We start from the raw sequence: 144,179 nt of genomic DNA, 5'->3' as shown, positions 1-144,179 counted from the left end.
TTTTTGCCAGAAACTTATTTACTGTTTTTGTCGTATTAATCACCTATCACGAATTAGATAAAGATGAAGATAGTTTATAAAAATCAAGTAGGCATATTACAATACGCTTAGGAACGTCAAATAAAGCTACACCGGCTCCAACCCTACACCTCTGCCAGGAGAAAATTTAAACCTCCCTCCCCTCAATTGGAGGAAGGTATCCCAATATGGGACCGGCAACAAATATTGGATTGCACATTTTTACTCTATTCCAATTTTTGGCTTCAGCTTTTGCCACCTGTCGCAACATTAAGTTCTATTAATTGTGTTCTCCGATCCGATCCAATCAATCAGGATACTAGTATCTAGATATTTAGCAATATTTTGGTGTTTTTATTTTATTTTTCGTAGCGATTACGTAGTGCTTTTTTGACTGTGTAGGTCAGCGGTTCTCAAACGTTTTTGGTGACGGAACCCTTTTGGAAAACGAAATATTTGACGGAACCCCAAATAAAAATTTTTTGTTCGTCACTGTGGACCAGATATACCTATAGAAGTGCTGGTTTTTTTCTTATTATTACAAGTATTTTGCGGAACCCCAACAGTGGCTTTGCGGAACCCCAGGGTCCCGCGGAACACACTTTGAGAATGGCTGGTGTAGATATCCGAATTTGATAGAAATTTACGTCTCTTCTGTGATTTACCCACCGCTCTACCAACTACCAACTCTACCAAGTAGTCAACTAAGATTACGTAGTTAGCGATTTTTAGGGTTCCGTACCCAAAGGGTAAAACGGGACCCTATTACTAAGACTCTGCTGTCCGTCCGTCCGTCTGTCACCAGGCTGTATCTCACGAACCGTGATAGCTAGACAGTTGAAATTTTCACAGATGATGTATTTCTGTTGCCGCTATAACAACAAATACTAAAAACAGAATAAAATAAAGATTTTAGTGGGGCTCCCATACAACAAACGTGATTTTTGACCGAAGTTAAAGCAACGTCGGGCGGGGTCAGTACTTGGATGGGTGACCGTTTTTTTTTTTGCCTTTTTTTGCATTAGGGTACGGAACCCTTCGTGCGCGAGTCCGACTCGCACTTGCCCGGTTTTTCATCATATCTTGTATGTCGTTTTGTTGTCTTGGCTTTCAACAAAATACATATACTGATGATAGTGATAATCATCTGATTTAAAAACTACCAGACCAAAAATATTTAAACTAAATCCTAAAATGTATGCTAAAAAGATTTTTTAAGCCTAAAGGTTAGGTTAGGTCAGGTCAATTGGTTACTAGACTGTGTTATTCACGAACTAGTCTGCTTATAAGGTCGTTACTTAATCCGTCTACCCTTCAATCCTATCTTTATATATACAGGGTGATTTCTGGGTCGTGATCCAAAACCACTTTTTCTACACTCTTTTGTAAATGATCCACATTATCAAATGGTAGTACATACATGCAATCACGCCTATTTCTCGGAGGGGTAGGCAGAGACCACGGATTTCCACTTGCTACGATCCTGACATATCTCTTTCGCTTCCTTCACTTTCATAACATTCCTTATACACGCTCGCCGGTGCTCTTAACCTGACCTTTCTTCAGGATTTCCCCGATCTGATCAGAGAAAATCCGCCGAGGTCTACTCTTTCCAACTCCCACTTCTAATTCTTCCTTACACACTCTCTTTGTTAGGCTAACACTCATTTGATTAAAAGATAATTAGTTTCATTATTGTTATTTTTCAAGTAAAGTATTAATTTTAAAAAACAATATGATCGATCATGGTCACCCTATGACTTTTGACATATGCTGTATAAAAAGCGACAAGACTTCACAATGCGTAGGGTGACAAAAATGCATGCAATTTTTTTTTCTACTTGCCATTTGAAAAATAATCATCATTATTGGTGATAAACAATAATTAACGACATCATAAACTCATCTTTGAATTCTGTATGATGTCCGGTTCTCTTGCTTTACGACCCCTAAATCACCCTGTATATCATTTAGGTATACTTTACTAACATATAATATTCGAACGACCGAGTGAGCGCGAAGCGTCCCTATTTCAGCTTAGGACACAAAAATGCTTTCTAATAATTATTTATTTAATCTTTATTGCTCAATACATGAAGGTACAAATGGCGGACTTAATGCATTCTCTAATTAAAGGCAGTCTCTACCAGTCAACCAACGGGTTAAACCAGAAAGATTAATAAAAAAATCTATAGAAAGAAATATCTATTCGGCAATCCGTCTGATTTCCTCTAGAGGTCTCATTTCTCAACCGATTCTCTTTAAAATTTGTAGGAGTCCAGATGACAATCGTTGATTGAAAACCCTAAACGAAACTACTGTTAGAAAATTATAGTCTCGTGAGTTTTCGTAGCATCAGTCATTATAGATACCCTACATTTTTCTTTTCGTTTGGTATCGATATAGAATAATTGTCATTTCATTATTCTATTCATGCGATAAAACGGCGTGGCTGAATTTGGTTGCTCTCGTGCCGGATTCGGCAGTTTGCCCCGGAACCTTTGAATTCGAAACACGACACCCTTCGGCCAGAAGTCGGCGCACTCTATGGTCCCCTGCAGCGGTCGCGGCTCGCGCACCACAAAAGAGGTTTATATTTTCTATGTATTAAGCCCTTTTATTCTAAGTTAGACTATTTCTCTAAGCTCGGTGTGCCGCTTGGCAAAGGCCTCCAGCTCTTGCCATTGGGGTCTGTCGTGGGCCACTCTTCTCCAGTTCGGGCCCGCTATGAGTTTGAGTTCACCCTCCCATCTTGTTCGAGGTCTCCTCTGGCTCCGTGTGCAACCTCTTGGGTACCAATCCGTTACAATCTTACTCCATTTTTACCAGCTTTTATTTACTTTCACCTGACCGTTGTTTGTCTGTCTGTAATCAAATCTTGCAAGTTTGATCTACTTCCGATTGAGCTGAAATTTTGCAAGCATGTATAAATCGGATGACAATGCAATATTATGATGTCATTGAGCTGATCTGAATTGGAGACCGGAGGTAGCCATAGGAACTCTGTGATAAAACAACGAAACTTTATTGTGCATGGGGTCTTTAGAATTGTCTCTATGAGTATTAGTTGCCTGTGGGAAGAAAAGTACAGTCAGCGATAAAAGCTTGTACCAAAAATGAAATTTTTGCCAAAAACTTATTCCTGCCTGTCTCTCAACATGTGGCCAGTCCATCTCCACTTCTGCTGGTCTATTTTAGTAGGTATGTCGGTCACTTTTGTTTTTTTTTTGTCTAAGGTTTAATATTTTACGTGTATTAAAATGGGCACATATTTTCCAAAGTGTCTATCCATCTCTGTCAAGTGTTCCGCAAAAGCACTAGAACAAAACATAATGTTACGAGTACAGTTGTCACTCCGGCCTCTCACTTTGATTATTTCTTAGTAATCCAATGTATGTCATATCTAGAATGTTTTCGCAGACAATATTGCGGAAAACAATCACGAATTGATGGAAGAGCTTTTGAATTGTAGGTAGATTACTAGGTTAAACAGGGGGGGATCCAGGTCACAAGGACTGTAGTAATATTTCCTTAAAGAATTTGGTGCAATAAAGTAATTTTTACTGAAAATGACTTACCATAATGACAACGCGAATTGCGAGTTCATACATTTGTAACTAAATATATTATGCAAGTTCAATGTTACAATATAACAGTCCGGGTCCGGGCCGGGGCGCCCGACACTTCAATTATCTATCTATAGAAATCCTCACATGATCACCGATCACCTGTCATAGAAAAATAATTGACGGAAGGCCGGATCGTTCGCTAACTCACTATCATTATCACTTACTATTTTTGAAGGTAGGTCCGTACCTACCGTGATATTAGAATACGGATGGGATCATTAAAATAAGCTACTGTAATGCTTATGTGTGCTGAAATAAAATGAAGTGAAATGAAGTTTGTTCACAGGCAACGTATACGTCTACCACGGAGGCCGGTGGGGCGCCGTATGTGACGATTCTTGGGACGACGCGGCCGCCCGAGTGGTCTGCAGTCGTTGGAACCGGAGTGGAGTCGCCACACACGCCGCGCAGTACGGGGAAGCCAGAAGTAAGCCATTTTGATCAACAGATCGACAACACATAGAATGTATGTATATCAACCACGGAGGCCGGTGGGGCGCCGTATGTGACGATTCTTGGGACGACGCGGCCGCCCAAGTGGTCTGCAGTCGTTGGAACCGAAGCGGAGTCGCCACACACGCCGCGCAGTACGGGGAAGCCAGAAGTAAGCCATTTTGACAACAGATCGACAACACAGACTGGCAATTAGGGATTGCTCCCGATACCGGTTTTCTATACAAATATAGTACCGGAACCGGGAATTCCCAATTCTCGCCATACAAACTCGTACCGGGAGCATTCCCTACTGGCAATGTCCGTTATATATGTCGGCGGCCGATCGTAAGATCAGGCATATCGTGAAATTCCTAAGCATATCGTGAAACGTGAAAATCTTTGACTCGTTCCCTGAGTCGACGGATTCCTATTTACTAACCTAACGAACCTATACGAGTATATATTGGTTTAATGTGACTATCCTCAAAACAATACACAAGAACATTACGATCTGCCTGATCTTACGATCGGCCGCCGACATATAGACCACGGGGGCCGGGAGAGCGCCGTATGTGATGACTCTTGGGACGCCGCGGCCGCACTCCCTACTCTCAGCATTTTGCATGGCACAGTCCGTCCTCCCACTTCCTCGCTATCTGAACATACGTGGCACTCTAGTTAATAATGTAAAACATGGAAGATATTTAGATATTTGTTAGTAAAACTATACATAGTAATTTATTGTAATGTATTCTTGACTAATTGCTATCTTTGTCTTTTGTTTGTATTAATTTTGTTGTTATTGTTTATGTATATATTAATTCTCTTGTTATTCATGTTACCTGTCGTGATTGTTTCACCGGATGGTCTTATCGGAAGATCAGCGCTGGAAGTCGCCAGCAACATGCTGAGGTGAGACCATTTCGTGGCACTTTCTCTTTTTTATGTTTCTCTGTTCAGAATAAGTTTTTATTTTGTGTTTGTGCTTACGAATAAAATTATATCTATTCTATTCTATTCTATTCTATTATATATTTCGATTACTTTCGCAATCTTCCCTGCACCTTATTGTATTGTAAGTCTTTAATTTGTAGCATTCTTTCACGGTTATTTTTGGCAAAGATATAAGAAAGATCAGGCGATAAAATTCCTATCGGTACCTCACCAGATTAAGGGTATTTTATACGTTCGTGGGCTGGACATTGATTGGGCCGTAAAAGGGTCTTTATTAAATTTTTACGATGGCGTATATAAAAGAACCCTCGTACACTTATTTGTATTGAACAGACGGTATATGTGACGTTCCACGACAAAAGGTACGTTATGGCGGCCGGCGCTTACGTCGCATAGCGCCGCAATAATATTGGAGCGACATTAATAATAGGGTAAGCGCAAACCGCCATAAGGTACCTTTACCCGTGGGACGTCACATATAACAGCGAAGGAAAGAAATTTATAATTTATTTAGGTACTAACACGGTATTGAAAGAAATTAGGTTTGTTTTACGAGAGGTGTAAGGGACGGTACAGACGGACTGCAACCCAACTGCAACTTGTATGGTAACTGCACGTTGGCGTTGCAGTTGGCGTGCAGTCGGCGTGCAGTTTCCATACAAATTGCAGTTTTTTATGTGATAGTCAGCAAACGAGCAGACGAGCCGCCTGAAGCGGTCGTCGTCGCCCATGGACGTAAGCAACATCACAGGAGCCACTTAAGCGTTGCCGACCTTTGAGAACCCTAAATACCCGCTTCTTGAAGAATCCCATGTCGTAGCGTAAAGGAAACACCTCAGGACCCCTATTCGACAAGCGACGTTTGACGTACCGTGTTGATCTCCCGTTGATGTGGGAAAAATCACAAGTTCTCGAATACGTACAATGTCAAAATTTGACATTAACAATCCACAGTTATGGTGACAAGCAAACCAAACCGAATCACCCTTAGTTTAGAGTTGAGTTTTGGTTGTACCAAATGATACTATCCACCGTTGATGGAATCAACACTCAGTATGCAATAAAATCAACTGTTGATTTGACGTGGATGCGAAATCTGACAGTTGTACATGTCGAATTTGGCCCCAGTTGGGTCGCAGTCCGTTTGGCCCTAAGAGTTATAAGCCTCAGAGTTAAAGAATAGTTAAAGTTCAAAGGATGACTCACGCTAGACCAGCCCGAACCCGGGCCGAGGCATCCGACACGTCATTTCCTATGACGGCTGATTGTTAATCACGTTGATTTCCATAGAAAACGAAGCGCCGGAAGCTCCGGCCCGGTCTAACGTGGGTCATCCTTAAAATACACTTCTGTAGTTTATGATTAATCACAGATACCCAGTATAGTTCAGTCATTATAGATCATGACCTGTGAATAATCAGTTCTTGGATTTCTTTTTCGTAGGTCCCTCGGGGGAGTCACTGGGAGTGTAAATTCAATAATTTTTAAGAAAAAAAAACCGACTTCTATGGGGCCCGGTGAAAGATTATGGTAGATGGTGCACTATGTAGAAAAGGAGGTAAAACGAGTACTTTCTAGTAGCATTTCGTTTCCGTAAGGGTCGTAGTTCTAGCCTAACCTAACCCACTTCTCTGATAGCAGTTCGGTTCTGTGAGGATCGCAGTTCGAACCTAATCAAACCCACTTTTCTAGTAGCATTTCGTTTCTGTAAGACTCGCAGTTCTAACCAAACCTAACCCACTTTTGTTCGGTTCTGTGAGGATCGCAGTTCAAACCTAACCTAACCCACTTAACGGCGCATGCGGTGCGGTGTACGGGAGCCTGAGCGGGAGGGGTTTGGCATCATCATACCCACATTTTATGGTAGGTAATCATAGTGGTTTATTTAGTTTAGGTATCATAGTGGTTTTCCGGGTCAAGGTCCGGGTCTCTGAGTCAGAGTCCGGGTCCGAGTTCCGGTCCGAGTCCGGGTCCGAGTCCGGGTCCGAGTCCGGGTCCGAGTCCGGGTCCGAGTCCGGATCCGAGTCCGGGCCCGAGTCCGGGTCCGAGTCCGAGTCCGGGTCCGAACCAGATCCGGGTATGAGTCCGGGTCCCAGTCCAAGTCAAAACCGAAATTCGAAATCACCAAACATGTACTATGCGTCGTTGAAGAGTTCCGTTCTGATCATCATCAGCAGTTCCACTTCATCAAATGCGACAGTTTTTAATGAAAATGCTTGATTTTCTGATGAAAATACAAAAATCTCTATACGCATGCCTTTAAAATTTGAGGAGTTCCCTCGATTTCTCATGGATCCCATCATCAGAACTCGAGCTTGACAGAAATGTGGCTTAAAAACTAAACTTGCTTAACAAACATAACGAAGAGGACAAATCGCCAAACGTGAACTATGCGTCGTTGAAGAGTTCTGTTCTGATCATCATCAGCAGTTCCACTTCATCAAATGCGACAGTTTTTAATGTAAATGCTTGATTTTATGATGAAAATACAAAAAATTCTATACGTATGCCTTTAAGATTTGAGGAGTTCCCTCGATTCCTTATGGATCCCATCATCAGAACTCGAGCTTGACAGAAATGTGGCTTAAAAACTAAACTTGCTTAACAAACATAACGAAGAGGACAAATCGCCAAACGTGAACTATGCGTCGTTGAAGAGTTCCGTTCTGATCATCATCAGCAGTTCCACTTCATCAAATGCGAGAGTTTTTAATGAAAATGCTTGATTTTCTGATGTAAATACAAAAATCTCTATACGCATGCCTTTAAGATTTGAAGAGTTCCCTCGATTCCTCATGGATCCCATCATCAGAACTCGAGCTTGATAAAAATGTGGCTTAAAAACTTAACTTGCTTAACAAACATAACGAAGAGGACAAATCGCCAAACGTGAACTATGCGTCATTGAAGAGTTCCGTTCTGATCATCATCAGCAGTTCCACTTCATCATATGTCACTTTTTTGGATGTATATGCTTGATTTGTTGATAAAAACCCAAAAATCACTATATGTATGCCTTTAAGATTTGAGGAGTTCCCTCGATTCCTCATGGATCCCATCATCAGAACTGGGTTTTGACAAAAACGGGACCAATCTGTATGCATATACATTCAATCAAAAAAAGAATTTTCAAAATCGGTCCAGTAATAAGGGAGATATGGAGTAACAAACATAAAAAATAAAAAAAATAAAAAAAATAAAAAAAATAAACATACAACCGAATTGATAACCTCCTCCTTTGGGATTTGGAAGTCGGTTAAAAAGTAGACTGAATCAGGCTCCTGTGTATATTCGAAAAACGGTTTTTCTTGAATAACTCGGCCATTTTTGATTTTACAGTAAAACCGTGAGGACAAAAATTGTAGGAAATTTGATTCTCTAAAAGTTTGGTCATCATAATTTTTCTTCTAGGATCGATATTTTGGAACTTAAACCTACGAAAAAAAATCCAAGAACTCATTATTCACGGATGGGGTCGGTTTTTTGGATAGGTATAATGACTGGACTAGTATCGTCTTAACCAAAAGGCACACGGGCCTGAGCCCAGGGCCCCCATCCTCTAGGGACCTCGAAGGACAGACAGTAACAGTATATTTGATTACTCATAATAAATAAAAGATCATAGTAGGAAGATGTTAGTTTAATTCGCTTTCTTTACTTTCCAAAAGGGCCCCAAATTCTTATGTGCCCAGGGGCCCCAGCATATAAGACGGCCCTGCAGACACCATAAAGAGATCTATTAACCCTTTAACCATTTGACATTCCTTTCTAGTCATTCGGTTTTGAACCGTAATTCTTATAGTAGAGATGCGTTTTTGTTTTAAGTATGACGGCAAGTATGTTGCCGCTACGGACTAACCCTTTACGGCCGGGAAAAATATTTTGCAAAAACTAATGAAAAATGCATGTGAACCATTTTCATTTGTTATAAAATACACGGGAAAAATGATAAAAAAAATCCAACGACCCTTCATCATAAAAAAAATCGCATGCACGAAACTGACGTTCAGGATTTATCTGTAAATGCACGAACGTGCAAATTCATTTGGATTTGTAAAATGATATGAAAAAAACGCAACATTTTACACAACAATACACTAGTATAATAATAAGTCTTTAACTTTACATAATCATCATAATTCTCTTTAAGAATCAACACCGAAACGATTATAGAATGATTGAAAACAATAATCAACAATTATAAAGTAATCTCAATTCAACTACCTACATCATATGGTAATCCTTGAAAAAGTTTTCATAAAATGAATATTGATTCATTCACAAGTAAAAAGAAAGTATTTACATGTGTTTAATAAAGTTTATAACTAATTCTGGAGCTGTTACATCAACGATTTGAGCGAATCTTTTTCTCTCATCTCTTGATACCTATATCACCATAACACAAAATTCAAAGAATTTGTCTGGCTCCTAATGGACGTCTTAAAAAATACAAACCTAAGAAACGGAATATATCATAAAAGGATCAAACATATGCTATCTATTGTGATTTAAGTTTTTGCGCAAAAGCCGGATACTCACAAACTTGCAAATAGTTATGACAATTGATTCACGAGCTACGGCCGAACCCACAAATTCGTGCACTTATTTTTTACAAGCATAGTAGTTTTCCCTAAATAACATATTTTTGCTCTAATTTGTGCTTAATAAACTCATTTAACTCTTTTACTGTAATAATTAAGTATTAAATAGCAACTTCGATACCAAAATTATACGAAATTATGAACTTACGTGTGTCACTACTTACACCAAAATACGCCACCATCTTCACCACTGTCTTGCGACCGACTGATGCCATTGACCTACGGTATTTAGTACTCAAACGTGTCTCTAATATCTGCAGTTTAGATTGGAATAGGTTTGAGCTCGAAAAGACGATTTGCTTGCGGACAGGATTTTTAAAAAGTAGTTTGCAGGATTATATCGAACCGGTCGGAAAGGGCTAAAGGGTCACATTTTGTTACCAGGAAAGTTCTGGATGGACGACGTAGTCTGCGAAGGCACGGAGCCATCCCTGGACCACTGCATCTTCAGCGGCTGGGGCTCATCGGACTGCGAGCCTTCCGAAGCCGCTGGCGCCATCTGTACTGAAACTCCAGTGGCTCTGGTGAAGCCGAGAAGGAGGCGCTTGCTGGAGACACTAGATGGCGGTGCTATGTTGAGACTTGTTGGCGGGAGGAGACATAATGAAGGAAGAGTTGAGGTAAGGCATTAATACACAGATAGAAATAGACACACACACACAGAGACACAGACAGATAGTAATAGCTAGCGTCCGGAGTAGCGGCAGGCGTGGCTCACTCCGCGATTTCGTCGCTTTGCTACAGGTAGCTAAAAGTACATCCGTTCGACCCCAATTTTGGGGTTTGCCATAAGCCGTTGATCGTCAGACGCATTTTGTTAGAGAGTGAGTCTTCTGTACCTAGTACTATTATTTATTCTGTGGTAACGGTGGCAAATTTCACGCAGAAGGTAATGGAGTCACCTAAGTATTTTTATGAGTAAACGATTAAATGATTAATTTTGCATAATAATTGCTATAAATTATCTTCATCGAATGTTTATTGTATTGTATTTATTTATTTGCGTTAAGTACATGTACATGCAAATACAGTTTTATAGGTACAAGGTAGGTATATACAATTATTTACAATATTTACATTAATTATTATCCATTACAATTTCAATTATGTTTATAATTTAATTGGCACAAAATTAGAAAAACATTGAAAATACATTAAAATTAAAATCGATATAAAATAAATTTAAAACTACACATACACACATAAAGCTTACAAATTACAGTCCAAACTATATAATAATTACAACTACAATTACTTAATAATTAATTTAACAATAAAACCCCCACTCATAAAAAGAACCCCCATTACAGTCATAATATCTTAAATCTAGCTAAAAATATAAATGAAGGTATAAAATAATGTCGGATGTTGTATAAATGTCAAGTTATGATGTAAAAATAAATAAAAAAGTCTACGAAGTTACAAATACAGTTCCTAAAATAATTTTAATCAAGTGCGTTGGCAAAATATTCGTCAATTGTGTAGAATGGTCTATTTATGAAATAATCTCTTACCTTTATGTCAAATGTTCTTAGGTCACTACATTGTTTTATGTCGGTACTTAATTTATTAAAAATTTTAATTCCGATATTGTTAAGGCTGTTATTAAAATGGATAAAGTTAGATTTAATTTGAACAATTTTTGATTTGTTTCTGAGATTAAAATGATGGGTTTCTTCAGCCTTTCTATAATTATTTTGATTGACATACATATAAACGCATATTCGATATAAATACAAAGCCGTAATTGTAAATATTTTGTGGTCTATAAACATATTGCGATGAGTGACTGGTATGTGTTTAGATCCCACAATAATTCGTAGTGCCTTTTTTTGCAAGAGTAGTATAGAGTTTATGTTCGTTCCGTTACCCCATACTTCTATACAATATCTGATAATACTCTCGAAGTAGGAAAAGTATACAGTTTTAAGTATAGTTACATCGGCTACTTTCGAAAGTGATTTTAAGGAGTAACATGCACTAGCCAGCCTTTTGCATATGGAATCTATCTGGTTGTTCCATCTCAGATAAGGATCGAGTTCTACCCCTAAAAATTTAATACATTCGGCCTTCTGTATTGGTACATCACAGTCGAAGTCGGTACTTTTAGGGCTACGTCGAAATATAGTGTAATAACTTTTCTCATGATTGATTCTAAGGCCATTGACAGTAAACCAATTTTCGATTTCTTCCCAGCATTTTTTGATCATTACTTTGAACTCATGGGTAGTGGTCGCATTCAAAATGACACTGGTATCATCAGCGTATAGATAAGGTGTTCCATAGGTAAGAGATTGGGGTAAATCGTTTATGAAAATTAGAAATAATAATGGACCTAGTACAGAGCCCTGAGGGACCCCGTATTTTACTACAGCTTCTTCAGAACGAGCTACGCTATCAGAATCTACATACGATATTTCTACATATTGAGTGCGGTTAGTTAAATATGACTCAAAGAGATTCAGAGCAGAGCCACGAACTCCGTAATATTCTAGTTTGTCGAGAAGTATCCTGTGATCGACACAGTCGAATGCTTTTGTCAGATCACAGAATACTCCGCCACACTTATAACCTTTATTTAGATTAAACATTACTTCCGTTACTAAATTGATTACAGCATTTGAAGTATTTTTTCCTTTCCTAAAGCCATATTGCTGTGTAGTTAACATGTTGTGTTTTGTCAAGTGTTTTTCTAATCTCTCAGCTAAGCATTTCTCTAGTATTTTTGAGACGACACATAACAGTGATATCGGTCTATAATTATTTAGTTCAGAGCGACTTCCTTTTTTGTGTATGGTTATTACTTTAGCTTTTTTAACAGGTCAGGAAAAATACCTTTTTCTATACAACTATTAAATATTATGGACAATGGGGAACACAATAAGTGAATATTATCTTTTAAGAATCTAGTATTTAAATTATCTGGTCCAGTAGAGTTACTATTTTTAAGATTTTTTACTGTTCGGATGATTTCCGATTCTGTTATCGGGCTCAAAAATATTGAACTACTGTTAGTTACTTTTAGCTTGTGCATAGCTTTTATATGTTCCTTATTTTTTGTTTTGCACGATGACATCCCTACATTTAAAAAGTAATTGTTAAACGTATTTGCTATTGCTTTTTTATCGCTAGTAATGCCGTTATCTAGTCTTAGAGTTATTTTAGGTTGAGTCTTTACACATTTGCCTGTAGTTTCCTTAACTAGATTCCATACAGTTTTGGCCTTATTTTTTGCGTTACTGATTGTACGATACATGTTCATTTTCTTGGCATGGGTAAGGACGGTTTTGAATGTATTTTTATATTGTTTATAGTACTTCAGGAAGGATTCATCAACAGTGTGGCGCGCTATACTATGCAGCTTACGTTTTGTTTGACTAGATTTTCTTATGCCTTTGGTTATGTACACGAGCTTCAGACCAATATAAGTCACAAAGTAACTTCCCTATAATTCTAATAAGTACTTACCGTACTTAACCCGTAAATCATTGGAAGTTGTTTCGTGACTGAAGAAACTCCGTAGCGATGTCAAAGTCTACTTAGCTTAACCCTTTACCTACCGAAGTGTTATTAAGAACGCCACTTTAAAAGGGTAGCTTTTGACGTCACGTCAATCAGGAAGTATTTGCGGCTGTAAACTTTATGAAATAAATTATTACCTATATTATGTATCAAAGAACATATTGTGTACTGTCGATCGGGGTGAATAGCAGAGATGTGACTTATTTGAAATACTTGTATTTAAAATGCAAATACAAAATGCATAATACCTATTTTGTATTTTGTATTTAAATACCTTTTGAAGGAAACTATTTTGTATTTAATTTGAAATAGTTTTTGGGACCTATTTTCTATTTTCAAAATACAAAATACTTTATAGTAGGTAGGTAATGTAGGTAGGAGTTACAATCTCTTCTGATGTTACAATCCTGGCAACTCTCTCATTCTTTTAACATGGAACTGTTTAGTGACGTCGCACATGACCACAAGCGTAGCGAGTGGTTAAAAAAGTGGAATCTTGAGTGTTGCGAGGGTTTCAAGGCACAAGAGGAAAACAAACTTTTCTGCCCTGGTGAAACACAAACGAGACGTTTTCATCACACTAACAAGAGGCATTATACTAGCTGTAAAACATTACAAATTAATGCTTTAAAAGTTGGCCGTTAAAAACCATCATCCATACCTATATCCTACCGGTAAATATGAGCAAACAACTAGAAATTTGCACTTTAGATAGAGGATTGATTTCAAAGAATAAAGAGAGTCTTTTCAACTCGGAAATTCCGAGTAATACTTTTTAATTCAGACTAGGTATTCACTACTCAGAGTGCCTACCTTTTATCGCAAAGTATTTTGTATTTTTAAAAAGTATTTTGAAAATACCTATTTCGTATTTTGTATTTAAATACAAATTCAAAAACTATTTTGTATTTTGCATTTGAAATAGTATTATCAAGGAAGTATTTGTATTTTGTATTTAAAAACTTTTTATAAAGTATTTTCCACATCTCTGGTGAATAGGTTGGTTGGGGTGAATAGGGACAAAACTAAAAATGTGATTTACCTGACAATATGTTAGTAGGTACTTTACCAGTGGGTACTTAAATTAATAAAGCGTACAAAAACACGTTGATCATTTCAATTATATGTATGTATGTAAGCTTTTTTTGGGCTCGAAATGGACTCAATCAAAAGGAACACAAGAGGTATTCAAGTCCCTAGACTTAATAGTCTCAGATTAGATTGTATTTATAATACAATTAAATCCAATTACTCCTATTTATTGTCTTCTTATATCAATAAATATACCCATAGTTTAAATATCTACCAAAAATACAATAATTTTAAATACTTAACCTAAAAACTATCTACCTACTACATTAAATGATCCACTTCATTTCTTAAGGATGACTCACGTTAGACCGGGCCATGTCCAGGCCAGAGCTTCCGGCGGATCGTTTTCTATGGAAAACATCAAGTGGTCACCTGTCATCTATGATAGAAAAGTAAGCGCCGGAAGCTCCGGCCCGGTCTATCGTGAATCAACCTTTGCTCCTATAAATTGGATTTCCTTACAATTTCACTTCATCGAAAGAATTTCAGTCTGCCAACATACACTTTAATATTGTTAATATATACGGCAAGAACTCGATACAAACATTGTCTTGGTAAACTAACATGTTAAACTTGGTAATCTTTCTTAGAAGTTATTATATCGGCAGAAGATGTTGAGTAAATTTTATGTTTGTTCGTGAAAGAGTAATTTCTTTAACTTACAAACAAACAAAGATGAAATAAAGTTGTTTTGAAATTACATGAGTGGTTACCACTAACATAGAGAAATATAGTAAGAATAGAGTGCTCACTCCATACATATCATTACTAGTTTTGATACCAAACTGGTATTATTATCGCAGTCGACATCTAGCATCGAGTAGCGGAATTATTAGTACCGCTACGATACTAGATGTCTCTAGTATGGTGACTCACGAAAATTGTGTTGAACAACAATTTACTACTAATATTTAAAACAGAAGGAGTTGAATTCCGATTAATCCGGTTATAATATTAGCCGAAAATTGTTGAGCAAACTTTTCAGTCGTCGGAACATCTATTGTCAAGTAGCAGTAGGTACTGATAATTCCGCTATTCGATACTAGATGTCGACTACTAAAATAATAGTCATTTTAGTACTAAAACTGATGTATAAGTATGGAGTGAGCACTCTATGTATTTTTTTCTCTATGCCACTAAGTATACTTATAGGTACTTATACTTGTAGAAAGATGTAAACAACATTGGAGTTGTAAACCTTAACATTCGAGAAAAACCAATGTACATAACTTAATAACAATAATAACTTATATATAACTTAATGACTTTCGACGCACACACGACGCTTTCTGTGACTTTTAAGGAAGACTCACGCCAACCGGGCCAGGGCCGGACCGGAGCTTCGTTTTCTATGGAAAACAGCCGTCATAGAAATTGACACGTTGGACGCACCAAGCCCGGCCCGGTTCAGCATAAATCATCCTTTTAGGCAACCTTTAGAAGGTCGAAGTAAGTAAGTATTTTACTATACGATATATTTTTTTCAGATATACTACAAAGGCGAATGGGGCAGCATTTGCGCAGACGGCTGGTCTCTCTACGAGGCCATACCCGTCTGCCGGCATTTAGGCCTCGGCTACGCGGCGCAGGCCTCGCAAACGAACGTGTTTGGGGCCTCGAAGGTCGTTCTCAGCGGCGTGGAGTGCCAGGGGAATGTGAAGAGTCTGTTTGAGTGCAGTCATCAAGATATTGGGAAGGTTAAGTGCCCAGGGGATATAGGTGAGAATTGAAGTCTTTTTATTTACTTATTTAAACTTTACTGCACATAAAATTATAAGTACAAATGGCGGACTTAATGCAATTAAGGCATTCTCTACCAGTCAACCGCAGGGCCAAAAAGATACAGTTGTTAGATGCAGGTTTTAAAATAGAAAAATTAAAACGATAATAACAAAACTACTATACCTACTACAAAATGAACACTAATTAACATCGATGAAATAATAAACTTTCATGTATATTTTTTGTAGTAATTTTGGAGTTAAGCTTTATATACCTACAATAAAATTTTCACATATGAAAACGGGTTAAGCTACTGCTTCATTAGTAGTAGGTATTCCAGGATCTAGAGCTCTAATAAATAAGGTAACCACAGTCGCCATCAGATATATCGGAGCGGCCAAGGTGTTCACAATATCTGAACAAGCACTCTAACGCCCTGACAATAGAGGCGTGCTCAGATATTTGTGAGCACCTTGGCCGCTCCGATATATCTGATGGCGACTGTACAATATCATTAATCAAGCTTCAAAAACGAGGAAACAGTCGAGTATGACGTTCGAGTACGAGTTTGTATGGAGAAATGATCACTCATGTTGCCTCTTAGGCCCACTTGCACCATTCCATTAACCCGGGGTTAACTGGTTAAACCTGGAGTCTCTATGGTTTCCAGTACAATTTGACAGTGGATTAACGGTTTAACCGCGTAACCCCGGGTTAGTGGGATGGTGCAATTGGGCCTTAAAGGTCTATGGTACCGTTTATCAAATAATGTACAATTCGAACTTTAAGATACGCCAGTTAATAGATCTAGAAAAGATATGGATTAGATATGTCAGTGTCAAATGTGACATTTCTTCGAACAAAAACGTCACTTTTGACACTGACACGTCTAATCCATATCGTTTCTAGATCTATTAATTGACGTATCTTAAAGTTCGAATAGGGTTAGTCCTCATTATAGTAAACATATTTCATGATAACTGTACCAGATTACATCTCAAACTACGCGTACAATATCTAGAGCATTTACCTTAATCTTAGTAGTATATCTTACTTTCTACCTGAAGTCACTTAACTACAACTTGAAATTCCTTCATTCCTTTCTCCTCACTCGTATGTGTAAACAGTATAAATCGAGAGAGACAGCAAGCATTTTCTACAGATCCCTGATTTCGTGAGTTAGGTACTTGAATTGTCTTTACACTGTAAGGCATTAAGGTGGCTAATGGTGTTAATAAATTGACGTTGATTTAAGACAGTGTTTATGAACAAACGTAAGCATGATATACCGGGTGTGGCCTGTAACACGAGCAAATAATTAAAACAGATTGTACTCCTCAAACGGTGACACTGATGTTCAACAACTTTTAAAAATTATGAAGTATTTAGACTCCCTATTTTTCATACAAAATTAATATTATCTTCAATGGACGCCATCGCCACGCCATATCATTGTGATTGACGTTGCTTGTCACGCCTTAAACATAACAGAATTCGCAATACATTGCGTCTTAGAATAAACTTTAAAGTGTATTAAAAATCAAACCACAAGTTATTTTTAAAAGTCGCTGAACAAATGTTGGTCAGTATGAGGAGTACAGCCAACAGTTACAGTTATACAACATTATACTAATATCTATGGCCTACAGTTTAATTTTTTGCTCATATTACTGGCCCCACCCGGTATGTCACACACGGTGCCATTATTAACTTACACCACATAAGGTGTTTTATTTCTAGCACAGATCATCTCAAACTACTAGACAGAGCACATAAGTCAATCGAGGTCACCACACATATGCCCTCGCAAACAAATTAGTATAGCAGAGCGACCGCTTATTTCAGTGTTATGGCTCCGCTACACGATGGGCCAACGCATAAATACGTCCCTTGAAGTGGCTGACGTTGGCCCATCGTGTAGAGGAGCCATTAGAATTGGAAATAATAATTACCTATGTTAATTTATAATCGCAACAACTTTATAAACCTTAAGTACCGTAAAACGGGGTGAGTAGGTTTCGTGGGGAGAGTTGGGTTATGAATGGGGAGAGAAGGTTTGAGAGGGGGGTGAGAAGGGAATTTAAGGCTACTGCTACAAAAATAATGTATTCCAATTTAAAATGGGGCTATAGTAATACGCATAATAAAAAAAAATCGATCCAGCAATAACCCCCTCACCCCAAATACGAGGCACTACGGGGTGAGGTGGGTTTTGCTCTTTATCGTCAAAGTTATGAAATGGAACTACCTAAAATAAAATACAAACGTCCGAACCACTGATTATATACACCATTCAGTTTTCACATGTAGAAATAAAATTTTATCGAGGTTTAAAAGTCAAATTTCACCCAACTCACCCCATTTTACGGTACATAACTTAAACCCTAACCGTAGACAGACTCTAATTGCATCTAAAGGGGTAATATGCTATTATTACAAGCTTTTATTTAGTTTCACCCGTTGTCGTTCTGTAATCAAAACTTGCAATTTAAATTTGACCCACTTCCCGGTTTCCGATTGAGCTGAAATTTTGCATGCATATGTAAGTCGGGTGACAATGCAATATTATGGTACCATCGAGCTGATCTGATGATGGAGACAGGAGGTGGCCATAGGAACTCTGTGATGAAACAACGAAACCTAAGTGTTTGGGGTTTTTAAATTGTCTCGATGAGTATTAGTTGTCTGTCGTAAGAAAAGTACAGTCAGCGATAAAAGCTTGTAACAAAAATTAAATTTTTGCCAAAAACTTATTTCCTGTACCTAATATTGTAATTTTCACATTTTAAAAAATTTTGTAGGTCACGTAGCAGCAGTGGTGTGCACAGATCACCTTGCTGATTTAGAGCTAGACACCGTAGCCATAGAAAGATCGGCACATCTTCAAGACGTTCCTATGTATCTTCTGCAATGCGCTATGGAAGAAAGCTGCCTCAGCAAGACCGCATACGAGGTGACATGCTAATATTTTGCTTATATACAAACGCTGTTATCACTACTCTAGAATAATATAATATAATAATTCAGCCTATATACGTCCCACTGCTGGGCACAGGCCTCCTCTCATGCGCGAGAGGGCTTGGGCTATAGTCCCCACGCTAGCCCAATGCGGATTGGGGACTTCACATACACCTTTGAATTTCTTCGCAGATGTATGCAGGTTTCCTCACGATGTTTTCCTTCACCGAAAAGCTAGTGGTAAATATCAAATGATATTTCGTACATAAGTTCCGAGAAACTCATTGGTACAAGCCAGGATTTGAACCCGCGACCTCCGGATTGAAAGTCGGGCGTCATATCCACTCGGCCACCACCGCTAGACTCTAGAGTCGGACCAAAAAAAGTCTGCAGCGGATTTGACAGCCTCCCTTCCCCCAGTGCAAGTGTTATTAATACGTCATAATTTCATAGAAGTTTGACGTTTAAAATAACACTTGCACAGCGTGAGCTATCAAATCCGCTGTAGACTATATTCTTGGTCTGACTCTAGAGATTCTTTAAGAGCCGATCAACGTGCACACTAGCGCCACTGCGAAATAATCGTGATTATTTAATTTTAACGAAAGATATTTCAAAAAGGGGGCCGCTACGTACTGTATTTTGTATTTAAGTACCTTTTGAATACATCAGACTAGTTTTTATGTCGTTGGATTCGTCGATCTATGAACTCAAAACGAAAACGCTTAAATTTCTAATTTTTTTGCTTAACTTTGGACGCATAGATTGACGAATCCAGCTACATAAAAACTAGTCTGATGTATTCAAGAGGTACAGTCAAGGAATTTAAATTCCGACCCATTTCGTACTTTGTCACAGTAACAACCGTATGAGGTCTCTAGCGGCTTTCATCTTGATTGTCACTGTGACAAAGTACGAAATGGGTCGGAATTTAAATTCCTTGACTGTACTTAAATACAAAATAGCTAAATAGGCAAAATTTTTAGACATTCTGCATAAGTATGTATTTAGAAGCCGGTGTTGCTCGAAGTATTTATCTATATAAGTATCTACATAGGTATACCTACATAGCAAGCAGACATAGGGCCCGATTCGGATTTTGAAATAGACATCTATTAGATATCTTTTAAACATCACCAAGATACGATAACGATATGTTTAAAATCTAACCTGTCAAATTTGACATTTGCGCGATTCTGGAGATACTCTTGAACGATTTCCACAGTATATTACTTAGAGATCCAATTCACATCTAATAGACATCTTACTCTATCTAACGTAAAAGTGACATTGGTTGCCCGAATTGCGCTGCAAAAGAGAACTAGTTGATAAAAGATAAAAAATAGTTTATTCAAGTAGGCATATTACAATGCGCTTATGAACGTCAAATAAACCTTTACCGGCTCCAACCGTACACCTCTGCCCCGAGAAGATTTAAATCCCCCCTCAATTGGAGGAGGGTATCCCAATATGGGACCGGCAACAAACTCGGCGGGACACATCTTTTCAAAACATTATTACATCTTATAATTAACATGCATTACGAGTAATTAAGAAAAATACAATTTAAATTACTATAGAATTCATGCAATTATACTCAGTGAGTACATAACTTTATAGAATTTGATATAAAAAATAAACATATATGTAGGTACATGAAATCACAAATACGTAGCTCTTTCAGAAAACATATCAAATCTTACAAAAGGAAAAGAAATTAAAATCAATAAAAGAAATGAGAATACATATTATATGAATCTGACTGATTGTTATGAGATGCTTTCATACAATTTGATGTGCTTTCTTACCTGAGCTGAGTCACCTTTAACTCTATACATAATACAATATTTTTAATTACTACTTGTCGTTATTACAGTTTCTGGTTTGGACCATGCATGTTTGTCTGTCAAGTAGTCCTCGACTCTGTAATAAGCCTTCAACATCAATGACTTTTTTAAGTAATTCTTAAGAGCTGGAAAGGGTAATCTTAAAGCATCCTCAGGTAACTTGTTATAAAAATGAATGCATTGCCCAACGAATGACTTCTGTACTTTACGAACACGAAACTTTCTGATAGCAAGCTTATTTTTATTTCTAGTATTATAGTTATATATGATCTGTGGTTATGGACATCAGAATTCTTAGTGAAGGAGTCTAGATTATTAACAACATAAATAATACTATCATATATGTATTGGGAAGATACAGTTAAAATATTAATTTCTTTAAAAAGTTCTCTTAATGATTCACGCACCCTTAAATTATATATAGAACGAATGGCTCTCTTTTGTAAGACAAATATAATATAGTCTGTATGTCAGCTGCTTTGCCCCAAACCAGAATACCATATGACATTACACTATGAAAATAACTATAATAAACAAGGCGAGCTGTCTCAACATTAGTCAATTGACTAATTCTCCTCACAGCGTAAGCGGCCGAACTTAATTTGTTTGCTAGTGTTCTTATATGAGGACTCCATTGTAGATTTTTGTCCAATGTTAAACCAAGAAACAGTGCTTTATCTACCATCTCTAAGCATTCATTATTCAAAAGTATCTTAGTATCGACTGGTTTAACATTCGGCAAAGAAAATCGAATGCATTTAGTTTTCTTAGCATTAAGAAGCAAATTGTTCATAGTAAACCAGTTTAGTACATTAACGAGTGTGCTGTTAATTACACTGTAATCGGTAGATTTACGATCAACCTTAAAAAGTAATGATGTGTCATCAGCAAAAAGAACAATTTCTCAAAGATTTTCTACTACACATGGCAAATCATTTATATAAACCAAAAACAGGAATGGACCCAAAATAGAACCTTGTGGCACTCCTAATTGGACTACAGTACCGCTAGACCGGGTTTTGTTTACAACAACTGTTTGTGTTCTGTTGCTAAGGTAAGAAGACATAAAGTTTAGGGCATTTACTGACAGACCATAGTGTTCTAATTTCAAAATGAGCGTTCCATGATCCACACAATCAAATGCTTTAGAAAGATCACAAAATATGCCAATTGCATCACAAGAATTTTCCCAAATATCATAAATATGTTTAATAAGTACCGAAGCAGCGATATCTAAACTATAACGTATCTAGAATGGATCTAGTACGTGTCGTCTCTTGTGAATATCCTGAAGTTCGAATACGGCAGATAGTACATTTGTTGCTTATAGTTTGGGGCTAGGTGGATCTGTGTCAGATGTTCCCTGATATTTATTTATTTATTATTTATGTAACTGGTAACTTCCCTTCTTCGGGGTATGGACGTATGCACAGTTAAATATTTTATTCCTTTCCACAACTAAACTAAGTATACTGTGTGCATTATTTATGAGTTGTCAAATTATTGGGACGTACAGTCGCCATCAGATATATCGGAGCGGCCAAGGTGTTCACAATATCTGAACACGCACTCTAACGCCTTGACAATAGGGGCGTGTTCAGATATTTGTGAGCACCTTGGCCGCTCCGATATATCTGATGGCGACTACCTATCTTTAGATCGAAGTTCAGTGACTTTAGGAGCCATGAAACGAGCCTACAAAAGTAGATGAAATACGTAGGTACCTACATTTTATTGGTTGTCTCTGCGGGTTCTTAAAAAATTGCGTGATCGTTAATATTTTCCAAAATACGAGTAGATTATGCAAAATAATTTACAATTAATTAACGTTTTGATAATTGAACTAAGTACTTAAAGAATAAAACTGGTACCTACCTGTATTCTAAAGAAATAATATTACATGTTGTGTAATTAACCGAGCGTTAGCGCAAGTCTGCTTTTCAGCTTGATCAAAATACCTATATTATCCGTTAACAAAATGAATGTTTCCTTAATTCCCTACGAGATTTCCGATATTTACAGCTTTTGAATTTTTCCGCAATTCACAAAAACTTAGATCTAGTGTCGTTGCCCTCAACCCCAAACCTAAACGTTCTGTTATAAGTATAAAGCTTAAAAAGTAACTTCGAGATATCATTTTAGCCGACCCCGACTCAGTTTCGATCATTCAAGTCAGTGAATAGTTAATCGTTAACGTCGGCCATGATTGGTTTAGCTACCGAGGCGAACAGATTTTTGACGCCCACCAACTTAGCAGTCTACAATACAGGGTGATTCACGAGACGTGAGCAGGACTAATCCTGCACACTCAGTAACTGATAATTGATCGATCACGATCGTATATAGGTGAAACAACCACACTTTTTCCTATTTTTTAACTTTTTGGCAAGGGCAAATTTAATTCTCTACAATCATGGTCACCCTACAAGACCTAACTAATAAACATAAAACCTCTTTAACCGTAATGACAGCATTATGATTACGAAGAAAATAAACTGTCAAACTTGAGTGAGATAAGAGTTTTCGAAAGTAACCAGACCGTGATGACATTCAATTTGACACAGAATATCGGTAGTTTAGTATTCTAATTGTAGGGTGACCATGCATGTCGTAAATAAATTAAAAACTTTTTTTTTCAACACGACTAGAAAATTAACGTTAACCTCACTAATGCTGATACGAAACAGTTGCTTATAATTTACGAAATGCGCAGTGTTAGTCCTGCTCACGTCTCCTGAATCACCCTGTATTATATCGTATTATTTTTCCAGCTCCTTCCACTAAGGATTATATTTCCAATATTCCATACAATGAAATCAAAGCGTGTGAAATTAAATGAATCCCATGTCTGCGTAGCAAACTCTTACTTCGATAAGGCGACCTCATTTATATCTCTCGGTTTGAATGATATACCATATATGGTCTCTATGAATTCTTTCAAGTCTCTTTTGATTGATGGGCTTACCTAATTACAAACAAAATACTGGAGAAATGTGTGTTATACCGTATTTTTGAAGGGAAAACTTCTTTAGCGGCGCTGTGCACTTTTTGTGATGGGGAAAAAATGTTAAAAAACTCGCGACATTGTAAGACGTAAGACGCTTCGTAAAACGGACACGTGACCTGATCGAAAAACTGTTACAATTTCATTGAGTTTTCACTTCTGCCGGCACTCCCGGAGTGCAACCCGTTGTTTTTCATTAGGTACTTAAACGTTATATTTTTAAATAGTTTAATGTCCTAACTTCCACAAAATAACTACAAACACGTAACCATCATTCGACGCGAGAGAAATAGGTACATTTTTTTTGTTAAAACACAAACAATCATAAACTTTAAGGCTCCTCTTCACGTTGGGCCAACGCCAACGCCAACGAGGGACGCAGCCATGCGGTAGAATGAGATAGCAATATTACTTGCTCCCTCTAACGCATAAATGCATCCCTCGTTGGTGTTGGTGTTGGCCCAACGTGAAGAGGAGCCTTTAGAACCGTTTGTTGGCGGTGCGCTCTTATCCTGGTTTTATATTAATAACATATTGAATACTTAATGAACAACCTAATGTTATTTCACTCCAATTGCTTCCGTGTTTTAATCAGATCCAAAAAACCAACCCCGCCTGGCAGTACGAGACCCGGCGTCTACTACGATTCACCGCGGCTTCTCTTAACATCGGCAATGATGAATTCCGGCCCTACTTACCTAAACATCTGTGGCAGTGGCATCTTTGTCACATGTAAGTAAAAAAAAAGTTAAGATTTCTCAAGATCCAAGACTATCCCGGAAGATCGCGTAGTCTGGAGGGCGTGCTCGGGGGTACCAATTGGCCGAAGACCGTCTGGACGCCCTAGGTTGCAGGAGAGACAGTGCAAAAAGACCTTAGCGAACTCGGCGCCGTCGACTGGACAGAAACGGCTTTGTACAGAAGCATGGCGGTCTTTGGTGTCGGAGGCCAAGATCCACTTCGGGTCGTTGGGCCACAGTAGTAAGTATTAGGTACCAGATCCGAAACTCTGTTAATGTCAGCCGCCGCTCCGTTGGAGGAGGCATTTTTCAATCTATTATCATATTGCATAGACAATGATGAGTTCCGGCCCCACTTACCTAAACATCTGTGGCATCTTTGTCATATGTAAGTTAACATTTCTCCAGATCCCAGACGATACAAGAGGATCGCGCAGTCTGGAGGGCGTACTCTGGGGTAATTGGCCGAAGACCGTTGGACGCCCTAGCCTAGGCACCAAAGACCGAATGCTACTCTGTCCAAAGCCGTTTTTGTCCAGTCGACGACGCCGAGTTCGCTAAGGTCTTTCCACATTAAATTTCGGCTCTCCGTCGATACCTAGGGCGGACGGATTTACAAATAATGCCAACATATCCCGACCCTTATAATTCTATCAAGAATTTCGTTATCGAGATATACGAATCGACGCGGCAGGCTTTGTATGACGGAACAGTCCCACTCGCACGAAGTCACATTCGCAGGTAGAAGCTAGTAAACAACAATACAACAACAACAAAAACAACAACAACAATAACAACAACAACAACAACAACAACAACAACAATAGTAGTAATAGTAGTAGTGTCGGTGCTAAGACAAAAAGTCATCGCTCCATACAAAGTTAATAACGGCTTTCATATTTCCTAGGCACTACCACAGCATGGAAGTATTCGCAACTTTTGACGTCCTCAATTCGACTGGGCACAGAGTGGCAGAGGGCCATAAGGCCTCCTTTTGTCTAGAAGACAATACTTGCATGCCTGGTGTGGAGAAGAAGTATTCTTGCAAGAATTATGGGGACCAAGGTAAGTTCCCTGAACATTATTTTTGTGGTCCAGTGCCGTAAGCTCGAGTCTCACCCGTGAACTGTCGCGGAGAAAATTGTACTTATAATCGATATTAGAAATAAATAAATTAAAAGTGAAGATATTCCAATTTCTAAGCTTCATTGCATTAATTGCATAATTTTCAGACGTTTCTGCTTTACAAAATTAATATCCTTTGTTTTTTTATATTTTTCTGAAATTTCCGAGATTTTTGTATCTACACTTCACGAAAATTACACTCCTGTAATCTCTAACATAATCCAAACAAAAAAATACTTTTTTTGCGTAAGTAAGACTGCTAAAACGACACATATTACGACCATTTGTTAACAAAATGCGACACCTTGCAATGATGTTGCATTTGATAACATCATAAGCGGATCCACAGCAAACATTTTCATTTTAAACCTTAACGCCCCAGCGGCTGAAATCTAGCATTTTATGGAGCGATATATTAGACCTAGACCGTTTCGAATTGCTTTCCTGGCGCGTTGCCAACGCCTGGTGTGAGATACGTATATTTTGTGCAAGCGGTGTCATAAAATCGAGAATGCTTGTTAGATTATGCTGATACCAACTTTTCCGCTTCCTGAATATCTTATAAGGTCAATGTGGTTAATTCAGTCATAGGAACTATTCCGTCTACGAGCATATATAATATATCTTTGATTTTCAATCGTATGAAATAATACCATACTATGCTTTTGATTGCTGGAACTAAAAGCAATTGCTGTTTTGTCGACGAAATTATCAATATTGTTCGTTGTTCGAGAAAAACGCTAGTGGACGAAATAGCCCCTATGACGGATTAGCCACATTGACCTATTGATTGATAGTTCAGTAGTTTTTGAGTTAATCGCGAACATACAGACGGACAGACGCGGCGGGTTTGTTTTATAAGATGTAGTCATAGTCTAATAAAACATGGTCTTCTCTTCCCAGAGTGACACAAGCCTACGTCACAATAACATGGCCGCTATATAGCGCTATCGCATAGGTATTATCATATAGCGCTGTCGCATGATGACGTAAGCTTGTGTCAGTCACGTGACCACGAAAAGACGGGAAGAGCGTACCAGGCGGAGTATATTATTATACCATGGATGTAGTGATATGTGACGTTCCACGGGTAAAGGTACCTTATGAAAGCTGAAGCAGCAAAGCAGTTGATGGGAGATCTGCCTAAAGAAAGAATCACTCAGAGCAGGCCCTTTCAGCATGTAGGTATTGATTTCTGCGGTCCGTTTAACGTAAAGGTCTCTCGCATTAGGAAGCCTATTATTACAAAAGGCTACATTGCGCTTTTTGTTTGCTTTGCTGTAAAAGCGATACACTTAGAACTTGTTTCTGATCTCACGACTGAAACTTTCTTAGCATGTCTTAAACGATTTATTTCTCGGCGTGGCATGCCCACAAACATATTTTGTGACAACGCAAAAACCTTCAAGGGTGCTTGTAATACATTAAAAGACTTGTATGACCTATTTTCCTCCAAAGATTGTAGAGACTCTGTCAACAAATACTGCTCAGATAACTATATAACGTTTAATTGGATACCGAGTTATTCTCCAACGTTTGGAGGAATTTGGGAAAGTGGCGTCAAAAGTGTAAAACACCACTTTAAAAGAATAGTAGGCAATCTATGTTTGACCTACGAACAACTTAACACTGTAATCATAGAGATAGAAGGAATTTTGAACAGTAGACCTATACTATCTGCTATTTCTAATGATTGTGATTATATTACTCCTGGACACTTCATTTGTGGCGCAGCCTTGACTGCTTATCCTGAAATTGATCTCACTGAAACCTCTGTAAATCGGGTTCCATTTTGGAGAATGTGCACTAAGCTTAAGCAAGACTTTTGGAAAACCTGGTCTCAAAGTTATTTGACCCAGCTTCAAAGCCGACCAAAATGGAAATACCAGCAAACTAATTTAATGGAAGGTGATTTGGTAATTGTTAAGGATATGAACACCTCTCCATTAAATTGGCCCATGGCTCGTATTGTAAAAACGTTCCCTGGTAGGGACGGATTAGTAAGGGTAGCTGATGTTAAAATTAATAATAAGATATTTCGTAGAGCCATAACTAAGTTATGTCCTTTACCTGTAATGTAGTATTAATAACTTTTCTAGTGTTTAGGTTTCTATTGGCGGGTCCACTCTTTACCTGTATGTAGTATTGCCTGGCCCCAACTATGTTTAATACAAAACATATAGAGTGTAAACTTAGCTTAAGTATTATTTTTATATAGCAATACATTTTGTAGTTGCCTTAGAATTTGTATGTGGCAACATTCTCTCTTCTTTCTCGATCCGAACTGACCGGCACGTCCCGCGATCATTTTTGTAATTTTAATTAATTTAGAACTCAATAAAAGTTCATTTCAACTTAAAGGCGCATTTTGTTTTCTCCATGCGCAAGTGGTCCTTCGAGGGAAAAGTATCAGTGTCCGATGTTTCGTCGAAATAGTGTTCGCGGCAAGTGCGTGCGCGAGCTGGCTGGCCATCTATACCGGCTGGAATCTCGTCGTGACAGTGCCTAGGCTGGCGCTGCTGGCCTGTAACTTCGTTCTATCTATCATAGAACGAACATCATACACGGATTGGAGAAAAGAGCATCATCAAAAACCGCAAGTAATTCGGTATAAGTCGAATTTTTCGACCACCGGCATTCTTCATTTTTCAATATAGAGTGAAGTTGGCGCGATCCGCAGCCATCTTGCGGAACTTCGCAGCGGTTTTTGACATTTTGTGTCATCTGTCAAGTTTGACATTGACCTTCAATAAAAATCAAAACAAAGTGCTATCAACGTCTCTGTGCCTTCGTTTAAAAGTGTTTGTGCCTTCGTTCGTCATAAATAAACATTTAAATGTCTACCGAAATGGAGAAATTAAAAAAGTTACGTGTTATACGCTCACAGTGCAAAGGAACCATTACAAGAATCGACAATTTTGTCAAGGATCCCGTATGTTTGGCAGCCGCCAGCGCCGATATATTAGAGGCGCGTAAAGAGAAGCTCATTTCCACCTTAAAGGATTACGAAAAGGTGCAAATGGACATACTGAGCATTGATGAGGGCGACGGTGAACAGGTGGGAGATATTGAAGAGAAATACTATTCCATATTAGCAAAAATAAATAGTTCTCTTAAAATGTTAAATACAAAAGTGACTTCGGAGTGCCACAACGCATCCACATGTAAGTTACCCACAATTGAAATACCCTTTTACGACGGAAAGGATTTCACTAAATTCAAACCCTTTTTCGACTTATTTACTGCTGTCATTGATCAGAATAGCTCGCTGTCTGATGTGCAAAAGCTTTTTTATTTGAGAAAGTACCTACAGGACGATGCGTTGGCGGTTATTCTGAACTTGCCGTTGGTAAATGAGTCATATAAAGAAGCAATACAATTGTTAAAAAAGAGATTTGACAACAAGGCTAGATTGGTTGCAAATCACATAGGTATATTGTTAGATATTTCTAATATACAAAAGGGCACAGCGGCTTCCTTACGAACATTTGTTTCACAAATAAATCAACAGATGCATGCATTAAAAAATTTAGATGAACCCGTTGATAAATGGGACATGCTTTTAATATCAATTTTGAGTCGAAAGTTAGATCAGTTCACACACCGGGCATACCAGTTAGACCGGGACTCTGACACCATGCCTACGATGGCTGGTTTCATTGAATATTTAGAAAAGCGTGCTATAGCGCTCGAAGATAGTCATCAAAATAAACATAGTACCTACTATGATGGTGCTAACAAACATATTAATAATAAAAGTACTTGCTATGAAGGTACTCACAAATCAATACCTAAGGTTACAAATGTGGTATCGAAGTCGTTGCCGCCCTGTAGGTATTGTGATAATAAAGACCATCAGATATATAACTGTCCCATATTTAAAATTTTACCTACTGCCCAGAGGCAATCTTATGTAAATGAAAAACACATGTGTAATATATGCCTTAATAACCATGATGGTAAATGTAAATTTACTTTTAAATGTAAAATGTGTAAACAGGGCCACAACACATTGCTGCACCAGGAGCGCAATGTGAATGTGGACAAGCCCAGGGCAAATAATGATGACAGTCAGCAGCCACTATCATCTGATGCTGGTGAGTTTGACATTGCTGTTAATACTATTTTAAATTGTGTGTCCGATAGTGGTGTTTTGCTGCCAACCATAAAGGTCAAATTAATTACTAAAAATAATGAAGAGGTGACATGCAAGGCATTACTGGACACTGCTTCTCAAGGCAGTTTTATTCGTTCAGATTTGGTAAGCAGGCTTGGCTTACGACCTATGATTGAGCCAAACAATATTATTGGTTTCCGTAAACAACTATGTAAAGTGAATGAGTATGTAATTTTGACTCTTCAATCTTGTAAAAATAATGTTAAAATAATATTGAAATGTCATATTAGTGATGAAATTACTTCCAAACTGCCTCAAAGATCATTAGATGTATCTAAATATCATATCCCAAAAAATATAACTTTAGCTGATGACACATTTTACATAACAAATGATATCCCTCTGTTGCTTGCAGCAAACATCTATTTTGCTATATTGTTGCAGGGCTGCATAAAAACTGAAAATGGACCGGTATTCCAGAATACCATGTTAGGATATATTGTCGGAGGAAGTATCCCCGAGCAAGGTATTACATGTAATATTGTAACAAATTTAGTTAATAATATATCTGATGGTGAAAAACTGGAAAATGTAATGGAGCAATTCTGGCTCTCTGAAAAACTTTCTGAAGTGGAAAAATCTACAAATGATGAGTTTATACAAGCTGAAAAAATATTTCAGGACTCTGTATCACTTAAAGACTATAGATTTTATGTTGATATGCCATTAGCTTTCCCTATGGAAGAGTTAGACCTAGGTGACTCATTTTCTGTTGCCTATAATAGATTCATAATGTTAGAAAAAAGGTTACAAAAAGATCCTTTGTTATTTGAACAATATAAAAAATTTATTGACCTATATCTGGAATTAGGACATGCAAAGATAGTTGATATTGAGGGTTATGATTTAAATGGTCCTGTGTTTTTTCTAGGACACCACTGCGTGTTCAATCCGTCGAGTCGAACCTCACCTCATCGTGTGGTCTTTGATGGATCGATGAGATCTAGAAATGGGACGTTGCTGAATCAAGTCATGCTGAACGGACCTGTTGTACAGAGTGAGCTCTTTGATATCCTTATTTTATTCAGGACTTATCCCTTTATTTTAACTTGTGACATTCAAAAAATGTTTCGCAATGTTTTTATAAATGAACATCAACGCGGACTTCAAAACATTTTATGGCGCGATTCGCCTAAAGACCCCATCAACTGCTTGCAACTTCAAACTGTTACATACGGTTTAAAATCGAGTACATTTTTAGCTACAAGAGCTCTAAATGAGCTAGCTAATATGCATAAGGATCAGTTTCCTTTGGCCGCTCAGGCTATTTATAAAAATACATTTGTTGATGATGTGCTGACTGGCGCTGATGATGTAGAGACACTTCAAGAGCTGAAAAGGCAAATTGTAGAGCTTCTGAAGTTAGGTAGTTTCTCGTTACATAAATGGTGCTCGAACCACGCCCCAGTTTTAAGTGATATACCAGTTGAGCACAGACAAATCGATAGTGTAGAGATAGGTCAAAATGACACCGTGAAGACATTAGGTCTCACACTCGAAATAAATTCAGATAAATTGAGTTTCTCTTGCCCTGCGATCAATGAGGCAACAATACTGAATACAAAAAGAAAAATTCTCAGCTTTATAGGGAAAATGTTTGACCCACTTGGTTTAATTGGCCCAGTAATAGTGGTGGCCAAACTATTCATGCAAGAACTCCATAGCTCTTTGCGGAAAGATTGGGACTCTACAATCCCAAGTGAAAAGTTCCTATACTGGTCAAACTTTTTAAATAATTTAAAGCAAATGGGTCAAATTAAAATAGAAAGATGTGTAAACTTTAAATTAGTATCACATGTAGAGCTAGTAGGGTATGCCGATGCATCTCTTAAAGCTTTCGGGAGCTGTCTCTACCTAAGAGTTTTTATGACTGACGGCTCGGTTCAAGTGAACTTATTATGTTCCAAATCCCGTGTGTCCCCACTTTCTAAGTCTCACACCATACCTCAATTGGAGCTTTCTGCTGCTCTACTTTTAGCACAATTGGCAAGTAGAGTCAGTAAGATTTTAAATGATAGAGTTCCTCATAAAATATTTCTTTATAGTGATTCACAAATTGTATTGTGGTGGATCAAAACAGCGGCAGTTAAAAGTACTGTATACGTAAAAAATAGAGTCAAACAAATTGTAGAGCTGACTGAAAACTCGCAATGGCTGTATGTTAGGTCAAAAGATAATCCTGCTGACTTATTATCAAGGGGAGTTGAACCACATAAGCTGCAGGAGTGTGATTTATGGTGGCATGGTTCGCCAAGTCTTTGTGATGTAAATTATACACATACAAACTTAGAAGAATTTAATTATGACGATATCATGACACATGTAGAGTCGCATGGTACTTCATTCGATGCGTCTTCTGACGATGTAAAGGGAATTTTGTGCCATACCACAAATGTAGAGCCTCTAGATTTATTAAAAAATTATTCTAACATTAACAAACTTCAAAAAGTGATAGGTTTTATTTATAGATTTTACAATAACTGCTTGAACAGAGACAACAAAATAACAAGTAGTAATTTAACTGCAAGGGAATTGCGTGACTCTATGACGAAGATTGTACGTTGTACACAGGCAGACCATTTTAGTAAAGAATTAGTCCTGCTCTCAAAAAATAAGCCTGTCACAATTAGTGATCAATTAGTATTTCTAGATAAAAATGGTATTATTAGGGCCGTGGGGAGACTGCAAAATGCAGAGAACCTGTCTTATGACAAGCGGCATCCGTCTATACTTCCAAAAAACTCCTTTGTTACCGATCTCATTATAGAACGAGAGCACTTAAGACTTATGCATGCAGGCGCTAGGCTAGTATTAGGCTCTCTATCTCAGAGACATCATCTTGTGAATGGTATTAGAGAGGTAAAAAAGGTGGTGCATAAATGTATAAAATGTATACGTATGAAAGCTGAAGCAGCAAAGCAGTTGATGGGAGATCTGCCTAAAGAAAGAATCACTCAGAGCAGGCCCTTTCAGCATGTAGGTATTGATTTCTGCGGTCCGTTTAACGTAAAGGTCTCTCGCATTAGGAAGCCTATTATTACAAAAGGCTACATTGCGCTTTTTGTTTGCTTTGCTGTAAAAGCGATACACTTAGAACTTGTTTCTGATCTCACGACTGAAACTTTCTTAGCATGTCTTAAACGATTTATTTCTCGGCGTGGCATGCCCACAAACATATTTTGTGACAACGCAAAAACCTTCAAGGGTGCTTGTAATACATTAAAAGACTTGTATGACCTATTTTCCTCCAAAGATTGTAGAGACTCTGTCAACAAATACTGCTCAGATAACTATATAACGTTTAATTGGATACCGAGTTATTCTCCAACGTTTGGAGGAATTTGGGAAAGTGGCGTCAAAAGTGTAAAACACCACTTTAAAAGAATAGTAGGCAATCTATGTTTGACCTACGAACAACTTAACACTGTAATCATAGAGATAGAAGGAATTTTGAACAGTAGACCTATACTATCTGCTATTTCTAATGATTGTGATTATATTACTCCTGGACACTTCATTTGTGGCGCAGCCTTGACTGCTTATCCTGAAATTGATCTCACTGAAACCTCTGTAAATCGGGTTCCATTTTGGAGAATGTGCACTAAGCTTAAGCAAGACTTTTGGAAAACCTGGTCTCAAAGTTATTTGACCCAGCTTCAAAGCCGACCAAAATGGAAATACCAGCAAACTAATTTAATGGAAGGTGATTTGGTAATTGTTAAGGATATGAACACCTCTCCATTAAATTGGCCCATGGCTCGTATTGTAAAAACGTTCCCTGGTAGGGACGGATTAGTAAGGGTAGCTGATGTTAAAATTAATAATAAGATATTTCGTAGAGCCATAACTAAGTTATGTCCTTTACCTGTAATGTAGTATTAATAACTTTTCTAGTGTTTAGGTTTCTATTGGCGGGTCCACTCTTTACCTGTATGTAGTATTGCCTGGCCCCAACTATGTTTAATACAAAACATATAGAGTGTAAACTTAGCTTAAGTATTATTTTTATATAGCAATACATTTTGTAGTTGCCTTAGAATTTGTATGTGGCAACATTCTCTCTTCTTTCTCGATCCGAACTGACCGGCACGTCCCGCGATCATTTTTGTAATTTTAATTAATTTAGAACTCAATAAAAGTTCATTTCAACTTAAAGGCGCATTTTGTTTTCTCCAATCAATATTGTTCGTTGTTCGAGAAAAACGCTAGTGGACGAAATAGCCCCTATGACGGATTAGCCACATTGACCTATTGATTGATAGTTCAGTAGTTTTTGAGTTAATCGCGAACATACAGACGGACAGACGCGGCGGGTTTGTTTTATAAGATGTAGTCATAGTCTAATAAAACATGGTCTTCTCTTCCCAGAGTGACACAAGCCTACGTCACAATAACATGGCCGCTATATAGCGCTATCGCATAGGTATTATCATATAGCGCTGTCGCATGATGACGTAAGCTTGTGTCAGTCACGTGACCACGAAAAGACGGGAAGAGCGTACCAGGCGGAGTATATTATTATACCATGGATGTAGTGATATGTGACGTTCCACGGGTAAAGGTACCTTATGGCGGCGTCACATAGCACCGCATACTTAATTTAACGGAGCGTCGTTAATTGCAGTGTAGGCACCGACCGCCATAAAGTACCTCTACCCTTGGAACGTCACATTGTCGTACCTACAACACAAGCCTGACTGCCGTGTTCGAACTTCAAGATATTCACAAGAGACGACACGTACTAGATCCATTCTAGATACGTTAGATCCATTCTAGAGAACTAGTTTAGATATCAACTAGTTCTCTTTTGCAGCGCAATTCGGGCAACCAATGTCACTTTTACATTAGATAGAGTAAGCTATCTATTAGATGTGAATTGGATCTCTAAGTCATATCCTGTGGAAATCGTTCAAGAGTATCTCCAGAATCGCACAAATGTCAAATTTGACAGGTTAGATCTTAAACATATCGTTATCGTATCTTGGTGATGTCTAAAAGATATCTAATAGATGTCTATTTCAAAATCCGAATCGGGCCCTTATTGAGCTTACTATGTTACTTTAGTACTTTGTGTTACAACTGTTACAAGGGATCAAAATGATATATTTCCGCCAAGGGCGTACATTGAATCCTGAATGAAGCGATGGATTCTACAATAGAATCTACTATTCTAAAGAAGAATCCTGAGCGTAATGAGGGATTCAAGTGTTAACGCCCAAGACGAAATAATTTTGATAGCGTGTGACACATACTGCTTTTCACATCAACTATGAGAAAAATAAAAAAAATCTTAGTGTTGACACAATCTGATGCTTAAACAGATTACTTAAGCTAAAAAAATAATGTGCAAAATAAATTAAAAATTGTGTGCTAGAACAGAAAAGTGTTACTTTGATCCCTCCTAGCAGGGAAGAAAATGCTATTTTACGAATAGGTGGTGTGAAAAGTTAATTTGTGTAATTATAAAACAAATTCCCCCACCGCATCTACTCGTATCTGTGTGTTTATATATATATTCACAAAAAACTTAAAAACTACTGAACGGATTTTCATGTGGTTTTCATCTATCGATAGAGTGAATCTTGAGGAAGGTTTAAGTGTATAATTAGACAAGGTTTTGTGTAACCCGTGCAAAGCTGGGGCGCGTCGCTAGTCTCTTGACCTCGTAAGGGGTTGTGCACAAATCACGCGACGTGTTTTGAGCTACTTTTTGACCCCCTCCTCCCCCCTGGTGATATTTGGTGAGGTTTCGCTACCCCCCCCCCCCCAACCCCCCCCCCCACCCCGCACACAACCTCACGTGTATTTTTATGAAATTTATTCACTCGACCTAATTTTAAGAAAAATTGTATTGTATATAGAAAATCTTGATTATTTTTCTATTTTCGTTAAATAGACTCGCTATTTTGAAGTGCAGAGTGAAGATTTATGTTTAACCAAACCGAGAAAAAGTCTCTACTCATGTGGTAGGTGTTTTTTTCATAGTTTCGTTCACTGTAGAAAAATACACGTGAAGTTTTCTTATACCCCCCCTACCCCAACGTGATCTATCGTGATTTTTCCGTGAAATCGAACCTCGCGTGATTTGTGCACAAGCCCTAAGACTAAGGGCAGGCTTGGCTCGCTCCGCGATTTCGTCGCTTTGCTACAAGTAGCTAAAACTCCATCCGTTCGACCCCAATTTTGGAGTTTGCCATAAGCCGCGCGTGGCGCTGTCGCCACCTGGCGGCCATATCTGTGCTGATCGTGACAGACGCGTTTTGTTAGAGAGTGAGTCTTTTGTACCTAGTACTATTATTTATTCTGCGCTAAGGGCAATTTTGGCGGTTTTGAATTTGGAACTTTATTTTATTTCTATACGAGTTCAAAGGGCCTATGTTCAGCAGTGGACGTGTTATGGCTGAGATGATGATGATGATGAGTTCAAAACTCGAGTTTAACTTGTACCTGTACAAGTACACGGGGACTAACAAAGCTATATTTATTTATTTAATCACGTAACCCCGAGAACTCCTCACGGACTACGCAAAATTATTATATTCCCAGCAGGCATAACCAATTCTGAATTATATGAGTTCAGAACTAATCACCCGCACGGAGTTTCCATTATCGGTGCATGAAAGGGATGCCAACTTAGTGGTTTTACCACTAAATTTAGGGGGAAATAAACCAGCAGGTTTTTTTAGGGGCTAAATAATTTTAGTGGTTTTTTAGGGTTTTTTTTTAGAGTAGAAAAGTGCGGCAAATTTGAAAAATGTAGGCGCGAAGGGATATCGTCTCATAGAAAATTTGAATTTCGCACCTTTTTCTACTGACAAGAGTTTCTTGCCCATCTATGTATAACGTTCATATGTATGATCATTAAAATGTGGAACCGGTTGAAAATCATGTTCTAAATTTGGAAAATCTATAATGATTTCTTTTATGTTTTATTTAGTGGGTTTTCCAAAATAATAGTACAGTTTTAGGGGTTTTTAAGTTGAGCTCAGGGGTAAAAAAAATTGGAGTTGGCAACCCTGGCATGAATTGAATTCGTTCAATGATTGGGTGCGGTGAACTTTTGTTGTTGAATGGGTTTATGTGGGTTCATTTCATTGTGGATAAAATAATCTCAATAACTTCATAAATATAAATGACTCTAACTTTTATATTACCTATTATTTTTAGGGTTCTTACCTCAAAAGGAAAAACCGGAGCCCTTATAGGATCACTCGTGCGTCTGTCTGACCATCCCCCCCCCCCCCTTTATCTCGGAAACTACTGGAACTAAAAGTTTTGAAATCAATACACAAAATAGTACTTTACCTATAGATGACAGGAAAACCTATTAGAAATGTGCAGTCAAGCGTGAGTGGGACTTATGTACGGAACCCCGCGAGTCAGACTCGCACTTGACCGGTTTTTATTTACAAACAAGATATATACAGTGGTATTACTAAGAGAAATTAATAACTAGCTTAAATCTAAAATAGGCCCTTGAGGCATTGTACCAATGAGTCTTGGATTTTGAACACGTTTTATACCGGGTGTGGCCTGTAATATGAGCAAAAAATTAAACCGCAGGCTGTCCTCCTCATACTGACCAACATTTTTTCAGCGACTTTTAAAAGTAACTTGTAGTTTGATTTTTAATACACCTTAAATTTTATTCTAAGACGCAATGTATTGCGAATTTTGTTATGTTTAAGGCGTGACAAGCAACGTCAATCACAATGATAATGGCGTGGCGATGGCGTCCATTGAATATATTTATTTTGTATGAAAAATAGGAGGTCTAAATACTTCATAATTTTTAAAAGTTGTTGAACAAAAGTGTCACCGTTTGAGTACAATCTATGTTTTAATTATTTGCTCGTGTTACAGGCCACACCCGGTATAAACTAAATGTGAGGGTTCCACCACACTAATGGATCTTTAGTTATTTAATAAATTAAATTTTAAATCATAAAATTTTAATGTTTTGAACCAAAGTGCATTACCGTAAAGTGGTGAGTAGGGTCAAAACTGAAATTCAAACCTCGTTAACATTTTATTTTCACATATGAAAACTGAATGGTGTATATAATAAGTGTTCCGGACGTTTGTATTTTAGTTTTTATTTTATTTTGGGTAGTTCCATTTCATAACTTTGACGATAAAGAGGAAAACCCACCTCACCTCGTAGTGCCTCGTATTTGGGGTGAGAGGGTTTTTCATAAGTACAAAGGTGATTTTGGAAGATTGCTGGATCGATTTTTTTTTATGCGTATATTTTTGTAGCAGTAGCCTTATTAATCCCTTCTCACCCCCCTCTCAAACCTTCTCTCCCCATTCATAACCCACCTCTCTCCGCGAAACCTACTCACCCCGTTTTACGGTATCGTCGCTTTTAGTTTTTCAGCAATACAATCGCAATAGCCAAAGCAAGCCAAACCGTGTTGCCGATTTTAGATTATCCTGAATCTCTATTGTAGTTATTGTACTGACTGTCGGCGAATGGATCTATTGTCTGTGTAACCGACATGCTTTCGATATGCGTCAGAAAGTGATTGAATGCAGAGCCTGGGCCCGATTCGGATTTTGAAATAGACATCAATTAGATATCTTTTAGACATCAAAAAGATACGATAACGATATGTTTAAGATCTAACCTGTCAAATTTGACATTTGCGCGATTCTGGAGATACTCTTGAACGATTTCCACAGGATATGACTTAGAGATCCAATTCACATCTAATAGATATCTTACGCTATCTAACGTAAAAGTGACATTGGTTGCCCGAATTGCGCTGCAAAAGAGAACTAGTTGATTATCTAGAATGGATCAAGTGCGTGTCGTCTCTTGTGAATATCTTGAAGTTCGAATACGTCAGCCTATCGTTGGCTATATCGCAAGTTTGTCGGTTGAGAGGAGTATTTGTGATATACAAACTCCTTTAGAGTTAGACCAAGAAAAGTCTGCAGCGATTTTGATAGCCTACGTAGTGCAAGTCTCATTTATACATACGCCATAATTTCATCGAAGGACGTTTAAAATAACAGACTTTTCTTGGTCTAATAACTCTATTAATGTTACACTGAGAGAAAAATCATCACCAGGAATTAAATAACAGTTCTGTACTGGGGGAAAAAATGAAGTTTTAGTAATAATTATGGACGTTTCACTATTTCTGTCAAGTTTATTTATTTCTACAAACAGCTCAGTAATCCCAAATATAATTTCAACAACCAGATAATAGAAATTGCAAGAACTAATAGAAATTGCAAAAGTCAATTTGTTCCTATTAGTTAACTCTCCTTGTCCCCGGATTAAGTTTATTTTTGTAATTCTAAGTGTGTTTTTGTTGTACTTTTCTCTCATTGTACAATACATTGAGTATTAGGGTTGGCAATGCTTAACTTCGCCCAATTATTAAAAATAATACACTGTATAATAATTTTAACAAGAATTTAATGTCCCTCGAGTTCACAATAAAAATCTCAAATACCCTAACTTCGCCATCCGTCCCCAACTTATCTATTTATAGGTACTTAAACTTGTTCCAAATCCTAAATTCTAAATAACTAAGCGCCCGTGATGACTGCTAGAGGATTTTTTTTTAACTTAACCCCTAAGTGAGAAGGATCATAGTAAGGGTCATGATGATGATGATTATGACGATGGGGCTTAATTTAAAGTTTTTAACCACTTCCAACGGGGCACGGGACAAACTAACGGGTAGAGTAGGGTTACCACTGACTAGGGGCACTAGGGTTAGGGCTGACATGTCAGGAATTTTGCCCGTTTGTCAGGAATGTGGCCGGAATACAAAAATGATAGGAATTTTAGTGAATTAACAGAGTTTTCTATTATAATGTACATAAAATGGTACATTATTCAAATTTACTTACTTACACAAATCGAAAAAAATCTAATTTAAATAAGGTATCAAGCATAGATAGATATCGCTTACGGTTAGCCCCTCCCCCCGCCAAATTTCAAAACCTTTATTAGGATTTTCAATAAAAGAATCAAGTATGATTTTTTTTTCACATCACCTATTAGGAAAAGGGTTTTTTATTCCCCGCTAGGAGGGATCAAAGTTGCACTTTTCCTCCCTGCTTGGAGGGATCAAATTAACACTTTTCTGTTCTAGCACACTATTTTTACATTGTGTTGCACATATTTTTTTAGCTTAAATAATCTTTTTAAGCATCAGATTGTGTCAACACTAAGATTTTTTTATATTCCTCATAGTTGATGTGAAAAGCAGTATGTGTACGGTATCAAAATTCACTAAGGATTCAATGTACGCTCTTAACGGAAATAAATTTTATTTTGAATTGACTACAGTTTTTATTTTTATTTTATCTAAAAATACAAATGAATTGTGTATCTACTTGTAGAAAAATAAATGTATAATTATTGCTACTGAAATCTAGATTAGGAAACATTTTAAAACCTTATTTTGCTAAGCCCTATCCGAGTCCTAGTAGTTATGTATGTGCCTACCTAGGATTACGTTGCATGTGCCCACTGTACCTACTTGGTTGCAAATAAACATTGAAATTGAAATTGAAATATATAATTTAGATCCCTTGTAACACAAACTACTATTTCAATCTACGAGTAAGCTCTGAAAAACAATATGGAGCCTGCTAGCCGCTAACGCTAGACTTATCATGTTGCAGGCATTTCCATCAACTGCTCGGATATCTACATGTACAACATCGACTGCCAGTGGGTCGATGTCACCGATGTTGAGCTGGGTGACTACACTTTCAAGGTAACTTGGGCAGTTTCATCTATACTCTGTATCTTTAGGCATTTAAAAAAAACCGGGCAAGTGCGAGTCGGACTCGCGCACGAAGGGTTCCGTACCATAATGCAAAAAAAGGCAAAAAAAACGGTCACCCATCCAAGTACTGATCCCGCCCGACGTTGCTTAACTTCGGTTAAAAATCACGCTTGTTGTATGGGAGCCCCACTTAAATCTTTATTTTATTCTGTTTTTAGTATTTGTTGTTACAGCGGCAACAGAAATACATCATCTGTGAAAATTTCAACTGTCTAGCTATCACGGTTCGTGAGATACAGCCTGGTGACAGACAGACGGACGGACGGACGGACGGACGGACAGCGAAGTCTTAGTAATATAGGGTCCCGTTTTACCCTTTGGGTACGGAACCCTAAAAACAACGGGTTGCACTCCGGGAGTGCTGGCGGAAGTGAAAACTCAATGACATTCTAACAGTTTTTCGATCAGGTCACGTGTCTTACGAATCTTACGGTTACGTGACACCTGTCGCGAGTTTAACATTTTTTCCCCATCACAAAAAGTACCCAGCTCCACTAAAGAAGTTTTCACTTCAAAAAAGTAAACAAAACCTACCCTAAGTGGCTCCTTAAGCCAGTTGAGGGTAGGTGAAAACATTACACGGTCAAATAATGTAGATTAAAGTCAGGTCAGGGACAGATCCAGGCCGTTTTTGTATTTGGTTGGTTAACCAATAAATGTTATAAACATGTACTGTAAATTTTATGTACAAATTATTTGTTTACTTTTATTTAAATATCTACCTGAAGATACGGACTATAGCATACAATCTTTCGATTTTTTACTAAACCTTAATGCATTATTTATGTTATAAATATATGTTAAGCAGGAAAGCTAACCCCACCATCACGGCTCGGCCACAACATTGAGCGACTTGCGACGGCGGTAGCGACAACCATAGGTGGGAGCGAAAGCTCCGATCGCTCTCTCGCTCCAACCTATGGTTATCGCTGCTGCCGTCGCAAGTCGCTCAATGTGGTGGCCGAGCCATCAGCGTCCAGTATGTGGGATAGATAGCTAGGCAGAGAGAGTCGTTACGCTTTTAAATTTCGCTATGTGATCTTTGAGAAAAGAAAACCTTATACGATTATATAGTTTTCGGGTTAATTTCAATTTTATAAACATCAAATTTATGTCGGATGGATTTTAAAAGCGCAGCGATAATTTTCGGATGTACTTACTCACGGATCATATTGGATGTCAAATCACTCAGCCTAAGCCGCTCTTGTTTTCTTTTAATTAATAAGATAATAAGAGTATAGGTATTTACACATTTTGCGTTATCCTCAGAATGGGTTAACAAGCTTCGTCCAGAGTTAAATGTTATATTGTCCTGTTAAGGCCCAAAGTCCTACCTATAGTACTTATTCAGTTCGATGAAATTTTATCATGTTCAATAAGTGTTGTGACAAGTTTTCACAGACAATAAGTAAAAGGAGCATTCCACGGGCTGTCCCGTACAAACGCATTTTATTTCCTGTGTTGCGACTTTTTTCTCGGCATTTAAAGCAGGCGATTATTTTTCTGTGCATATTTTTGACCATTTGTCATAGAAAAGGAATCTCTTATACCTTTAAATCTTCAGAAACTTCGCGTTTGTACGGGACAACGGTAGACAATTTCATGGAATGCTCCAAAACATGACATTGATGCATCAAGGCAATTTGTTAACAAGTTAAATTTAGTTATCTGCCTCTTTAGTTATGTTCCTGGGGTTAGCTACTTCTTTTAAGTCTCGCCGTCATGTACATTTTATCTTAGTTTGACTACCATTTGATATGTATCTCTCAGTTACTTAAAGATTAGCTGGAAGAGATCTCTTAACGGGATAAGTTCGCCTTTGTACACATTTATTGTATTCTCTCTGTGTTATGTACTTGTTTTGTGCAATAAAGTGTTTACTACTACTACTACTACTTTATCGCTCGAATATTATGCAAGAGTGATATAGAGGTTAGATAACATGAATTCACTTTTGTTCTGTTCAATTCAATGCAAAGTTAGCTTAGATGGACTCTTTACCCATGCATACATATTATTACATGTATTTATTAACCCTTTACCAGGCTAAGGGATATATATTTCACACATACGGCACATCAAACATGTGTTTTATTTTCGAGGAGTAAGACTGACATCCGATTCTCATTGTTGAAGTGTCAGCCTGGTAAAGGGTTAAAGGCCGAGCCACACCGGCTTGCGTGTGCGTGACGTGCGCGTGTGCGTGCGCTAAAAGGTTGGAACCGCACACGCACACGTCACGCAAGCGGTGTGCCGTGTCTCATAAGGATCTGTATACTACAACGCCGCACGCGCACGTGCACGTCACGCACACGCAGCCGGTGTGCACAGGCCTTAAAAGTGCACTTTATCCACAGGTAGCGGTAAATCCACACGCCCGTATAGCAGAACAGCAGTTTCACAACAACGCAGCGACTTGTGTGCTCCGGTTATCGGAGACGTACGCGAGCGTGTACGGCTGCACGCTTGGACGACCATAGACGACATCTCTCCTGGCAACCCTGTGCGGTAGACGTCAAAATAAAATCGGTCCCCGTTAATTCTATATTTTGTTGATAAAAGTGCTAATCAAGTTGTTTTTCCTGTCTCATTCAATGATAATAACTTATAACTAATGTTTTTAAAACTATTTGCAAACATGTGAAAGTGTTATTTGCTGAAACAAATCGGACCTCGAAACAGTGAAATCACATCGGTCATAAGCGCCGCGGTTTCGGCTGGCGCCTAAGCTCTTTTTGAACATTTGCATAAACATTAACCTATAATGACGAAAATGCTGGGCTCGGGTCTTAAGCGAACCCCGCCAAATACTCCGACACCGGAGCAACAAGACAGTGTTGTCGCAGGTACGCCCAGTACACAATCTCAGACTGGCACGACCTCCAACCTGTCAACCTTGGACAATGAACAAATGAGTTCCAGATTTAAACGTAAGCGTGAAGACAATGCAGAGTTCATAGACGAGATAAGGAGCCTGCTAGCGTCACAGTCCGCTAAATCTGACACAAAGTTTGCGGGCCTGCAGTCCGCTATGGACGAGATTAAGGCCCAAAACGCAGAAATTAAAGCGTCAATCGAATTCACCTCGAAACAATATGATGATCTCAAGATAAAACTCGACAAGCTTGAAATTGAACGAAAAGAAGAGCGGGCCTACATTCAGCAACTGGAAACTAAAGTGGAGACCCTAGAGCGGTATCTGAACATCACTAAACTGGAAATAAAAAATATCCCTAAGAAAAAAGACGAAACTAAAGACGACATTCGGAACTTAGTGACAGAAACAGCCAAAGTGATAGACATGCCAGTACAATATCATGAAATAAAGGATGTGTTTCGTTCTGGACGGCGGGACGATCCGGCCTCAACAATAGTGGTTGATTTTACTAGTGCTATCACCAAAGACAACATGTTAAAAAAAGCAAGAAAATTCAACATTAAAAACAAGCTCAGCACCAGCCACCTGGACAAGGAGGGACCGGCCCGTCCTATTTATGTAGCCGAAAAACTAACTCCTCATGGGCAACACATGTACTACTTGGCAAGATCATTCGCTCGGGAGCACAAGTTCAAGCATTGCTGGACCTCACATGGCAGAGTATTCCTACGCAGAGAAGATGGAGGCCGTGTCTATCCAGTTGGAAGTGAAGCTGACCTGCGTAATGTGCCTACCGGTTGACTAGATCTGAAATATGTTTCTGGAAATAATTTGTTGCCTTGTAAGATAACTTGCATACCATGCAACCAGTTAGTGTTAACCCTTATCTTGGCAAGGCTCAAAATATCTTAAATATACACATTTTTTTAGTTTTTTGTCACCTATTGAGCATACTAGACTATTAAAAAATAAGGAAAAAAATCCAGGTTTTTCCAGTTTCGGAAAATCATATGTATCATATTTAATACAATGCCAATAACTCGACAAAATAGTTACCTACTTTTTAGGAGAAAAATGTAGTTTTTAATAAAAATAAAACATGTAATGCAACAGAAATTAGCATTTACTGCTAATTAAACGCAATCTAAAGCATCAGATGACTATTCAACCTGTAAAAATAAATTATATCTACGAATACCTGATCACATGGGCGGAAAATTTGATCCCGTAAAGTTTCAAAAAAGTCGTCAGCAAAAAGTTGAGTAAAATATGAAAAGTAAACAAATAATGAAAAGTAAAAAAAAAAATACATTTTTTTTACTTTGGGGCCATTTTTAGCCATACACATATTTTTCCGTGCTACGGGCTACGGCGTAGCAATAATGCTACAGCGTACGAATATATAGTTAAATATCATCTAGTACTTGAAAAAAATTAAAGTTTAATAACTAAATAATACAACAACTAATATTAAATAATTGAAGCATGTTTTGTAACCCCACAAAAATAAAATAATAAAAAAATCATGTAAAACTATTTTGACGATAACTTGGCAATGTATTAAATGTAATACAATCCTTTCGATATATACATTTCTGAGTTTTTGGCAGTGTATCAAATATAATACATAACAGTTTCATGTAAGGTTCTGTGTATTAAATGTTTTTAAATTCGAAGGCATTGTAAATATGTATGAACTAAGAGACAGTAAAGATATCAAAACGTAGATTATGGAAAAATATATACTAACATAAGAAATAAATGCAAAACTTCCAGTACGAACCGAAATCTATTGTTTCCGCAGCGCCATGTTGATTATTACTAATTTATTTACAATGACACTCGTGTCCATTATTTTTTTCTATAAGTAAGGAGGGTAGCTCGACATATTGATGGCAGAATTATTTTGTTAGGTAATAAAGTGAACCTGCTAGATTTTTTTAAGTTCCATGTATCACGGGTGTTACGATGCCAAGATAAGGGTTAAGTAAATTTTCTTTAATATATATAAAACTAGACATAAGTCCAACACAAAATAAAAACACACACATTAACATTAAAATAAGTTCACAAATAAATATATATACATACTTACACAAACCCATAAACAACACACAAGTAAAACCTGGGGATTATAACTACTGTGGAAACCAAATTAAAAAAATTAAAAAAAAGCACCACTTTATTTGCACAAAAATGTATTATATATATTTTATTTTAAGTACCTAGATGGCATGTAACAATCAAAATATTATTTCGGATATTGATAGTGTAACTGTTGCCTCCGCATATAGCTGTGCCACAGAAGAATGTAATCTATTACTAAGTAAATCTAGTTTAAACTTGAATATTGTTAGTCAAAACATCCGTAGTGTATACAAAAACTTGGATGGTTTTATAGCACAAGTAAGTCGCTTTACATTTGATATAGATGTTATAATTTTAACTGAATGCTGGCTAAGTGATCATAAACTGGTACCTACATTGGATAATTATGTTTCATATTTCTCTTCTAAACGTTTAAACCAAAATGATGGTATTGTGATATATGTGAAACAAAACATTAAAAGCTCTGTTATTGAATTTGAGCCAATTGGGGCTAATTTAATGTTACTCAAAATTTTACCTGATATTTATATATTGGCAGTATACCGCTCTCCATCTATTCAATCTATCGATGGATTTCTTTGCTCCTTGGAACAGATTATTCGGCCCATTTCTCATGAAAATAATGTAATGATTGTCGGTGACATAAATATTGATATTAAACCAAATAGCACTGACAAGAACAAAGCACCATATCTTAACCTATGTGCAGAGCTCGGTATGCTAGCAGGTCATTCCTACCCAACACGGTTGTCAAACTGCCTAGACCATGTTATAATAAAGACGGCTGTGCCCGCTTCTATTTTTGTCATAGATTCTACTGTAACTGACCATGCGTTAGTACTCCTAAATCTTTCCCTGCGTCTTCCTGAATCTACAAATATTCAATTCTATAATAAAATTAAATACCAAGATGCAGTTGAATATCTTCATAATATTGACTACTCATTTATCACAAGTACAGCCGATGTTAACCAAGCATTTGCTCAGTTTGTTGACACATTATCTACGGCTATAAAAATTAACTCTAAATCTTGCCCGGTACCTTGTAGGAAGAGAACACTTAAACCTTGGCTAACGCCAGGTCTTTTACGGTGCATTCGCCATAGAGACCGTCTTCACAAAAAAAGTCAAAATGATCCAAATAATGAAGTTCTACTCATTTCATACAAGCGATATCGTAATTATTGTAACTCTCTTCTAAGAAAACTGAGACAAGAACATGATAGGACGTTGTTGCAGTGTGCTAAGTCAAATAAGGAAACATGGACGGCCATTAAATCAATAGTTAACTACAAAAAACAGCCAAGCTCAGCTCATGAATTAATTAGCTCAGGAAACAAGGCTTCTGGTGATATTGAACTTGTCAGTGATTACTTTTCTAAGATTGGTCAACAGTTGGCTGAAGCAATAACAAATAATAGTGCAAATTTAACTAGACACAGTGTTGCAATGCCAAGAGCTTTACAATCCATAGTTTTATTGCCACCGGAGGAAGCTGAAATAGAATCCTTAATACTTAGTCTTAAAACTGACTGTGCTACTGGTTGGGATCTTATACCAGCAAAACTGCTTAAACTTGCAAAAAATGTAATTGTTAATCCTCTCACAAAACTTATTAAAATGTGTTTTAAACAGGGGGTCTTCCCTGTGGCACTTAAAAGATCCTTAATTACACCTGTTCATAAAGGAGGAAGCAAAGACAATGTTGCTAACTACAGGCCAATCTCAGTTTTGTCATCATTGTCAAAAATCCTTGAAAAAGCTCTAAATAACCGACTTGTCAAATACTTGGAACACCACAAAATTTTAGCAAATTGTCAATTTGGATTCAGGCCAGGCAAGAGCACGGAAGACGCCGTCAGTGCTTTGACAGATCACGTTACTACCCTACTAGATACAAAAAAAAAATGCCTGGGCGTTTTCCTTGATCTTGCCAAGGCATTTGACACTGTCTCGATTCCAGAGCTTATCCGCAAGCTGGAGTGTATTGGCATAAGGGAAAGGGCTCACATGATTTTCAGTGACTTCCTGGTCAATCGTACACAACAAGTTAAAATAGGAAACACTGTTAGTAAGGATGCCCCTGTCATTTATGGTGTGCCCCAGGGCAGTATACTGGGACCCAGTTTGTTTCTGATTTACATAAATGACCTGTGTCAATTATCGCTTACAAAAGGTAAAATCTTCACTTATGCTGATGACACCTCTATAATTTTCCATGGAGATACATGGGAGGAAGTGTATAGTAATGCTGAGATAGGACTCCATAAAATCAGTAGCTGGTTACAAAGAAATCTACTTACCCTAAACTTAAGTAAGACCACATATTTACAATTTTCTTTAAATAAATCATTTATGCAAAATAGAGAACTTAAGGTTCACACATGTAGTTTTCAGACAGGAACTGATTGTACTTGTACTGTCATTGCTAAATCTGATTGCATTAAGTATCTAGGAGTACTGCTTGATGATAGACTGAGTTGGCAGCCACATTTAGAACTAACCTCAACACGAATAAGAAAACTAGTTTATATTTTTAAGAAATTAAGATCTGTATCTGAACTAGATTTATTAAAAACTGTGTATGTTGCTTTGGCGCAGCCAGTCATTGGTTATTGCAATGTTGTATGGGGTGGCGCTTGTAAAACCCATATGATAAAATTAGAAAGAGCTCAGAGATCCCTGTTGAAGGTCATGACATGTAGACCATATAGATATCCAACGACTCTATTATATAAACAATGTCAATTGCTATCTGTCAGACAACTATATTTATTACTGTTAACGTTAAAACAGCATAAGCTTACCCCCTATGATCAAAATAAAAATACAAGTAAGCGAACAATGACAAATGTATGTGTGCCATATAAATGCAGACTGGCTACTGCCAGACGGCAACAGGGTTTTATGAGCATCTTTATATATAATAAAATTAACAAAACTCTAAATATCTATCCCCTAACTAAATATGAGTGTAAGAGAAAACTTAAGTCTTGGTTGCTGTCATTAGATTATGATCAAACTGAAAGCATCCTACATTAATATACTCATATACACACACACACACATACACACACACACACACACACACACACACACACACAATAAATAAATATATATATATATATATATAATGTAATTGCTATGTAATCTTACTAGAATGGCATTGTTTTCTGGTATCAAAACAAGCCCTATAAATAAATATAATTAATTTCTTTAAATATAAAATTAAAAACATAAATTTAGTAGTTAATAATAAGATTTGATAATCTTCATTCTGTTTCTATTGTCTGGGAGAGGACACTGACTTCTGTAACACAGGTCTTTACCTAGCTCAGAAGTCAGGGACTTCAACACCTACCTGTAACTTGTTTTTGTCAATAAAAATATTTTTATTTTATTTTTATTTTATTTTATAGACAGTGTTGCCAACTTGGCATAAATGATGCCAGATCTGGCATATTTTCACTCGCTTTCAATTTTCCATTTAGCATCTGGCATATTTTTTAGCATATTTAGTCTAATCCAAGCTTGCACCAACTTGGCAGCAACAATATGCGCCATTGCCTTATGTGGTTCATATTTTCGTATGAATTTTGACTTTTGTGGACGGATGGCCGTCGACGGACTATACAGGGTGAAATTTAATTCACTGGCCAAATTGAAACACCCGAAAGAACTCGAAAAAATATTAAACACGTGTTTTTTCTTTTAATACCGCTCAGTACATTTTTTTCGAAATAACTCATCATCAAGTTGTCCTAAAAACCTCGTACGTTATGGTGAACCGACAACTACCCACTACACCCGCTTCTCTCTTATCAGTTAAGGTCATTGACACCCCGCCCCTCCCGCTGTTTGCAAAAGCGTCACCAATTATGAACCCTATTGCAGCGAGATAAGACGCTTACCTACATAAGTTGCTAATTTTTCCTTCATACTTTAACGGGCTTCGAACCGTCAAAATGCAAAGGCAACCCATTTTTAATCTAAAATATTATTTCTGACTAATGATTATTAACAAAACGTCCGTGGCTTAAAAACAATGAGTAAAAACTAGGTCAGGAATCTTTGCATTCAGGCGTATTTAAAAAATTGAATCAACTTATGTACTTACCCGGACCCGGGTATGTCCTTAAACCACGTCCAAGACCACCGGTGGACGGGCAGCAGCGTCCCTCAAATTCGGTGTACTCGACTGCGATCGCCAACCCGCTTGCCAAGCGTGGCGATTATGGCATTCACCCCCCAAAAAAGGGAGAGGCCTATGTTCAGCAGTGGACGTCTTATGGCTGAGATGATGATGATGATGATGATGTACTTACATTTGATTAAAAGTCGCCGCAATTAACGAAAGTCCCACGAGATGGTACTCTTGGATTCAATCCTTGTCTGCGAAGGCGTGGAACTGATTCCATTTCGTATAATCTTTGTGCACCACGCAAACACTCACTACTTAATAAATAACACCGTACCATTTCCTAATATTCCCGGTTCGAAAACATTTTTTTAAACCTTAGTACGCGCGCCATTATTATTTTAAGGTTGGCGAGTGACGAGTGACGAGTGACTAATCATTTATGCTAACCGTTATGTTTACCGCTAGCGCGGAATGGTTTAGACTACCCTCGAAATTGATAAACCTGCCTACCGTCGCCAACACTAACTAGGTGGACCCTATTGCAACGATTATAAGGTTTAGTGAAGGTCAGATAAGGGTTTTGCTGATGTTGTTGTTAAAACCTACTATTAGGTTTGTTTACATTTGTGGTAACAGGGTGACCACGACTCGTGGAAAATATTTAAAAATTGAAAAATGAAAATTAAAAAAAAATGTACTCTTTTTTTTCGCTAAATAGATTCCTTAAGTGTAACCTAGTGCCTGGAATGAATATGGCCAGTGATTTAAATTTCACCCTGTATAAAGTTGGTCAAGCAGATCTTGTCAGTAGAAAACGGCGGCAAATTTGAAAAATGAATGTGTTTTAAGTGTCTTATTTCAAGTGACATTTTAGTATATTTCAAAAATAATTTTGGCATAATCTAGACATCAGTCTAGCATTTTTTCAAAACCCTAGTTGGCAACACTGACCATAGATTTTTAAGGTGGCCACTGACGAGCCTTCCAACAGTCCAAATAGCGTGGCTGCAATCCAAAATCGGTCCGTGAATGTCAAAAACGTACAATTTTTTATATTGGGATGCCGTCCATTTGGATGAATCCATTGTAACGGCATCCATTTGGAAGGCTCGTCAGTGGCCTGCTTTAAAGGGCCATGCCTATATTTGTCCTAGTTATAAGACATACGGCATACTTATTTACAGTCAGCAAAACAATTATAGTTTTTTTTAAAGCTTACCAAATATAATATGCTATCATTTTTATAGCTGGTTCCATCCAATACACCGTTCTAGCTTTCCCATTCCTCCATAGAATCCAAAAAAAAATTGTTTACCTGACCAATCGATCATGGTTACATTTAGCGAAATTTTATTTTATTTTATGTAGCCTGACGTGCAATTAGCTTTATCTTAAAATATAAATATGAAAAAAAACCCTCATTTTGCGAATTACCTGTGGAGCGCCCTACTGTTACACGTGTGCTAGTAACTAGTATAGGAGTTCCATACTACGGAAATTCAGGGGCGCTCCACGGGTTAAGTTAAGTACATATTTAAACCTCGCAGTAGTTATTAACCAGAATACATTCTGTATACACGATGTAACATGAGGAAACCGAATAATTTTAACCACGCATTTCTGAGGTCAAAAGAAGGAAAAAATGTAATATGAGGTTAGGTGAATTTCGCCAAAAAAAATTTTTTTTTTGTTTTTTGTTTTTCAATTTTTTGGATGTATTTGTACATAAAAAATAAATGTTATTGGTAAACTTGTTACTTAAAATTGATTTTTTTTTTTCGTAAAACCTTCTGTTTGGTAAGTGTTACTTGTCACTTTTTGACATCTATCAATAAGGATATTTAGACTACGTCCCATAGCAGCAACATTACTACCAAAAAGGCATTTTACATTATGTAACAACAAAAACTTGTTTATTTTTAAATTAATATTATCTCTGAAACTAGGCGTTTATTAAAATAAGTTTATAGGACATTTTTGTCTCTAAATATGATCAGGAATAAGCTGTTAAAATGATTCGGTTTACTCATGTTACACCGTGTATATATTGTAGGATTTATACATAGGTGTCATTCACAATGACGCGCGAATTTGACAAATCTAACCTTTAATGGCATGACAATACGAACCAAGGCACGCGTCCTCGTCTATGACACGATCTATAAATGAATAATAAAACACAAGTTTGATTTCTAAACCACTTTTATTTACAAAACCTTAACTATTACAATGCCAACAATATCTAATTGAGCCGTTATAATTCTATCGTACTCTAAAATAACACCCATTATCAAAACAATAAAGTCCTATTTACAGTGACACCGCCCACCTTCATCCTTGTGATTTATAGGAAAATATAAATCTACATTTTCCTCGTAAGTCCCAGCGTACTTTTGGAAGTACAAATTCAATTCGAATCTTGTACTGCTTTTAATAAAAATCGATACTTAATATATATGGTTTACATAGTATGTGCACCAGTGCTGCACTCTGGCGGCAGAATACTGCAGTACTTAACACTCCCGATTATGTAAACTTTATTTCCACCCAAATTTCCATAATTTAATTCAAAGCAGGTACAGAATTGTTGATACACGGTTGCTTTTAATTTAGATAAGGCACGATAAGAACTTATAGGGTCCAACACAAAGGTTTAGTACTATCTAATCCTGAATCTTTATTGTGTTTGAACCTATTTTGGCGATTATCCGTCCGTATCCTTAGCGATTGCCAACTTGGCTAGGCCGGCTGTTTAAGGGAAACTAGGTATTGGACCTTTTTTCTTTAAATGCGTATAGGTGTCCCACTGCTGGGCAAAGGCCTCCCCTCTTTCCCGCCATTTGGTCCTATCCGATGCATACTCCCGCCACTCTTTACAAAATCTGTCAAGGTCGTGCCGCCGTTTCCTTTTTGGTCTTCCTCTGCCCCGAGACCTGTCCTATGGGACCTAGTCTGTAGCTAGTTTGGTCCAGGGTTCCGGGTGCATTCGGCAGACGTACGAACATACGTTTGACTTTGTAAATGATTTCACTGACAAAGGGAATGAAAATTCCAGTGTTCATCTTGGGTTGGTATTCTTACACTCTTACACTATCTGATCCTTTTTATCCAAGACAATAAATATTGAACATGATATTAGGTCTAACACGGTCACTGCCCCAAATCCGAATTGTTAACCTTACGGTTTTGCAAAACAGGCTTGCCGTGACCCATATACGGGGCACGGGCAGTGAACGTGTTAAGTACCTCTACATCCAATAGCAAATTGGACAGTAAGCATCGTAGCAGATCAGACTACGGGTCAAAAATATGTACCTTCTTAACAAAAATAAATAAATATACATTTTTCTATAATATACAACAATGACATTGTACTTACCGCCTTACTTTGGATAAGTTATTGTAGCGGACACAGCATGGTACAGTCAACAACAGAGCTATGAATACAGGCAAAGTGCCAAAAATATGTATACACGACCTTAATGTACAGGCAATAAAGTAATGTATACATATTTTTGACAATCGATATTAAACTTTCGTGAGACATATTTTAAATTGTTTATACGACAACGCCAATAGCGACTAAAAATTCAAGTGAGTGAAACCGTTGTCGTATAAACAATATTTTTGACACTTTGCCTGTATTCATAGCTCTGTTGTTGACTGTACCATTTTTATCGCCTGTCACTATGCCCGTCACTTTCGCGCTTACATACTTGTTAGAACGTGACAGGAATGGTGACAAGCGATAAAAATGCTACCGTGCTACTAAATACCTACTTATAGTGCGTTGTTTCGCTACTTGATAACTATTGACTGTGTTTGGCGAAGTCAGGTATGAAATCGAACATAAGACAAATCGACTGAATGTCCTGGACCCCTATTCGACAAGCGACGTTTGACGTATCGTGTTGATCTCCCGTTGATATGGGAAAAATCATAAGTTCTCGAATACGTACAATGTCAAAATTTGACATTAACAATCCACAGTTAGGGTGACAAGCAAACCAAACAGAACCACCCTTAGTTTAGAGTTGAGTTTTGGTTGTACCAAATCATATTATCCACCGTTGATGGAATCAACACTCAGTATGCGATAAAATCAACTGTTGATTTGACGTGGATGCAAAATCTGACAGTTGTACGTGTCGAATTTGGCCCCTTATGATATAGCATAGTAAATACAATCTAGAATAAGTACAATATTCAAATGTAAATATATAACCGCTATTTCACGAGGCATTCGAAAAAGTTAATTGAAATAAAATAAATATTAGCCAAGTGAGATCCATAGGAATATTTTCTTAAGGTTATTTGGACTGGCCCATCGTTTTAAAAAGCCTCAGGAAATTTAATGTAAATATTTCAAAATAAAGGTATATTTGCGTTTGACCAGATTGTTTTTTGCAAAATATTGCGTTTTTGGACGAACTCTAGGGAATTTTTTATTTTTACGCAGCGTGAGTGGAATTTTTTTAGACAAGGAAAATTGAGTTGAAAATACAGAGTGAAATTTATTCACCATTACTCTGCGTAGGTAGTAAATTTAAAGGTCATATTCAACAACTTTTATTACGGGATCTATTCCGAAATCGTTAAATAATTTGTTTCATATGTTCAGGCTGACAGTGGCGTACTAGGCGTGGGCGTAATGTCGCCCACGGCCTCGTGCTCAAGGGGGGCCTCGCGCGAGGCCCCTTCGGACACAGTGAAGGAAAAGGGCCTCGCAGATGCGACTTCACCCACGGCTACATTAAATTTAGTTTACGCTACGCCACTGCCGTCTGATGTGATGCCTATGGGACAGCAAAGTTTTTTTTGCCATATCGCCCTGTACATAGTGTACAATAAGGCTTGGACACACAATGACCTTGACAACAACAAGGCTTGGACACACAATGACCTTGACAACAACAAGGCTTGGACACACAATGACCTTGGCCACACACCTCAGAGTCCCCGTCCTCACGAACAGAGCCTTCTCCTTCTTCTTCTTCCTCGCGTTATCCCGGCATTTTGCCACGGCTCACATAGGAGCCTGGGGTCCGCTTGACAACTAATCCCATGATTTGACGTAGGCACTAGTTTTTACGAAAGCGACTGCCATCTGACCTTCCAACCCAGAGGGGAAACTAGGCCTTGTTGGGATTAGTCCGGTTTCCTCACGATGTTTTCCTTCACCGAAAAGCGACTAGTAAATATCAAATGATATTTCGTACATAAGTTCCGAAAAACTCATTGGTACGAGCCGGGGTTTGAACCCGCGACCTCTGGATTGCAAGTCGCATGCTCTTACCGCTAGGCCACCAGCGTTTCAGCGCGCCGGTGGAGGCGCGGGGCCTACCGCGAAAACCGAAATTCGCAAATGGCTGGCCAGTCGAAGTATTTAGCAGATGGCGCCAGCATAGCTTGTCCTGTCAATGTCTAGAATTGTGTAAATTTTTTTTGTCACGAATAAACGTTTTCTATTCTAATTTTTTTTTTAAATACAATTTTGGGTACGGAACCCTAAAAAACATAAATCCTTTCTCATATTCTGTTTATTTTAAGCCAGGTGACGTGGCAATATTGTGACAGGCTTCGTGAAATGAAATACTGGCCGATCCGGGTATGACAGTTGGGAGACAAGAGAGATTTGAGGCCCGATTCGGATTTTGAAATAGACATCTATTAGATATCTTTTAGACATCACCAAGATACGATAACGATATGTTTAAGATCTAACCTGTCAAATTTGACATTTGCGCGATTCTGGAGATACTCTTGAACGATTTCCACAGGATATGACTTAGAGATCCAATTCACATCTAATAGATATCTTACTTTATCTAACGTAATTAAGTGACATTGGTTGCCGGAATTGCGCTGTAAAAGAGAACCAGTTGATATCTAAATTATAACGTATCTAGAATGGATATTGAAGTTCGAATACGGCAGTTAATATAGTTACCCCCTTATTCATAAACGCGCTGTATACAAACCTCAATTAGCTAATTATCGTTTGTCTTTATCTGTCATTAAAGATTATGTATTTGTGAGAAAGGGATAAAACATAATTTAACAGAATCAAGCCCGTAAAGTTTTAGAGTTAGGCCAAGAAAAGTCTGCAGCGATTTTGATAGCCCACGCAGTGCAAGTGTTATTTTAAACTTCAAACTTATATGAAATAATGACGTATAAATAACACTTGCGCTGCGTGGGCTATCAAAATCGCTGCAGATTTTCTTGGCCTAACTCTATGAATAAGTGGGTATAAAAATAGTTTATTACACAAACTGGTCTACCGCGATATAATTTCATTGTTTCTAAAAATAAATAAAAAATAAATAAATAGTCATTTATTATCGCAACAAAACTTACAGCTATGGCTTACAGCAACAAATCGAACAAAGAGAAAACAAAAAAGGTTACAGGTTACATAATAAGGTTAAAGTCCAATAGGGTTGTTGACTGTATATAAAATATAGAATATATGTAATATATTTAATTAACGAGATATACAAGGAGAAGGTAATTTTAACGTGACGTCGTGTCATGTGTGCGTTCATATACACTCCATAGTCGTTAGTCGCTAACCGTTCCGACACGTCGCAAAAAAAAAGAGAACTTGATTTGACTTGACAGTCAACCACCCTATATAAGGGCAATAAGCACAAAGCAGAATAGCGATAAGTATACATACATCTTTTAATAACTATTTATATAATAGGTATAACATTTAGAACTATTTGTTAATGTTTAATTCCTAAGTGCGACAATAGGCTCGGGACTCCGCTTATGCCGCGAGTCTGGCGACTGCACAGCGCTGTTTTTCAGCCCGTACCTGTCTCTAAGCGTATAAAAAAAAAATTGCTAGCTATAGGGGAATACATGCCTTCTACCTTAAATTCCAACCCGTTTGTGTAATTAAATATGTGTACAAAAAGCGAGAGTTTAGAGTGTTATAAAAATAGTTTGTATACTGTTACCTAAAACAAGTTTGAGTTTCAAATTTAGATTTTGCTCAAAAATGCTGTGGTTTACGAAGAAGCTGAAAAGTTAGATACAAAACCGTGTAAATTCGTATCATACAGTCAGCAGCAGAAGTTACTAAGCGGGCGAGGTGTTCAAAATGATCTTGCCGCGACTTTATTGTTAAGAGAATAAGAGCGTGTCAAGGTAATTTTGAACACCTCGCCCGCTTAATAACTTCTGCTGTTGACTGTACAGCATTGAAGCAATTTATTATCCTCGGCATTTTATTTATTGATCATTATTTTTCTATAACCATCAAATTGTCGTCCCTACCCTCGTCATAAGAGCCCTTAGAGTCGAGTCTTTATGGTGCGTAGCCAACGTGCCTATATCGTTAACGCTCCGTAGCGAACGAAATGCAACTGTTCCTGACGCACTAATATGGAAATTAAAGTGATAGAGAGAGATGACTACGATACGCTCTTCTTCCTCACGTTATCCCGGCATTTCGCCACGGCTCATGATAGCCTGGGGTCCGCTTGACGACTAATCCCAGGATTTGACGTAGGCACTAGTTTTTACGAAAGCGACTGCCATCTGACCTTCCAACCCAGAGGGTAAACTAGGCCTTATTGGGATTAGTCCGGGTTCCTCACGATGTTTTCTTTCACCAAAAAGCGACTAGTAAATATCAAATGATATTTCGTACATAAGTTCCGAAAAACTCATTGGTACGAGCCGGGGTTTGAACCCGCGACCTCCAGATTGCAAGTCGCACGCTCTCACCGCTAAGCCACCAGCGCTTCTACTATATCACTACGATATTTATGACTACGTATTTATGACTACGATACGCTACAAACCGTCAACGATTGAAACGTTGGCTACGCATCCAGGACCCCTATTCGACAAGCGACGTTTGACGTATCGTGTTGATATCACGTTGATGTGGGAAAAATCATAAGCTCTCGAATACGTACAATGTCAAAATTTGACATTAACAATCCACAGTTAGGGTGACAAGCAAACCAAACCGAACCACCCTTAGTTTAGAGTGGAGTTTTGGTTGTATCAAATGATATTATCCACCGTTGATGGAATCATTACTCAGTATGCGATAAAATCAACTGTTGATTTGACGTGGATGCGAAATCTGACAGTTGTACTTGTCGAATTTGGCCCCATGTAACAAAAATGGCGTAAGGAGCTTTAGGATTAGGATTAAGGTGTAGTGGGGGGACGACACGGTGGAATGGTCTGCGAACCCGTGGCGTCCCCCAATAACGGTAACGCGGGCAACGCCGCAGGGGATGTTAGTGGGTATTCTCTTCTGCTCAGCAGAGGGAGTTATGGGAGGAGCGAGTCCCACATACCACCCCCTCCCCCTTGGGGGTGAGATGCCTAAATGCATTTACCCATGCGTCAAAAAAAAAAAGGATTAAGGTGTAGTAGACTCAGAGAACGGAGGTTTTGAAAAGTCGTAGCGCTTTTTTAAGTTTTTTTAGATCACAATACGGTTATAAAACGAAGTTTACCACCGCGTATGTCTGTCTGTATGTTCGCGATAAACTCAAAAACTACTGAACGGATTGTCATGCGGTTATCACCTGTCAATAGAGTGATTCTTGAGAAAGGTTTCGGTGTATAATTTGTATAGGTTTACCTGTGCGAAAAGACGGGGCGGGCCGCTAGTTGATTTATAAATCACGCATTCTCAAACGTATCTAATGGAGCTGCCATCACGTCAATAAACTTTGCTTTCAATAATCTTGTACAAACTTCCAACACAGTTCATTCAGTGGCAGTAACTCAACTAGAGTCAGACCGAGAAAAGTCTGCAGCGATTTTGATATCCCACGCAGTGCAAGTGTCATTTTAAACATCAAACTTCCATGAAACAACTAGTTACGAGATACGATACGTTATGGCTCCTCTACACGATGGCCCAGCGCCGGTCACTCCAAGGGACGCAGTCATGCGGTAGAATGGGATAGCAATATCACTTGCTCCCTCTAACGCATAAATGCGTCCCTTGGAGTAGCCGGCGCTGGCCCATCGTGTAGAGGAGCCATTAGATACGAGTGCCACTCATCATCATCATCAACATCATAATCTCAGCCATAAGACGTCCACTGCTGAACATGTGGGCCTCCCCATAGACCTCCATTCGTACCGGTTGGAAGCGACCCGCATCCAGCGTCTTCCGGCGACCTTAACAAGGTCGTCCGTCTATCTTGTTGGTGGACGTCCTACGCTGCGCTAGTCCGTGGTCGCCAGTCGAGCACTTTTCGACCCCATCACGACGACGACCACTAGGTACCACAATAGTTTTTTGTGCATAAGCCATAGTTGACGACCCTAGAGCGACCGCCGAGCGTAGGTATGAAAAGTGAAGTATATACATGTGATTGACTTCTGTACCTATCTGTTTTATGCTAGGTACTAGGTACATCAAATTCATTAGGTACACATCATTCAATAAGGCCTATTTTTCTTAGTGTTCTTTAGATAAAAGCTACAAAATGTTTGACGGAGTCTTTGTCCGAAGGCTTGAATTCTTTAAAGATGCGCTTAAAAGACTCAATAACAATAAGGGACTTGACAGATTCTGAAGTTTATTAAGCGCAGAGTCGGCTAAAAACGAGTCGAGTTCTTCTTTACACAAAAAAGACTCGACTTCCTACCAATATTACTCATTTCCCATCGGTTTGATTTATTTTCACAGTAATACAAATGGTTTCAAAATTTTCGAGCAATTCCTATAAACAATATATTACACCTAGTTAAATTACTGTTCTCACGTATCATGTGTATACACCGTGTCACAAATGCTCAACACATACTTTATAAATGTATATGTTCAACACAATCTGTTTGAAGATCAGAAACTCTGTGATCAACTCCATTTGCTCGACAAACATGGAACAAAACTTGCACATTTACACTTCGCAACGTTGGTACAAACAAACAAAAAATACCGTGTTACTTTGAGAGCAATTGAGACACACTGCCAATGTTTACTGGGACAACATTTTTTTGACGTGATAACGTCTTTTAAATCGATGAACATCGGTAGCATGCACGAGAAAGTGTCACGTTGTGGACATATCTCCATGGTAACGTTGTGGACGGATCTCCATGGTAATGTCAGGCACTGGTCCCACCGCGAGCTAGTAAGCTATGAGCTATCGGCTATAAACACGAACAAAAGATAAGCACTCCCGTGTAAATAAATGAGACACGGCGATATTTATAGTTACTCGCCCAGCGGTGAGAGCAGATAACTCATAGCTTACTAGCTCGCGGTGGGACCAGTGCCTTATGGCCACGTTTTCCACGTTATCATGCAAAATTATCGTCCATAAACCGACTTTACAGACAACCATTTTTTCCGAATAGGTTCTAAACTTGTCATACTTTTGAGTAGGTATATACATTTACGGGGAAATGGGTAACTAATATTGGGCATGGCAGCGTAAGAAGATGTCACGCACACTGCTGACATGACCAAGCTAACTCAAGATGGCCGGCTCTTTATCATTTTGTCAGTAACGGTCACCATTCCTGCCTTCTAACAAATATGTAAGATGTGTGGCAGGATAGAAGAATGCGACCATGTTAACGCTGCTGAGGTGACTGAGGCCACATGATAAAGAGGGTCACGAAGTATTTTGCCACGCCAAGTACGAGTAGAATCGTCATAAAAAGTTAAAATAAACTGATTTATACAATTAGATGGATTACTACTTTCTCACTTGGTGCTTACTAAACCACGTGACCAAAAGCAGAGAATAAATAATAGTACTAGGTACAGAAGGTTCCCTCTAACAAAACTCGTCTATTACGAGCACAGAAAACCGCCTAGGGAGTTGGTCTGTGATTACGAGACATACAAGCGCAAGCGCAAGCAGACGTCCGTTCCAAAGCGGTGCGTGGCAACTGCTATTGCTAGGGCACCAAAATTGGTGTGGGTACCTAGTTATAGCGATGCAATAAAATCGCGGAGTGAGCCACGCCTGCCAAAAGCTAGACAATCTATTAATTTGAGCTCCATATCGTATTAATCCTTGTATCTCAAACTCTGCACGCTTCAGCCGTATCTACACATAAATTCGCCACATCTGCCGCCAGCTAAGTATCGTCGATAAATCAAACGGCGATTTACACGCTGCCGTCGATGTGGGACAGCCATATTTTAGGGAAACGGAGCGTTCCGCACATACAAAAACTTGCATATTGAGACCATATGGGAAGACATGAATGTGCAATGAATTGCTATGCTATATTGCTGGATTGCTATGGCCAATCTTTACGCGAGAAAGCCGCCTGCGCGAGGGTCACCTGTGGCCTGCCTTAGGCGTTTGCTGAGCGCCTTGTGGAGCCCCCGAGCCCCCACGGACCTAGTGTCTCGACTCCAAAGGCTACAAATTCGTAGTGTGCGCCGAGACAACTATATTTCGCCTTGAAACATTCTCGGATATATATATATACAGGTTATTACTGACCATGGGGCTTAAATTCAGGGCTCGATTCTACTCGCTAAACTGAGCTACTTTTAATATGGCACCAACGCCGAAATCCTGATTTTTTTATATTTTTTCATACATTTTGGCTGATTAGATACGTTTTCTATAGAAAAGCCAAAATTTTTTCCCCGATTTTAGGATTGGTCCCATAGTAAAAGTAGCTCAATTTAGCGAGTAAAGTCAAGCCCTGTAATTAAAGCCCCATGATCAGACACAGTATAGGTTTTTAGAGGTAATTTAAAAGTGTGTAAAAACGGATAATTTATAGGCAACATCTTAAGCCTCTTAAACATCTTGCTTAGGCCGTAGTAGCCTGAAAATGAATGCTTTGATTTGATTTGATTAAGGCCTACGTGCATGTCTAATGATTTACGAGTAAGCATATCACTACACCTTATAAAACAAAGGCCCCCGCCGCGTCTGCCCATTTGTGTTTGTATGTTCGTGATAAACTCAAAAACTACTGAACGGATTTTCATGCGGTTTCCACCGGTCAATAGAGTGATTCCTGAGAAAGGTACAGGCGTATAATTTGTTAATCCGTGCGAAGCCGGCGGGTCGCTAGTAAATATTATAATATTTATAATATTCCTTTAAATTTACACATGAGTGTATAGTTAATAGTAGTTTATGTGACTGCTACATAATGAGAGGCATTAAAATACGAGTGTGGGTTTAAGAAACGAACGTTAGTGAGTTTCTTAATAGGATCACACGAGTGTTTTAATGCCTAATTATGTACAGTTACATACACTACTTTATCTAAACACATACTTAAAACTAACTAAAAGATAAACTGTACGTCAAATGGCGGTGAATGATAACTTTTTTCACGCATGTCACACATCCGTAGTTTTTTTAAATTCCTAGACAAAAGAATGAAGTCCCTATTCTCATGTCACTCGAGATCAAATGTCGTGCGGTTTATATTTAAAAAACATACTAAATTGACGTTTCGTATCGATAACTGTTTTAATATCTTTGGATACTAGAATAGACACCTACTTGAGTTTTGACTGATGTTCCAAATTTAAACTCATAACCTACAAAGATCTATAACGTTATGAACATTAAAGTACAAATTTTCCTACTACCACAGATAAGAAAGTTCTCATAGTAAAATTGGTTGTAATAAAGCTTGTCATTTCCTACGGTTTCTGAACGCATTATAGAGCACTTATGTCATGTGTGTAGATAAAGCCTGTTAAATCATTTAGACAGTGACTGAGACGTCGTTTCCATTATCCCTTGATTTATGTACTAGACGCAAAAACCGACCATTTATTACCAGATAAACCGTTTGACAACTCTTATTATGTTTTAAAGCCATACTTTTTTAGAAACTAGGTACAGTAAGTAATATATCTTTATATAAAGCAGAATGCTCAGCTTTTCAGTTATTTACGAGTTATTTAACCTTCATAATAAAAGGCAGAAAGTTATTTACTTTAGAGTTAGACCAAGAAAAGTCTACAGGGATTTTGATAGCCCACGCAGGGCAAGTTACCCTTATACAGTATGGCTAAAAAATAACTGCATTCCCGTTGCTAGGGAAGTTTTGGGATTATACTGAGCAACTTTTACTAAGAAATAACGAAAGAAAAATTGGGCTAGGCCATTTTCTATGGCCGCTCCTGACCGATCAAAGTGGCGTGCTCTTGTGTTGGAGGCCAAGACTCATTTTGGGTCATCGCGCCAACCAAGTAAGTAAGTAGTAGTAAGTATTTTCTATGGGAGGGTATTGTCTTTTTTCGCGATTTCGGGGTTCACCCCATAGTAAAAGTTGCTCAGTATAATTCCGGAACCTCTCTAATGGAACGGGAATGCAGTTATTTTTTAGCCACTGTGTGTATAGGCAATAAGGCTATCAGTAAAAGGGTAGAGCTTAATAGCTTCGGCAGATTTGAATCAACAAAACTGTTAGCTTAGGGGTCATCCATTAATTACGTCACACGAATTTCTAGGTTTTTTGACCCCTCCCCCCCTCCTTGTCACACTTGGTCACATTTGGCAAACCCCTCCCCCCTAGTGTGACGTCACATTTTTTCTACGAAATCTCCAAATCGAATTAAGTACCTATGTAAGTATTATTAATATTTTATCAAAATATTTTTGACGATATTAATATTAGTAATTTTATAACCCAAAACTGCTTAGGAAAGAAAATTAAACGAATAAAAACGATTATCGTTTTAAAAACTTGTTATTTAAATGTACAGCGAATAAAATAATTTAAATAAATTTTCGGTTACTGATGAAGTTAAAGTGACGTCACAAAGTTTGTGTCTCCCCCCTCCCCCATGTCACAATATGTCACATTTTCTTGACCCCCTCCCTCCCCCTAAACGTGTGATGTAATTAATGGATGGCCCCTTAGCACTCTTGCACAGATATTTGTACCCTATACCAATTGTGCATTCAATACCTACCAGTTTTAACCCAAAAACGGCAAAATTTATATTTTTAGTACTTACCTATTTGTTGTTATCATCTGTGAAAATTCCAACTGTCTAGCTGTCACGGTTCATGAGTTACAGACTGGTGAGTGGTGACAGACAGACAGACAGACGGGCAGATGGACGAACAGCGGAGTCTCCGTAATAGGGTCCCGTTTTTAGACTTTGTATACGGAGCCCTAAAAACAGTTCCAGTAACGAACCTCGAAAACTCGCACAACCCCGGACACATCAAAAATCATTTTTAAATTGAAAAATCAAAGCGCTGTAAAAGTTCGGTCCGTCGAAGTCTAAAATGGCGACTGATTGCAAAAACTAGCGGTCTGAGTTTCAGGTCAGTTTAAAATGTCAAGAGGGCAGCAATTGTCGACTCGATTCGGGAAATGAATTAGAGAGTCACTAGATAGGTATGAAATAGTAAAGATATGTGACGTTCCACTTTACTATACCGTATCTAGTTAATTTCCCGAATCGCGCCGTGCAGCTGTATTTTATAAGCTTTTATTTAGTTTCACCTGACCGTTGCCTGTCTGTCTGTCTGTCTTTCTGTGTGTAATCAAATATTGCAAGGTAAATTTGATCCAGTTCCTGGTTTCCGATTGAGCTGAAATTTTGTATACATACGTAAGGTGACAATGCAATATTATGGTGTCATCGAGCTGATCTGATGATGGAGACCGGAGCTGGCCATAGGAACTCTGTGATAAAACAACGAAACCTAATTGTGTTTGGGGTTTTTAGAATTGTCTCGATGAGTATTTAGTTGCCTGTGGAAAGAAAAGTACAGTCGGCGATAAAAGCTTATACCAAAAATGAAATTTTTGCCAAAAACGTATTTGGTTGTCAATTTTTATAAAGTTAATAATGACATTATACTGCATATGGGGAGCGTGCATAAACTATAGACGGCAGCAGAGAAGCCCCCTATTATAGGCTCGAAGCATTGAATTAATGAATATTTCTTGATTCAGGCATTCAGGTTACCTATACTTCGTTTTTTTTAGCATTAGAAATTAGGTAAACAATCTTGATGTGTCTCTTAATTGACAAACACATTTTAAAAATAAGTTACGGCAAATATGTAACAATTATGATTCTAATACGATCATTTATATTCTTTTGCTTTCATAAGTAATAGTTTTTGATTTTTGAAAAGCGTTTTTCAATTAAAAGACATGTCAAGATCGCTTACCTTCTTGCAAGTTCTTTCTAATGCTAAAAAAAACGAACTATATCTACAATCTTATTTGTAGATCCAAACAATGAGCGTAATATGTTATCGTCGGGTGACAAGCAAAAGTCACTAACTAACACCATTGAAATTATTGGACAATAAACCGTGTTACAAGTGTAATAAAGTGCATTGTTACTTTAATTTTTTGATAGTACTTAGTGACTAAGACCTGTAACTAGTAACCCTTTTTCTGGAAATAAATATGAATCCGAATCTGAATCTGAATTTTATTTTGCTTGTCACCCGCCGTTATATATGTATATTTTGCGCGCCTTGTTTTGCAAAATATTATAGCACAATACATGAGTATTTTCGTTTAATAAAGAAACTGATTATTTTTCATAATGACTTTGTTATTTATACTTAAGTACAGAATTCAAGACGATATTTTAAGACATTACGTTACGTAGGTAGGTACATGTTTATGAAAACGTGAAGAAGTGATGTAGATATCACCTTTTTTGTAGCGGCACGTAGCGGTATCACTGATGCGCGTGAATATCACGGGAGTCCCCATTTACCTAAAATAAAATAACGTTATATTAAAACTTAATTAAATCAAGCGCCTAAAATATTACACTTAAATGAAAATAATTAGCCGAACTCATTGGAGTAATTAAAAACATAATAGAACTTAAATAATAAAATTAATAAAGCAATAAATTTTGATTAGTTAATCTTTTACCCAATTGTGTTGTTACAAACCGACCTGTTGGTTGTCTCCCTGTCACACTTAGGTACGTACAAATTTACAAGTGCGACAGAGGCAACACGATAACAAGAGCCACGCCTGACTATAGTCAGGTTTTACGCTAAGTACCACTGATTCAAAAACAGGGTGAAAAATAAGTTTTTGGCATAAATTTTATTTTTGGTACAAGCTTTTATCGCTGACTGTACTTTTTTTACGACAGACAACTAATAGTCATCGAGACAATTTTAAAACCCTAACACCACTAGGTTGCGTTGTTTCATCACAGAGTTCCTATGGCCACCTCCTGTCTCCATCATCTGATCAGTTCGACAGTACCATATTATTGTATTGTCATCAGAACTACATACAGCTGCCAATTTTCTTGACGCTACGATCCTAGGAAGATGGTTATATTAGTTACTTTAGATTCCATTACATAGTTACATACAGGTGGACCTAATAAAAGCTTGTTAAAAAAACAATAAATTGAATCAGAGAACTTTATGCCTTTTTTATTGGAATTTCATCAACATCACTGTCAATATCACCCATACTGAGATTCTCAACCCTAGAGGTCATACAAGGGCATCTAAATCCAAGAAAGGTAAATATCTTGTATAGTACCTCGAAGCGGAACAAGCACCTGAGGCCTGGCAAGCAAGCACACATGCACATATTATGCACCAGCCTTCTTATGAAATCGCAGGTTCCCTTGCATATGTCAAAAACATTTCTAACGACCGACGTTTCTTCCTTTTGAACCATTATCGAACTCTGGTTGCCATGCAGGCTGGGGTCACACAGTTACAATGTAATCCGAATAGTCCTAGAAATTTGTTGATAATTCCTATTCGGTATAGACACCAGTTAGGGAAGCAGCTACACAAACACATGCTTTTTGAAAAGCATCGTTTTTGGAGGTTAAAGTTGAATGAATAACATTTTTTTTGGATTTTACAAAGTCATTATGAATTTTAGTTTTACTGATTTTGATTGTCTTGATGGATGTCAAAGTGGCGTATGCTGCAGAGGATATTTAAATTCATAGATTCTAGCACATGTCTATGTAACCAGCCAATCGATAATCGTGGAAATAGAAGTTGCACCAAGAAAAGTCTGCAGCGGATTTGATAGCCCACGCAGTGTAAGTGTTATTTATACGTCATAATTTCATAGAAGTTTGACGTTTTTAAATGACACTTGCACTGCGTGGACTATCAAAATCGCTGCAGACTTTTTACGGTCTGACTTTAAGACTCCTTGTTCTGAAAACGTATATTTTTCACCGACTTGGTAGTCTGTGCGGAAAGAGAAGAGTCGTGAAATGTATGGGGCCCAATACATTCCACAAGTCTCTTTCCGCACAGACTACCAAGACGGTATGAAATTACACGTATAAATAACACTTGCACTGTGTAGTTATGCTATCAAAATCGTTGCAAGCTTATCTTGGTTTAACTCTAACTTTTCCCAACTCTATGACCCAGTAACAGAAATGGGAGAGGAACGAAAAAGTTCATTTCTGAATAACCTACTAAAGTTTTAATAAGGGCACAACATTCTAAAAAGAGCAGGCAAGTGGAGATAAGCTTGATTGATCTAAGGCCTTGGCCCTGATCGGAAGTTTCATATCAGAAAGATTCAAAGATTCAAAGATTCAAAGATTTATTTGTTCAACATAGGTAGGTTACAAGATGTTAAATAAATGTTTCAGTATCACTATGTCGTGCCTATTGGCATACAAATTCAATAAAAATACACACTCTAATCATAATATCACAGATAAACAATAATAGTCAAAACAGGGTTATTACATGCAGTAAATCTTAATAGGTAATTAGAAAAAAATAAAATCTTAATATTATGTGATAATAGTGGTCAGGATCAATAATTTACAAGTCAGTCAAAAATTCTGTTATAGAGTAGTATGCTTTCTCGGTAAGGAAAGCTTTTAGGTTTCTTTTAAAAACATTATCCTTGTCCTTACATGCTGTTATATTCTCCGGTAACTTATTATATATTTTGTGAGCCATTCCAAGTATACTTTTCTGTAAAAATGCCGTTTTACTTGGTACTTTTTGCAAAGACTTTAGTTTGTTTTGCAGGCGAACACTTTTAAATTTACTAAATAGGTTGTGGTTCGTATTTACAAAATTGGCCATTTCGTATATATACAAACATGGCAATGTAAGTATTTTAAGCCTTTTAAATAATGGTTTACATGGCTCACTTTCTTGGACCCCGCAAATGGTTCGTATGCATTTCTTCTGAGCCTTAAATACAAATTCTTTATTGCTGGAGTTTCCCCAAAAAAGGATACCGTATCTTAAATTAGATGTGACATAAGCATGATAGGCGGTTAAAAGTGTCGATTCGTTTGCGATTTTTTTCAGATTGTATAAGGCGTATGAATATTTACTTAATTTATTACATATATTGTCAGTTTGTGTTTTCCAAGTCAACTTATTATCTATACTTAATCCTAGAAATTTTGTTACGTCCGTTTCATTCACTTTATGTCCCCTATAAACTATGTTTAAACTTGTGGATTTGGTTCTTTGCTTAAATGTCATAATATTGGTCTTGTCCAGGTTTATTCTAAGATTATTGTTATCAAGCCATTCTATAATAGTTTCTAAGGTATTATTAATGTCAGTTTCATACGATTTTACACTATGTCCAGAAAAAATAATGGTGCTATCATCTGCAAAGAGAACCATCGGGTGTACCGTGGCTTTAGGCATATCATTAATGTAAATTAAAAACAATAGTGGGCCCAACACACTTCCCTGGGGTACCCCATAGCAAATGTTCCTAAAGTTAGATGAGTAGGTTTCCTCTTTTTTCGTACTGGGAGATATTCTTTTAATTTGTGTAATTTGTTTCCTGTCCCTCAAGTAGGAACGGATTAGACTGAAAACATTACCGCGAATTCCATAAGCATGTAGTTTGTCTAAGAGAATATTATGGTCAACAAAGTCAAACGCTTTTGACATGTCCATATATAAAGCGCATGTAGGGATTTTTTTGTCCATGTTATTGATTACCTTTTGTACTAAATCAAAAATTGCCAAATTTATCGATTTTTCCCTTCGAAACCCTTTTTGTTCGTTTGCAAATAAGTTTTTTTTTTCAAAGTAATTATAAAGACTGTTGTATATAACTTTCTCTATGATTTTGGCAAAGACAGAGATTAACGCAATAGGCCTGTAGTTCTTCATGTCATATTTATCCTCCTTTTTATAAAGAGGTCTGACAATGGATACCTTTAGTTTGCTAGGAAACTCACCATGCTCAATACATAAATTTACTATATGGCTGAGTATAGGAGAGATAATGTCAGATGTTTGTTTTATTATTTTCGTATGTATACCATCGTATCCAGTGCTATTAGTATTTTTTAAAGAATTTATTATTAGCTTTATGTCATCAGGATTAGTCGGTTTCATAAATAGGGAGTTAGCATAGTATGTCATTGTTTTCTTATAGTTATTTTTGTTGCTAGTGCTATTATGAGGAGTAACAGGACGAACTTGGTCCACGAAATAGTTATTAAATTCCTCTGCAATATCTTTAGGATGTGTAACTGTCTTTCCATTGGATACAATTTGCTTAATGTTTTCAGGAGGGTACCTAGCCTTAGATGGGTTAATAATTTTCCAGGTGGCTTTTGTTTTATTCTTTGATCGTTCAATATAGTTGTCATTTTTGGATCTTTGAACACTGCTTATAATTCTTTTAAGATGTCTGGAATAACATGTTAATTTTTCTTTTAGGTCAGGGTTTCGTGTCAGTCTATATTTCCACAACAATTCTCTTTTCCGCTTACAGCAATTTTTAATACCATTTGTTATCCATTTAGGTTTAGTCGTAGTGTTCATTCTATTTCGTTTCTTAGGAAAACATAATTTATAGAGTAGGTCAAATATCTCAAAGAAACTATCAAATGCTTCATTTGGATTGGCTGCTGAAAATACATCACTAAAACTAATATTACGTAGACAGTCTATGAATTTGACAATGTTTTGTTCTGATAAATCAATTTGTTCTACAAACCAATATGGAATGGAGCATGTTTTCTTTACTGGACATTTTAACAATTGTGCGGTATGATCCGATAGAGCTAATTCTAAAACCTCAGCTTTACTGCCTCTAACATTGTGGATTATATTGTCTATGCAAGTGCGGCTGGATAATCTAGTAGGCTGTAATATTCCTAGCTTAAGGTTGTAACTGCTTATGAGGTTTTTGAAATCTATCGAGTGTACAGTAGATTTGAGTAGATCTATGTTGAAGTCACCACAGATGACAATCTTTTTTCCGGTGTGGCAGAACTTATTTAAGATTTCATTTAGTTTGCATAAAAACAATGATATTGTAGCTAAATTATTTTTTGGTACTCTATATACACAGACAATGATGATTTTATGTTCTATTAACTCAATTCCAGTACACTCTATGATATTGGGAATCGAGACATTTGTGATTTCGGATATAATGTTGAAACTGTGAATGTTTCGCATTAAAATACAAGAGCCTCCGTTTCTGTTGTCTCTTGTAAAGTACGCTGCTAATTTATAATTTGGAATAGACAGGTGAACTTCATCGCCAGCTTTCATGTTATGTTCAGTTATACAGATTACGTCAATTTGTTTTTCAGAATCGTTTAGTTCTTGTAGATTAACACACAATAAATCGGCTTTATTAATTAATCCATTGATGTTCTGGTGAAGTACATAAATATTTTTATAAGTGAGAATATCATTATTATTGTTTTCTAATAAGTTATTACAATCTAGCTTATCATTATTCATAAAAAAATGCTACTGTTATAATATTTTTCATTCACAGTTTTCAGTATTTTGTTTACATGTTGTGCTAATTTGGATTTTCCTTTATAATTTAATTGGTTACCATCATTTTGGTAATCTGTCTTTCCTAAATAAATACTATTAGATTGTAGCCATACATGCGGCATGCTGTCAAATTTGTTATGAACTGCTGAATTTAATTTATGTACAAAATTATTATAATGTTCAGAATAATCATTAATGGAATACGGTATGTCACAAATAATTACATTGGTATGAGTAGCAGATTTAACAGTTGTTTCTAGAAGTCTTATGATCTTGCTAATAGGTGTAATGTTATAGTCACTGCCTCCGCACATTATAACCAAACAGTCACTTTTCTTAAAATCAGCTATTTTTTGGTGAACGTTTTGTAGGACCCGTTCCGTTGTTCCGTGGTGTATAATGTCAGCTGAGAAATCATAATCATTCCTTCTTATTTTGGAGAGGGGACGCAGTATGTCAGATCCGTGGTAATCGGACAAGAGCAATAGCTTCGGCTTGTGTTTGTATGGCTTCTTAAATGTATTTATTAATTCGGAGTCTTCTACTTCGTCTTGCATGTTATTTTGGTCAGGTGACAGATGATTTTTTGTCAGATCAGGGTGACATTTTTCAAAACTTGAATTATAGCTGACCTTTTCTAATTGTTTGATGGTCTTTTGTAGTGTTCTTGTTGATTGCTGTATGCGAGAAAATGTTACGCTTTTGTTTATTAATGCATCTGAGTGTTGTTTAATTTCTTTATTCGTAGTTAACGCCTTACTTAATTTAATCTGCAATGTCCTAATTTTTTTATTCAGAGTTGTGATTTCGTTTTCTAGGTCCTTTATTTTATTATCAGTTTCAATATTAATGGTGCTAATTAAGGGTAATGTTGGACTTTGTAATATATTTTTCGTAGGAGAGCATTTGCCTTGAGGGTGTTCTTTAAGTAGTGTGTTATATACGCATATTTTTTTCTTGTAATCTTCTAGTTGTTTATTCAAGTCTTGATTTTCAGTATTTAGATTAGTAATTTCATCATGTGCGCTTGACAGTTCTACAGTAAGTTCTTCAATTTGTGCTTTCAGGGCGACTATTTGCGATGACTCCATGTTAGATATGCTCGGGAGACTGCGAGGACTTTCGTACGTACTTACATCTCTAAGCGTGGAACTTAATATATTATCATCAATGTCAGCATGCGATACGTCATAGGAATTAGATTTTGATGGTATAACCCGTTTTCTCTGAGTTATGTTGTCTGGTGATTTATTTACAGTGTTTTCAGTAGGTGAAGCAGTTGGTGGTGGGGTTGCCTTTTTTTGGGTATTTTTGTGGCAGTTACGGCACTTCCAGGCTAACTTATTGTTACTCGTCATTAATCTGAATCTCGCTGGAGTAACATTTCCTGTGCATTCATGGTCGAAGATTTTTAAGCAGCCTGAGCATTTTAAGTATTCCTTATTTTTTAGTATTTTCTTACATCTAGAGCATGCATTAGATGTATTTGTATGTGTTGGAGTCATTTTTATGTAATTATTATGTAATATCAAGCAATATTCTAATTTAAATCAAAGTTAGATGTCAATCTGTATTGTTATTGTCATAGTCTTCTTAGCGCGTCAATAGGTGGCGCTCGATTCCGGAGTATGTTTGAGCTATCTTGAAAAACGCCCAGCTGTCTATTCTGGTGTAGCAACACTCAAATTTCTTCAGGTTGGCACAATATGCACAAGTGTCAACTGTCAGTCATGCAGTCAATTAATGTTTGTGTGACCGCCTGAGTGTACCGTTATTTCTTGAGAATAGACAGTTATTCCTTTGTTTTGAATTTAAAATATCTAATATATCAATATGTAACGGCTAATTAGCTTCTCACCTTTGTGTTTTTTGTTTAGTGCGTGCTTGAAATTGAATATCGGAATATGATAACCTAATGTAAGTTGGTTGGTTATGTTTTCCTTTGCACTTTCACTGATTCTACATTGTGTTTACTATTATTTTAAGATAAAATTTCACGGACAATCTCTCTGTATATGTTTACTTGGCTAGGGTTGCCAGCTCTCTCTAAAGGAATCGGGAAACACATTAAGGTTCGTATAAAACTTTTTCCGGCGAAAAACTTATCGTCAGTAGGTAGGTACAGTCTGCTTCTTAAATAGTATAGGTATCCCACCATATTAGTTAACAAATTTCACATCACCACTTACTTGCAAAAACCACCACATAATATTGTCGAATTACTGCACCATCGAGCACTTTAATCATTTTAAACAACACTAATTTCCCAAAAAAATGCACTAAGTACTTAATAAAAAATATAAGTACATATAAATATTATTATGAAATTATTAGAAAAACACGTCGTTTCACGACAGTCATAGGGGTATGAATAAATTGTAATCTTTAAAATGGAACATCTCATTAGGGCCCCCCCACATCTGGCGTCTTTCGAGCGTCGGCGTCTGTCGGCGTCGGTCCAGCGCTATGGAAAATGACGTCGCTGCGCAGTTGCGTCGACGCTGCGTCGACGTTGCGTCGACGTCGGCCATAGAATTGTAGACGCCGACGCTCGAAAGACGCCAGATGTGGGGGGCCCTTACTATCAAGGCGATTATCTCAGTACGGCTTTACGGCGGCAATACTGATAATAGGTATGAGGATGATGTTTTCCCCATACCGTTAAATGTTTGCCCCAAAATTCTAAAATTAATTCAAATAAAAAAAAAAATTGGCTAGCCAACCAAATACAAAACCGCCTGGATCTGTCACTGAACAGCTGACTTTAACATTATTTAATCATATTGTAATGATTTGATCTAACCTCAACTGGCTTATGGAGCCATTTGAGGGCAGTCTTTGTTTACTTTTATTTAAACACCCAAAGATACAGACCATAGACTGCACATAACACATAAAAACTGTTTAACATCTCCAAAGCTGTTCACATTGTATGAGTATGAGTCACTACTCACAATACAATACAAATGCAAATATTCTTTATTTCACACCTCATATTATTTATTGCATACAGAAAAAACAGCAACACAAGTATGGATAAACAACAGATGGTGTTCGATGTAAGGAAAACGTACTTGTGCTCGACGTGCTAATGCCCAATAGATGACTTGCTGTCACCTCTATTGACAATGACTTAATTTTCAAGATGACATGTACTGGGACCGCGTCGAGCACCAGTACGTTTACACTCCTCTATTGAGCTCTTGTGGTGAATAGGTAATGTAATGAAGAAACTCCAGGATAGTAAGTACCATCTTCTTTTTATTGACTTAATAGATTTAAGTAGTTGGTCAGACCAACCTAAGCTTGCAACAGCCAAAACTCGCAGGTAGCTCTAGCTAGATGAAAAATAGAAAGAGGGCAGATTTTCTGCCAAGTATACCTATCACGCGGCCTGTTTTGCTTTGAAGAATTTCTCACTTTTATCCGACTTGAAGGAAGAAAGGGAAGAAAACAGGAAATTTACGCTAAGAATCTTTATTTATCTTAAGTATATAGGCAAATAACCAAAAAACATGTTTATCATGTTACCGTAAAATGGGGTGAGTTGGGTGAAATTTGACTTTCAAACCTCGATAAAATTTTATTTTTACATGTGAAAACTGAATAGTGTATATAATAAGTGGTTCGGACGTTTGTATTTTAGTTTGTATTTTATTTTGGGTAGTTCCATTTTATAACTTTGACTGAGACTTTAATGAGGAAAACCCACCTCACCCCGTAGTGCCTCGTATTTGGGGTGAGAGGGTTTTTCATACAAAGGTGATTTTGGAAGATTGTTGGATCGATTTTTTTTTATTATACGTATTACTATAGCCCCATTTTAAATTGGAATACATTGTTTTTGTAGCAGTAGCCTTAAAATCCCTTCTCACCCCCCTCTCAAACCTTCTCTCCCCATTCATAACCCAACTCTCCCCGCGAAACCTACTCACCCCGTTTTACGGTACTATGTTTTTTTAACTGTATTCCTCAACTCATACTGAATCTCCGCAAAATTCTTCCCACTAGTCTCCGGCACTCCGAATGCTATAAACCCAGCTAGTATTACAGAGATCATTCCAGAAATCCAAAATGTCGGCGCCGCGCCAATGGAGTCGACCAAGGAAGAAAAGTATCGGATTGTTAGGAAGCCGGGTACGGCGCCTATGAAGAGGGCAGTGGTGGATCCGATGCCTCGGGAACGGTCGTCGAAGAGTTCCGCTATAAGCAGCCAGAAAAGGGACGACGGGCCTGGAAGTTGAAGATATGGTTATTATGCAACAGGATATTCAGAATTTCAACAAAATTGGTGTTTTATGCAACGGGACTTCTGTTTTGAACCTGGGTCTTAAGATATCGTTCGGATTCAGTTCAGACACCAGCGTTATTGCTGCAGTATGCGCGACATTGCTGTAGACTGCATGCACTGCTGCCGCAAATGTCAAAAGTTCAAAAGTGTCGCTTAACTCCAAAGTCGGATAAATCCATCTGTCAGATTATGTGATTTTGGTAAGTTTTTAGAAAATGTAATAGGGTAGATATTTGTTACGTGGGTCGAATGGATTTATCCTAGTTTGAAGTTAAGCGTCACTAAAGGTCTTTTTATGAAGAAGTTTATATTAAGTTTGACGTTAATTCAAATGAGGCATATTATGTCCAGAAACGCGCAAACAAAATGCTGTAATAGAGACATCACGCTTTGCGTTTTTAATGTATAATTTGACTACTGTAAATTTGAATACCTACATTTGTAATAATCTCTCATAAACTAGTTTGAACAATTACCTGCACTGTAGCAATATACGACGATTATCAAAGATATTAGCGGTAAAAAGTTCAAGAACCCGGATACTTTTGTGTCCGTCTCTGTCAGCTTGAAAAATGTTCCAAGTCCAACCTGAAGAAATATTAAAAACAATAAATATAATTATAAAACCAACGCAAATCTAGGATACTATAGGAGTACGATTGTACTCGTTGCGGAAAGATTCCCAAAATTCGGAAAAGTACTCGAAAATTTCAAGAAAAATTCACAGAAAACAAAGGTATCCAACGGTCCAAAATATATAATTTTTGAAATGGAAAATTTCGACTTAAAGAAGTTCACGAATGTTTCGCAATTTTGGAAATTTACCGACTGCATATCTTTGCTACAGGTAACTAAAAGTAGGTACATCCGTTCCACACCAATTTTGGTGGCTAGCCATAAGCCGCACGTGGCGCTGTCGCCACCTAGCGGCCATACCTGTCCTGATCGTAACAGACGCGTTTTGTTAGAGAGTGAAGTCTTCTTTTGTACCTACCTAGTACTATTCATAGTCTAATAAAACATGGTCTTCTCTTCCCAGAGTGACACAAGCCTTCGTCACAATAACATGGCCGCTATATATAGCGCTATCGCATATTATCATATAGCGCTGTCGCATGATGACGTAGGCTTGTGTCCGTCACGTGACCACGAAAAGACGGGAAGACAGTACCAGGCGGAGTATATTATTATACCATGGTACTATTATTTATTCTGTGATATCAGTATGTATATGGCGAGGAAGCGCGCGCGCATCAGCAGCCGCTTCTCGCACCCTCTCCGCTTCCTCCTTCTGCGACATGATTTCTTCGCAGAAGGAGACCACTGCTCTTCATTTCCTCCCCGGGTTAAACCTACTAAAGATTAACCTACGAAAAATTTTCAAGCTATTAAAAAAAAAATCTTATCTATATCAGTAGTAAAACTTACCATACCAACAGTAAAACCAAGCAAAGTCGTCACCAAAATGGGTTTCCTTCCAAACCTATCTGTAAGCAACATAGTCGAAAAACTGGCCACAAGTTGTATAGCACCAATTATACCAGACGCCACTTCCGACCTTACGCTCGTTCGCGTAATGTCTAAAATCGTCTGCAGATACGTCGCCACACAGTTATATCCAATTAGGAATACTAATATACTTGTACAACAAGGCTTTATAAGACTTTTTAGGAACATTTTGTCCAAGAAAGCGGTCAGGGGGCTTAATTTTTTGTCAGTTTTGTTTGCTGAGTACGCCTTTAGTTCTTCGTTGGCTTGATGTTCTGAACATCGAAGGAAGATGAGGACTTTTTTGGATTCTTCGAGTTTACCTGAAACATTAAGAGGGAAGTATAACTACTGACAAAAGGTCTTTTTCATACAATTTCCATTTCTGGGGAAAACGGTTTCCAATAACTAAATCTTAACATATCATTTTGATTTTGATGTCGATCGCTTCAGCATAATATAAGGTACTTGCACCTAATAAGGCCCAGTTTTAAAGCTTGCTCAATTTCAAAATTTCATACTTTTATAAGTGTAAATGAGTTTAAATTTCTCGCCCATGTTTGGTTAGAATGGTTAGTACCATAGACAAAATTGCAAGTTCATATCAAAAATGAAAAAATAAAATTAAAAGTTGGCCTTATTAGGCGCAAGTACCTTATTCTAGGTTTATAGGTATCTCATTAAAAAAAATAGTACTTATTGCAAATTTTGAAAAACCTATAAACCTAGTTTTTCATTGTGTCAATAATATATCTACTAAAAAATCTTGTAAGAATGGAAACTATTTAGAAGTGGAAAAACATTATCTCTTTTTGTAAACAAACCAAACGTGTACATACGTTTTTCTCTTTAGATAGTTTAGATTCTTACGTAATATATATAACTAATATAGGGTGAAGGAGTCAGGCTTTTCTCGTTTTTTCAAACATAGGGGAAGGAAGGCGTCAAAATTGGCAAAAATCGTCTTACGTAATAAATTAATGGCGCCATGCCATATCAAACCTGATACCCTTTTTAGCATGTTGGAAAAGATACGTAATACACAATAACAGCGTAATTTCTTACTGTACTATATCAAATGTCTATCACTAATCCAGGGTCAATATAGATGAAAAAACAACAATAGAGGCGCGAGAATATTATGAATATTAAGATATTGTTATCCTAACTGGCGGGAGGTCAAAATGGTCACCCTAAACAGTTTAGGTACGGTAGAACGGGGTGACTTTCAAATGCAGGGGCGACTTTAAAATTCTAGTTTTTAAGCCATAATATATATTTATGCGAGAGTTTTTACGGTAGGTGAATATCAATATAATATAGTAATCTAACTAGTTCCAGGAACATTTTCAGTAAATAATGAATAATGGTAATTCTATGGCCGTTTTAATTCTATCAAAGTAACCCCAAATTTTCCAAAGTCACCCCGGTCTACGGTAGTTATAACCAGACGACGTAAATTTTATAGCATTTTTGGTGCAGCGGAGTGGTGTTAACGGAATTGATATAGATAATTCCAACGGAAATGGTAAATTAAGGTTAATATATGAACATATTTAAGCGCTGGTGGCCTAGCGGTAAGAGCGTGCGACTTTCAATCCGGAGGTCGCGGGTTCAAACCCCGGCTCGTACCAATGAGTTTTTCGGAACTTATGTACGAATTATCATTTGATATTTGCCAGTCGCTTTTCGGTGAAGGAAAACATCGTGAGGAAACCGGACTAATCCCAATAAGGCCTAGTTTCCCCTCTGGGTTGGAAGGTCAGATGGCAGTCGCTTTCGTAAAAACTAGTGCCTACGTCAAATCATGGGATTAGTTGTCAAGCGGACCCCAGGCTCCCATGAGCCGTGGCAAAATGCCGGGATAACGCCAGGAAGAAGAAGAAGATATGAACATATTTAATCAAAGCTAATTGTTGAAATTGTTTTATATCAAGTCCGTTAACACCACTCCGCTGCACCGAAAATGCTATAAAATTTACGATGTATGGTTAATAACATTATCACTAGATATTTTAAAAAAGAATAGCTCATTGTAGTCTTTTTCGTGAGATTTAGATAAACTAAGTAAGTTGTAGCGAAATATCATACGTTCTCAGAGGAAGACTTTGTAGTACAAGGACATACAGTAAACTGTATAGAAACTATAGAACAAGGAACTCAATATATCCACCAATTTTTTTAATAAAACTACAACACTACTACATTTTAATGCATTTAAGCTGGTGGTCCTAGTGCTCGACACGCTAATGCCTAATAGATGACACCCTGCTGTCACCTCTATTGACAATGACTTAAGTTTCAAGATGACATGTACTGGGACCGCGACGAGCACCAGTACCACCACGTTTCTTTTATTATTTGTGACGTTCCACGGCAAAAGGTACCTTATGGCGGCTGGCGCTTACGTCGCATAGCGCCGCAATAATATTGGAGCGGTGTTAATAATAGCGTAAGCGCCAACCGCCATAAGGTACCTTTACCCATGGGACGTCACATTTTTGCCCACTGTACTCCGATTTGGTAAAGTAGGTAAGATTTATCGGGGGGCACGGCAGTGCCCCCGCCAAGTCGAGCGCGAAGCAAACACTGCCGTACCATATTTACTGGAACCATTTCGCCGCATTTTCAGGCCCCTATTTGAGAACCTCTGGATAAGACCAGAACGAAGAAATTTTGGTCATCCAGTAAGCTATAATCACATACTTAAAATCCAAAATTTCAAGTCTGTAGGTCATTTAGTTCCGAAGTTAAGCGAAAGCAAAGTTTCGCATTTATGAAACTCACTCATGATCATCAGAATAGAACTAGTACTTCCCATAAACTCAGAGAGCTGAAATTTGGTACAGAGTTAGGGTTTAATGGCCACATAAAGGGAAAACCTAAAAATATTGCAATATCAGTCACGTTTTAAAGATCTAAGAACTGCATAAGTAAGTTTGTAATCCCATATAAATATATGATATTACAAAGTTACTGTTGCAGTTCCTACAAATAGTAGGTAAAGTAAAGTAAAGGTACTCTACGATGTACGATGTGAGTATGAATGAAGATATGTTTAGTTATGATATGTGTATACATAGTATGGGTATGAGTACCCGAAAAGAAGGACTGCCTACAAAAAGAGATGAGATCCCATCAAAAACATTACATGTAAAAAGGTGCAAGTCTCGCAACGCTTTTACTACAAAAAAGTTTTGAGATGTAATGTGAAACCAAGTCGGTTATTTTAATCAGTGCCAGGGGGTGTTAAAACCGTATCAATAAGATATCTTTAATTTGTAATACGTATAATGACTTGGCCATCGCACGGCTGCATAATGACAAAAGGATCATCGTCACCTATTAAAAATAATTCTAATTGAACACAACGCTAGCGCTAATTGCAGTTTGAGCATTACACATATTTACGAGTACGGTACGAGTAAAGCATTATGTGCGATTGCCAAGTCATTATATGATGATTAGTGACGGATTACTGATTATTATTTAATTATTAGATTTAATGAATGGGCAATACGAAAAACTGTTGCTACTGTACAAGAATCAGAACCGGAAAAAAAGAAAAGAAAGATTTGTAATAATAAAAAAAACTACTCCTAAAAAGAAAAAAAATGTGTTAAATAAGAAAATCTAATAAAATAAATCAATATGCCCACGTTTCTACAAAAAGAAGTGAAATCCCACCAAAAACATTCTGTAAAAAACTAGCCAAGTCTCGATGGAGCTGCTTGTTTATCTCTAAAAAGTAATGAAATCTAGACAAAGTCGTGCCAAGTCTAAGGTTCCTTACTGCGATTTCTTTATTATTATAGTTAATGTTGTATGACTTGGCCGTTGAAGGGTACACAAGGGTACAAAACCAGGTGCTCCATGACACCATTGCATAAATATGACATAAGTGCCGAAAAAGTCATTGTTAAAATTGTCAACGCATTTTTAAGCCACTATGTATTCATAGAACCCACCTTTAGAAAACAAGAAACTCGGACTGTCCGGCAAAAATATAGTAGGTATGCTGGTCAATATAACAAACACGGTGACCATGAGATTCAGGCTGAAGTAGGATATGAACGGTCCAACGCCGAGCATGATCACGGCCCCCAAAGAGGAAAATATCTGTAGCATCACTCCAAGGGCACCCCGGACTTCCTTCTGTAAATCATAAAACATCATAGATGACTGAATAGTCTTATGGAACTTTCAGTGGGAATAGCAGAGGAAGCGCTATTATTATTTTTCCCTAGATGACTAAAAAGCCTTATGGAACTTTCAGTGGGAGTAGCAAGTTCAATAATATCTCTACTACTAGGCATTTAAATTATACTAATAGAATTGAAATCAAGTGGTCAATACCACTAGATTCCAAATTTCGATCGCTCGTATTTCAAAAATTAACATTTCTCCGTTTTCCACCGATTTTCGAGTGACGAAATCGAGCGATTCGACTCGATTTCATATATTTCGTTAATTAATATCTCCACTACTAGGCATTTCAATTCTACTAATAGAATTGATTTCGAATGATCAATACCACTAGATTCCAAATTTTCGATTCCAAAACGCTCATATCTCAAAAATTCATTTCACCGTTTTCCATCGACTTTCGAGTGACGAAATCAAACGATCGAAATTCAAAAATCGCCCCCCTGTAGAGTAGAACATTCTTACATTTACGAAAGCATTTTTGCAAAAGCTGAAAAGCTCAATGAACTCAACTAAAGCATAAGACAATTGACGTCACTTTGAACTCCTTTCTCTGATCGTTTGCCTCCTAAATACAAAAAAAAAATTTTGGCAAAAAATTCATTTTTGGTACAAGCTTTTATCGCTGACTGTACTTTTCTTACGGCAGACAACTAATACTCATCGAGACAATTCTAAAAAACCCCTAACACAGTTAGGTTACATTGTTTCATCACAGAGTTCCTATACCCACCTTCTGTATCCATCATCAGATCAGCTCGATGGTACCATAATATTGCATTGTCATCTGATTTATACATGCATGCAAAATTTCAGCTCAATCGGAAACCGGGAAGTGGATCAAATTTAACTTGCAAGATTTGATTACAGACAGACAACGGTCAGGTGAAACTAAATAAAAGCTTGTAAAAATGAAAAAAAGCTTACGCTAGCTATCTCCGAGGCATAAACCGGCACGACTCCCAGAATGATCCCCTCAAACAATCCGTTAATGGCTCGACCTAGCATGATCATCCACACCTCATTAGCAAAGAGGCACAAGATGGCTGACACTGTGCTAAAAATGGCCGACAAGATGGCGCAGTGCTTTCGACCAATGTAGTCTATGAGGGTGTAAGCAACTATAAAACCTGGAAGGAAAAAAAACATTTTAACAAGAAAATTACAACTGTTTGTAAGGACAAACGTCCCCTGGATTTTTCCTCTGGATATTAATATAAATTAGAGATGCGACGGATAGTTGTTTGGCCGGATACCGAATACCGGATATTCGGCCTGACCATCGGCCAAATATCCGGTATCCAGCCGCCGAATATTCGGCAAGCGGGAGTATACCTACATTTCGATTTTTCATAGTGAACTAGTGAATTTCTAGGTTCGAAATGAGTGCGCGTGCAAGTCAGTGGAATGACTAATAAAATTGTTTTAAAATAATAAACAAGTACGATTATGACCGTGTCTGTTTCTTAAATCCAATTTTTTTATTCCAAAATCAAGCAATGTTACTATCCGGTATCCGGCCGGATGGTAAAAAAAAGGCCGGATAGGCCGGATACCGGATAGTAACCGAATATCCGGTGCATCTCTATGTGCCGGCTTAAGTAAATGTTTTTCGTTAATTTACATGCTGTATAAATGCTTAGAGCATTTAGTAACTGGAGACTTAACTGTCATTTTCGATAAAAAAACAGTGTGCTGGTTTTTTGCGTCGTCAAATGTATGGCTATTTGTGTCGTTCCACGGAAAAAGGTACCTTATGGCGGCAGGCGCTTACGTCGCATAGCGCCGCAATAATATTGGAGCGACGTTAATAATAGCGTAAGCGCCAACCGCCATAAGCTACCTTTACCCGTGTGACGTCACATTTGTACATGATTTTTACCAGAGATATATATAACTCCGTATAAGATAAATAAAGTCTAAGAAAAAAACGTGCCTCGGAAATCAAGAAAAAGTCATTCTCGAATAGATGGTGCACACACCTTTGGCCTATTCTCGGCTAGATGGCGTTGACGACACCGTTTCATATTTAACAATTTTTACACATATCAGTGAAAGAACATGGGTCAGTATGGAACAATAAAAATCAAAAATCATTTATCCATTATTGTAAACGGCATATCGTCGGGGATAGTGCAATACCGCGTAACTAACAAAGTCAATAGAGTTCTAAATTCAAACAATGTAACAAAGAAATTGGACCTTACTCCATTTGTTAGTTACGCGGTATTGCACTATCCCCGACGATATTTTGATTAGGTAATTTATACATTTTCAATTTTATTTTAAGTTTTAATCGTGTGTCGATAGATGGCAGTAAATGTACCGTGACAACAAAATTTACTTTGGCAATAGCCCTCTATACTATCTATTCTCTTTATTTTTACCTAACCTACAAATAGTCATGTCAGACAAACGTCAGTTCATACAAAAGCTTGCACAATTGTGCAAGGTTTTCGGCAGAAGGATAAGCTCTTAAAGGCTCCGGTTATTAAATGCTCTAAGGATATAAATTATGTAAGTAATGGAAAATATTTTGGGAGTGTGGAAAACTCCGTACAAAATATGTAGTACCCAGTTTTATCTATGGATATTGTTATACCTAACTTAACGAAAAATATTTGTGCAGAATTTGATGTATGTTAACCGCAGCTATACCCCTTTGTTTGAGTTATGAGTAAAATTTAATTATTATAGTTAGGAGTTAAAAACGAAAACAAAATAACCAACAAATTTTTGGGAGCTTTAACTCGTATAATAATAAAACATAAGTTTTTTTATTAAAAACAATGTTTTTTGTCGCTGACTGTACTTTTCATTCAATAGCCAAATAATATTTATCAAGACTATTCTAACAAACCCAAACACAAATAACTATTTAATCATTATTTTATACCATATTATAATAGCAACCATTAAATTATAATTATTATCATATATATTTAAATTTAGGGATTAAATTGCAAGGAATTAAGATAGATAAGATAAAAAAAAAATTAAAAAAAAATTAATGAACAGAAAGAACACAGTGGTAACAACTCGAGTTTCTGGTAAGAGTTGTGTTGTGCATAACTAACTTGACATTCGGAGATTCCAGTGGCCTATTTTAATACAAAATAAATATTGCCTTCAATGTACGCTGACATCAGTGTGTGTCACGCTTTTAACAAATATTTATTTGCAATACATTGCGTCTTAGAATAAACTTTAAAGTGTAATAAAAATCAAACCATGAGTTATTTTCAAAAGTTGCTGAACAAATGTTGGTCAGTCTGAGGAGTACATCCTACAGTTTAATTTATTGCTCCTGTTACAGAAAACACACTGTATAATATATAGCTACCTACATTTGTAATTTGCGTTTTCTGGCCAAAAACTATGCGCAACGAAGACCTATGGCGTATATGCCGACAAACACCCATTGGCCAAGAAATTGCGACACGGAAATGGAGATGGATAGGACATACTATTCGAAGAGGGGAAACAAAATAACGCAACCATCGCTTTCGGTTGGAAGCCGCCGGACGGAAGCCGTGGCCTCGGGCGCCCTGTACACTCTTGGCAGCGGTCCGTCACAAATGAGCTACGAGCGGTCGGGTTGAGCTGGAGCGAGGCAAGAGCGGTCGCTGAAGATAGGAAGGCGTGGCGCGAGCTTGTGAAGGCCCTTTGCACCTCTGGGGTGCCTTAGGACAACAACAACAACAACATTTGTAATAATGATACTCACCAACCGCCGCCGTGAGCAAGCCGATAGAACCAATCCAGGAAGCATCATCAGGTGTTAAAGGGTGAAGGAGTACTGTTTCCGAAGAATTCGCCAACTTTACTAACACGGGGGAAGCCCAGGAGGCTCCCAGGCCTAGGCTTAGGCAGTTCAGGTTTACTACAAAAGTGGTATATAAATATTAGGTATATATAGGTATAGCCAAAGACATGTAACTTCGCATAAGATGAATAAAGTCTAAGGAAAACGTGCCTCGGAAATCAAGAAAAAGTCATTCTCGGATAGATGCCGCACGCACCTTTAGCCTATGCTCGGCTAGATGGCGTGACGACACCGTTTCATATTTAACCATTTTAACACATAGATATCAGTGAATGAACTTGGATCAAATGATATAAAAATAATAAAAACATTTATCCATATATATACATTTTTTTGATAATTTTAAAATACGTTTTCATTTTGAGTTTTAGACGTATCTCGATAGATGGCAGTAAATTTACTGTGACTACAAAATTTACAATGACAGGACCCCTCTATATTATCTATTCTTGTTGCTAATATAAACCAGGTAAGCAGTTTGTAAAAATATCTAACCTAAAAAACACTTTACTCACACGCAAACACCACTGCATATTGCCGAAAAATTGCACTAGTAAACAAATTATGCATTTCTTATTGAACGAATAACACGACTGAACTAAATATAAATATTACAAACTCATTCGACAATAACTGCTGGTAGGGATCATCCATTAATTACGTCATACGAATTTCTAAGTTTTTTTTACCCCTTTTGGGTCCTTGTCACTCTTGCTTGTTCACATTTGGCAAACGCCTCCCCCCCCCCCCCCTGGTGTGTCGTCACATCATTTCAACGAAATCGGCAAATCGAATTACGTATTATTAATATTTTAGCAAAATATTTTTGACAAAGAAATATTAGTCATTAGGTATATAACCCAAAATTGATTAGGATAAAAAATTTAACGAATAAACACTATTATCATTCCAATAATTTGTTATTTAACTGTAGGTACAGATACAAAATATAAAATAATATATTAATATTTTTTTCGGTTACTGATGAAGTTAATGTGACTCCCTCCTAGGGTTGAAATTTCTCGAAAAAACTAAATCAAATCGTCTCGAAAAATTCGCAAGTTCTTTTCTAAAGTACGTTTTTCCGTTTATTTCCGATTTTTTTGTTTTTTTTTTCGGATAAATATATGTACCTATATAAACTAGAAGTAACATTGTTTTTTTTTTCCGAATAATACTTAAAATAGTATTTTATGCAACAGTTTTATAAGAGGGGTCAAAAAATGTGAGTGGCGTGGGTAATAAATACGCCATGAGCATTTTTTGACCCCTCTTATACGTACAACGTTGCATACAATGCTTTTTCTATGAGTAGACAATATTAAATAAAATACAAAAAATTATAAACAAAATTTTATTTATAAAAATGTCAATGTAAATTTTGGATAGTAATAGGTATTACTATATGTATGTAGCTCTTATCTGCGACAAGCACCCATAATACCAAATATTACTGCAACCTGTAACAAGAAAAAGGATTTATTAAATTTATTAAATAATTATTCAGTTTCAATGTAAAAATATAAAATGTACATAAATACTCGTATAGCTCGTTGTACTGTATACTCTAAATCAAAAAAAAATATAACATAATTATACCAACCTTGCTTAAAAGTTAGATCTGATCCGGTGCTTCCAATTAGTCTTTGAAAATACATCAATAAGACGTTTTCAGAGAATGACGAAGTTTTTTGTGCTCCAATCTCCACGCCATGAACTCATAAGATTTGTCGTATATGTGCTGCGATTTAGTACTTAGGCAACACATTTTGGTCGCTGCTTGTGCTGCAGCGGATATTTCTTCAGGTGTAGAAACAATGTTGTCCTCTTCGTCCATTTTCAACACTTTTTATGAACGCAAATCAAATGATAACGCAACGTACTCAAAGAACAAGAAATTACCGGGAAAGGCAGGAAACGTAAAAACAAACGAGTAATGTCTATGGTTATGTTTTTTTTTAAAGCCGTTACACACTATCGCACTGCACCAGGGTCATGGTGCTGTAGGGTATAAGTGTGTTACAGGCCTTAGAAGTCCACCTTCCAATAGTGATGATACCATAAAAAGTATATTTTATTATGTTGGTATCAATGAACTCAGTACAAATTTGTTTTTTTTTTTAAATAACAACCGTATGCATTCAATCGTTTGTCACGTTGGTAGCAATGTACCGTGTCGTAATGTCTCTAAAACGACACAAGTGCTTTTTTGGGCAATAGACTATAGACTTTTAAGGAGTATTAATAATGTATGGCCTTATATGTTCGTTCGTGGCTATGTAAATGACAGATAAAAGTACACGAGTAGAAAAAAAACATAATAATATGGCATTTAGAAAAAAAAACGGGAATTTTTCCGGGTTTTTTTTAACCCTACTCCCGCCTCTCCCTTGTCAGAACATGTCACATTTTCTTGACTCAGCCCCCCTCTCTGACGTATGATGTAATTAATGGATGACCCCTAGTTCGTGTATATTTGTATATTAAGAAATAAATACTTTCATACACTTAATTAGCGTTTCTAATTAATTTTACGCGACAGATGCAATTGTATTGTATATAAACAAAGAACTATAAATTTCAGTATTTTAAAGAATCATACCTAGTTACTCTTGACGTCTCTGACGTATGTTTAAGAAGTACTAGTGCTCGACGCTGCACTAGTATTCGACATGCCACTTTATGTCAAAGTGACAAGGAATAAAGAATGCAGAAAAATATTCGGCGTTCAAATTTAACCTATGTTATTTTGACATAAAGTGCCCATGTTGAATACTATAGTTCGTTTTTTTTAGCATTAGAAAGAACTTGCAAGAAGGTAAGCGATCTTGACATGTCTTTTAATTGAAAAACGCTTTTTAAAAATCAAAAACTATTACTTATGAAAGCAGAAGAATATAAATGATCTTATTAGATTCATAATTGTTACATATTTGTATTATTGTAATTCATTTTTAAAATGTGTTTTTCAATTAAAAGACACATCAAGATTGTTTACCTAATTTCTAATGCTAAAAAAACGAAGTATAGTGCAGCGTCGAGCACTAGTACTTCTACCTTACACATAAGGTCATAATGGTCAACCGGGGTAAATGATACTATGGGGTTAATGCGTCTATTTCACTTTCTTTTGAACAACGTTTAGTTAGTTTAGTTCGTTTTTTTAGCATTTCCACAGAAGCAAGCGTGCAGTTTTTGTCAGGCTCTTTAATTGTTAATAATTATTGAATTATCTAATGTAGCATGGTCAATACATACATATATGTAATTTACTACAAATTATTACCGGTATAAGTGCCGGATTTGGAACCACAAGCTTACTTCTGCGAAGTTCTTTCTAATGCTAAAACGAACTATATGATTCATACTGGCCGTATTGTTTATGGTTTCATAGTTTTTATACGAATGTCTATGTTTTGAATATGTTTAGAATTAGAATTGGATTTGTACTGAAGATGGCTTCCTGAAATAAACAACTGCAATGAATATCCAGGTCTTTCCTTCTTAAATATAAAACATGGTGTCAGAAGATGAGTCTGAAAATGAAGAAGAACGCCATGCCAAAGACGTAGCAATAATTGGGTCGATTAAACCGCTAAAAATCGACAGTCAAGTGCCAGAAAAATGGAGAATATGGAAACAGAAATTCGAAATTTATACTGAAGCAAACAAACTCGACGACTTCCCGGAAAATAGAAAAGTAGCCATATTACTGAATTTACTTGGAGACGAAGGCCTCACAATATTTAACTCTTTCTCCATAGACAGAAAAACAGCCACTCTAAAAGACGTAATAGAAAAATTCGACGCCAAATTCAATCCACTGAAAAACCTAACCGTGGAAAGGTATAACTTCTTTTCTAGACAACAAAATTCCGACGAAGATTTCGAAGAGTATGTCACTGTAATAACTAACCTGAGTAACTATTGCGAATTTGGCACATTAAAAGAGAGTCTCATAAAAGACAAATTTGTCATCGGCATATCAGATAAAAAAGTAAAACAAAGACTACTACAAGAAGACAACTTGACAATCGAAAAATGTCTCAAAATTGCAAAAAGCATGAAATTGTCACAGGAACGATCATCTAAAATAAACAATAATGAAAATCAAACAGTTGATTCAGTTTCAAAATCATACCGTCAGCAGCATCGTCGTAATAGCTCAACTGGAAGAAGCATGTCACAGTCTCGAAGAACGTCAACGTCAAACGGAAACAACCACTACCGTCGTGAAAACAGAAGTCCCAGCAATAACTACCGTCGTGAAAACAGAAGTCCCAGCAACACGCGTTCGAGCACATGCACACGCTGTGGGCAGATACATCGTTTTAGGTGTCCAGCTAAAGGAGTCACTTGCAGGATTTGTAAGCGTAGTAACCACTACGAAAAGTGCTGTTTCTTCAACAAGAATGTCAACATGGTAAGCATCCGCAGGGATAATGATATCTATATCATAGCAAGCATAGATAACCCTTCCTATAAAAGTAAATGGACAATGAACTTAAAAGTAAACAACAAAACTTTGCCATGTAAGATTGACACAGGTGCTGAAATCAATGTTATTTCTAGATTCGTACTTGAAGACTTGGATAAAAATGTACCTATCATTAGTGCTAATCATAAACTTTATTCTTACACAGGTAACAAAATACCCATTGTTGGAGGATGCTACTTAAAATACACATTTTCCAACAATGAAACAGCAACGGTCTATTTTGTGGTAGCAGATATTGTAAGTCGAACCATTATTGGACAACAAACCATTGATGAATTTGGGATAGTCAAAAGGGTATTAAACATTGAAGAACAAAAGGTCAGTCAAAATCCTAAAAAGTCGTGTCTAAAATCTTCAAAGTCAAGGTCAGTACCCAATGTCGTTGATAAATATCCAAATTTATTTGAAGGTCTAGGTTGTCTACCAGTAAAAGCTCATTTGGATGTGGATCCTAGTGTCAAACCTAAGATTAGTGCCACTAGAAGAATACCTTTTGCTTTGCAAACGCGTCTAAAAGAAGAATTAAATAAAATGGAAAAATTAAATGTCATTGAAAAAATTGAAAAGCCCACTGATTGGGTCAACTCTATTGTCGTAGTCGAAAAAGCAAATGGTACCCTTCGTGTATTTTTAGATCCACGTAGCTTGAATGAAGCTATAAAAAGACCTCACTATACGTTTCCTACTTTTAACGATTTGCGATCAAATATAGCTGGTGCAACAGTTTTCAGCAAGTTAGATGCTAGCTCAGGATTCTGGACGATACCTTTAGACGAGGAAAGTAGCGATTTATGCACATTCAATACCCCATTTGGCAGGTACAAATTCCTTCGTTTACCTTTCGGAATTAATTCAAGTTCTGAAATCTTTCACAGAACTATGGTGCAATTATTTGGTGACTTGCCTGGTGTTCAGATATTTATAGATGATTTATTAGTTTTTGGTAAAACGCAAGCTGAGCATGACGAACGATTAGCCAATCTCTTAAAAAGAGCACAGGAAGTGAACATCAAGTTCAATAGGTCAAAATGTAAATTTAATATGTCTGAAGTGTACTATGTGGGTCATATGTTCAACAAAGATGGCATTTCTCCTGATAAGTCAAAAATAAAAGCCATTACCGAAATGCCTAGTCCAACAAATGTCAAGGAATTGCAACGATTCCTAGGAATGGTAAATTACTTAGGTCAATACATTCCAAATTTAGCTGAGGAAACTAGTATTCTTAGAGATTTGGTAAAGAAAGAAAATATTTGGCAATGGTCAGAATCTCATGAAAAACAATTTGGTAAGCTAAAGTCTTTAATTTGTAAAGCACCAGTCCTTACTCATTTTGATTTAAAGAAGCCCATAAGAATGTCAGTTGATGCTTCAAAGTCTGCCGTCGGTGCTGTGATTTTTCATGGGAGAAATCCAATAGCTTATGCGTCTAAGTCCCTTACCAGGTCTCAAGAAAACTATGCACAAATAGAAAAAGAACTTTTTGCCATCTTATTTGGTGCCAAGAAATTCCATCAGTATTTATATGGTAACACTGTTCATGTAGAGACCGATCACCAACCGCTGGTGACCTTATTCAAAAAACCATTAGCCGAGGTTCCTGCTAGACTACAACGCATGATGATTGCCTTACAAGCATATCATTTAGTAGTTTCTTATACTAAAGGGTCAGAAATGTATATCTCTGATACCTTATCTCGAGCTCCTGTACAAGATGAGTCTAATTGTGAATTCAATTTCAATGATTTAGAAAAAGATGTAGAAATTCATGTCAATTTATTAACTTCTCATTTGGCTATTACTAAAGACAAGTTGAATAAAATCCTTGAACACACTAATAAAGATGAATCTTTACAAAAACTGAAACTTTACTTCAAAAATGGATGGCCTAATTCTAAAAAGGAAATTGATCCTATTGTCTCTCCATATTGGAACATCAGAGATGAGATTCATGTTATTAATAACTTAGTTTTTAAAGGTCAAAGTGTTGTCATTCCCATGTCTTTGAGATCTGAAATGCTCTCTATTTTACATGAAGGTCATTTAGGTATTGAGAAAACCAAAGGTCAAGCTAGAGGTACAGTCTACTGGCCCAACATCAATAGCGATATAGAGTCAAAGATAAAACAATGTGAATATTGCCTTATGTTCATGAATAATAAGCCTAAAGATCCAATGATGTCGCATGAACAACCTATATATCCGTGGGAAAAGGTAGCTGCAGATTTGTTTGACTATAAGTCCAAAAAATACTTACTTGTTGTGGATAGTTATTCCAATTACATTGAAGTCGCTCATTTACAGAAAGGCAGTGATAGTAATGCTGTTATTACTAACTTAAAGTCTATCTTTGCTCGCCATGGTGTTCCATTGCAACTTCTTACGGATAATGGTCCACCATTCAACTCTCAAGCTTTCAAAGCTTTTTCAATAAATTGGGAATTTGAACATATTACTTCAAGTCCATACTTGCCAAGGTCTAATGGTCTCGCTGAAGTTAGTGTTAGGATTGTAAAAAATATATTCAAAAAATGTGATGAATCAGGAACAGATCCTTATATTGGTCTACTGCAGTATAGGAATTCCCCAAGAGGAAATCTTAGCTCTCCTGCTCAATTACTTATGTCGCGGCAACTAAGAACAAAACTACCGGCTAAAGCCACTGTTTTAAAGCCCAAAGTAGTAAACTTTAAGGAACATTTGGAACATAAGAAGGTAAATTTAGATAAAACAAGATCTTACTACAATCAACATGCTAGGATGTCTCTCCCTTTGAATGATAATGATTATGTCTATTTCAAGAAAAAACCTACTGATAATAACTGGCATAAAGGTAGAATAGTATCTAAGGCTGATCATCCTCGCTCATATATCATTAAAGATAGTGATAATGTTTTATATAGACGCAATCAGCAACATATTTATCGTCCACAGAACAGTGGATGTGTAACTCGGACTAATATTAGAGATTTTGAAAATAATGATGATAACTATGATTCTTATCCTTTTGAGTCTGATAGTGAGTGTATAAGTATCAATAATACTAAAGATCATGAAAATAATAACCATGATACTTATGCTTTTAATTCTGATCAAAATCAACATTCGTTTTTATGTTCAACACCAAATGCCAATAGTTCCAAAAGCCAACATTCATTTCATTCTTCAACACCTAATTGTGCAACTAACAGTCCCAATATTCCTAGTTGTGCCAATAGTCCCAATATTCCTAATATTCCTATAACTGACACTGTTATACGTAGAGTACCTACTGGTAACTATACTACTAGAACAGGTAGGCAAGTAATTAAACCAAAACGATTAGATTTATAACTTTAATAGGAATTACAACAATACTGGTTTACTCTATAATCCGTACATCTTATAACATTGCTTTGTCGTCCAATATCAATGGTATAATTTACACTTATCACTTTTCCACTGGTGTCATATTTAACTTAACTTGTGTTAACATTTATTCACAGATGTATTTAATTATAAGGATTGTTTCGATAAAAAAATAACTTGTAAAATTTCTGTTTACAGTATGACCAGTCATGTCAAATGTCACCTGTCACGTCAACGTCAATGAGGCGTTTTATTTTTCATTAAAAAGGGGCATGATTCATACTGGCCGTATTGTTTATGGTTTCATAGTTTTTATACGAATGTCTATGTTTTGAATATGTTTAGAATTAGAATTGGATTTGTACTGAAGATGGCTTCCTGAAATAAACAACTGCAATGAATATCCAGGTCTTTCCTTCTTAAATATAAAACACTATAGAGTTCCTGTCATCTGGAAATAAAGGTACCTACCTACCTACGAATCGTATTCAAATCTTCGACCATTTTAAAATTTTACACTACCCTAAGTAGCACTTTACCTGTCTATGTCGAAAATTTAAAGGGCCATAAATGTACTGTATTTAAAACGTTGTACAAGGTGTCCAGAAAGGGTATCGGGTATTTGTTTTAGCGCCATATTCGAAACGGAGCCACGTAAGGGAACGGGGAGGCGTTCGTGGCGTGCGCCATTTAGTGGAGTTTTAGCCACGATGGAACGTACTCGGGGACGCATAGCGCATTTTGCATAGAAGTTTGACGTTTAAAATAACACTTGCACAGTCTGGGCTACCGAAATCGCTGCAGAGGGTATCTTGGTCTCTCTCTATAGGCAAAGGCAGATATGAAAAATCAAGATACAAGTATAAATATTTTATTATTTAATACTGGGTTCACTTACATAACTATTAAGATAAGATACGATAAGATAATTTATTGACCATGTAATATACATTACATTTAGCACGTCATACATTACATTAGATTGAAAAATTATATTAAAATTCTATGTATTAATAATATATATGTCAGACACTTTATGTTATTTAACATATCGTCGTCTAGTGCCTACCCAAGTAACACACAAGCAGGATAATAGAGTAAAATTATCATCTTATTCAAATTAAGATTCCATAAATTTTGTGTATATGCGGTGGAAATTACTAAATTCGGAATAAGAAAATATGTGGGCCTAGTGGGGCCTTTATACCAATAAATACTGAATAAATTTTGCATAGTATCGGTTTTGCATATTAAAGCTGAATAATACTTATTTCTTACACAGTTACTTAGACATTATTCAGCTTAAAGCATTTGTGGTTACTAAAAGCTGCATAATAGCATCATTAGCAGCAATTAGCTGTATATATTCTGTGTTGTATGATTTTAAGCAGACAATATTAAGAAAAATGTGATAGTGGCTACTAAATGCTGAAAAGAAGCGTCGGTGAAGACTTTCAACTGTATAAAAGCGGTTGCAGTTTCTGTTTTAACGCTAGTTTTTGAATAAAGGTGGACGCTATTACTGGAAGCTGTAATAAAATCCACATATTATTTGTTATTCAGTAGCTGCATATATGGGTTAATTATGGCTTTTATTGGCATAACGTCTGAATAATAAATACTAAAACAACACTTATACTTAAGTTATAGCGATTTTAGTACACATATACTATATTTTCTTGCTAAAAGCTGCAAAATGAACGCAATGAGAAGCGCTATTCAAACTACTGCTTAGTATCAACAAGTGCGCAGTGGAGAGGGTTCCGTAGCTTTATACACGGTCAACAGTGCTACTTGAGTCTGATTACTTTGAGCTTGAGCGTGTTTTTATATTATTTTGAACGCATCAAGAATAAATACGCATATTCTTTAATCAACCATTATTTAAAAAATCGAGGTTTAGTTTTCTTAACAATTCTCTTCGATTGGTTATTTTACACAAGATGCATAGTCCTTTTAATTAGAGATGCACCGGATATCCGGTTACTATCCGGCCACTATTTTACTATCCGGTCGGATACCGGATAGTGACCTTCTATTCGGCCGGATACCGGATAGTAACATTGCATGATTTCGGAGTAAACAAATTGGATTTAAGAAACAGACACGGTCATAATCGTACTTGTTTATTATTTTAAAACAATTTAATCATTCCACTGACTTGCACGCGCACTCATTTCGAACCTAGAAATGAGTCCGCGCGAACGTTTACTAGGAAACAGGTCAAACCTGCAGAATGCGCACCGGAAAAACCGAAATGTAGGTATAGTTCCGCCGGCCGAATATCCGGCGACCGGATACCGGATATTCGGCCAGTGTCCAGGCCGGATATCCGGAATCCGGCCAAACAACTATCCGTTGCATCTCTACTTTTAATGACGTAAAACAATTGCTAGTTACCATCGTAAACACTGTTAACTGACCATTTTCATACCTTATTGCAACGAGATAAAGTTTACCAATGGCCATTTAAGGTTGTTGTTAGTTGGCAAACAATGTGTCAAATGCTAGTTATTCATATTGTTGCATTAAAAAGTTGTAGACTGGACTGGGTATGAGAAAAATAAAATAATCACCCTCATAGCGAAATCGATTCTCCTGTCGATTTTGAACAGACTGTTTTTAGTTTTCAAGTGGGTCTACTCATACCCATCCCACACTGTACTCGTACTCATACCTAAACAATACTGCCCATATCAAACTATACTTAATTGTACTCATACCCGTGATACCCGCTACTAATATGAATGAATGAATGATATACCCTCACCTTCGCACCTATACCATATTCATATTCATACCATACTCGTAACCATACCACTCATACTATATACATCTTCGTACTCACGTCGTACATCTTTGCGTTACCTTTACCTACTACATATTTGTCGGAACTGATAACGGAAAAAATAACTGTGTAAACTGCCGTGCCCCCAGATTTATCATATAACTTATATATTATATCGCGTTTATAATATTAGTGGGAAGTAGGATTGAATATTGCCCGTGTTACATACCTATAATGTTTTATCATCAAAGTAGTGAGGATCTATGTGGTTTTTACTATTTGTGTATAGAACCCTAATAGGCTTTAAGATTGAGAAAACAATTACTATTATACTGATGTTATTCAAAACTTGTTGTGTTAAGACCATTATTATCTAACATGTTGCTTAGTAACGCGAATAATGTGAATGCTTATTCAGAAATTAGCACAATAATAGCTGTGGCAGCAGCTTATATTCAGCACAGTCGGACGCCATTACGGTTGCTCACTTTCTAACCTCTACAATTATATAGGAATTGAAAATGAACTGAAAAACCCATTTTATTCATTTTTAATACTAGTTTTATCGTAGCATAACTTGTTAAAGTACATTTTCTATCACTAAAACATCTAAACACAGCAGAAAAATTACAAATTTAAATGTGGAGTAGTAAATTTTCTATATTTACTTTTGAAACGGTGCATTATTTACGCGGCGCTATAAAATTTTAAATAAAATGCATATATATATTAACAGTAAAGTCGCATGCGCAATGAAATTGAAGTTATGTAAACATCAAATAAATATATGGGTGATGTCCTCCTTATTTTGTAAGCTTTCACTGCAGAAACTACACTTTGACACGAGTTCACAAATTAAAATGGAAGACAAATCATTGATTTAACACAAATATCTGAATATATTGTCTGTAAAAATGCACTTTGGAACCAAAAGCTTCATAACGTGTGAATAACTGATTCATTGTGTACAAAGCTGGATAACTTTGGTTTAAAAGCGGTATATAAGCTTTTGACAGCCTCTATACAAGTGTTATTCAGCGATTCAATGTGTGGGCATACACTTATATAGCTATTACATTACTGTTATTCAGAAATAAGCGGCGTGGGCACTGCCCACTTTGCGCCCAAACCTTCTGTATAACGTCTGTATAACGCTTATTCAGCTGTTATACAGCTACCTTATTCAGCATTAAGTACGGCATGCTCTATTATTCAAACAATATTCAGCTACGTTGTGTTACTTGGGTACCCACAACACAAGCCTTATTGAGCTTACCGTGGGACTAGATAGATCTGTGTAAAAGTATGTTTAATATTTATTTATTTACATTGAGAACTAAATGGCTATAGTTACCTACTGTCACGCTTCGTGATTGTTAAGCCATTTAGCCACTCAACCGTCCGGCCCGCGAGACTGTTTTCCTGTCAACCGTCCGGGTTTTTTTAGCGACGCACGCCCCGCGCAGCGCATTCGCAATTTTCTACAAAAATTATAACTACACTGCCATCAAAATTTTTTTAGAGCTAACTATTTAGTTAGGCTACATTGTCGCATCAAGAGAATTAGTAAATAATGCTGAAATATTCCGTTTGATGGCTCTGAAATCAAATCTTTCTTCCACCCCTTTGGATAGTAAGGTTCCCGCGGACGGTTAAGAGCATATTTTTTTCGGATACTATGCTATCGTCGGACGGTCAAGTGGTTAGGGTTCTAGCTAAATTGGACAATACATAGCGTAAGTATTGAACAACCAATTTAGCGAGGACCCTAAATGGCTCAACATCCACATAGCGTAATAACTATGTACCTATTTTATTAAAACAGGTATTAAATAACAAAATAAATAAATCATAAATCTAGCCCTAAATTAGCCTGAAGCATTGTTCCCAGGATTATCCCATAGCGTAATGATATATCATTAAATAAATATCATTGAATATTATTATAATTCTAATTAAATATTTCTCATAATTTGTACTAAACTAAAACTAAAGTGATGAAAACATATCACATTGTATATATTAATTACTCTGGCAAACTCACTTTTTGCGACATTCATTTGTTCTATGGGTTATGGGGTATTTTTAAATATGCCGCCTTTAAATATTTATTGACGGAAATGGGTTGCCAAACTATAATTCCCATACACAGACGTCGCTTGATTACTTAGAACCCTTAGGTATATTTTGAATTCCAAATTGAAAAAAAAACTACTTTAGAAACTTGGGTACGTATTAGGAATTTCGTTATCTGTAGTAGCAAATCTTCGTTACATAAATTCAAACTTCACTTAGTTATACCTATAAATAATAATAATGCCGCAGGGCAGCTTGTGGCGAGCTGTTGGGGAGTAACGACCCCACGGACCCGAGTGCTCCCGAGAGTCGGTCAGGGTCTCCGTCTCCGGCGTGTCTTCGTCGGTCGGAGTGGACCCCAAGGGGACCCGCAGGACTCTCAGCTCTGGCTTGCCTTAATTGGCCGTCCAGAGAGGAGTCGTTAGAGCTATATGCTCCAGGGGTGGAAGTGAAAGATGCATAAGACGCGAGTTGGCACAGTGGCTGGTAACAGCCACTGGGTAGAAAGCGGCGCACACCTCTCGACACCCCTGAGCCGCTCACACCGATGTTGCTCCTGGTCGTCTTCGCGACGGCAGTTTCAGGGGCCCATCTAGTCAGCGGCAAGTCACCACCTGCCTCGATAACATGTTTTAGCATTGTTATGGCAGGTGTCCGGACTTCTCTACAATAGCCCAGTCTCATTGTCCATCCAAACTTCAATCCATAGACCGGTATACTATTCACTTTTTCTACAATAGTCCCAATGCCTGCTGCGACCGGTTCATGGGTGTTTATTGTTGCGCCTGTGAACGGGTTCCAGCAGGCGTTCTACATGACATTAAAGCTCTCCAAGGGGCCTCTACGTGTTGGATCTATATCCCCACGCAAGCCTATCAAAAGACCGGGATTTGTAGGCCCGTGAATTCCAAAATGGAGAAACAAATAATAAGCCCGCAGGGCAGCTTGTGGCGAGCTGTTGGGGAGTAACGACCCCACGGACCCGAGTGCTCCCGAGAGTCGGTCAGGGTCTCCGTCTCCGGCGTGTCTTCGTCGGTCGGAGTGGACCCCAAGGAGACCCGCAGGACTCTCAGCTCTGGCTTGCCTTCATTGGCCGTCTAGAGAGGAGTCGCTAGAGCTAGGTATATGCTCCAGGGGTGGAAGTGAAAGATGCATAAGACGCGAGTTGGCACAGTGGCTGGTAACAGCCACTGGGTAGAAAGCGGCGCACACCTCTCGACACCCCTGAGCCGCCTACACCAGTGTTGCTCCTGGTCGTCTTTACGACGACAGTTTCAGGGGCCCACCTAGTTAGTGGCAAGTCACCGCCTGCCTCGATAACGTGTAGAAGCATTGTTATGGCAGGTGTCCGGACCTCTCTGCAATAGCCCAATCTTTTGACCAGCCAAACTTCAACACCATAACCGGCACTCTTCTCCACTGTATTTACAATAGCTCCTATGCCAGCTGGGACCGATTTACGGGTATCTATTTGTACCCGTGGATGGGTTCTAGCTGGTGTATTACATAACATCAAACTTGTCTTAAAGGGCCTCTGTGCTGTTGGCTTCGGCCCCACGCATGCCTCCCAAAGGTCCGGGACCCCATGGTCCCGAGATATGGAAAGACATACAAACAATAATAATAATAATTTAGCCTATATACGTCCCACTGCTGGGCACAGGCCTCCTCTCAAGCACGAGAGGGTTTGGGCTATAGTCCCCACGCTAGCCCAATAAATATTATCTATATATTATAAACGTGAAAGACCTGACTGACTGACTGACTGACTGACTGACTTAAATCAACGCACAGCCCAAACCGCTGGGACTAGAAAGTCCAAATTTGGCAACTAGATTCCTTATAAGGTCTAGGGGTCCACTAAGAAAGGATTTTTCAAAATTCGTACCCTAAGGGGATTAAAAAGGGGATGAAAGTTTGTATGGGGTTAAAGTTTTCTTTTGACCTAGGAATTTGAATCTTCGTAAAAAGATATATTATTAAAATATAAGAAAACTAATTTCAGCGTTTTTGAAAATTCATCCCCTAAGGTGGTGAAAAAGGGGTTGAAAGTTTGTATGGATATCAAAATTTTTTTCGAGTGGTGGACTTGAATCTTTGTATGTAGGAATATTATTAGAAGACAGGAAAAGTAATTTCAGCGTTTTGTAAAATTCATCCCCTAACAGGGTTAAAAAGGGGTTGAAAATTTTAATCCATTACAAATGCTTTGAAACTTCTTAGAAAGGCATAATAGCCGATTACAAAAAAAGTGATTGCAACGTTTTTGGAAATCCAACCCCTAAGGGGGTTAAAGAGGGGATGAAAGTTCGTCTTCGGGTGCAAATTTTATTTTAAGCTAGGAACTTGAAACTTTGTAAAACAGTATCAAATTCAAATACAAGAAAACTTATTTCAGCGTTTTGGAAAATTCATCCCTCAAGGTGGTGAAAAAGGGGTTGAAAGTTTGTATGGATATCAAAATATTTTTCGAGCGCGGGTCCTGAATCTTTGTATTTGGGGATATTATTAGAAGACAATAAAAGTAATTTCAGTGTTTTGTAAAATTCATCCCCTAACAGGGTTAAAAAGGGGATGAAAGTTTGTATGTGGTTTAAGTTTTCTTTTGAGCTAGGAATTTGAAACTTCGTTAAAAGATATATCATTAAAATACAAGAAAACTAATTTTAGCGTTTTTGAAAATTCATCCCCAAAGATGGTGAAAAAGGGGTTGAAAATTTGTATGGATATCAAACATTTTTTCGAGTGTGGGACTTGAATCTTTGTATTTAGGGATATTATTAGAAGACAGGAAAAGTAATTTCAACGTTTTGTAAAATTCATCCCCTAACAAGGTTAAAAAGGGGTTGAAAGTTTGATTCCAATACAAATGGTTTTGAAACTTCTTAGGAAGACATAATAGCCGATTACAAAAAAAAGTAATTGCAACGTTTTTGGAAATTTAACCCCCTTAGGGGTTGAATTTCCTAATCAAAATCACTGCAGTCTTTTCTTGGTCTAATAACTCTAGTATCTATATAGATACTCGTATTTATCTTGGCATTAGTTGCTTTCTATTAGGTAAATTATAAATTTTCAGTTTGTCTATGTCAATCTTAATTTTATCTATGGTTGAAATTCGACTCCAAATCTAAAACTTTTCTACCTGCTTCTCACTATCAATTTTCGGTTTTGCCCCCAAAGCCGTCTGAATCTCGGCAATGGTCTTCCCTTTTGTCTCCGGTACACAAAAACACACAAACAGACACATTAGCACACAATTAACGCTAAAGATGCCGTAGGTTGTTGGTGCGCCAATCATAGTTGTCACGAGAGCGAAGTACTTGACTGTTACGAAGACGAAGACTACAGAAATTAGCAAGCTGATGGTGACGCCTACGGCGCGGGTCCGGCCTTCAAAGAGCTCCGCCAGAAGACCCCAGGATAGAGAGCCAAGACCTGAAAAAGAAAGCAACCTTAGCGACCTTCAACAAGGAGGGATTTTGGCTGAAGGGTGTCAAGTTCCCTCCCTGACACTGATGAGTTGCGAAATGCATCCCAGCCATAATGTGTATGTGTGTGTTAAGCCGACTACTGATTAACAGGCCGCCGGACGATATCGGCCTGTCGGCTAAAACAAAAAATTGACAGTTCCGGACAACTGACCGGCCGATATCGTCCGGCGGACTGTTAGTCAGTGATCGGCTTAAAGCTCTAGGTATCAAACAGATAATGGCAAGTAACAAATAAAACCGATTTGAAAGACCGAAGTGATCCCATAAGAGCACTGCGAACAGTATTGTGCGGTGCTCTAAAAATTAGTGATCAAGTCAAAATTTAAAACAGTTTATCTACCCAATACTGTCTTTCATGATTAAGCCCGTCATCAGTTACTTACATACCTAGTTATTTAGTTCTTTTAATCCGATCACTGACTAACAGTCCACCGGACGATATCGGCCGGTCAGTTGTTCGGAACTGTCATATTTTTGTTCTAGCTGACAGGCCGATATCGTCTTTATTGTCATGTGTCATGTTGTCATGTTAGATCTTCTCTTCATTAATTTTTTATCTATCATTAGTAGAAACTTCAACGTACCGGCACTGAAGCAGTAGACCACCAGGATTAACGATATGAGAGGCACATAGTTGAGGAATCCGGTGACTGGACCAGCGTCTTTCAGCTTAAAGAATACGCCAAGTCCAACCTGAAATTGTAAGAAACATTTTACACACTGTCTTAACAAATTAACTAAGTTATTTGTAATTTTAACTATAAAACTCTACGACGCGTGATCGGCGATCACGTAATGCTTTCTATAGAACACTGGCATACCGGACGCCTCGGCCCGGACAGTTCTAGCGTGATTCATAAATCTCTCTCTCTTCCTAGCTATCTATCCCACATGATGGTGGGGTCAGCTTTCCTGCTTAACCTTTTTGACTTCGTTCTTGACATCGTCCTCTGATACTCGTAACTTGCAGTCACTCATGTCCTTTAGCACTACATCCTTTCATCTTGTTCTAGATTTGCCCCTAGATCTTAATTCTAGATTTTAAGTCCAAATCGAAAGCTATTTTCGAGTATGTAGAAAAATCAATGCTACGATAGTTTAGTCCATTTAGATCAATCTAATGATGAACTCATGAAACTGTACTAAGTCATTAAATACACTTACCATTCCCACAGCTTGTCCAACCAGCGTCGAAGCCAAAATCGGCTTCCTCCCAAACCGATCAGTCACCAATGTCGCCGAGAATGCTGCCAATAACTGAATAGACCCAATCACCCCAGACGCTATCTCGGGTCTAACACTCGTTTGCGTAGATTCCAATACAGTTTGCAAATAAAAAGAAACTGCGTTAAACCCGACTAACTGTAAACCGGCCCCAAAAACAATACCAATGCAGGCTGATTTTAAAAATATCCTATCGCTTAGTAACTCGCGTGCAGTTATTTTCTCTTCATTTCCGGATAGAGAGTACTCTTTCAATTCCTCTTTGGCAGCAGTTTCTGTGTCGCGAAGGTAAAGGAGAACCTTTAAAGCTTCATCAGTACGACCTGAAAACGAAGATTTTATTACTTTTAGAATGGACAACAGGATACCTACTGTTACTATACACGAGCAATAAAAAGGGCAATAGGCACTTATAATTTGAGCCCTGTATGACGTCTTATTCTACAGGGTGGATAAAAAATAACTGCATTCCCATTGCCAGGGAGTTTTTGGGATTATACTGAGCAACTTTTACTACGCGGGACTAACCCCGAAATCGTGAAAAAAAATTTACCCTCCCATTGAAAATGGACCAGTTAAAATTTATGAAACGGTCAAAAATTTTTTCCCGATTAGAACAGAATAGAAAAGAATGTTTTTATTTGCCAGAATACGTATGGTACAAGATGACAACGATTTTACATGTAAGTATCAGTATTCATTCGAAGACACGACATGCAAATAATTGACAATTTAATAATTTTAACATAAAATAAAAGCACAATATTGAAAAAAACTTAGAAAGAAAAACAAGGGGTACCTTTTTCCATAGTTAAAAAAATGTCATCATTCCATTTCGGGGTTGGTCCCATAGTAAAAGTTGCTCAATATAATCCCAAAACCTCCATGGCAATTCTTAACCCCTGTTAGTTTCATCATAGCAATAGTGTTGGTCTTCGGATTATAATGAGATATACCTAATTATCGCCAAAGCCCCGATTCAAACTTATGTACTTAAATGACATTTTTTTTTTTGCTGTTAATTGATATCAAAGGAAAACATGAGTGCAATATCGTTACATTAATTATTATTCACAGTATTGATATAATTATTTTTCAAATAAAAAGCAAAATTGCTTTTCAAATTAACAGCGAGTAGGTAACTAACAATTCTATTAGAAAATACTTGGACATGTAAATTAAAGGAATACTACACCTTAAGATATCATTCGGATTATGACTGCACCAGCGTTACCGATGCAGCATCGCCGTGCGATATTGCTAGATTGCAGAGTTAGCTTGGTCGGACTTTAAGATTGTCTTACCTTTAGAGTACAAGAAGTAAGGTCTGTCAGGCAAGAAAACATCGGCACCAACGTGACGACAGCAAATGTTAGCATCATGACGTTTAAAGTGAAGTACTCTAAGAACGCGCCCACAGATTACCAGTTCGCCGGACGATATATTAGCCTGTCAGTTGTTCGGATCTGTCACCTTTTGCGTTTAACTGACAGGCTGAGATCGTCCGGTGAACTGGTAATCTGTGGGCCTCTTAATAAGGGGTCATCTTACCTTTCGAGTACAGAAAGTAAGGGCTGTCAGGCAAGAAAAACATCTGCATCAACGTGACAACAGCAAAGCTGAGCATCATGACGTTTAAAGTGAAGTACTCTAAGAAGGGGCCCACAGATTACCAGTTCACCGGACGATATCAGCCAGTCAGTTGTTCGGAACTGTCACCTTTTGAGTTTAACTGACAGGCTGATATCGTACGGCGAACTGGTAATCTGTGGGCCTCTTAAGAACGGGCCATCTTACCTTTAGAGTACAGGAAGTAAGGGCTGTCAGGCAAGAAAAATAACGCAACCAACGTGACAACAGCAAAGCTGAGCATCATGACGTTTAAAGTGAAGTACTCTAAGAACGCCCACAGATTACCAGTTCGCCGGACGATATATCAGCCTGTCAGTTGTTCGGATCTGTCACCTTTTGCGTTTAACTGACAGGCTGATATCGTCCGGTGAACTGGCAATCTGTGGGCCTCTTAAGAAGGGGCCACCTTACCTTTAGAGTACAGAAAGTAAGGGCTGTCAGGCAAGAAAAATAACGGCACCAACGTGACAACAGCAACTGTTAGCATCATGACGTTTAAAGTGAAGTACTCTAAGAAGGGGCCCACAGATTACCAGTTCACCGGACGATATCAGCCTGTCAGTTGTTCGGAACTGTCACCTTTTGCGTTTAACTGACAGGCTGATATCGTACGGCGAACTGGTAATATGTGGGCCTCTTAAGAAGGGGCCATCTTACCTTTAGAGTACAGGAAGTAAGGGCTGTCAGGCAAGAAAAACATTGGCACCAACGTGACGACAGCAAAGGTTAGCATCATGACGTTTAAGGTGAAGTACTCTAAGAAGGGTCCAGCGCACAGCATGATCAGGATCCCGAGGGACGAGAATATTTGGAGGAACGTTCCTAGGGAACCTCGCACTTCTTTCTGTAAGAAAAAAAAACAGGTCCAGAACTGTTGTTTTGGATTTGGCATATTCTATCGATGTGTGTTTTTTAAGATTTAACATCTTTTTCCTTTTTTTTGCATTAGAAAAAAGGTAAACAATCTTGACGTGTTTTTGTAGAAAAACACTTTTGTGAACGTCACGAATAAATATCTTTTATCTTTATCTTATCTTTTGAAAAATAAGTCACGGCAAATATGTAACAATTATGAATCATAATATATACAATTATTTACATTATTTTACTTTCATAAGTAATAGTTAGGTACTTTTAAAAACCGGGCAAGGTTCCGTACCATAATGCAAAAAAAAAAAACAAAAAAAAAGCAAAAAAAACCGGTCACCCATCCAAGTACTGACCACTCCCGACGTTGCTTAACTTTGGTCAAAAATCACGTTTGTTGTATGGGAGCTCCATTTAAATCTTTATTTTATTCTGTTTTTAGTATTTGTTGTTATAATGGCACAAAAATACATCATCTGTGAAAATTTCATCTGTCTAGCTATCACGGTTCGTGAGATACAGCCTGGTGACAGACAGACGGACAGACGGACGGACGGACAGCGAAGTCTTAGTAATAGGGTCCCGTTTTACCCTTTGGGTACGGAACCCTAAAAAGTGTTTTGAAGTGAAAACTTCTTTAGCGTCGCTATGCACTTTTTGTGATGGGGAAAAAATGTTAAACTCGCGACAGGTGTCACGTGACCTGATCGAAAAACTGTTACAATGTCATTGTGTTTTCACTTCTGCTGGCACTCCCGGAGTGCAAACCGTTGTTTTTTTTTTCAATTAAAAGACACGTATAATCGTGTAGTCTTTATCTCTAATGCTAGAAAAACGAACTATAAAACTGTTTTTACAACATATACCTAATAGTGTTAGCTATAAATTTTATCCTTACCTACTAAGCATAATTAAATCGTGTCTGTCTTTAATTCAGTCTTGTTTTTTGCGAAACTATTTTACCTGACTTGACTGACATGGAATTAAAATGAGACTTTTATTTATGTCGATACATAATTCCCCATAAATCATGTGGAGAATGCGAATCACTTATTGCACTCATAAATTTATAGTCAATCTTATTAGTGTGATAACAAAAAAATCGAACAAAAGGAATTCAATGCAATTAAAAAATCAATGGTGAGCGGAACAAGGATAATATATTTAGTAGGTACAGTCAGCCAAGAAAGTGGTTTACCACTTTCGACTCTATTATCTGATTGATAAAGTTGAAAAGTGGTAAACCACTTTCTTGGCTGACTGTACTAGAGAGACAATTTGAAATACAGAGTTACTGTCATGGTAAATTAGGTACGTGGCTACAGTACATTGTCTGTCATCTTTCGACAGACGATTAAAACTGTTAGAACGCCATTTGACTTTGATCATTATTCATATTCACTGATATGTGTTAACTTGTTAAATATTAATATTAACGCCATCTACTCGAGAACAGGCTGAAGGTTATGGCGCCATTAGCAATGTACAAATTGCAGAACATTCCCAAAAAGCGGAAACCTTCTCGAGAATGTTCTCAGAACATTCCTGCAACATGGAAATTATTGTTTAAACAAGAGAATATACTTGAAATAAAGTTGAAATAGGTATAACTTAAAACTAAATGTTATATTATGCATATATTATTGTCTATTACAGTTAGCTATTTTGTTGATGTGATAAATTTACCAATAAGTTGCTTAAATTCTCACTGTATAACAGAGAACATTTCGACTTTCGACAATTTTTTCCAAAATTATTTTTATGTTTCATTAGAATCTAGAGGCCTCTATCTCCCGCCATGCTAAATCTCAGCGCGCTCGGACCAAATTGAAAACATTAAAAAAAATAGTCGGCCATTTTGTTTTTTTTTAATGCAGTTTGTTTTGTCTTGGGGCCCTCTATGACATTTGGTCGAGCACCCCCCACCTATCGCGCACCGTTTAAAAGTTGCCATACAAAATTAAAGTGGCCAGTTTTCCCGCAATTGTAGCATTTTTCCAAAAAAAAAATTTTTTATAGGTATCTAGGGGACCCCGAGATTCCGTGACCAAAATTTCAGCGCGCTAGAACAAAATTAAAAAAGTAAAAAAAAAAAAGTCGGCCATATTGAAAAAAAATGGCGGCGTCAAAATCTGCCAGGGTCCCTCTATGACATTTGGTCGAGCACCCCCCACCTAAGCCTGACCGTTTGGCCGGGCCGTCTTACATTTTTCTGACCGGAAGCGGATGACCAAAAGTCGGAATTTTCGGGGGGTAAGGACTACACCTAAACTATCGTGAATATTCAAGGTATAAACTACGATAAATAAATAAATTCTCGTTCTCGAGAACATTCTCAGAAGTTACCGAGAATTTCTCATGTGGAAAGTTTCGCAACTTTGGAAAGTTCTCCTGCGTGCATTGCAGGGCGCCATCCCTCGATTGCACCATACCTTTGGCCTATAGTCGAGTAAATGGGGTTAATATTAATATTTGATATCAACAGCAACATAATGAAAGTAATATTACTATATTCAGGGACACCTTATTAGTACTCCTGCCAAGTCAAGCAAAACTCTGTACTCACACTAGCGATCTCCGAAGCATACATAGGAACCACAGTGAACGTGATGGCATCACACAGTCCACTCAAGGCTCTCCCCAGCAACACGACCCAGAGTTTGGAAGCGAATGTCAAGGCGACACCCATGATGATGCGAGGCACGTAGCTGATGATGACGCAGTACTTGCGGCCTATGCGGTCGACGAGGAAACATGCTAGGAAGTTGGCTGGAAAGAAATAATTGGATAAGGCAGTTTTTTACTAAGTCATCTTTAATCGAAATAGATGTTATATACTTAGCCACTTAGACAATCCCACTAACCAGGGGTTAACAGGAGTTACCATGGTTAAGGGTACAATTTGACACTGGGTTAACAGTTTAACCAATTAACTCCGGGTTAGTGGGATGATGCAAGTGGCGCTTAGTGGTCAAGGCGTCTACCGCGAATTCAGAAGACGCTGTTTCGATTTCAGCCCGGGGCACTGAAGGTTTTGGTTACTTCTTTTTCGTATATGATATGATATTTTACGAAATATTTCAATTCATAATTTATATATTAATGTTTCTACCTAATCCAAATCAAAATATTTTCAAACAATAAAAATAATTTAAACAAATTCTAGTAGCTTGATACGTAAGAGTTTACGACGTTTACGTATTTTCGGGCTGTCAAAAGGGCGTTCTGGGGATAACCGAGTGGTGGCCGCCCGGTGGGTCGACCCAGGTATCGCTGGGAAGACAGTGTGACGGCGGGTCTGCTTCAGCTTCGCGTCAGTAACTAGCAGGAAGTTGCGCAGGATCGCGACAGGTACGCTCTCGTTTCGGAGGTCAAGATTCTCTTTGGATCGCTGAGCCAAAACAGTTAGATATTCACCTAATCCTTCCGTCAAGAAGCCTACGGAGACGATCCAAGAGCCCTCAGATTCGGTAACAGGTCTCGGCAGGGTGGTGGTGTCATTCCTGCTGAGCTTGACGAGGACTGGAGACGGCCAGGCGATACTGAGCCCAGTGCAGAGGACGCATAGGTTTGCTGAAAGTATAAGATTAGGTAAGAAAAAAATATCCATAATACAATGATTACACCTCTGTGTTATCTAGAGATGCACCGGATATGCGGTTACTATCCGGTATCCGGCCTATCCGACTATTATTTTAACACCCGGGTCTGGCCGAATATACGGCCTGCGGAACTTACATTTCGGCCACACAACTATATAAACAACAAACAAATAAAAGCAAGAATAATATAAAAAGACTTACTATCCGTTGCATCTCTAATTTTATTTATATCCTTACCACGAGTTTGATACTGAAATATTCGCTAACGACTGCGTAAACTGACTCTCAATTCACAATGCATCTCCCTCGTACTGACATTGGTGCAAACGAGATGCACTGCGTTTAAGTTGACGCAGTCGCTAGCGTATAACGGCCGCGTAAAGGGGCCCACAGATTACCAGTTCGCCGGACGATATCAGCCTGTCAATTAAGGGACCTACAGGTTAGGTACTAGTTCGCCGGACGATATCAGCCTGTCAATTAGGTAAGAGACCTACAGATTACCAATTCGGCCAGCCAGGCCAGTTGTTCGGAACTGTCACTGCATTTCTGCGTTTAACTGACAGGCTCATATCGTCCGGCGAACTGGTAATCTGTGGGCCACTTAAAACGCAAAATTTGACAGCTCCGAACATCTGACAGGCTGATATCGCCCGGCGAACTGGTATTCTGTAGGACCCTTAAAAGTCATGGTGAGGGTATTAATAGTATCTAACAGTGTATTCATCGCATAAAAGGCACGTTTAATGCACGTTTACTAAAATTACAGTTCAATAAAGGCAAGGAAGTCTGCAATGATGTCACTTGAGCCATCATTATAAGGCCCACAGTCCACATATACTTGCAGTACCTGCATTATGATTGGGCGCATGTTTATTGCGCATTAAAACAGAGCCTTGCAGAGTATATTAGCAATTAGATATTCGATCGAAATATTTTTAATTTGGAGGTTTGTTGCCGTTATATCATGTTACAAATGCATTTTCACGTTTCACGATATGCCTAGGAATTTCACGATATGCCTGGTCTTACGATCGGCCGCCGACATAAACACAGCGTATCGAGTCAAATGCACGCAGGTACCTTCTGAAGGTTTACATAGATACAGAAGTAGCCTAACCACGAGCTTGATACTGTACTGACCTGACATGGACATAGCGTTGCGTTATTTACTGTTTATGCATCTCGCTTGTACTGGCATATTATTAGTGCGAGAGAGATGTATAGAAAGTAAGTTACGCAGACGTTAGCGAATATATCAGTGTCAAAGTCGTGGTAGCCGTGGAGATCGCATCGCGTATTTGACGGCTCTAGGGCTATACAATATGTACTATACTGTTTTTGTTATGTCTGACCATATTTCCTATTGAACAACTTTTAGTCTGGAACCAATCCCGAAACCTTAAAAATAAAATCTGCAGTTGCATAATTATAATGGCTCCTCTACACGATGGGCCAGCGCCAGCCACTCCAAGGGACGCGGCGCCCAATACGAATTCGTCGCATTTGGCGTCGAGACGCTTGGTTCGTGGGGCAGAGGCGCACATATGCTCCTCAAGGCGCTCGGTAAAAGGCTGAGGGAGGCAACGGGCGACCCCCGCGCGGGCAGCTTTCTCGCGCAGAGAATTGCCATCGCAATCCAGCGCGGAAACGCTGCCTGCGTGTTGGGCACCCTCCCAAAGGCACCAAATTTTGATAGGTATTTAAAATTTTTAGTTTTAGTTATTTTAATTGTAGTTAGTTTTAGTTTTATATTCCTGTTTATGTCTTTTAGTAATTTAAACATATGTAATTAAAGGCAATGGAACGATAACCAAAGAGTTACATACTGTATAGTTATACAAAGTACTAGGTACTTACAAACTGTACATAAATTTTAATTGCGTTGCATTGAAAAAGTAAGAATGTAAAGGACGATAGTTTTAAACATTGCGTGCCCACTAATAGTCAAGGTATTACCTGAGGCGGTATTCATATTTTTAAAATTCGTTATTGACATGACATAACTCCTTATGCACATTGAGATTAGAGATGCACCGGATATTCGGTTACTATCCGGTATCCGGTCTAACCGGCCATTATTTTATTATCCGGCCGGATACCGGATAGTGACCCGCTATCCGGCCGGATACCAGATACTAACATTGCTTGATTTCGGATAAACTAATTGGATTTAAGAAACAGTCTTGATCATAATCGTACTTGTTTTTTATTTTAAATAAAACAGTTTAAACATTCCACTGACTTGCACGCGCACTCTTTTCGAACCTAGAAATATGTCCGCGCGAACGTTCACTAGGAAACAGCTCAAACCTGCAGAATGCGCGCCTGGAAAACCGAAATGTAGGTCTAAGTTCCGCTGGCCGAATATTCGGCGGCAGGATACCGGATATTCGGCCGATTGTCAGGCCGAATATCCGGTATCCGGTATCCGGCCAAACAACTATCCGTTGCAAATCTAATTGAGATGCACTGGCGGTAATATTAAATTAAGATCAGATCAAATACTTGTAAGTTTAGTTATTTTTCATTGATTTTATTGAAGTGATCTGGTCCTGGCAGAATATCAGTGCCTCTCCCATAGGGTGAAGCGTAATACCTACCTACTGAGCCAGAACCCTTTTGTTTTGCTGCGACGCATACAGCATTCCATTTGTGTGAATCAACATTTACTTATATATTTTTTTTTTCCTTTTTTTGTATAAATCTGTCTGATTCTTATTGTGTTTGTATTTTCTGTTTTTTCTATTGATTGTTTTTCTCTTCTGTCATTTTTGTATTTCAAATATTTGAATATTCTGTGTGTATTGTGGTTGTGGCAAACAAATAAACAGATTATCTATATCTATCAGATGTTTTACGTTCGAATGCCAATGAAGGTTTTTCTACGTGTTCGTACATTTAATATCATTGGGTTCATGAGCATACATAATTATGTCAGAACCGAAGTCTCAGTTTCGGTACGTATAAAAATCATGTTTCGGCTTCGGTGTTCACGGTACGCCCTCTGATATTCCAAAATGTATGAAACAGCCAATGATTTGGCTTAAAAAACACATTGTATTTTTTTACGTTGGTGGCATCAAACTCAGCTCGCCTGATAATAAGCGGTTACCAAAGCCTATGAACGCTTTCCACTACAGGCTGTGTGAATTGGGCAACTTATTAAAACTTGATAATTTGCACTAATGATGTTTGCGTGTGTGTGACATTTTAAAATGATTAAAATATATGGCAAGGTCTTAGAGCATTTAATTGAAAAGAGCTTACCCCTCTGCCGAAAAACATGACATGGCTATTTGTACGTTACGTACAAATCATGTAGACATAGCAATACATTTGACGTCTCCTCCCCCGCCAAAATCGGCAGACTGTTTCGTACAGAAAATGGCAGCGTTGACATATCCAGTTACTAAATGCTCTAAGGGCTTGCCCGATTATTATAGTTCGTTTTTTTTAGCATTAGAAAGAACTTGCAAGAAGGTAAGCGATTTTGACATGTCTTTTAATTGAAAAACGCTTTTTAAAATTCAAAAACTATTACTGATGAAAGCAGAAGAATATAAATGATCGTATTAGATTCATAATTGTTACATATTTGCCGTTACTTATTTTTAAAATGTGTTTTTCAATTAAAAGACACATCAAGATTGTTTACCTAATTTCTAATGCTAAAAAAAACGAACTATAACCTTGGTTAATAAGATGTGTTTGAATAAGGTCTAGTGTAAACTATAATGCAGTTCTAGTTCAAGTAACCTCCATTGCTTATAGGTTATCTATTTGGTTCCACACCACACTGTGTTGCCTGGTTAATGAAGTAACAGAGTACAGTACCTAATTAATTTTAATGTTTACTAATTAGTAGCCTGAATGAGAATGTTACTTATTCTATCAGAAATATAGGTACAACTGCAGTAATATGTTACACAACGAAAGCCTGCCTACGAAGCAGGTGGTCCCGGGTTCGAATCCTGGTAAGGGCATTCATTTGTGTGTTAATCACAAATATTTATTCCTGAGTTATGTATATTTTCTATATATATAAGTATTTATACATGTGTGTATATTATATATACCGTGGACTAGTACCCACAATAAAAGCCTCATTAGGCTTTCTGTGTAAAATTGTCCTATATTATTTATTTATCTATATGTACCTAGGTACTTACATGAACACGGTCGCGGCGGCGAAAAGGTTAAAGTTCGCTTCAAAATACCTAGGTAAGTAATTATGATTTTTTGCGTTGAATAAGTACGCAAAAAGTATTACAATACTGATTGGTAAAAAAAGTTGAGTGAGTGGTGAATCCCAATATTACAACGGAACCGGTTATATATAGCTGTTATAAAATTAAAAATCTGATTGTCTAAGCTAATTTATAAGTAATATTATATGCAGAAAGTAACTCTGTCTGTTTGTATGTCTGTTTGCCGGTGATCTCTTCATTTTCCTACATTTCCGTTTCTTTTCTTGAAAAAGTGCAATCAAGGTAGGTAGGTATAGTTATTTTCGGCAATGTTTAATTAAATTCCTTTGATTCTTTTCAATTGTCGAACGTTGTTAAGGTGCAGTGAGTTCAGAAAACGGAGTTTTTTAAAAGCCGTAGCTCTTTTTTGGATCACGATACAGCTGCCATACATTCAATTAGCAATCTTGAGGGCTTTTTCTACTGACTACCGGGATTAGAATCCTAAGTTTTTGACTTTTGCTCGATAGAAAACGATCACGAACATAGGTCTAAAACGGACTTTCAAGATTCGTAACAATTTGTGCACAAAAGATAAAAATATGAAAACTGCTTCTAATAACGCGCAATTGTATGCTTGAGCGACTACCAGGATTACTTTTTTTTAAATTTCACATTCAATAAATAAGTTCCAAAATATGATATCAGCGGTTCCGTGCACGCAACTTCTTTGATCAGATGCCCGCTGGGCTCGGATCAAAGCACACGTATCGCAAATTTAATTAAAATGACAGTTGGTTTTGGCATTTATTTCGACATTAAATCATATACATATACGAAAAAGTATACCAGTGGACAAATACTATTTAAAAAAACAGGGTAAATAATTATCATCACATGGAGCTCGAGTCTCATCTTAGATTTGATTTGTTGGGGCATAATGGTTGAAAAAGGCAGTAAACTATCTTAAAACAATACGATTCCAATATCATTTAAGTAATTTGCTCCTTGAAACCCGGCTTAGAATGAAAAAAGTTTGAAGACTCATACTTACTGATTGGAATTAATTTTCATTATGCTGGTATTAATATTGCATACCTATTTGACGTACCTACCTACTTTTGTACGTCAACGTTGTAATGTTATGTTGTCTATGGTCGCCGTGCTATCTATGCATGTATAAAAAATAAAAGATTGTCTTTGATCTGAACATGGCGCTGGTCTTATTTCGCTCCTCGATTTATCCTAAAATAAAATATAATAAAGCCTGCTGCATTCCCGCCGTCCTGAGCCTCCATCAATACATGGTGTCAGAATAAACTGGAAGAAGAAAACGAAAGAAGAAGATGACAGAAACGACAAAAAACGTAATTCTCGCCAACAACCTAAAACCGCTCGTACTGAATCTGCAAAATGGCGGAGCAAAAAGTGAATGTGCAAATTCCGAAGTATGGAGGAAATGGAAGCAACGGTTTGAAATATTTAGTGACGCGAACGATTTAGATAAACTACCGGAAAAGAAAAGGATTGCAATTCTTTTAAATGCCATAGGGGATGAAGGCCTTGAAATATTCAATTCATTCAACGTGGACCTCGCTAACGAAACCATAGAAAATCTTATAAAAAAAATCGATAGCAAGTTCAATGCATGTAAGAATACCACGGTAGAGAGGTACAATTTTTTTACCCGTTATCAAAATGAAGAAACACTCGACCAGTACGTCACGTCGCTCAACAATTTAGCTGCCACGTGTGACCTCGGAACCCTAAAAGAATCACTAGTCAAGGATATGTTTATTATAGGGTTAAAAAACGAAACAATCAAAGAAAAGTTGTTACAAAACCAAGAGATTCAAGACGTCGGCGAAGCTGTCAACATCGCCAAAACTATAGAGCTGTCGAACACAAGATCAAAAAAATTGTCAGAACGTCAAGAACCAAGTAACCTAGTCCAAGCCATCACAAAACATAATTCAAGAACAAAGTTTAGGAACTCGTCAGCAAGAACACCTACAAAATCGAGGTACAATCGCCAGCCAAGCCAGGGACGCAGCACTTCGTCATATTCAAGGGAAGCCAGTCAGTCAAGAAACAGCGGGACATGTCAGCGATGCGGGCAAGTCCACCGTCACAAATGTCCAGCGCAGGGCAAGACCTGTGCTCACTGCAAGAAGCCGAATCACTTCGCACAGTAGTTTCTTAAAAAATAAAAAAGTAAGTGCTGTCTCTATAGTTCGTTTTTTTTAGCATTAGAAAGAACTTGCAAGAAGGTAAGCGATTTTGACATGTCTTTTAATTGAAAAACGCTTTTTAAAATTCAAAAACTATTACTGATGAAAGCAGAAGAATATAAATGATCGTATTAGATTCATAATTGTTACATATTTGCCGTTACTTATTTTTAAAATGTGTTTTTCAATTAAAAGACACATCAAGATTGTTTACCTAATTTCTAATGCTAAAAAAAACGAACTATAGTCATGTAAGTTCAGACACAGACCAAAGTCAAAGTAATTTAAGTAATCCTTCTAGTCATGCACATAATTTTGTAATTGAATCAATTAGTAATAATCCAAATTCAAATCGAAACAAATGGAAAGTCAAATTTAAATGTAATAATTATGAATTAATATGTAAATTGGACACAGGAGCTGATCCAACTGTCATGTCATTAAACACCTTAAAAAAGCTGGAAAAGGAAAATAACTGCAAAATACCTATTCAGAGATCACATGATAAAATATTCTCTTTTTCAGGACAACCAATAAATAATCTAGGTACTGTGATGCTGTCAGGAACTTTTGAAAATGGAAGACAGGCTGACATCGAATTTATAGTGCTAGATTATGAATGCTCGACTATACTGAGTGCTGATAAATCTGAAGAATTAGGTTTTGTCAAAAGGCTCTACGAGGTGACAAGTGACAGGTCAGTAAAATCACTTTTAGAGACTTATTCAGACACTTTTGAGGGCTTAGGTTGTCTGCCTCACAAGGCTCATTTACATGTTGACACAAGTGTTCCACCTAAGATTTGTCCTGTCCGTAGAATTCCATATGCTTTACATCCAAAACTTAAGACTGAGTTAGATAGAATGGAAGAGTTACAGGTCATAGAAAAAGTTACCACCCCTACAGACTGGGTGAATGCTATTGTTCCTATAGAAAAGTCAAATGGTCAATTACGCATATGTCTAGATCCTAGACCACTAAATAAGGCTATTCAAAGACCTCATTTTCCTTACCCTACATTAGATGATTTGCGTTCTAAAGTAGCAGCAGGCCTAGCCAAGGTTACAATCGCTATCACTTCGACAACGAAAACCATTATGTCTCTCTATCACACTTCCATATTAGTGCGACAGTGACAGTTGCGTTTCGATCGCTACGGAGCGTAAGCGATCGGCATCTTGGCTACGCGGCCAGGTGCGTCAGTATTTTCAAAATTAGATGCAAACTCAGGCTATTGGATGATACAGTTAGATGAAGAGAGTAGTCGATTGTGTACTTTCAACACACAGTTTGGTAGATACAAATTTCTTAGACTGCCATATGGTATAAACTCTAGTGGTGAAATATTTCATAAAGTTATGTCAGACTTATTCGGAGACTTACCTGGAGTACTTATTTTTGTCGATGATATTTTAGTATTTGGCTCAAGTCAAAAAGAACACAATGAAAGGTTAGAAAATGTTCTTAAGAGAGCTCGTGAAGTCAATTTAAAGTTTAACAAGTCAAAATGTATGTTTGACAAGTCTGAAGTCACTTATGTAGGTCATGTTTTCAATAGGAATGGTATTTCTGCAGATAAATCAAAAATAGAAGCAATAGTTGAGATGCCAAGACCAGAGAACATTAAAGACTTACAACGCTTTTTAGGAATGGTAAATTATTTAGGCTCATACATACCGAATTTAGCTAATGAAACTAATTTGCTTAGAAGTTTACTTAAAAAACAAAACATTTGGCAATGGACAGATAACCATGAAAAGGAATTCATCAAATTAAAAAGTCTTATTAGTCAATCTCCAGTCCTAGTGCACTATGATGTAAACAAACCAGTTAGAATGTCTGTAGACTCATCTAAAGATGCAGTAAGTAGGTGCTGTTATTTTTCATGGAAAAAATCCAATTGCTTATTCATCAAAGTCTCTCACAAGCACACAGCAAAACTACGCTCAAATTGAACGTGAATTGTATGCTATTCTTTTCGGATGTAAAAAGTTTCATCAGTACATATATGGTAAAACCATACAAGTAGAGACAGATCATCAACCATTAGTCACTCTATTTAAGAAACCTCTGTCAGATGTGCCAGCTCGTCTACAGAGAATGATGATTACACTACAAGCTTATGATTTAAAAGTTTCATACACAAAGGGTACAGAAATGTATGTCTCTGACACTTTGTCAAGAGCACCAATTTCATCAGACAAAAATATAGATAAATTTGATGCTAAGGAATTAGAAAGTAACATTGTCTGTCAGGTAAAGTTATTGACATCTAATTTGGCTATTTCTCCAAGTAAATTACAAAAGATTAAAGATCATACAAAGTAGGATTTAACCTTGTTAAAATTACAGGAATATTATGCCAATGGATGGCCAAATAGTAAAACTCAGTGTGACCCAATGACATTACCTTACTGGAATATTCGTGATGAAATTCATGCTATTGATGATATTTTATTCAAAAATCAGTCTGTAATCATTCCAAAGTCAATGCGTTCAGAAATATTAAATATTTTACATGAAGGGCATATGGGGGTTGAGAGAACAAAAAACTTAGCTAGAGGTTTAGTTTTTTGGCCTAACATATATCATGACATAGAAATGAAAGTTAGACAGTGTGAAACTTGTATGACATTTAGTCCAAATAAAACAAAAGAAACTTTATTGTCACATGACCAACCTTGCCTACCATGGCAAAAGTTGGCAACAGATTTATTTGACTACAATAGTAAGAAATATCTATTGGTAGTAGACTACTATTCAAATTACATAGAAATTGCACAATTAAACACAGATCATAGAAGTCAAACTGTTATTCAACATTTAAAGTCAATTTTCTCCCGGCATGGTATCCCATTGCAACTGGTCAGCGATGGAGGTCCGCCTTATAATAGTCAGGAATTTCAGAAATTTCTTAGTGATTGGGATATTGAACACATCTTGTCTAGTCCGCACTTCCCAAGGTCGAATGGTTTAGCCGAAGTATCTGTAAAAATAGTAAAAAATATATTAAGGAAATGTCAAGACTCAGGTACTGATTTTCACCTAGGTTTGTTACAGTATAGGACAACACCTAGAGGTAATTTAAAGTCACCGTCAGAATTGCTCATGTCTAGGAAACTTAGAACTAGATTACCTACACATGTAGACAGTCTAAAGCCTAAAGTCATTACATTCGCAGACCATTCTAAAAATAAGTCAGAAATAATTTCAAAAAGAGAGGCATATTACAATAGAAATGCAATTCCTTCACAGGAATTCCAGGTCAATGATTCAGTCTTTTTCAAGAAAAATCCTAATGATTTGTCATGGACAAAAGGGATAATTCTGTCAAAAACTAAATTTCCTAGATCTTATTTAGTCAAAAGTTCAGAAGGAACGGTATATAGGAGAAATACTCAACATATTAGGTTGTTTAAGTCATGTCTGTCAAAGTCAGTGTCTAGATCTAGTGATAATGTCATGTCTAAGTCTAACAATGTCAGTCAGTCGAACAGTCATAGTCGGAATCTGTCAACGCCTCAGTCAAGCCAGTCGAGTCAAGCAATCACAAATAAAAATGATCAGTCACAGTCAGTCTTTCATGGTCAGGGTTCCAGTCAAAATAAAGTATGTCAAGATGGTGAAAGGGGAGATAACTGTTTATACTATTACATACCTGATTATCTAGTGCAAAGTCAAGAGTCATGTCAGTCTAGTCCAATAAATAATTTAAATATAAGTCATAGTTCAAATGCAAGTGATAACAATGAAAGTTTTGTATCCAGTAATTCTCAGGAAAATGTGTCAAGTCCTAATTCTAGTTTAAGCGTTGACCCTATATGTACAATGTCTAGATATAATAATAATAGTGATAATGTAAACAATGTAGACTTACCATGCATGCAAACATTAAATGTTCAGGAGGAGGAACCTCGCTATAGCTCGAGAGGCAGATTGTTAAAGAAAACAAACAAATTAGATTTATAAGTTTATTCAATAATTTGACAACATAATGTATTAATAATAATTCTCATTCTTGACGAGGTTTCACTGAAATAATGTCATAATTATGTATTTCATTTTCACAGTCTTGTAATAAAAATTGATGTAATTAAATTGATCAAATTGTAAAATAGGTTAGTACATTCAAGTGACAGATGTCATCCATGTGACAGGTGTCACTCAAGTGACAGGAGTCAAATGTATTTTTGCGTTTACTAAAAAAGGGGCATGTAATGTTATGTTGTCTATGGTCGCCGTGCTATCTATGCATGTATAAAAAATAAAAGATTGTCTTTGATCTCCACCGACAAGAGAATACCTCTTAAGTTAATGATGATGATGATGATGTCTTTGATCTGAACATGGCGCTGGTCTTATTTCGCTCCTCGATTTATCCTAAAATAAAATATAATAAAGCCTGCAGCACTCCCGCCGTCCTGAGCCTCCATCAATACAAACGTCAATGAACTGTGAAGACAATGTTGTGATCTTGTATTTATGTTAGAGAACTTTTGATCTTCAAATATTACCTATTAATACGGAACATTATGTAAATATTTCGTGTACTACTTGAAAATCGTGCAGTGGTAAACCTGTTTTGTTGCTGTGAGGTCCGTCTAAGATAGATGTATAATGCGGTTACGTACTGTTCTGCAAACCTTCATGAAATCAAGAATAAATAAACGGCTATGGTCTAGACTCAGTCCTAGCGAGTTTTTGCGGCTTGTGAGGCCGAGATATACCTACTGGCCTACGAGGCCTCTTACAGCCCAAAATCGCTGCGGCCTGGATTGTGATTGCCTGTGTATCGAGTGTTATACTAATTTACTATAAAATAAAACAAGGTTTTTAATTCAATGATATTCTGTGCATATACCTTAGTTTCTGGTTAACCCTTATTATTTTGATGAGTTTAATGTAGTCATATATAACGTCAGTGCATGTTCTGTACATTAACGTCTTGACTAACATTATAATTGTGTATTTTGTTTTAAAAAAATCGTCTTTTGTTACTAATCACCCCGTTGGCGTGCAGAAAGTAACACGTTGTGGGTCAAAAGTAACAAGACACAGTGGGCTGTAATTTAATATAATATGACATATCAAATCAAAATAAAAACCGGTCAAGTGCGAGTCGAACTCACGTCCCAAGAGTTCCGTACTGCACACATTTTTGAACGAGCGAGCAAAGCGAAGTTCTTAAGTACATTCAACTGTTTATTCAATTTGTCCACACACAGCTGGCTATCTTAGGATAGTTAGTTATCCATTTTTTTTGTTCAAGTATTATGTTAAGCATAGTGCCTACATTTTTTTTTTCATTGTTAGGTGTATCTCTGTTAATTCAAGATAACAGGGCTATAACCGCGGAAATCGAAGCTCGAAGTTCGCAAATTGCTGGCATTTCTCTCTGTCACTCTAATTACCTACGGTTTCATTGGTGTAATAGAAAAATCCCCGCAATTTGCGAAATTCGATGGTCGCGATATACGGCAGTTCAGCCTTCTCACTTAGCTACTCGTACTTAAACCAATTATTTGTTCTGTTTGAGCACTAACCTCCTAAAGGTCATGCTTCGACCTTGCGTGGAGGTGCACCTCTCTCGGATGCGTCAGGCCTTCGGCCCAACGCAGAGCTTGGCCATCAACCTTCGCACTAGCTGTCCGCACCACGTTTCACGTAAACAATTGTGGTTGTGGCCCTGACAGAGCTTATCCACAATTCTTATTATCAAGACCTGCTCACGCTTAGTTGCAGACTTCTTACGCGTTTTTCCAGTAATCTGTAGGTATTGGGCCCAATCGCTTAGGGGTCATCCATTAATTACGTCACACGAATTTCTAGGTTTTTTGACCCCTCCCCCCCTCCTTGTCACACTTGGTCACATTTGGCAAACCCCTCCCCCCTAGTGTGACGTCACATTTTTTCTACGAAATCGCCAAATCGAATTAAGTAAGTATTATAAATATTTTATCAAAATATTTTTGACGATATAAATATTAGTAATTTTATAACCCAAAACTGCTAAGGAAAGAAAATTAAACGAATAAAAACGATTATCGTTTTAAAAACTTGTTATTTAAATGTACAGCGAATAAAATAATTTAAATAAATTTTCGGTTACTGATGAAGTTAAAGTGACGTCACAAAGTTTGTGTCTCCCCCCTCCACCATGTCACAATATGTCACATTTTCTTGACCCCTCCCTCCCCCTAAACGTGTAATGTAATTAATGGATGACCCCTTAGCAAAAGATAGAACAAAATCGACAATCTCCTTTCAGGGGAGCATGCACTTGTCGGAGGCTCCGGGCCTTCAGGGCTTTCGACCTTCGCATTCAGACAATTGAACTATAATTGTTCTGTGTTTGAGCACTAACCTCCCGCAACTCGGCCTTCGGCCGTGCGTTTTAAAAAGCCTCTGAGGGATGCTTGGGCCTACGGCCCTACGCGTAGCTCGGCCATCGGCTTTCGAAAAAGCTGTCCACAGCTAGTTTCACGTAAACCATTACGGCTGTGTCCTTAAAACAGCCCAACCGCGTTTTCTTTCTTAAGTCCGACTCACGCTTGACTCTAGATTTCTAATAGGTTTTCCTGTCATCTAGAGGTAGAAGGTTGTGTATTTTTTTTTCAAAATTTTAGACCCTATATTATCGGAGATAAGGGGGGGGGGCGGTCATTTTTTGCCTATTTTCTTAAATAATTTCTTAACTGTTTTATATAAAATTATAAAAAAAAATATATTTGAGATCCTCAAAATATGCCCTTTTAATATGTAACACGATATGGTTTGCAAAACTTGGTTTTCTAATTTTCTCATATTCCCCTTAAAATAGCCCCCTATACTTAAAATTCATTTGTTTATATTACATGTCCGTCTTTGGGTAGCAGACTTCCATATGTGTACCAAATTTCAACTTAATTTGTCCAATAGTTTTGGAGCAAATTGGCTGTGACAGACGTATAGACAGACGCACGGCACGAGTGATCCTATAAGGGTTCCGTTTTTTCTTTTTGAGTTACGGAACCCTAAAAGTACCTACTAATCATGTAAATTATTATTGATAACACACTTTAATATTTGCATTTCAACTACATAAACATTAGTATTTTAAGAAAACAAATCAATATTAATTCCTCGTTAGAAATTGTTTTTATTTCAAGTGATGAGATCAATTATTGTCTTATAAACATATTATCTAATCAGATAATTCAGGGGTCAGAGTTTTTTCACTTACAAATATGGCATACATCGTTTACTAATATGGCATAGATCCAATAGGTATATGATGTAAATGTTACTTTTGTATGGCTTTGTTACTTTTGTACCCGACCGCATTTTTCTGAAAACATAAAAGATATCTTTGAATTTGAAACGCAACGTGTGCGAGAAAAATAAATTGCAATCAATCTAATCAATATCCCTTCGGGTGGCAGGGCCTCCGGTTGAACGGTAGGAAAAATGGCGCGGCCATTTTTAAAACATGCCCCTGCGTGGCAGAGGCCGGGAGCCAGACACTCCCCAATTAGCGGTGAACCGGGAGACGGTTCCGTCACAACAAGCCCGTGTGTGGCAGAGACCGTCTCCCGGCCTCTGTGCGACGCCGTATTTTGCGCCTAAAATAAAACCATTAAAACTATGCCTTGCTTGCTCACTTTTGCAAGATGCATTCTTCATTAAACAAGGATGGTATTCCTTAAAGGTTGAATTCCCGCGTAAAATAATGTTTTTTAGAAATGGCGTGATGTTCACGCCCCACCAGACCTCGTACGCACCGACCGTCGAGCCGCGAACATTCAGAAACCAGAAATTTATTTGCTAACAACATTGTCCTTACAAAGGTACACAAATGGAATACGCAGTGATAAAAAGTGAAATAAACTGTGTGAATCGTGTTAAATGTAATGTTTTGTCATAAAGACTGCTTTTTTTCAATCAATTGTTTTATTTCCTAATTATACATATTTTTATACATGAAAGAAAAAATAATTGGTAATATGAGATTTGATCAAGTCCAGCATAATTCAAAGAAATATAATGAAATTCATTGGTACCTATACAATCAAATAAGCTATTTTATGCTGAATTCAATTCAATCATACATATTTTTGAGAAATGGTCATATTTCTAGCACACGCCAAATTCGCGATGACCACCCATGGAGGCGCCGCCACTTGACGTATATTTTTCTAAATTGGCCGCACCACTCAACCTCAAGCCACCGTTAAATCTGAGGCGCCGCCATTCAACGGCTTGTTATATCTGTCCATCTCCCGGCTCCCCGCCACCATAGAGACCTAGCCAGACAATGCCACTCTAGGGGATATGCAAATATTCAGAAAATGTATGAATTTTAATACAACATAAACATCAAATAACTAAAAGTCAAAAAACGTACTTTTGATTCGAAAAATTTTGCGTCACGTTGCGTCCTCTCACACAACCTAATAGCACGTGGCGCTCGTTTCGACTGAATGCGCTGACTGAGTGAAGGGGGCACCACTGTCTATCACTTAATAGCAGCGGAGTGGTATTTTGTCTATTAGATAAACCTACAGAGCAATAGTTACTTTCCACCCGCAGTTACCTTTGTCCCCGCTCTCCCCTATATTTCACTTGAAGAAGCATGCAAATTTTGCTTAGTAGCTAGGTAGTATAACTAAATATATACAAATTGAAGCTAAGCTAAGGTAAGTTATATAATAATAACATCATCGGAATACACATATGATTTTAATGAAATTGTCATTGAATTGATTTGTGCCTTATCGAAAGCCCTATTAATTAGAGTAGTACCTAAATAACTTTTTTCATTTGACGACTTCTGTATTTATTCGGTTTATTTAGTTCGAGTATCTAATGAATTCGATTATTTAGTTAATTTACATTTAAGTACGTCACATGTGACATGAACAGACAAGGAGAGCAAGATAAAATATATTGTTTTGTCCTTCTTTCAATGGAACTGTTTTAGAGTTTCTCTTCCTCAAAGGAGGCTAGTTGTTAAGACGAAACTCAAAATACTCTCATTTGCATCTTAAAAAAAATAGGATGGGTCACTGACCTGTCCCGGTAAAGTGAGGTAGTGTGCGTGACGTGTGCTTGTGTGTGAAATGGGGTAATTTGACAGAATCTGAAAATTTTACCCGGGCATACCTCACCTTCCTAATGGTTCACAGCCTAATGCCAGTAGTTGACAGAAAGTTTAGGCCCGATTCGGATTATGAAATAGGTAGACATCTATTAGACATCTTTTAGACATCACCAAAATACGATAACGATATATGTTTAAGATCTAACCTGTCAAATTTGACATTTGCGCGATGCTGGAGATACTCTTGAACGATTTTCACAGGATATGACTTAGAGATCTAATTCACATCTAATAGATATCTTACTCTATCTAACGTAAAAGTGACATTAGTTGCCCGAATTGCGTTGCAAAAGAGAACTAGTTGATATCTAAACTATAACGTATCTAGAATGGATCTAGAACGTGTCGTCTCTTGTGAATATCTTGAAGTTCGAATACGGCAGTTTATCATCTCTATTGCTAGGCATTAGGGTCAAACACAAAACTGCAGACATGCAAAAAAGTTAAGGGCTATTAAGATTAATTTTCTTATTTAACCCTCATCCGCGTGACAAGATACTCTTTTATTTGGATAAGTATGATAAAATTGATGTTGGTCCGAAATAAACAATTTTTATTTTATTTTAAATCATTACGTATACCTACTGCATAAGCTGTTAACTATGGCCCACAAAGGGGAAAACTGTACAGTTCGCGCGAACACACAAGTTTTCTCTCCTGTGGACAATAGTTAAGATTGAAGATGTTAATTATTGGGACAATGTCCAGTATTGTCCAGCGCTAGGAAATTTGCGTTATCTTTCAGTTATTTTAGTGTGTATATTATAAATCACGTAGGTTTATGCGGCATTGTTGGATAAATAATCATTTAATAAAGTTTCATTGAACTCGATCTCAATCTAAGATCTAAGATTATTTTTTTACTACGCACAATACAAACTAACAAAAAAACAAACCTGTTATAACAACGGCATATTGCCTAAACAAGGATCCTTTAATTTTAAACATGGTCACTACATTAATACTTTCTGAAACACTTCGCGACTTTACACACGCACGTATCAAGCCTTCTCTACATCTACTGCAAGTAGAATCGTGGACCATTGAACAACACTTTAAAATCATAGTTACACAATTATCGACTCTATTACAAAGCGCTAAAGTTTCTTATGAAGAATAATTAGCACCTGCTGTTCACTTCTACTATGACATCATTGCTATCACGAGAGCAGTCTACTTTAAAACATTGTTACGCATCCATTGCTTCTCAACGCTACCTATTAATAGTATACATACGTATGAAGCCAGTAATGTATATCGCTTTGCAGGTCATGAACCGGAAATATACTTTCACTAGCTTCCACTGTATACCTTGGTTGCGAAAGAGCCGCGTTCACTAATGGTTGATGTTTTTGATCGCTGCGGCGTGCAAATTCAAGTTTTGATACGGGTTTCCCCAGGTACCATAGTAAACACAATTGACCATTTGTGAATCTTATTTAATCGATATAAGGTTGAGTTTCGGTCAACTTTCTGTTAGTATGGCGTAGAACTTCCGAGGAAAACTTCTGAGAGTTAACTTCTTGGTAGATACCATTAGATCATCTTACTTTTTAAAGTATTTGTTTCTAAACGTTAATAAATTTTTCCCTTTTTATTATGGGACGTAAGTACCATCACATTATTATCTACAATCTATTTTCACAATCTATAAATTGTTTTTTTCTACATATTTAAAAATTTTACTATTTGTTTAACTATATTAAATATCATGGAGCATGGACAGGACGTTTAGTAAACTGGTCGTATGTACAGAGATTGGACATTCGGGTAATTGGACATACGAAGGACTGGACGTTCGAGGAATTGGACATTCGAGGCCAGAATCAAAATAAGTTTGACAGGGACAGTATTAGTTTATTGGTAATTTATTAGTTTGTCTGTTTCTAGCTTATTAAATTTGTATTGTACTTATGTTATGTATGTTTTCATAACTTTTGTACGTTAGTTGAGTAAGGTATGTTGGGTAATGCCGGACGGATTTGGGACTAATTGGGAGACCTCGCGAATTTTTTTTTCTCGATCTCAGTACGTGTCAGCTTCTATAAATATGGTGCAAATCGTTAAATAATAACCGAAGTTTAAGCCTGAATATTGGCAACCTTCAATGTTCAACGGTTTCAGTTTTATACGAGTGTAAAGATGAGACATATTTTTTTTTCGAAGGTAATGATGAATTTTTCTTCCCTGGTTAACATCGGATGGCGAATAAAAACCGCTTCTAATGCAGATAATAAAGTATCTAAAAGAGTATATTTGATGTTTAACCTCCTCCAACGTATATGAATTTCAGCCACGAATAACTGGAAACTTAAAAGTTCTCATGAAATTTGTAAAACTTTGTATTTTTGCATCCGATCTTGACCCATAAGTATAGGAAAATTTGGTAAATCTGTGGCTCCCAGTGTCAAGATATGTCAATAGAAACAATTTCCTAAGTGTTACATTCATACTTATACATATAGCTACGTACACTGCTAAAATCTCTTCGTTTTGAATTACCATCCTCAAATAAAAATTAAGGAACGAAATAAATAGGATAAAAACAGAGTTATTACAGCCATAAAAAATCAAAGTTTGACAATCTCTGCTGTATTTTAAATGGGTAAAGATCGGATAGTTGCTATCCGATCTTTACCTGCAAGGGTAAAGATCGGAAATCGGTCTACAGCAGTCCTAGTGGTTAGGGAGGCGAATAGGGGAATTTTCTGCAATACTCGAGCGTGGCAGTTTAAGATATGAGAGATACCTTAGACCTAATAGAACAACCTTGTAAAGTATTTAGCTCTATATGTAGTGACGCGCGCCTAGGATAGACGATCAGATTAGTAAAAAAAAATGGATAGTCTGAAATACTCGAGCGCGTCAGATTAAGATATTGGGGGTTGATTTTAGTGTTTATAGACTAAATTTAACTAATCTGACGATAAGTCCTTGACGCCGCCGAGTTATAGGGTCGCGAACTTGTAAAAAAAAAACGTTAATCCGGCATTCTCGAGCGCGATTTTTATTTTTTTTATTTTGAAGAATATAATCTAAAACTTACTAAAAATACAAAATCTGCCGGTTTCCGCATGACCGGAAGTGTGGAGGAGCCATTTCGTCTTCCTAAGAACGCGTTGCGGCATATAAGTCGCGAACGATACATTTTCCAAAAAAAAGTTTAAATAAACAAAAAAGTTAATTTTATTTTACACAAAAAAGGTCTCTTTACATTTTTGTCCAAAGTTAAAACTTTTTGACTTGAAGCATCATAAAAACTCAAACTCCCGGTTTTTTGAGTATATCTCGAAAACTGAGGGTGTTAAAAAAATTGATATGAAATAACGATGATTAAATTATGTGACTTTTATTATATCTCAAAAAAATTTTTTTTCTAAAGCTTCTCGACAATTTTCGTGGACTCGGAAAAAGTTACGCGTATCTGTATACAAAAGTATTATTAACATGTACAGTTTCATGTATGTATATTATTCAATAGCCTGTTGATCCTCAAATTGTTTTTTGGACGTACCGTAAGCAAAACGAAGTGAAGAATTGAAGCAAAAAAGAGGAATTTGCCATAAACATGTAATACAGACTGAGCGCTTCGCGGAAATATGCCAATCCTATCAGTATTTTTCTTTATTTCGCAACATTGATGGTGGGGAAAGAAGCGGTAGAAGGGAATTAATTTTCGGTACACCCTAATATATATATATATATATATATGTTTATGGTCCCCTAACGTAGACCTATGTGCCCTCAGTATGACGCCGATTGAAGAGAGAGAAAAGACCCGACGGTATATTTCTCGAATGTGCTGAATGTGTGTACTACATTTCATCTACATTTACAATGGTTGTATCTATCGCTTTATTGTCATTCTTAAATTCCCCGTTTTATCAAGGAGAAAGAAAGGAAAAAAAGAAACCAAAAAACCTTTTTCGGTCAGATTAAGAGAACCCACCAACATTTTTGTCAGATTAAAAAAATATGCTTTCAGGATACCGAGATAAACCTCCCCTATGAAAATCTGACGCGCTCGAGTATTTCAAAAAAACTTTATTTTTTTGCATTTTCAAAAATTCATCGTAACTTATCGTCACGCCGAAATCGTCAGTTTTTTTAAAGGAAGCTTCCTTGGGGCCTACTTAACACCCCTTCCGAAAATCTGACGCGCTCGAGTAAATTTATTTTTTTTGCATTTTTGACTACTTTATATGCCTACCCCCACCACGCAAACCGGCAGATTAGTATACCGTTGTTATCAGAGGCACTCGGGGCATACGTAGTATGAATATCTGACGCGCTCGAGAATGCCCAAGTAACTGTTTTTTTTAACATTTTTGAAAAACCGTACACGCCAAACCCACCGCTAAAATGGTTTTTGCCATACGAGCTTTTCTTTTCGAAATGATTTTATCTTTCGATTTTGATAGGTCTCGACGGCGCCGTTGAATTACGCCATTTAGCTACCTCGCCTCCCTAACTATAGGTCTGTTTTGATTTAAAGATAAACCTGAAAAACGAAATTTGACATCAACTGAATTACAAAAACAACCACAGTGATAATACACGAAATAAATTACAGGGCGAAGACCGGATGGCCAGAAAAATGACCAAAATTACCTTGTTCTCTTTAAAGGTGCGTAGCACACATCCGACATCAATAAGCGACGGGCGGACACGGTGTCCGAAGCGCAATGAAATAGCGTCTTGCTCATTGTTGACAAAATTAAGAAATAAAGACTATTTTGGCGGAAATGAATTTCCTACGTTCTTCGCCCGCATCCGATATTATCCCAACATACCTTAACAACCACACTGTACTTCATACGTCTCTAATAGAGTGAGACCAAGAAAAGTCTGCAGGGATTTTGATAGCCCACGCAGTGCAAGTGTTATTTATACGTCATAATTACATAGAAGTTTGACGTTTAAAGTAACTAAATAACTTTTATGTACCTAAATAAATGAAAACAGACACATAAATATATAAGTATTTTTTGATCCAAAATGTTTAAATTTTCACTTCAGCAACAGAAGTAGCGGCAAAAATGCGTATTTATGTTTGTGCATTCGGCTGCATGCTTTGAATTCATTCGTATTTGCAAATATGGGAGCTGTGTTTATTCCACAGACCACGTACCAATTAGATGGCGCATATTAATTACAAAGCGAATCATGCTCAACTTTATCAATAATAATTCCTGACAACACAAAAGTAGCGGCTCTTTTAGATGTAGACCTCGCATTACCATGATCTTGACATTTCGCCAAATTCAAAACAAAAATATTGCCAAAAATCCATACGTAGGTACTAAATCGTCGAACTTGCCACAATATTTCATGGGAATCGGTTGAAAAAAATGTGACCTACAGGTCAGGTGTGCTCTATAGAGGAGAACAGCCGGCCATTGGAAGCATTTCATCAAAAAGCTGATGGCTCCTCTACATGGTGGGCCATCGTACTGGCCCACTGAGATAGGCCAGCGTGTAGAGAGGGTAGTGGTGTCGGATGGCTTATGGAGTGGCGGGATGGCGACGGTGGTGTCGGTTTTTCGTTCGCACATCAAAGGTAGTTTGCCAGCGATGGTACGTACGTATCTACACGTGGCCATGGTGCGTGCTCTCAACCATAACATGGCCATCTCACTGGTCCAGCGCTGGGACATCGTATAGAGAAGCCATAACCGTACTTCATATATTTTTAAGTTATCAATCAAAAGTGTCATCGTTTATAATCTTAACATATATATTATTTGCTCATGTTACAGGCCACTGCGGTATATTGTGTAAACTCAAGTAAGTGTAAATTTTTATTTTGAGCGAAGTACTATAGATCGACCGCTTAAATGAGTCCTCGCCTGCGCGGTATATACGGGGGCGATGGGGTAGGACTACTAAGGGCGGCGCGGAAGTTGTTGCCCCTTCCCCGCCGCCCTCGCGCGCGTGATTTAAGGGGTTGGTCTATATAAAATATAAATAGCTATGAGGAGTCTATGAAAGTTAGTCCATTTTATATTCCAAACGTATTTGCAAATACAATTTAATCCGAATCGAACATGATGTACATGTACGTGCAAAAGCGTTCATGCAATCGATATATAAAATCCTTTGAGCGAAACCACAAGAATGCAAGTAGGTACGAAGTTTCAAATGAAATCTGATGCTTTTCTATTCGCTCGCTTTGCGTTTTATGGGCTTTTGTTAATAATGGATGATTCTGAGAGCGATTTTATGGATAAAAACCGGCCAAGTGGGAGTCGGACTCGCGCACTTAGGGTTCCGTACCATTTACGCAAAAATCACGTTTATTTCATGGGAGCCCCACTTAAAAATATTATATTCTGTTGTTATAGCATGATTGTAGCGGCAACAAAAATACATCATCTGTGAAATTTTCAACTGCCTAGCTATAACGGTTCATGAGATACAGCCTGGTGACAGACAGACGGACAGACAAACAGACAGACGGACAGCGGACTCTAAGTATTTAATAGAGTCCCGTTTTTACCCTTTGGGTACGGAACCCTAAAATATGTTTATTAGGATTCTGTGGTGGTGTGTGTGAAAGATCAGCAAGATCGCAATGTTCATGTGTTATTTGACCATAGTTACATTAGTTGTTGCCTGAATTAAATATCAAAATAAATAAATAAAAATAATTAACAGAACAGAACAGAACAGAATGCGCCACACCCAGCCGGGAACATGCCCGCTCCGGTCAAACCGGCATACCAGGGGACGAAATTTGTGGGGAGTGACACGCTCTGGGATGGGAGAGGAATAGAATCAGCCGGCTATGCAGCCTCAAGCCAATATTGGAAGTTAGGAGGGGTAGGTTATGTCGTCGAAGGAGAGCGTTGGTGACATGCTGCTCGTCGTTTCAGCTTCGGTCTTCGAGATATCTTGTATCAAGTAGGGCCGATGCCGTCTTGAGGTACTGTTTGTTCGTCGATTCGAGGTGTTGGTTCTTCTTCGTCTGATTCGATGTCGGTTTCGTCCAGTTGATATATTTCTCTTGTTGCTTTGATGAGTTCGCCTTGATCGTAATGGTCGTCTGCCATGTTGATCCACTTAGAGGGATGCCTGGTGTAATACTCCATATCCTGTGTCAGTGAGTTTTTCCAAGTGCATTTAATCCTTTTGGTTATTATTTTGCCGTTCAATATATTGCGAACCTTATCGGGTCGCGGCGTTAGTCCTGACATTTACTAACCGTATCCGATATTTAGTGACCATCTGTTTTATTATGTTCACGCTGGCGTCCTACAGATGAAGACAATGGCAGGCAAACAACCCTTGCGTCCTATGGTCTTGCTCGCTGTATCGCTGTTAATGACCGTGGGCCTTATTCCACTTGTGCAAAGCTGACATTTCAAATCAACATCAAATCAACAGTTGATTGTATCGCATTGTTCAATGGAATCGCGTTCTATCGCAAACTTGTGATCGAAAAAATAAGTAAGAAAAAATCAACTTTGTTTTATTACTACTATACGGTTTATAATGACTTTGAACTCGGGGTAGGTCGGTTAAGTCGGTTTGGTTCGGTTGTCACCTAACTGTGGATTGCTAATGTCAAATTTTGACAGGCATGGATACTATCGCTAGACTTTTTTGTCCATGGGCTTGGGCACCATCTTGGAGTTTTTGACGTGCGAAAGGGTATTTTATAGCATAGAGTAAAGCTTTTTTTTTTCAATATATACGTTTACAGGAATTAATGACATCTTGTGAGCGATAGATTAACTAACGCGCTATTGACGGTGCGGCGGCGAGTAGTGGAACTATACGTGACAATTTCCCTCAATCAAAAGGGGACTACACTGTTGATGGTCGATAAAGGCTATTATTAATTGAATTTTAACAGCACGAACGCCTTATTGACGAGCGTTCTTTTTGTTGAACCCACACCTACACGTCAAATAATGCTCGCTCCACACATTCACCTATGAACGCTCAAAAATGCCTATTCACGCAAGTTGTAATTAAACCATATTTAGAAAAGTCAGTTTTTATTACTGGGTGGAATTAGGGATGAAAATCCCGGAAAAAAACAAATGCTTATCGCACACACAAAAAACAACACAAAATTTCACAAAATTTCGTTTTTTCCGGTTTTTTTCCAGTTTAGGATGACTCACGTTAGACCGGGCTGTGGCCGGGCCGCCGGAGCTACCGGAGCTTCCTTTTCTATGCAAAGCGTTAAGCAGGCCACTGACGAGCCTTCCAAATGGATGCCGTTACAATGGATTCATCCAAATGGACGGCATCCTAATACTAAACATTGTACGTTTTTGACATTCACGGACCGATTTTGGAATGTAGCCACGCTATTTGGACTGTTGGAAGGTTCGTCAGTGGCCACCTTTATGTCATCACCAGGGCTCGGGAGTGGCACGGTGCGGGCCCGGGTCGGTCTTGCTATGTGCAAAGCCCTGATCCCCCCGAGTTTCTTGACAATTTTCACTATGACATTGATGCATCAAGGTGATTTGCTTACAGTGCCTATGTTTACAGATAGGCTACCGCAAAACGCGATAATCGAAATTTCGTTATCTGCCTCTCTGTCGATCGAATGGCCATGAGTGATAGAGGCAGAAAACGATATTTCGATTTACGTGTTTCGCGGTAGGCCCTGGGATGTGCTATTAACGCCCTCTACGCAGGGTTTTGCGTAATATTGCCTATTTCCTGCCTCAAATTACAGTGTGACAAAAACCAGTAGAATATAAATGAGGGCGCCACTTTCTACGTTACTGTCCCTTTTTTGACGTAAAATGCTTCAAAATGGCATCAATTTAGTATCGAATATTTTTAGTTCCAGTTTATTTAATTTCTACTATTTTATGTCGCACTTTGGGTATAGGCACTAACTACTGAAATAATACAATAGTACTCTTTGTATATATATTTTTTATAATAAACTAAACGGGGATTAGCTCTAGTCACACCTGATGGAAAGTGAAAACAGAGCCTAAGATGATGGAGCTTACCGGCTCAGTAAGTAATAATAGCCTATTCACTCTTGCTTTAAAGACACCGAGGTCAAATTTCCCAGGAAACACATATGACGGGAGCGCATTCCATTCCTTAATCGTCCTTACAAAAAAGATGAGGCAAATCGTTTTGTGCGGACAAATAATATAGATGGTCAAGCAAATCTTGTCAGTAGAAAAAGGCGCGAAATTCAAATTTTCTATGAGACGATATCCTACCTTATCCTTCCGATATCCGATATCCTTCGTGCCTACATTTTTCAAATTTGCCGCCTTATAGTTATAGAATATTAACAACGAACGGGTGCAGTCGCTTTGCTCCTCCCGCCTGGACGTCCGACATAGACCTAGTATTAGGTACATAGATGAGCTATACGCGTGCCTCCGTGAGGGATAAAACATTCGCAAAGCGACAATATTAAAAACACGTTTTAACATTCCTGACAACATACCAAAAACAATCTACGTAATTCGGTCGGGTTATTTGTTGCCCACCATAAACCATATAAATAAATTTTGGTGGGGAACAAACAAAAAGTGAGACTGTGACAAGGACAAGCAATAATACCGCTTTCTCTGCAACTTCTACTGAAATTGCCATAAGTACATCTGGTTCGGTCGTTTAGCCCCTCCCCCGTGTCATCTCTATACACCGAGTTTTTATTGAATTCCGTTACCTTCGGGGTATGGATAAGTACGTTTAAAGCAGGCCACTGACGAGCCTTCCAAATGGATGCCGTTACAATGGATTCATCCAAATGGAAGGCATCCTAATATTAAACATTGTACGTTTTTGACATTCACGGACCGATTTTGGATTGCAGCCACGCTATTTGGACTGTTGGAAGGCTCGTCAGTGGCCACCTTAAGAGAACTAAATGGCATAGATAATAAAAAAAAATCTTTTTTTCCTTTTTTTGTAGAAATATTAAGTTTTAAAAAGTAATTAAATGTAGCACATAGCGTTGTAGTAACACGGGCATTACATTTAACTCAACCAAACAATTGAAATCTGTGATATGTCAATGTTATTTTGAACATCAATCGACCGAGATTGTACTTAAGTTTAATAGCAGATGTATGAACTCATTCTAAACACTTATCAATATGTAAACCGGCACTAAGGCAAGTGTACACGCTTGTAGAGGCCTTATAGGAAAAAAATAAATTATTGATTATCTCCGAAATTGAGTTAATTAGAATATTGGTGTCTTTGAGAAAGTAATTTGATTTAAGCTCAGGGTGCACCCTTGAAATTAACGGAAATAAAAAAAAACACGGTGTATTATTGTACCTCTATGACGTCCGATGATGAAAAGGGAAAGGTGGGATCAGGTCGTGCAATTCTTTTGCGTTATTCCCACTAGTTAACACCAAGTTCTTACGGGTGGTAACTATTACTGGGAATTTTTTTCCCGCCTGTGGTAAACCACTGGTAACTACTGGGAATTTTTATTCCCACTAGTTACCACTGGTAAAAGGTGGGAATTTTTTTCCCAGTAGTTACCACCAAAATATTGCTAGAATGCAATACTAATAAAAACAGTATAAATGTAGCGTGCTGTAATAAATAATTATGCATCAGTTAGTGATTCAGTGAACTGCTTTAAAAGTGATCAAACATATTAAACCAGTTTTACCGGTATAAGCGTAAACACTAAAGTAGAAGAGTCTCATTCTAGTTAAGAAGAAATTAATTTATTATCCGGATTAAATTTATCTTATTAGCTGTCGTAAATAGCTATTAGGGTCATGCATGTGTTAGATTAGTCTTTACGTTTAGGTTACTATTTTTACTTTTTATATCATGTTTTACTTTGTGCTCACATATTATGTCAAATGAATTGCGTGGAATGTTTTATATCTAGTTATAAGTCTAGGATTCATGCTCCTTTCATACGTGCTTAATATTGTACCTATTTATAAGTCTAGGATTCGTGCTCCTTTCATACGTGCTTATAATTAACGAGATTGACAGAAATAAATAAAACTCACTCTGCATATAATGCCCACTAGTTCAGAGATACAAATCGCCCGGCCATTCCTATATAAACCCGCGCCATTTGTAGCATATTCAGAGAACTCAGAGAGCTTAACTCTATCACTTGCCTGAACACTCTCCAGTAAATAAACTCAGATATATGTGTTTTTATTTCACACAACACATATTCCGGTAAATGGAGGTATAGCGGACTTCGAGACAGCACGACGGCCAGCGCGTTCCAGCGGCGAGTTTCTACGCTTCACCCAACGAACCCCTCATCACGAAAAGTTACAGTCTACACTCCACAGTTTGGTCCTTTTGAAGCCGGATGAAGATAGAAAAACGTACGCGCTGAGTTTCAAGCGACATAGCTTAATTCAGAATCAAGAAAGAAACACGTACGCGCTGAGTTTCAAGCGACATTGCTTAACTCAGACGGCAAAAAAGAAACAAGTACGCGCTGAGTTTTAAGCGACATTGCTTGACTCAGACGGCAAGACTGAATAAAGAACGCGCTGGGCCTAGAGGTTCGCTTCGGCTCAGACCCAACCCCAATACCTTTCCGTACCCATTTACCGGCTTGCCGGTCGGACCGTGCAGCGTGTAGGTCGTCCTCCGCTCACGTGTCCTGGCAACTTTCGTTGCATGTGTCACATGGTTGATACCCACACACTGCTTTCGAACGTTCTAGGCATTGCACTTTGCCATTGCGGGAGATTCAGTGCCACGAGGGATCCACGCTACGCCTAGGGCCTGGCGTTACGCTCGGTAACGGTCAGTCATAGATATAGGCAGGTCAAGTTAGGGACCCCCGCGTGTGTTAAGTGAAGTGAAGTGGTTCCAGCCAGAAAGATGTCCGAAAAGGAAGCAAGGAGCCTACGACCACGCACCAAGGGCCCGCCTGCGCCCGCAGCCAGCATGGACACCCCTACCCCCTCGTCCGGTAAGACTACGTCCGGCGAGACAAATACGTGGAGCAAGGGCACCAGTGGCAACCCGAATACTACCGGTGGAAACGAGTCGGTACACTCGGAAACGTTAGATGCCACGGTAGTAAATCGTAGTAGGTCAGGTACGCTAGTGAATAAAGACGCCGATGCGCCGCCGTCGCCGTCGCGGGCGCCGTCTAATCGCGATTCACATAAAAGTCGCAAATCGGTTAGGGAACGCGATAAACAATTGGCCGTGCTAATGGCCGAGCTCGAGGTTCATAAAGCCCGTCTGGTCGTTGCTAAGACAGAGTCCGAAACTGCAAATTTACGGCTGCAGGTTGCGCAACTGAAGGCGCAGTCTGTCGGCAGCAGTGACGCGACCGTCGAAGAACGTACTAGAAGTTGGGTAGAACGACAAGCGAGGTTACAGCATGAGATCGCACAGGAAAACGTTAAAATCCCGCCGCCGAAACAGACCGCGCCACCGCCGCCGCGGGCAGCCGTCGAACGTACTAGCAAACCAACCCCGCGCACTTTAGAGGTACCGCACGGTACCTACGCGCCAATGTACCATAAACCGCCGGAATTACCTGCATTCGGCGGAGATATCTCCGAATGGATATCATTTAGGGCAGAGTTCGAAGATACGTCGCCCATGTTTAGTGCCGTCAATAACGTCAGTCGGATTAGGCGCGCACTTAAGGGCGAAGCTCGGACGGCCGTAAAATCAATAATGTACACGGTTCAGGATCCGTACGAGATAATGGAAGCGTTGGAACGGCAGTTCGGCGACCCTGAGGAGATTGTTCTTACGGAAATTCATAACGTTAAACGCATGCCGCGTTTATCCGAAGACAATTCGAATATAACCTCATTCGCCGCGCATGTAGCGAATGCCGTCGCCACCATTAGATCCTTGCGTCAAGAGAAATACTTGCACGCGCCTGAGCTCGTGAATAAAATCGTGGATAAATTGAATCTGATAGTGCGCTATGAATGGGCCAAATACAGGCAGTCTAACGTAGAATCACCCGGGTTAGTAGCAATTTCCGAGTTTCTTAACGAAATTAGCACTGCGGCCAAGCGCATAAACCGACTTAAGCCGTCCAACCGATCACGGAATGCAGTGAACGCGGTTTCCTCTGCGCGCGAACCCGAAAGATCGAGCCAAGCTCTCTCTAGGTCTCGCGACCCCGCGTTCTACCGTGATACGTATGATAGTTCGCGAAATGAACGAAATGCGGTTTCCTCTGTGCGCGAGCCCAGACGATCGAGCCACGCTCTCGCTGGCCCCCGCGCCCCCGCGTCCCTTCGCGACTATAGTTCGGAATCGGAATCAGATTACCACGAGTCATACACACGTGATACGGGAAATAGATCGCGTTCTAATAAATCGACCGTAGCTCAAGTAAAGCACCGCGATGGCAATTTAAAGAAAAAGCCAGCGTCCACCGGAGCTAAGCCCAAGCGACAGATATCGTCTGTCTCTTTCTCGCGCGAAGCATGCGCCATATGCAACAACGGCAAAGAACACGAAGTTAAGGAGTGTTCGAAATTTCTAGCCGCGACTGTATCTGAGCGCTGGGACTTGGCAAAGGGAGCTAAATTGTGCTTTAGGTGTCTAGGCGCGAATCACCGTAAATTTTTTGGATGTAAATATGTCGCGTGTGGCATGAATCAGTGCGAAGCCGGGCATAATAGGCTATTACACGGTTTAAGCGCGGCCGGGTCCGCGAACGGTAATAGTGCGCCGGCAGCTCGCAAAGCAGTACTCAATGTTAAACTGCCGCAGACGTATCTCAAAATCATGCCAGTAGAGGTATCGGGACCGTTAGGTACCGTCCAAACCCTCGCGCTACTCGATGAGGGCGCGGCAATGACGTTGATGTTACATGAAACTGCGGATAGAATCGCACCTCGTGTGCGCGGTGAAACATTAGAGATAGAAGGCATAGGCGGTGTAGTACGGGACCCAGATTCGTATGCGTTACGAGTCGCAATACGGGGTTTTTGTAGCCGACATATGGAATTAATGGAGACTTACACGGTTTGCGATATAGGTTTAGGAGCGCAGGGCGTACCGCGAGACTTGGTAGATAAATGCGATCATTTATCTAAAATCGCGGACGAATTAAGTTACCCCCCCGCAGTACCTACTATCGTGATAGGCCAAGATAACTGGCATCTCATCATTAGTCGGCAAATTATAGACGGTCCGCCCAACCTCCCAGTCGCGAGTTTAACCAGGCTAGGATGGGTTTTGCATGGACCAGACCGTACGCGTCGCGCCGCGGTACAATTTGTTGGGCACGCAAGGCCTAATACCGCGGATGACGAGGCCTTACAATTGATGAAACGGCATTTTGATATAGAGTCATTAGGCGTTTCGCAAAAATTACCTCGGGCCGATCCCGACCAACGTGCGCTAGATTTGTTAGAAGCCACCTGCGAAAAGATACCGGGGGAGCAAAGGTATCGCTCGGGCTTACTTTGGCGGTCAGATGACGAGAAACTCCCCGATAACCGAGAGCAAGCATTGAAACGGCTGTACAGTCTAGAACGAAAGCTAGACCGCGATGCGAAACTTAAGGCCGAATATGCGAAGCATATGAACAACTTGCTCGACAAAGGTTACGCGGAGAAAATGGACTCGCGACCGCCCCCCGAGGCACCCCGGGCGTGGTATCTAGCCCACTTCCCAACTTTCCACCCGCAACGCGGGAAAATGCGATTAGTTTGGGACGCGGCCGCCACAGCTTACGGACGTTCGCTCAATAGCGCGCTGTTGGCTGGCCCCGACCTGTTAGAATCACTTTTCGGCGTGCTAGTGCGTTTCCGCGAGGGTAAAATCGCGGTAATAGCGGACGTCAAAGAGATGTTTTTACAGATCGAAATAATTGAGCAAGACCGCGATGCGTTACGTTTCGTTTGGAGGGGAGAGGACCGTACCTCCCAACCGCAAGAATATAGGATGAAGCGGCTAATATTTGGCTCGGCAGCGTCGCCGACAACCGCGCTATACGTCAAAAACGAAAACGCAAAATCGCATAGTAAAGAATTTCCGATCGCAGCGGAAAAAACGATAAAGAATACGTACATGGACGACATGTTGATCGCCCTCGATACGTCTGAAGAGGACGCGAGACGCGTAGTAAACGAAGTTTACGAGCTAAATATGCGCGCGTCATTCGAACTTCGCGGGTTCGCATCGAACCATCCTGCGGTAATTGCTGACGTAGTTAATAGCAATCAGGAAACGTCGCTGTTAGGCGCGAACGAGAGCGAGCGTACCTTAGGTTTGAAATGGAATCACAAACGTGACACCTTAGGTTTTAACGTAAACTTTCGTAATACGCCCGAAGACGTACTTAACGGTCAGAAATTACCTACGAAACGACAGGTAACAAGTAGCGCGATGTCGATATTTGATCCGATCGGTTATGTGAGCCCCATATCCGTCTTAGGTAAGGCGTTAATGCAAGAGATATGGAGGACAGGAATCGATTGGGACTCGCCTATACCCGTCTCACTCGCACCCGCGTGGCGATCGTTCATTGATAACGTACAACAATTACGAGACTTGGAAATTCCGCGACACGTGCCCGCATTTAATAGGGAGGCATATATGCATGTTTTTTGCGACGCGAGCGAAAAAATATATGCCGCGGCCGTGTATTTAGTTAGCATCAACCCCGAGGGGACTAGAACCTCCGCGTTAGTGGCCGCTAAGGCCCGCGTTTCGCCTCTCCGGGTAGTTAGCATTCCGAGAATGGAATTACAGAGCTGCGTACTAGCTACTAGATTAGCGGAAACCATCGTCAAGGAGTCAGATTACGTAATAAAGGAAAGGTTTTTTTGGTCTGACTCTAAAACGGCGCTCACGTGGATACGTGCGGACCCACGTAGGTATAAAACGTTCGTAGCACATAGGTTAGCAGAAATCGAGAACACTACCACCCCCGCCAACTGGCGCTGGGTGCCTAGTGCGGCTAACGTGGCGGACGACGCGACCCGCGGAATACCTGCGCAATTTGGAGTGAACCACCGATGGTTCGTAGGGCCCGATTTTATACGTAAATCTAGTGAGCATTGGCCGATCGAAAAAGTGCCTACGCCCGTTGCCGATACGGGCGAGGAACGCGTCAATAAACTTGTATGTTCGGTAGGCGTTGCGGAGAATAGGTTTGAGTACCTGCCGGAGGTCTGTAGGTTCTCAAAATTCGTGCGATTAGTTCGCGCCACCGCTAGTATTCTAGTTGCCGCCGAGGTTTTCAAAGCCGCATTGTTCGCTAAGAAAACAGATACAGAGATTAACAAGGGGCATGTAGATTTAGCCGAGATGTTGCTAATCCGAAGGAGCCAACATGCTGCATTTCCGGAAGAAATGAGGCTTCTGGAAGCTGGGCGGCCACTCCTGAAGAAATCTCCGCTATACAAAATCGCTGTACAACTTGACAAAAACGGAATCATCGTACTGAACACGAGAATCGATAAAAACACGCACATGCCTGTTTTACATGCGAAAGAAGATTTCGTCAAGTTGTTGATACAGCATTTTCATGCACTCTACAATCACGGCAACCACGCGACCGTCATCAACGAGTTGAAACAAAGGTACTACATTATCGGGCTGCGCGGTAGCATTCGCTACATAACGAATAAATGCCAATGGTGCAGAACCTATAGGGGAATGCCAATCAAAGTTCCCATAGGTGACTTGCCGCCAGAAAGGCTAAAAGCGAATCAGCCGCCGTTTACCGCTGCAGCCGTAGACCTGTTTGGCCCCATGCAGATAACTATAGGCCGCCGCCGCGAGAAAAGGTGGGGTGTACTATACACATGCCTCACGACTCGCGCTGTACATCTGGAGCTTGCCGCCTCACTTTCGGCATCCTCCATGATACTGTCGCTACGCCGAATGATAGCGCGACGCGGCACGCCTACAGTTCTCTATTCAGACAACGCCACCAACTTCTGCGGCGCTGAAAGAGAACTGGCAGAGGCCAAAAACACGCTGCCCGACAGTCTCAAGCCCTTCTTGACTGAGCGAGCCATAAAATGGAAAAAAATTCCACCCGGCAACCCCTCCGCTGGCGGTGCCTGGGAACGGCTCGTAGGCAGCGTTAAAACGGCATTAAAAGTAGTACTGAAAGAAAGAGCACCCCACGAAGAGGTTCTACATACTTTACTGCTAGAATCAGAGCACATAGTCAATTCCAGACCGCTGACACCAGTGAATCCAGATTTAGACATCGAAGCCTTGACGCCGAACCACTTTTTAATCGGTCGATCAAGTGCTATGTCGCCACTGGGTGTCTTCACAGACGCAACTATGTCGCTCTCCTCGTGGAGAACAGCGCAAACGCTAGCCGACCAATTTTGGAGGCGCTGGCAGCGGGAATACCGACCCAGCCTCCTCCCCAGGCCCGGTGCTCATCAAAACGTGAAGAGACTGCATGAAGGTGACATAGTCATTATTGCGGATAGCTCCATGCCACGAGGAACGTGGCCCAGAGGCGTAATCGCCCAGCTATTTCCTGGCCCAGATGGTCATGTGAGAGTGGCCATTGTTCGCACACGCGCAGGTGACGTCCGCCGCCCAGTTTCCAGACTCATCCTCATTTACTCCGCGCATGAAGACGGTGTTAACACACGTGGGGGAGACTGTCGTAAATAGCTATTAGGGTCATGCATGTGTTAGATTAGTCTTTACGTTTAGGTTACTATTTTTACTTTTTATATCATGTTTTACTTTGTGCTCACATATTATGTCAAATGAATTGCGTGGAATGTTTTATATCTAGTTATAAGTCTAGGATTCATGCTCCTTTCATACGTGCTTAATATTGTACCTATTTATAAGTCTAGGATTCGTGCTCCTTTCATACGTGCTTATAATTAACGAGATTGACAGAAATAAATAAAACTCACTCTGCATATAATGCCCACTAGTTCAGAGATACAAATCGCCCGGCCATTCCTATATAAACCCGCGCCATTTGTAGCATATTCAGAGAACTCAGAGAGCTTAACTCTATCACTTGCCTGAACACTCTCCAGTAAATAAACTCAGATATATGTGTTTTTATTTCACACAACACATATTCCGGTAAATGGAGGTATAGCGGACTTCGAGACAGCACGACGGCCAGCGCGTTCCAGCGGCGAGTTTCTACGCTTCACCCAACGAACCCCTCATCACGAAAAGTTACAGTCTACACTCCACATTAGCTGTAAATTGAATTACATATTTATACAAACGTACAATTCTCAAAACTCAATTTAAGGTTGTTTTATGCGATTTTAATTACTTACACGGTCTTCCAATAAACATATTTTCCAAAAGAATAAAAGTTAAATAAAAAAAAAAGAAGTGTACCCTCTGACTACTGATGCCCCACTGGTAGAGTGTTATTACCATCCCGCTAGCCTGGGTGTTTAAGCAATCGAGCCAACCAGCGTAACATGACCTAGCGATGCCCATGCCCTTTTATTTAGCCTGACTACAAATTATGAATACCTACATATTCCAGCTCTACGTGGTGTTATAATACTTATAATAGAACGAAATGAAGTAGCTCTAAATAATAAAACGAAATCAGTTCTGTCCGTTTTTGACTGATTGGTTTGTTCGTTTGTATAAATATGTAATTCAATTTACAGTTAATAGGATACATTTTATTCGGATAATAAGTTAATTTCTAGTTAACTAGAATGAGACTCTTCTATTTTAGTTTTTACACTTATACCGGTAAAACTGTTTTAATATTTTTGATCACTTTTAAAGCAGTTTACTGAATCACTAACCGACACATAATTATTTATTTCAGCACGCTACATTTATACTAAACTATTTATACTGTTTTTATTAGTATTGAATTCTAACAGTATTTTGGTGGTAACTACTGGGAATAAAAATTCCCAGTAGTTACCACCAAGTCGAGTTGGTGGTAACTAGTGGGATTTTTTTTTACCAGTGGTAAAAGGTGGGAAAAAATGCCCAGTAGTTACCACTGGTAAGAACTTGGTGGTAACTAGTGGGAATAACACATTCTTTTGCGCACTCCCTAGAATATATCCGATAGAACACCCATAGACATGTAACTCGTCGGCGATGATATGATCGAGGCTTTGTAACTTTGATTTGACAGCCATCGCCAAAAAGTATATGAGCCCGGCGCTCTATCGAGTCCAGGGCTGCCAGCTGATAGTCGGACCAAAAAAAGTCTGCAGCAGATTTGATAGCCAGTGGCAGCAGTATTCCATGCACGAGCGGACCTATGTTTAGTGCCGCCTCACCTTAAATAGGACATCAGGTTTTGGTAGCAGGCCTGGACTCAATTGTCGACCCGAAATTTTGGTTGGATTATTATTGTTCTAATACAAAGGCAACATTGGGGGACAATTGTTACTCGCGTCCGCAGGAATAACCTACCACAACCCTGCACGTGTCCCCTGGGTGGTGCTAAATGAGTAACGCCTTCCAAAGGCAACCCAGCAATCAGAGAGATACAGTATGGCGATCACGAATGTCAACGATTCTACAGATACAAGCTCACTCAAAAAGTGTACTCCTAGGAGTCTTAGAACAAGGGATGTCGGCCCCTCGGTACGCATCCTGCAACTGAACATAGAAGGAATAAGTTTAGCTAAGAGTGACTATCTGACGAAGGTATTAAGGGACTATAGAGTTGATATTGTTAATGTTCAGGAAACTCACACGAGGGATGAAGCGGACTTTGAGAAGAGGGTAAGACTACCGGGCTACACTCTAGTTAAAGCCATCCACCATCCTAAACACGGCATAGCCACTCTTGCCAGGTCAGACATCTCAAACATTCGTGTGGCCACCTTCAGCGCCAAAGATTCTTTATATTACATCGTCGTGCAAGTTGAGGACATCTCTGTGACCAATGTCTACAAGCCCCCAAGTATCCCATGGCCTTCCGAACTGCTCCCTGTCCAGCCGCACCCGAGTGTGTACGTCGGGGATTACAATAGTCACCATACGAACTGGAGATACTCAGAGGTGGACGCAAACGGTGAGCTGCTTGCTCAATGGGTGGATATGAACAACTTACACTTGGTATTCGATGCTAAAGACAAGGGAACCTTCCATTCTGCCAGATGGAGAAAGGACTATAACCCTGACCTGGTATTTGTATCCAAAGACCCCTTGGATCATCCACTTCCTTGTAGCCGTTCGGTACTGTCCAATTTTCCGAACAGTCAACACAGACCCGTATTTTTGGAAATTGGCCTTAAAATTCCCCTTCATAATTCTATGCCCCTACCGCGATGGAACTTTGCCCGAGCGGACTGGGTGAGCTACGAGGAGCAGTTGGATCTAAATGTGTCTTCAGCTAACTTGGACCCTGTAGCCTCCAACTATGGAAACTTTTGTAAGCTGATAATCAAGGCTGCAAAGGCATCTATACCAAGGGGTTACAGAAAGGAGTACATACCTGGATGGAGTCTGAAAAGCGAGGATCTATATAAACAATACCAAGAAACGGGAAACCCTCATACTGGCGCCGAACTCCTCGCTTCCCTCGACGAGAGCCGAAGAGCAAAGTGGGAAACCGCAGTTGGGCAAATGGACTTCAAACGGTCCAGTAGAAAAGCTTGGAGGACCATCAACAGCCTAACTGGAAAAAACAGCCAAAACAGAGATTGCCCAAGCGTTAACCCAGATGCCATAGCCATTAGACTGGTTGAACTAACTAGAGCCAAAAGTGACAAAACCTTCACAAAGAAAATTAAAAAAGAACTGACAGCTCTCAAGGAAAACTCCCCAAGAAACCACGAGCTTGCCAGACCATTCAGTGTGGAGGAAGTTGTCACCGCTATTAAACAGCTCAAAAACAATAAAGCCGCTGGCCCGGAT

At 38.2% G+C, this 144,179-nt stretch overlaps 5 protein-coding genes across 11 annotated transcripts in view; 3 read left to right on the top strand and 2 right to left on the bottom strand.

The window, feature by feature from the left end:
• The window catches only part of LOC134675272 (lysyl oxidase homolog 2A), a 43,674-nt gene extending 533 nt beyond the window's left edge, over positions 1-43,141 (top strand). The window contains exons 2-9 of the mRNA XM_063533492.1: positions 3,934-4,074; positions 10,022-10,257; positions 15,739-15,970; positions 18,775-18,926; positions 24,378-24,514; positions 25,430-25,587; positions 40,475-40,569; positions 42,999-43,141. Coding sequence (XP_063389562.1) covers positions 3,934-4,074; positions 10,022-10,257; positions 15,739-15,970; positions 18,775-18,926; positions 24,378-24,514; positions 25,430-25,587; positions 40,475-40,569; positions 42,999-43,121 — 1,274 coding nt within the window. The 3' untranslated portion in view covers positions 43,122-43,141. The remainder of the gene's footprint in view (positions 1-3,933; positions 4,075-10,021; positions 10,258-15,738; positions 15,971-18,774; positions 18,927-24,377; positions 24,515-25,429; positions 25,588-40,474; positions 40,570-42,998) is intronic.
• LOC134675145 (uncharacterized) lies at positions 28,118-33,937 on the top strand. Of its 7 annotated transcripts, none has more exons than XR_010099702.1 (3): positions 28,118-29,744; positions 30,209-30,290; positions 30,696-33,937. XR_010099702.1 is itself a non-coding variant. In XM_063533312.1 (3 exons), exons 1-3 carry the CDS (start codon positions 28,484-28,486, stop codon positions 30,223-30,225), a joined length of 336 nt encoding a protein of 111 aa, XP_063389382.1. In that variant the 5' UTR covers positions 28,118-28,483; the 3' UTR covers positions 30,226-33,937. The 7 variants fall into 7 exon arrangements, 6 of the variants coding, with proteins under 6 accessions (XP_063389382.1, XP_063389380.1, XP_063389381.1 ...); XM_063533312.1 differs by having other exon boundaries at positions 28,118-28,705; positions 29,648-29,744; positions 30,209-33,937; XM_063533309.1 differs by having other exon boundaries at positions 28,129-28,705.
• Positions 43,142-74,438: 31,297 nt separating the features above from the next.
• LOC134675362 (facilitated trehalose transporter Tret1-like) lies at positions 74,439-86,297 on the bottom strand. Its single transcript, XM_063533573.1, has 7 exons — positions 86,276-86,297; positions 84,202-84,357; positions 81,402-81,604; positions 80,237-80,423; positions 76,209-76,591; positions 75,257-75,368; positions 74,439-74,722 (listed from the first exon to the last, which is right to left on the bottom strand). The coding sequence occupies exons 1-7, from the start codon at positions 86,295-86,297 to the stop codon at positions 74,439-74,441; spliced, it is 1,347 nt and encodes a 448-aa protein (XP_063389643.1).
• An 11,853-nt stretch (positions 86,298-98,150) lies between these two features.
• Positions 98,151-124,396, bottom strand: LOC134675182 (facilitated trehalose transporter Tret1-like). Its single transcript, XM_063533380.1, has 7 exons — positions 124,286-124,396; positions 107,645-107,800; positions 106,794-106,996; positions 104,018-104,204; positions 101,669-102,051; positions 101,089-101,197; positions 98,151-100,448 (listed from the first exon to the last, which is right to left on the bottom strand). The coding sequence occupies exons 1-7, from the start codon at positions 124,335-124,337 to the stop codon at positions 100,141-100,143; spliced, it is 1,398 nt and encodes a 465-aa protein (XP_063389450.1). The 5' UTR covers positions 124,338-124,396; the 3' UTR covers positions 98,151-100,140.
• Positions 124,397-135,212: 10,816 nt separating this feature from the next.
• LOC134675361 (uncharacterized) lies at positions 135,213-140,969 on the top strand. The gene has a single exon (XM_063533572.1). The coding sequence runs from the start codon at positions 135,213-135,215 to the stop codon at positions 140,967-140,969; it is 5,757 nt and encodes a 1,918-aa protein (XP_063389642.1).
• Positions 140,970-144,179: the final 3,210 nt, after the last annotated feature.

Source organism: Cydia fagiglandana, chromosome 21 (assembly GCF_963556715.1).
Source record: "Cydia fagiglandana chromosome 21, ilCydFagi1.1, whole genome shotgun sequence".
NCBI classification, from domain to species: domain Eukaryota; kingdom Metazoa; phylum Arthropoda; class Insecta; order Lepidoptera; family Tortricidae; genus Cydia; species Cydia fagiglandana.
Note: the sequence above shows the minus strand (reverse complement) of the source record. Positions and strands in the feature narration are given on the sequence as shown.

Excerpts from the sequence above, each read along its gene's own strand:
- LOC134675145 (XM_063533307.1), top strand. The coding sequence starts at position 28,484 with ATGTCTACCGAAATGGAGAAATTAAAAAAGTTACGTGTTATACGCTCA. Across the intron at positions 28,706-30,208 it reads ATGAGGGCGACGGTGAACAG|GGCTGCATAAAAACTGAAAA; the intron begins GTGGGAGATATT and ends ATATTGTTGCAG.
- LOC134675361 (XM_063533572.1), top strand. The coding sequence starts at position 135,213 with ATGTCCGAAAAGGAAGCAAGGAGCCTACGACCACGCACCAAGGGCCCG.
- LOC134675182 (XM_063533380.1), bottom strand. The coding sequence starts at position 124,337 with ATGTTTAAAATTAAAGGATCCTTGTTTAGGCAATATGCCGTTGTTATA. Across the intron at positions 104,205-106,793 it reads ATGCTTCGGAGATCGCTAGT|AAAGAAGTGCGAGGTTCCCT; the intron begins GTGAGTACAGAG and ends TTTTTCTTACAG. Across the intron at positions 100,449-101,088 it reads GGTCTACTGCTTCAGTGCCG|GTCTTGGCTCTCTATCCTGG; the intron begins GTACGTTGAAGT and ends TTTCTTTTTCAG.
- LOC134675362 (XM_063533573.1), bottom strand. The coding sequence starts at position 86,297 with ATGACCCTGGTGCAGTGCGATA. Across the intron at positions 81,605-84,201 it reads CTTGCTCACGGCGGCGGTTG|GTTTTATAGTTGCTTACACC; the intron begins GTGAGTATCATT and ends TTTTCCTTCCAG. Across the intron at positions 75,369-76,208 it reads TTGGTTTTACTGTTGGTATG|GTTGGACTTGGAACATTTTT; the intron begins GTAAGTTTTACT and ends ATATTTCTTCAG.